The sequence below is a fragment of the Sander vitreus genome, chromosome 16 (genome assembly GCF_031162955.1).
Source record: "Sander vitreus isolate 19-12246 chromosome 16, sanVit1, whole genome shotgun sequence".
NCBI classification, from domain to species: Eukaryota; Metazoa; Chordata; class Actinopteri; order Perciformes; family Percidae; genus Sander; species Sander vitreus.
Genome location: NC_135870.1, coordinates 23,494,919 through 23,618,492, shown reverse-complemented (window position 1 = coordinate 23,618,492; position 123,574 = coordinate 23,494,919). Strand labels below are relative to the sequence as shown.

The following is a 123,574-nucleotide window of genomic DNA, read 5'->3' as shown; positions in this document are numbered from 1 at the left end:
CAGAATATACAGCACACAAATAAGATATAGTGCGGCTTTGCACATTAAGACACTTTTGAAACTGTACAGATTCTTACCTGTTACCTGTACGTGTTCATCAGTTATCACAAATATTGATGGTCATGTAAGTAATTCAGAAGCCTTTTACCAGCAAACTGATACAGCAGAACTTGCTACAGTTACGAGGGTTCAGGTATCATTTGGGTTTTTTCTGATACCAGTTCTAAAACTATACTTTTAAAACAGAGCTAGTGTCTAAAAGGTGTCTGAACCAATACGGAAAAAAACGAAAGAAAATAAATGACAGTCAGTGACATTAAAGAACGACTTGTTTATTTCTAAGGCTGTATGGTCAAATTTAAATAATTGATTTAAAATGTAATAACGGTAACATTTCACCAGTCAATTGCTGTTAAACAACAAAAACAAGATACACTAGATGGCAGTAGGGTACTTTACAACAACAGCTTGATTTTCTCAAGGTGCACCTGAATGCACCTTGAAGTCCCGTCGGTGTTGTTTCTCCGACATCTCCGACAGCGCTGGTGTCTTGAAAAGTGCAGCTAGTCTACTCTGTGTCTTTATCTGGAGAATGTTGTACGTCCCAGTGTTGGAGTCCTTTCTAGTGAAATACAGCCCCTTTTTAGACCGTTTAGCTGTCAGCATTGGAACCATGTTTAAGCCAGCTACTAGCTAACGGTAGGGTAACATTACCTGCTGCCAAATGTAATGTTAACTAGCGTCAAGTGCAGTGATGCTTCTGTTGCCTGTATCGATACCACACTTATTTGTACGCTAAATGTGAAGCTACAGCCAGCAGGTGGTTAGCCTATCTTAACATAAAACGGAAAGGAGGGGCAAACGGTTAGCTTAGGTTTGTACAAGCGTAAAAAAGTACACCTCTAAAGCTCACTAACACATTATCTCATTTGTTTAATCCATGCAAAAAAATAAATGTAAAAATGTGAACTTGTGGTTTCACTGGGAGTTATATGCTGGAACTAGCCAGATTAGCGGGAACCATCACCTTATCGTGGTGGAGAGGTTTGTGTGTCCCTATGAATCTGAGGGCTGTGTTGTCTGGAGCTTTGTGCTCCTGGTAGGGTCTCCCAAGGCAAAGTGGTCTCAGGTGAGGGGCCAGACAAAGAATGGTTCAAAAATCCTATGAAAAATCGAGGAAGGGATGAAGTGACCCTGCCCGGAGGAAGCCCGGGGCCCCCGTCTGGAGCCAGGCCCAGATGGAGGGCTCGTCAGCGAGCGTCTGGTGGCCGGGTTTGCCACGGAGCCCGGTCGGGCACAGCCCGAAAAAGCTACGTGGCGGACATCCCTCCATCCCATGGGCCCACCACCTGTGGGAGGAACCGCTGGGGTCGGGTGCGCTGCCACATGGGTGGCAGTGAAGGTCAGGGGCCTCAACGGACCAGACCCGGGCAGCAGAGGCTGGCTCTGGGGACGTGGAATGTCACCTCTCTGTGGGGGAAGGAGCCGGAACTTGTGCGGGAGGTGGAGCGCTACCGGTTAGATCTGGTGGGGCTTACCTCTACGCACAGTCTTGGTTCTGGAACCATACTCCTGGATAGGGGTTGGACTCTTTTCTTCTCCGGAGTTGCCCAGGGTGTGAGGCGCCGGGCGGGTGTGGGGATACTCACAAGCCCCCGGCTGAGCGCCGCTACGTTGGAGTTTAACCCGGTGGACGAGAGGGTCGCCTCCCTACGCCTGCGGGTTGTGGGGGGGAAAACTGTTGTTTGTGCATATGCACCAAACAAGAGTTCAGAGTATTCGGCCTTCTTGGAGACCTTGAGTGGAGTCCTGCATGGGGCTCCAGTTGGGGACTCCATAGTTCTGCTGGGGGACTTCAACGCACACGTGGGTAATGATGGAGAGGTGTGATTGGGAGGAACGGCCTCCCTGATCTAAACCAGAGTGGTTGTTTGTTGTTGGACTTCTGTGCTAGTCATGGATTGTCTATAACGAACACCATGTTCGAACATAGGGATGCTCATAAGTGTACTTGGTACCAGAGCACCCTAGGCCAAAGGTCAATGATCGATTTTATAATCGTTTCATCTGATCTGAGGCCATATGTTTTGGACACTCGGGTGAAGAGAGGGGCGGAGCTGTCAACCGATCACCATCTGGTGGTGAGTTGGGTCAGGGGGTGGGGGAAGACTCTGGACAGACCTGGTAAGCCCAAACGGGTAGTGCGGGTAAATTGGGAACGTCTGGAGGAGGCCCCTGTCCAACAGACTTTCAACTCACACCTCCGGCGGAGCTTTTCGTGCATCCCTGTGGAGGCTGGGGGCATTGAACCCGAGTGGACAATGTTCAAAGTTTCCATTGCTGAAGCTGCAGTGAGGAGCTGTGGTCTTAGGTGCCTCAAGGGGCGGTAACCCACGAACACCGTGGTGGACACCGGTGGTCAGGGAAGCCGTCCAACTGAAGAAGGAGTCTTTCCGGGATATGTTATCCCAGATGACTCCGGAGGCAGTTGCAAGGTACCGAAGGGCCCGAAGGGCTGCAGCCTCTGCCGTGAAAGAGGCAAAGCAGCGTGTGTGGGAGAAGTTCGGAGAAGACATGGAGAAGGACTTTCGGTCGGCACCAAGGTACTTCTGGAAAACTGTTCGCCACCTCAGGAGGGGGAAGCGGGGAACCATCCAAGCTGTGTACAGTAAGGATGGGGACGCTGTTGACCTCAACTGAGGAGGTAATAGGGCGGTGGAAGGAGCACTTTGAGGAACTCCTAAATCCGACTAATACGCCCTCTATGGTAGAGGCAGAGCTGGAGGATGAGGGGGGATTGACGTCAATTTCCCTGGTGGAGGTTGCTGAGGTAGTTAAACAACTCCACAGTGGCAAAGCCCCAGGAATTGATGAGATCCGTCCCAGAAATGCTTAAAGCTCTGGGTGTGGAGGGGTTGTCTTGGTTGACACGCTTCTTCAACATTGCGTGGAAGTCTGGGACAGTGCCTAAGGAGTGGCAGACCGGGGTGGTGGTTCCCCTTTTTAAAAAAGGGGGGACCAGAGGGTGTGTGCCAATTACAGGGGGTATCACACTTCTCAGCCTCCCCGGTAAAGTCTACTCCAAGGTGCTGGAAAGGAGGGTTCGGTCGATAGTCGAATCTCAGGTTGAAGAGAAACAATGCGGATTCCGTCCTGGTCGTGGAACAACGGACCAGATCTTTACTCTCGCAAGGATCCTGGAGGGAGCCTGGGAGTATGCCCAACCAGTCTACATGTGTTTTGTGGATCTGGAGAAGGCGTATGACCAGGTGCCCTGGGAGATACTGTGGGAGGTGCTGCGGGAGTACGGGGTGAGGGGTCCCTTCTCAGGGCCATCCAATCTCTTTATGACCAAAGCGAGAGCTGTGTCCGGGTTCTCGGCAGTAAGTCGGACTCGTTTCAGGTGAGAGTTGGCCTCCGCCAGGGCTGCGCTTTGTCACCAATCCTGTTTGTAGTATTTATGGACAGGATATCGAGGCGTAGTCGGGGTGGAGAGGGGTTGCAGTTCGGTGGGCTGGGGATCTCATCGCTGCTTTTTGCAGATGATGTGGTCCTGATGGCATCATCGGCCTGTGACCTTCAGCACTCACTGGATCGGGTTCGCAGCCGAGTGTGAAGCGGCTGGGATGAGGATCAGCACCTCTAAATCGGAGGCCATGGTTCTCAGCAGGAAACCGATGGAGTGCCTTCTCCAGGTAGGGAATGAGTCCTTACCCCAAGTGAAGGAGTTCAAGTACCTTGGGGTCTTGTTCGCGAGTGAGGGGACAATGGAGCGGGAGATTGGTCGGAGAATCGGCACAGCAGGTGCGGTATTACATTCAATTTATCGCACCGTTAGACGAAAAGAGAGCTGAGCCAGAAGGCAAAGCTCTCAATCTACCGGTCAGTTTTTGTTCCTACCCTCACCTATGGTCATGAAGGCTGGGTCATGACCGAAAGAACAAGATCCAGGGTACAAGCGGCCGAAGAGAGGGTAGCTGGCGTCTCCCTTAGAGATAGGGTGAGAAGCTCAGTTATCCGTGAGGAGCTCGGAGTAGAGCCGCTGCTCCTTTGCGTCGAAAGGAGCCAGTTGAGGTGGTTCGGGCATCTGGTAAGGATGCCCCCTGGGCGCCTCCCTAGGGAGGTGTTCCAGGCACGTCCAGCTGGGAGGAGGCCTCGGGGGAGACCCAGGACTAGGTGGAGGGATTATATCTCTAACCTGGCCTGGGAACGCCTCGGGATCCCCCAGTCGGAGCTGGTTAATGTGGCCCGGGAAAGGGAAGTTTGGGGTCCCCTGCTGGAGCTGCTACCCCCGCGACCCGACCCCGGATAAGCGGATGAAGATGGATGGATGGATGGATAGCCAGATTATCTGTTTATCCCTCTTTTCAGTCTGCTAGCTCTAGCTACTTAGCGTATTGGACCAAATACAATAATAACACTGAAATTTCCCAATTTGGAATCAATAAATTCTATCTAATCTAATACAAAACAACCCAGATTAAAAGACGACCCCCTCTTTTTCTAAAACTCATTTTGTAAAAAAAAAAAAGGCTTTTTACCAAAAAAAATTTATTTGAAAATAATGATACATAACACATTGAATAAACTAAGGTAAGCTGTTGTTTAAAAAAAAAAAAAAATGTCAATCTTGTTTTCAATTTCAGTATATTTTAGATGAAATGTTAAATTTAATAAAATGTAATCACATTTGTAAATAAATGACTTACAGCTGCAAAAGACCACACCGGTTTTTACTCCTATCAGCTGGGAACTGGACACTGAGGCCACAGAGGGCACAAGCTCACCTAAACTGGATAGTAGAAGATTAGAAAAACGTTGCCTGGACTGATGAATCACAATTTCTGCTGCCTGATGAGGAGGAGAATATTTCCACCAGCCCTGGTGAAACTATAGTGGACGAGCGCAAGTGCTAGTCGCTACTTAAGCAGCGGCGGTGAAGTCTCCATAGCACCTGCTAGCAGCAAACGATGCAAAACAGTAAAGGAGATATGACCCGAGTTACCGCTTTTAATAATAAATATTGTTTAGGAGTAAACCTTCCTCTTGCGTAAACTGGCCGTAGCTGCTCCTCTATTTTAACATGGGCCATAATGGTGGTCCTTAGAGAGCCTAATATTTTCTGAAGTGGTACATGGTGAAAAAAGTTTGAGAACCACTGCAATAGAGCAGGTTTGGGATGTGGTGGAACGGGAGATGCACAACATGGATGTGCAGCCGACAAATCTTCAGCAACTATGTGATGCTATCATGTCTACTGTACAAGGAATGTTTCCAGCACGTTTGTAGAATCAATAAGACAAAGAATCCAGGCTGTTCTGGGGGCAAAATGGGTCCTAGCCAGTATTTGAAAGGTGTACCTGATGAAGTTCCCAAAAAGTCATACTCTGTATTCTTCCATACAATTCAGATTTTTCTGTAAGCTGTGACAAATATGAATCACTACAATATTCTGGCAAATGTATTGTGGTGCTGGATGAGCCTTTGTGACAGTAGCTGATGATAAATGAAATTCTCCCATCTGTTGTTCCTTCTACTATCAGGGTGTCCAGGGGAACGTGGGCATGCGTGGGCCTCCCGGGTTTATAGGAGAAAGGGTAAGGTCTTTTTTTCTGTCTCAACTATCTCAAGTGTAAAAGCCTTGTAAAAAAAAGCATTTGCTGATTGTAGAAAGGACCAGAAAAAGGCGTCTCAAACACGTGAGACCAGTCGAAGATGGAGCTCAGAGAGTCGAAAGCTATTTTTAGAAGGAAAGTTGTCTGTTAATCAGAAGAAGGAAATTGACATCCTGACATTTTCACAGATTTTCTTTTGTTAATGTAGGTGAGTGCACACCATTAACTGTGAGAAATAACACAACTTGTTCTTTTTCTCTGCACCAGGGTGAGCCAGGTTTACGAGGTTTACCTGGGCCTGTTGGGAAGCCAGGACCTGCAGTAAGTGTCTGTAGTTTTTATTTTCCTTTTTATTTCCTTTCTTTTGACCCATGGGAACCATTGGGGGGTATATGAGAGTAGGACAGAATATTGCTCAGAGGATTTGATTAGGACAGCAGCTATGAGGGTTTGGTAAATAAAGGTAAACCACTGAAGTGTGCAGCTGTTGTGCAGGGACTGGCTATTCATGAAGGCAAACAGGTCGCAGTGATTGATTTTGTTGGAGCCACTTGTGGCAAATCTAATGGCAGAGAGATAGAGGACAAATACTTTGCTTGATGCCTTGTCCTCCAGCATGTCCCCTGCAGTCTAATGCCAGGTGACAACCTCAATGACAAAGCAGTTCTCTACACGTCGCAGCTCTGTTCCACTGTGCAGTGTTTAGCAGTGGAGTAGACAAAATATGAAAATGACACAATAGAAAATGCAGTACACAACAAAAAAAGCAAGGAAATACCACAACCCCAAAATGCAATGGTAAAATAGTAGTTTATGTCCTTGACGTTACACTTCCGGGATTGCTCCGGTGCAGCAGGAAATTCCACCGGCAGGAAATTCCGCCGGATGCATGTATTTTCCGTTTCCTTCCGCTTTCTTTGTGTTGGAATTTTAAATCCGGTGGATTTCTGAGGACTGTTTTTGGCTGCTCCTCAGATCTCTGCATGGTAAATTGAGACGGCTAGCTAGACTATCTGTCCAATCAGAGTTTTCTCTCGCACGGCTATTTTGCAGCGGCTCTGTCCGGAGCTTAGCACCGCCCTTGACGATTCTGATTGGTTTAAAGAAATGCCATCCTCCCATCCCCGCGTGCTATGTGGAGTAGCCAGACCCTCCTTAAGCGTGCTTTGGAGGAGGGTCTGGCAAGGCGAGACTAGTAACCTAGAAATCCCCAAAAAAATCTAAACATAATCTTCTAATCACCTAATCGGTGCTTACTGGCTGACTTTGCTACAAATTTTGGTTTATTGGGTATTTATTTACATTTATAAGCTAGGAGGCTTTTAAATGAAGGAAACACAGACACGGGCCACATGCAGAAATGTTCTTTTAAATACACTTGTATATGCCTGAGCATAGAAATGCAGGTATACACACACACACACACACACACACACACACACACACACACACACACACACACACACAAAAACACATACCTCTACAGTATGCATGACAACTTTTGTTGTTCTTTCGGTAATCAAACAAACTCTTTCCCTTGACTGGACTGATGGTTTTCCCTCTGCTCTGCCAAAGTTGTATATGAAGCTGAAAGATCAAAGTTTCTTCTTAAAACCTGTCAAAGGTTTCTGCACCCTATAGATCAATCCTTCTCTTTAGGTTGGTTAGATTTGGGAATAAGAAAGCCCCTCTTGCATGGAAAGAGTAACTTTCAAAAATGGAAGTAGGACTGTTCACTTCTTGTCCACAGTCCTTCCTGCTGTGTCATTGGACACACTTTGTGCTCACTCGCATGGTCGCCCACTGCTGTGGTGAAATCCATCAACCTGTCAGAGTAAAGTTACACAGTGCTGAGAAGGTGGATTCATCAGCTGCTGGCTTGAATGCTAAATACAATGAGAAACTGAGTGCTTTAATGCCCACATCACTGAATGAATTTAAAGCCACACTCATCATGGTAGACAATATTCCTGTCAAAAAGTAAATATTGAACAATCTGAGTGAGGTTCTGCTTTTTTGCTGAATGTTATTTTTAATTGAATTGAGCCATCTATGACAAATATGATGTTCGTCAATTCAGAAGATAATTTTTCAACCGAAGAAAGTCTCAGTTTATTATTAAACTGTTGAAGTATTAGACTGTGAAAATACGTAATTAGAAAGACTACGCACTTCAAAGTCCCATGGATGACGTCTCGCTGAAGCTACGATGTCTCTGTGTATCGTACCGGGGATGTAACGTTACTCAAATGAGCAGCGGATCTCGCTCGTTCTTTTGCTTATCTGCTGAAAACACTTCACTGGATAAAACCCATCAGGTAAGATAACGTTACATGTGTCGTGGAACAGAGCTAAGCTAGCTAACAAGCGAGCATGTTGAGAATCAAGCTAGGTGACGTAAATTGTGTGAGACGAGAGATGTAGTTCACTGAGCGGTTTCACACAAAACTAAGTGGTACTATGACAAACCTACGGCTAACTGAGACTTTCTTCGGTTGAAAAATGATCTTTTAATTGACGAACATCATATTTGTAATCCATGGCTCAATTCAAACGGGATCAAAAAAATAATTATTATCCCTCCATTGACTCTTGTTCATATTTTTTTCCGAATTAAGGTCCCATGAGGTCCACCGGAAGGGGCGTGACTTCGGCTCTCTATATATGTTCACCATCCGGTTTGTTAGAAAAAAAACTTTCCTTTTGGTATAGGTCTAGGTAAGGTCAAAGCCCGTCTACGGAAAGCCGTTCCACTCCCTATTCAGCCCCATTGTACCGAATTTGGTTGCAGTTCCACCAGAGTTCCACTGGGGGTGATCACGGTCCAGTGCTAAATGAATGGGACTCTATGGAGCTAGACGGCTAAATTTGTCTCTTTCGCCTGATTGTCGTTGAGAAATCTCAGATTTGATTATAGTTTTTGCAAGTTCAACATGGATTATAGGTCAAAAGTTGAATGAACGAGTACTTGTGTCCTTTCGATTTCTTACAGGTTGAGTCGTTGTTGCCCATAACACGCTAGCATTCTGCTAATGAATGCTGATTGGTCAGTGAAGGACTGAAGCAGAACCAGAATGTCAGAGTGAATATGTCGGCGTGGTCTTTAAAACATTAGCAAACCTCTTTCTAGCACGTGTATTAACAGGGAGAGGCTAACCTGTCAGCTGTGTTGTCGATGCTTCGAGAGAACAAAGGAAGCGACTCAGAGCTTGCCGTAAAGCAGTATCTCTGGCCGTATATGTGTATGACATCATTGACATTTTAAAAGACTTTTTAGAACAAAAAAGCCACTTTAAAAAAATCTAACAACCAGCAGTGTGTATTTTCTTAGCCTCTCCTTTCGAATGCAACATTCAAATTACTAGACAAAAATTATATCCTGAGAAAAGTGGATTTTGAGGGGTATAGCTCCATAGACCTCCATTCATTCTGCACTGGCCTGTGAGCGCCCCCTATATGGAACTCTGGTGGAACTGCAACCAGTTCAGAAGCCGGAAGTAACGAGAGAGTGGAACTTCTTCCCTTATTAGAAATTCTTTGGTAAGGTGTAGGAGAAAGCTAATAGCAGATGCAGCCGTAGCGCTTCTGGGCTCGATAACAATATATGTTTATTATAATAATAATAATAATATGTTTATTCCCATCCACCATGCTCCCTTCACCTAGCAACCAGCAAAAAAAACTATCTGTAGATGAAGAAAGGATATTTTACATTGTTGTTGGATGTTTATGTTCAGCGCTTTGGAGAATAATAACTGACTGCATTAAGACACATAATGCATCACCAAAGGGATAACTTCAAACATTACACATCAGTACAAGACAAAGATGCCCAACAACCACCTTCCTTTTTAGCTACATTTTATCAAACTGCAGCAGACGAGCATAACTGTTTGTGGGTTTACAAAGGAACTCCGCTGGGCTCGTTTATTCTAAGCCTGTATATGTTACGAAGTATGCAGGTAAGTAGAAAGTAAAGAGCAGACAATATGTGTCTAAACAGCATCAAAGAGAACTATTTTAAAGAAGATTCAGAATGCCATAGCCAAAGAAGCCCTTCTAGTTAAGTAACCTCAGAAATCACTTGAAATGTTTTCTTCCTTTTTATTGTATATTTACCATAATTTAGTTCCTCCAACAACGGAAACTTTTTTTGTCATGCGGGTGTGGAAATGTTCAGAGATGTGGGTAAAAATTAAACACCTTTTTGAGCTTACACAAAAAAACATCTTTCTCATTTCCTCACACAGCGCTCAGACAGAAGTGTTAGCAGTTAGCATGTTCTGACTTTGTTTTTGTTTGTCAGGGACTGCCAGGTCCTTCTGGAGACAAGGGGCCCCGGGGACCTCAGGTGAGAGAAAGCTTTAATTGGAGAGTTTGTGCTCTAAATAAGAGAGAACTAAATATTTTGCTTCTCCCACATGTTGATGGACTTAGATTGAAATGCAAGTGGCTTTTTTTTATCATTTAACTATGACTCTGTATCACATAGTGGAAATAGGACAACAACAGACCCAGTTAAACGCTGTACTTTAGATTCATCCTTTTAAAATACAGTATGTGTGAGTATCCAGAGATCCAGTCTGAAATATCTAATGAATCCACTGGGAAACTCAGATCATGACTTTTAATGTTCTCTTTCCTAATCAACCAGTTACTTAAAGTGGAACTTGTGTTGTTTCTCACAGGGTCGTCCTGGAGACGAAGGATCCAAAGGGATACAGGGCCCCCCTGTAAGTTTTATAAGTCGAGCAGTTCATAGGACTGTATTTGTTTTACAATGGAACATCATTGTGTGTTGTTACAGGGCTGTTGTGTCTAAACTTAAGTGACATTTTAATTGGACACAGTGTTTGTCTTTGTTAATTTGACTCATCGTGAAGAGAGATGATGTGCAGGGTACGGGGGTTTGTCAAGCAGCAGGGTCAAAGACGCCTGTCAACAGCTGCTGTCTGTGAACAAAACGTTCTTTATATTGCCTCAACCAGTCCGGTATTTATGCTTGAAACTTAAATATAAACAATTAAGCAACAATCAGTTTAATTGATGAGGAACTCAATTAATCATGAAATACTCGGAGCCCACTGCTCCTAAATTGGATGATTAAATGGTTAGTTATAACTGATGCCAATAATGCATTACTCGCATCGCAGTCCGTGAACCAATCATCACATAAGCTCTCGTTCGTTGTCGTGGACCACTAATTTATAAAAAACTAATTAACCTGTTTGTGCATCTGGCTGTGTATGTGTCCATTTGTTTGCTCGTGTGCTGACATGCATCTGTCAACTGCCTCTTTAAATTGAAATTGACGGTGGCCTGGTTGGTTCACTGGGTAGAGCAGGCGCACATGTACTGAGGGGTTTATGCCTCGACGTAGAGGTCCAGGGTTCGGATCCGACCTGTGACGATTTCTTGCATGTCTTCCACCCTCTCTCTCTCCCCTTTTTCACCTAGCTGTCCTGTCAAAAATTAAAGGCAGAGAAGCCCAAAAAATAATCTTAAAAAAAAAAATTAAAAAAAAAGTAAATTGACGATGAATTGAATACATTTTATTGATAAACTGCATAGCAATGGGACACGGATTCAACCCCAGATTGCATTATAATATTTTGACAAAAACAAAAATAGGCTTAATCTCTATTCTAGGGCCCTCCAGGTCTCCCAGGTGGTGATGGAGCAGCTGGAAAACCTGGACCTAGGGGAAGCCAAGGGCCCCCAGGAACTCCGGGGCCACAAGGGCCAGCAGGAATCCCAGTGAGTGGGTACCTACCATCAACTGCTGCTTTTACTTGTATACTACAGGCTCCTTATCGTCTGTAAAGTCATCAATATTTTCACTGCATACAAGTGTCTGAACACATGAAACCTGTTATTTGACTACTGTACATGTTTGTTGGATGTCCTCAGGGCCCACAGGGTGCTACTGGGATGTTAGGAGCAGCAGGGGAAAGAGGAGACAAGGTAAACTACATTGCATATAAGAAGCACGTCGTATGAGTGTTTTATTGTGAGAGTTTTGTCTGTGAAACCTTCATTCATGTTCAGTTAATGATACTGAGACTAATGCTGTAACCTCCAGGGTTTACCTGGCTTGCTTGGTGATGCTGGCCCCACCGGACAAGACGGACAACAGGTGGGTTTACTTTTAGAGTGAAGTGAAGAGAAGCAATTTTTTTCATATATCCAATTTCAAAATAAATGATGTCTTCACCTGCCCTACTTTTTCTAGCACTCCTTTTTATTCTAAACATAATAGAATAATAGTCAACTATTAATGGAATTAAAGCTCAGCAGAGAACATACTATAGAATACAACAATATAAATTACAAACGGCATAGAACAAGTAGATTACGAAACAGCAACAAGAGAGGCTGCATCATGGTCTGCATTTTCTAAAGTTAATGCTTTCACTAATTTACAGCAGAACAAACCGTATAATTCATATGATCAAGCAAAATAACACCAGTATAAATTCTGCATGAATGCGCCTGTGGATCATAGACTGTAAAAATTAGTTATAATATATATATATATATATATATATATAAAGTTTATAAGTTTCCATAGATCCTATTTAAAGTTACATTTAGCGGTGCCTCTAAACTTTTATCTGAGGCGAAGGCAGGCAGTTAAGTCAGGATACTTTATAGGAAATCATATATACATATATATATATATGTTTATCCTTCAAGTTTACCATATTGTTTTTATATGGAACCACAACAGAATAATGCATCCACAAGTACGTGGACGGAAACTGATAAAGTTATTTTTATCAGTTTATTTTGAAAGTTTTTCACTGTTTCACGCTGGCCAGCAAGGGGGGGGTGGGGGCTGCAGTTGCCTCACCCCACTTCCTGTGCAAATGCATGAAGGTGATCAGTAACTTCTCATACTCCTGTTGTATTTTGAGAATCTAAGGTTTCTTTTTAAATGGACTGAAACTAAGAAAAGAGAGTTAATAGGATCAGGGCAAAGTCCCATCACCTTTACACAACTTTTTTTACATGATGTTTTTTACATTAACTGTGTACGCGGACAACAGAGGACTTTTCATTGTCGGGTAATGATTGTTTTGACTTTTGACTCATCAGGGTCTCCCTGGCCAAACAGGAAATGAAGGCCCACCTGGACAGAAAGGAGACCAGGTCAGTGATCGCAGCAGCATCATTCCTGAGTCTTTACATCATTGATTCTCTATGCCACAGACAGCTTAAGAAATCACTTAAAGGCTGTTTGTTTTGTACAACTTGAGGCCAGGTTGACTTTGTCTCATGGTGTGGGACATTCTGCAGCCTCAGGTTTGAGGGAATAAAACCCCTTGACAACCACCTGCATACTAGAATTGAAAAGCATGCAGTCAATAACTGTGTCTGATTCCCATTCTGCTTGTGTTGCTGTGTTTGACAGGGGGACCAAGGGTCTTGTGGGAAACTTGGTCCTCCAGGGTCTCCAGGAGAGAGAGGACATGAGGGCCCAAAAGGCTTACAGGGACCACCTGGACAAGTGGGAGGAGAGGTTGGTGCATTTATCAGCTGTTTATACAAAGATGATCTTCACTTGAAATGATGACAGACGTTCTCACACGTGTTCAGCTGCTGTCTCATAAATGACAGAGGAGCGCCACAGGAGGGGATTTTCCAATTCAGTGAAGAATTTAAGGACCTCATCTCATCACCGTTACCTCCACCCTCTTTACTCTACAGCTTCACACAAACAGCCTGCTGTCCAAAGTGTGTTATGGTGAACATATCTGTATTTCATGCTAGCATTACAGATTATGGTCAGGCTGAAATGTCCAAAAGTATTTCAGGTGCTCCATGAAAGGCGTCGAACCACCATCACTGTTGCATAAACCGTGAAATTAGATTACCCGATAATGCGATGATGGCAGTGCTCGACTCCGATTCCTTTGTGGCTTTTCAAATGTTGATTATACAACAGTAAGATGAGCAAAGAGCTGGCACAGCTTGGAATATCTGTGAAACCTTCAACAGCTTGATGAAATGTGTGTTCAACAACATGAAATTGTACCAACCTTGAGAGCATCTGAAGACAAAACATTTACGGAGTCCAACAGAGTGCTAGTAGAGTGTGTCATTGCTTTTTAAAGTCCTCATCGGTATTTTTAACATAAATGTTCAGTTTTTCATTGACTGTGAAAGCAGCCTTGAAAAACTAATCCATTTGGGCTCCAGGGATGAAGCTTGGATTAAAATAAACAAGCAAAAAGAAGCAAAATACCAGAGAAAAATAGATCAGATGAGTCTCCTGGTCAATGCGTGAGAGTTTTCAGCCCTAGCATTGTCCAGAGCAACAAAATCACCCACCATGCCTCATCATGTCAATTCAACATTAAGAATAATATAGCCTGTTTTTTCCTGCTTTGCATCAGGATTCTTTAACTTTGGGGGCATGAAACCCAATGCCCCCATAGATGGCACCTGTGGGTAAGAAAGTTCAGGCCAATTTATGTTTCTGCGTTAAATCGACGCCGTGGGTACGCACGTAGTTATGTACGTAGGTACGTGGATATACAGACCCTACGCAATAGCCTGACGTGCACCTCTCAAAAAATGTAACAACAAACCGCAACAACTGCGATTGTTCCGCTCGGCCGTTTCTTGGTAGCGTTGCATTTCCCCCGACTCATTTCCTGGGTCTCCTTCACCATAAACAACATGAAATCAAGGAGAGGGTTAACTTGTCCTGCTACAGATTTCCCACCGTGGTCAGAAAGCACAGGGGAGACACTTTGTTTCTCTCACTATACCTCCAGAGTCGGTACTCGCTCCGAAGCTAATCCCGTCACTCTCTCTACCACACACTCCCCACGCCCACACACTGCCATTCTCTTAAAGAGATCGACGCAAACACCAACGCACAAGTATAAACCTCAAGCCACTTATGTAGGCTACAGCGAAAGCTCTGCGTGGAGCCTCCGCAGAACCATAAATCCCGCTTTACCCAACTCCAGACTCCTTTTCCTCCCTCCTCTGCAGGGTGATGTCGGGCATCCTGGTGAACCTGGAGATCCTGGATCCGAAGGGGATAAGGTACATTCACTACTCTCCTTTAGTTTGTTGAAACTGGTGAGAGTTAAAGTGTCTTGTGTTCACATCTCTAATGAGGAGGATGATTGTGTTGCTCTGACTCTAAATGATCTTAGCAGTTTCTGATCAGACTGTGGCTGTTGTCGGCAGGGTGAGGTGGGGCCTCCAGGTTTGTCTGGGCGAGAGGGCCCTTGGGGAGACCTGGGAGAAAATGGCGAAAGGGGCCTAAAGGGGGAAAAGGGCCACAATGGACTAATGGTGAGCACAGCTTTACTTCTTAGCAGTTGTGGGACAACTGTGTGTGTTGTTTTTTGGGGGGGGTATTTTTGTTACATTTTACTTAGGGCTATCAAAATAACGCGTTAATTTCAATTAATTAATCTGAGAAAAAATAACGCGTTAAAAAAAAAATAACGCAGATTAATCCATTCCATATTGACGTTTGACCCGGAGCCGTTCTAGCCACCATTGGACTGTAAAATGAAGTAGGGAGACGAGAATGTGCTGCCTGGATTATTAATTAATAAATAACATTTACTTGTAAAAATCTTCTTCCTGCCAACCATGGCTACCGAAATCTGGTGCCACTGATATGTCTGCGCTTTTCTCTGATGCTCTGAAACAGACAACACAAACACCGCTGCACGTGACGCTAGTTAACACTATACTCGACCGCAGCTAACGTTAGCCTACCGCTAGCTAGTAGCTGGATTAAACACGGTTAAAATGCTGACAGCTAACGCTAAACGGTGTAAAGTGTGACTGTGTTTTACTGTAGAGGATTCAACACCGGTATGTAACAATCTGCAGCTGTCGTCGGAGAAACAACACAGACGGTGCGTTCAATGAAACTGGTAAACTACAGCCTCGTGGTGCATTTGAAGTTATTGTAAATGTCCTTTTCCCATCTGGTGGTTGTTTTTGTCGTTCAACAGCAATTTACTAGTGAAATAAGTTATTGTTATACATTATTATTAAATCATTTAATTTTGACCATATGGCCTTAGCAATAAACAAGCCGTTCTTTAATGTCACCAACTGTTGTTTAGTACCCTTTTTTTTTCTTTTCTTTTTTTACTTATTATAGTATCGGTTCAGGCACCGTATTATGTATGCGATTAATTTAGATTAATTAATCACAGAGTATGTAATTAATTAGATGAAATATTTTAATCGATTGACAGCCCTAATTTTAATCATACAATATACTCCCAACATCCCAAATGTTTGGATTTGGGCAATTACAATAAAAACATATTCGAGAGTGTTCTTTAGTAAAACATTTTAATCATGGCTGTATTTACATTTAAAGGATAAGTCCGTGAATTTCTGTATTGTTTTCTTATTGTCATTATGAAAAGACCAACACAAGCAAATGGGTAAAAAGATTAAACATAGTGATCAGCTCCACTCAGCACACATATCTGAGCTTTCAGTTAATCAACCAGCATGAATAGAATATAAAACTGATCAGTCAGATTGATGTGTAGAAACTGTTCCTGATCTCTTGAACAGGGTGAACCGGGGCTGATGGGTGAGGTGGGATCTGCAGGTCTGGCGGGGTTACAGGTGAGTTTGTTATCAGGATGTATTGATGCTACCGATGCTGCTCGGAGTAGCCTTTAAATAATAAACCTTTTAATGAACCGTTTACAGCTGGGATTGATTTTAATTGACCTATCTGACTGATTTGTTTTGTTTTTACCTGTGTTTCCTGTCTCCACACATGTTTAAACTGAAGTCAGTGTCTATAGTGTGTGTTTGTGCTCATTTTAGGGAGTCACAGGCTCTCGGGGACTCCCGGGGCCAGATGGACCTCAGGGCCAGAAGGTGATATTATTTTCCTTTTAGTAACAAGCCACTGTCATATGCTCAGACTGTTGTTAATTATCATCAGTACATAAAAACAGAATAAAACAATGTTTTTTAACAATATTTGTCGCTGACATTTTAGAATTGCTTTATGGATATTTTGCATATCAATACACGTTTTTTTTTTTTTTTACATACCCTACATCACCTGCAGTGTTCTGCTTGAATCAAAGTTAAATGAAGTTGAATGTCAAAGCAATGGCACTAACAGATTTCCCTCCATCTCTCCAGGGGGAGTCTGGCTCTGTGGGAATTCCTGGACCTCCGGGGTCAGGAGGCCCATGGGTAATCTTTGATTCCACGTAACATTTTCACAACATGGTCTGCAGTACAGCTATAAGAGAGAGAACTACCATTTGCTCTCTGTTTGTCTTGTACATAGGGAATAACTGGCTCTCGTGGTGTCAGAGGAGACGCAGGGGGGCTGGGACCACCTGTAAGTATCCTCGAGTATCAGAAATGTGTTCACTTTATTTGGTTTGTTTGCCATGCAGATGTACGCACAAATATTCCATATGTTGCACTAAAGTTATACTCAGTCTGCATTTGTCTGACCGTAATAAACCTCATCCTGTATGTGTTGTTCTCTTGTCGTGCAGATTGCCCTGTATTGGCAGTATTTTAGTTTTGTCCCCTGTTCTGTTCCAGCAGTGCCGTTAATGGAGGCAACACTTTTAGCAGGCGTCAGTGAATTAAGTGTTCATGGCAGGACTACACTTTAGAGAGAAATCTAGCTAATTACTGTGGTATTTAAGTTTTACAGGCAGCATTACTGCTGGATGAATACAAAGGACTGATTGAGTTTAGACTGCATCAGCAGGTCTGTTTTATCTTCTAACTACTGAAGCCTTGTAGCCTGATGATGTCAGGCTACGATTGTGTTTATGGGGCGTGTTTCAACCGAACCAGGACAGAAAATGCCTCTGCACTCAATTGGATAGACCTACAACCAATCAGAGCAACGGAGACAGAGGTCACAGAAGCTGCAAGTCAAAGGCAGGCTTCGACAGAGCAGACAGTGTGTTTCTGCTCCTACCCATCCGCTTTCCGTGTCGTGCGGATGGCTGTGGCAATGTGTATACATACGTGATTGCGGTTCTCTGTTCCTCTTTTAAAATGAATGCGCTATAACAGACGCGATGGCGGAATCTACACATCTCAATTCTCCAGCGGCAGCCATCTTTGTTGTAAACAAATTCAACCCAAGCGCTCTTTGGTGACGTGGTTGATTACGTTACTGTTGATCATCTGTCCATCATCGTATAAAGCCCGTCCTGACAATTTGATTGGTCCGAACAGCTGTGGTTCGAGCATAGTTGCTCCACAACGGATCAAGTCCAGACCGAACTTCCCGACGTCAAATGTTGTGGGCGGGGCTAAGTTCGGCTGGCCTCCAGGCTAGAAGCCCTGATAATTAAACAAAAGTCCCAGCAATGAGACATACGAACATAAGAAAGTGCATCATGTCCATCTAACGGTGAAAAACCATCAGCACGGCAACGTCGGTCTACCATCCAAGTCCAGCCTGAAATATTCCAATAACTATTGGATGGATTGCTATGATATACTGAATGTACAGATACTGTCACCATGAGGTTGATATTTGTGGTTTTAAGTTTAGTTTAGTTTGTAAGTTTATTTGATTAGGGCAATGCACATTAATCAACATTTCTGTAAATGCGCCAGTGTTAGCCAGTCGGCTAATTTTCAACTGTAGTCCTAGTTACCTAGCATGCATGTCTTTATGGTGGGAAGAAACCGGAGCACCCGGAGGAAACCCACGCAAATACGGGGAGCACATGCAAACTCCACACAGAAAGGCCCCGATCTTACAGAAGTTGAGAGGTCTCACTCTGTAGCTAAAACAGAGACTTGTGAAAAGAGGAGCTGCAGCAATGTGCAGTACAACAAAAATATGGTGTTTTTTGAAAATTAAACCATGTAAACCTATTCTGATACAATCTCAAATTACAATTATGAACCTGAAAATGAGCATAATATGGCCACTTTAATGCTCATTATCAAATGTTAGCATGCTAAATTAAGTTGGTAAACATGGAAAGAATTATTCCTGTTGAACATCAGCATGTTAGCATGCTGACGTTAGCATTTAGCTCAAAGCGCCCAGTGCTCACAGCGTCACAGAGCCGTGGCTCTGGAGTCTTGGTTTAGTTCTCTACTGTTTATCACATTGAAATAAATTACCAAAATCCACCCAAGAAGATTTTTTTTTTTTGTCTACTGTTGCTAAAATAACAGGGAACATGTAAACAGATAACCAACAGCTGAGGATGTTGTCTTGGGTTAGATGGCAGACGTTTGTCTGTGTGGTGCAGTATTTGATGTCTGTGGCTGCACTATTTTACATTAAACTGAAAGAAGTTTAGTTGCAGTTTAATCCAGTCTCCAAGCTTCTCGCCCTCAAAGCTGATTTTAATTTAATTTAAGTAAAATCAGATTTTCAGCCCAAATGTATAACAGAAAAAAAGGTCATTGTGTTGCATTTTTGTGATGTCTACATGGCAGGGTCCGGTAGGACAAGTTGGACCTCAGGGAGAACAGGGAGCTAAAGGGGAAGCTGGGCCACAGGGACTAAAGGGAGAGCCAGGAGCTCCAGGTCCACCAGGGGAACAGGTTAGTGAGGTTTTCAATCTTATGTGTCTACTGTACTGTGGCATGTATAAAACCAAAGTGCAAAAACTAAAATCTATATTTACTATGTGCAAATATTCATAAAACACATCAGTAATCTTATGACCTGTGTAGGGTGAGGATGGTCTGCCAGGAATCCAAGGTCCTCCGGCTCTGCCAGGGTTTGAGGTGAAATCCAACCCGTAACAGATTTTGAGCAATACTTTGTCTGATGTTAATAACCAATTGCTGACGATTGCTTTTTTTCCCCCCTCAACAACTCTAACCTTGTTATTTGTCTCTTCCTTCTCTTTTCCAGGGGCCTCCAGGAGAGATGGGCCCCCAGGGTACCCCAGGTCCCCCAGGGGCTCCTGTAAGTGTGTACAACACAGAAACACAGTGGATGATGAAATCACATTTTGCCCTCACCAGCTGCTCTATAATTATACCATTTGTTTGGCCGTGTTCTTGGCTACTAGCACCTGTGTGGAGGAGGGGTTGGGGGGTGCGTGATCGCGGAAAGCTTGTATCATGTGGACGCACTGGCAGTGTTGTTGTCATTACTTAGAATTCCTCATGGGGGAGACAGAAACTAAGCACTATAGCTTTAACGGCAAAATTATTTAAAAAAAAAAACTATTATTGCTTTGCAGGGAGTAAAAGGAAGAGCAGGACCTGAGGGGAACCAGGGCATGTCAGGGGAGAAGGTAAGAGCCTCATATTCCAGTGTGTTTTTTTTGTCCCAATACATCTGAATATGTAATTTGACATGTTTTATACATTCTAGTTTTCCAAAACATCTAAAATTGGAATCCATTTTGGATTTTATTCTATTTCTAATTTCAACATACAGTAATTTACGTAATTCACGAAGTCATTGAAACATGTAACCACGAAATGGAATCAAGTTAGAGGAATAGTTCAGTATTTTGGGAAATACATTCATTCTTCTGAGAGTTAGATGGATAGGTAGGAAGCTAGCTAGCTTAGCTTAGCATAGCATCAAGACTGGAAAGAAGAGGAAACTGCTAGCCTGGCTATGTCTAAAGGCTAGCATAGCTAACCAAAGTGGTATCAAGCTTATTATGTAAATCTTGGTGAGAAAGTAAATAAGCATGTTTCCAAAATGTCAAACTATTCATTTGAAGCCTGTCCCCACCTCCCACGTGCATTTGAATCTTAACCAAAAAAATGATGCAGGGGCGGGGGGCTAAACTGAAATGGAGAGCAAAACCTGCTTTTCACCAATTTGGGGTGAAAATAGTTTTTGGTCACTTGCATCAGACTATTCAGCAAGATCATGTTAATTGGCGCAGTTTGTTTTGCAGCATCAGTTACATTTGCATACTAGAAGAGAGCATCTATACATATGTGTTAACATCTCAAAAACTGTTGTGTGTTTACTTACTCTATGAAGCACATACTGTACATACACTGTACTGTGTAGTTCCTGACCAACTAAATGCCCCTTTTCACTTAAATTTGAGAAGAAAATGTTTTTCATCTTGTGTTCTACTAACCAGTACAGACGGCTCCTTTTTCAATTTTGCAATATAAAAATAACACTGCAGCAGCTAAATGTCTCCCTCTCCAGTTGGATATCCAAATAAAATCCAAATAAATTTTCCCCCGCTCAGTTTATGTTTTACCCCTACAGGGAGACGATGGCGAGAATGGATCACCAGGGAAGCCGGGTCATGTTGGAAAGAGGGTAAGAGCTCTCTGTTTCAGTCTTGAGAACATTTAGCAGGTGGAATGCAGTTCTAAATAATGTAACGATAATGTTGTGATGAATCCAAGAAGGTCAATATGCAGGTATTATCTCTCTTTGTAAAAGTAATGCTATTACTTTTTTACGACGTTTGAAAAAAATAAAATAAACAAAGAGCCTTTGTGTGGTGTTGCAAACGGGACTTTACATGCACATAGTAATGTGTGTATGTGTGAATGGGATGGAAGGGAGGATGGCCAGAAGTAGCCACTCTGACAGCCACTGCATGTACAGATGCATACATAAAACATGAGGTTGTTTGGTGCTAAGCCCTCTTGCTTTCCTTTGCCAAATTGAAAAACATTGCAAACTCTTCACAGGGGAAACGGGGAAGGCTGGAGTCAGAGGGACCAGGGGAGACAGAGGACCCGAGGTGGGATATATGGTAACAAGGCCAAGGGCTTTACTTCTGGTTTAATATAGTGTATGAGCCAACAGTAGATTGTGTTTTGTCTTTCAGGGCCAAAAGGGAGACTCAGGGCTGGTCGGCCTCCCTGGGTGGCCAGGGCTCATCGTAAGTCAATTCATTTGTTCACTTAACATCTGTTTTTATGTCATAGATGAATATCCACACATTAGCTGTGAAACTGCCTATTCAGCCATCTGTCCCGCTTTGGAGAGAAGCGATCAATAAAGTAACGAGTTTCACAGTGAAAGTGCATTTAATTAGGCAGTGAATTGATAACCACTTGTTATATTTCTTTTATTTTTGTCTCCAAGGGAATCGCGGGCTTACGTGGAGAGCCAGGGGATCAAGGTGGAAAGGGGAAAGAGGTAAACAAGAATTGTCACAGACTCTGAGGATGAAACCCAACTGGATCTCTTTGGATTCAGCTTGTGTAAACAAGGCTAGCTTCATTTTGTTTTTGTTAAAATAATACAATTGAAAAATACCTTCTTTTTTTTATTTATATGCCTTTTGAAAGTTTCTCAGTAGCTACAAATGATCTAGTGTACCTTTTGTCTCTCAATAAGAGCAGGGCTGTTTGAAAATGAAGAAACATTTAATGTGAATAGTCAAGACTTTTAATAGAGTAGTATTTATATGTTGCTTCATCTAGAAAAATCCAGTTTTAAAATGATTTATTTCATTTTTCATCCACTGCATCACTGTAACTTTTTATTTTTCAAAAAAATGAATTTCTAACAATGTTTTAGGTGTCAAATATGATAGCTCATTACAGAACAGTACTTCAACTAACTAATAACAACAAACTAACAAGTTTTTTGGTGAACCCTAACCACTATATGGACCCATAACAGCATCATAACTAATGTAATAGTATGACAAAAAAACTTGAAGGCCGTAATTTACAGCAGAGTCATAACCAATAAATAAGAAAGTTATCAACTCAAAAGCAATGGTGGATACTTTACATTTCACTTTCCCCACATGAAAGTGGCACACAACTGAATTTGATATATACATGTGGATCGTCATAGCAACGTGAACAGGAGTGATAGCTACTGAAATAAAAAAAATAGTGCTGGGCTCAGTTCAGGCTCCATGTGCTTTGCCTTTCCATTGTGCCGGTGTGCTGTCTGAGTGATGCTGGAGACGTGACTGTGTTGTCTGTGTCCTCAGGGGGAGAAGGGAGACATGGGACTGCCTGGACCACCTGGAGCTGATGGCATGAAGGTAGGAGCTGTCCACATTTAATAAGGAGATACACCGTATGGCTGGTAATGGTGTCTGTAGGTGTGAAGGTAAAGCTGCCAGCAATGTTACAGTAGATATGTCACAGCAGGTGTAGTTAATAACATTAATGATGGCTTGATCTATTCCATTTAGGTGTGCCAGTTGTAGGGTTTGTATTTGGTGCATACTGGCTCACTGGAGAGGCTTCCTTGGACACGTAATAGAATAGAGCCATCTTTAATGTTAGTAGTTCTACCTGGGCTTTCCCTGCTGTGACAAGTCAAGACGTCAGCTGTGGAAAACGCCCATTCTGATGTCAGAAATGTTTGGAGGGGGTGCGTGGGTAGCTCAAAAAAAGGAAATATTTGGGGGGAGGAGGGCTTTGATACTGGTGCGTTAAAGAATATGTATACTTATGTAGACAAAAGTAGATTAGTAAAAGTAGAATAACCAGGCCCTTAGATTTAGCATACAGCAATCAAATTCTTATTTATTTACAATTTAAGCCTTAGTATTTGCCACATACATGCACTGTATGTTTATAATCTGTCTCCTGTACAAATAGTAATAACTGCTACAAGAGATAGTGTAGTTATTATTTCAATCATGAGATCAGCCTTAAAGCTACATACTGCTAACACATACATACTGTAGACTCAACCAGAGAAATGTTTCCTTGATGTGGCTCACACAGTAACAAGTACCAATTTACACATAGGCTGTAATTTCAGACACAACCATAGAGTTAAGAACAGTAAGTGTCTTGGGAATGGGGACGTGGGAATGAGTTATAAAGGGGATATGAAGGTCCTGTGTGATGGAAGTTGTTTTTACATCAGACTGACTCAATCTGATAGGGAGAACTGGCTGGGGCCTGCTGTTTTACTTGCATGATTAGTGATCTGAGTAAGGTTTGATACATTTTTGGCTGGACTGCAGCAAAGCGGGGGCCAGTCCTATAAACGCAAAAGTCTGTCACTGAGTGAGTAAGTGACTGATGAAGTTACACCATTGGTCGGTTGAGTTAGCTGTAGACAGTTTAAGTCCTGGTTAACAATCTACTGTCTTATCTTAATATCCAGTCTAAACACCCCCACGTGCTCCACAACTAGACTCAAAGCCCAAGAAGAGATTCATTGGAACTACGGGAAAGTACTATAATCAAATGTTTTGTTCAGAATGTATGTTGCTCTGGGTGCCTGGGTAGCTTACCTGGTAGAGCGCCTGCCCATATATAAAGGTTTACTCCTCGGCCGTGGGTTCGACTCCGACCTGAGGCCCTTTGCTGCATGTCATTTCTCCCCTTTCACCTCTTCAGCTGTCCTATAAAAATAAAGGCCTAAAATGCCCAAAAAATTATCTTAAACAAAGAATGTTTGTTGCTCTAATGGATATTTATTTACTTTTCTTTTTCATTAATCTTTCTTCAGGGTATTCGGGGTCCTGTTGGGTTGCCTGGTCCACTGGGCTTGAAGGGAGAGCAGGTACACAACATTTAAGATCGTAGTTTATCTTATGTTCCCTCTTTTTTTGAAGCTTGAATTTTTACCACATTTGAATATGTTTTTTATGATGTCCAACTTTAATATATGTATACGTCTCTCTCTCTCTCTCTCTCTGTCTCTCTGTCTCTCTCTCTCTCTCTCTCTCTCTCTCTCTCTCTCTCTCTCTCTGTCTCTCTCTCTGTCTCTCTCTGCTCTCTCTCTCTCTCTCTCTCTCTCTCTGTCTCTCTCTCTCTCTCTCTCTCTCTCTCTCTCTCTCTCTCTCTCTCTCTCTCTCTCTCTCTCTCTCTCTCTCTCTCTCTCTCTCTCTCTCTCTCTCTCTCTCTCTCTGTGCTTTAGGGAAATATTGGTCTACCAGGACCGAGGGGTACACCAGGTCTGCCAGGGCTGCCTGTAAGCATCACTTCTTAAATCTTTTAATTCACTTTGAAAAGCGTTTCATCACAAACCTGTACATTAGATAGATTATTTAACATGCTTTATTCGCTGTAGTTTTTTTTTGTTGCTGGCTGTTATATAATTATAACTTGTATTTAGTTTTTCAGTTTGGCTTGTATGCTTTTAAGCTGTTTGTTGTTGCTTTCTTTTGTGGAAAGAACGTTGCAACTGTATTTTAAATTTGATATACAAAGTTTATTCAGGCTATGCATTTTTGCTTTTTGTCTTAGCTATTTCATAGTTCTGAATTCAAGCAAGAGTCGGAAGATTGTGTCTGAGTACAGACGTGGAGCGTGTGATGGAAATGGGATTGTTTTATAAGTGCAACTGGTGCAGATTGTTATCTGTCAGCCAACTAATCATTTCTTCAGCTGCACAGTTCACCAGCACACTATGATTGTGTTCAGCCCACTGTGTCTTAGGGGCAGACAAATATATTGACTTAGGAAGCCGTGGCTGATGGGTTGTTAATGCAGCAGATAAATAACTGCACTTCACAGTGGAAAAATCATGCTAATGCCCTTTTTCTTCTCCTCCTCTGTTGCAGGGTTTGTTTGGATTAAAGGTATGATATCATCATCTCAAGCACTCTTGTCCTGACAAATCAAAGTCCCTTCAGCTCTGACTCAGCGTTAATGTGCAGCGCTGACTGCCCTGGAGGATTGTCGCTCTGGTTTGCGTTGATGGCACATATAATCGTAAAGCTGTCACACTTAGGAGTTGGCGTTCGAATTTAATGGGATTTTTGCAGCAGTCTTGATTTTAATATCAATGTGTTTTATAGTCAATGGTGTGGTATTGTCGTACAGAAACAGGGCAGAATCGCATCTTGTGCTTATCACATTTCCTTTCCCCCGCAGGGTTTGAAAGGCTACCAAGGTTTCCCTGGTCTGCCTGGCAGGAGGGGGCTCCCAGTAAGTTTACCACAGAGGATGAAAAACACTCTGAGTTCAAGTTTGATTGGTGAAAAAACATTGGCTTATGCTGTACATTCAAAGTGTGTACATTACAAACATGTATACAATACATTGGCAATGCCTACAAATCAGTTTAATGAGATATGAGATTAGCCTAGTGTGCAAACTTCTTATGTGTCTGACAGTTTGCTTAGTTTGTAACTTGCCTGGGTTTTAGCTAACATTAGCATAACGTTCAGGGGACATGGGCCTCAGCTAAAGTAGTGACACTATCATTTTAAAGGATCTTACTTGTTGAGCACTGTTACGGCACAAACATCATCAACATGTGAAACAGCTTAAGGAATGAACAGCTTTTATTTCATTTGCTCATCACTCAGTTCCATGAATCTAAGATTTCTTTTTTATTTGTCAGTGTATACCACACATTTATTTTAATAGCCCTGTCAAGAGACATTTCTTTACTGTAGATCTCTTTTGGATAACAAAAACTTTTCAAATCTGAATTCTAATGTTGATATTTTTGTAGTGTTTATCACAATACCCAATGTGTGCATCTTCCTTGTGTTTTAGGGTCCACCTGGGCTTCCTGGACCCCCAGGACAGTCACTAAACATGACGTTGACTCAACTCAAGGCAAGTGATTCTTCACGGTCTTCACGGCCCAATTCAATTATTTTGAGCGTGGGGTTCCAAATACAAAAGCAGTTATCATCGAGCATTTGAAATGAGTCTTGACTGCAATGCAATAGACTGTCTGTCTGTCTATCTCTGCGTGTGTTTTTATTTTTATATTCTCTTTCCATGTCCAGGACCTGATGTATGTGTCCGATAAGCCCAACTACCATGTGGTCCAGACTGTGCTAGATTCTCTTCAGCAGGAGCTTCGGCTGCTGCTGGATCCCCCTGATGGCAGCAAGGAGCACCCTGCCACCACCTGCCTGGAGCTCTGGCTCTGTCACCCCGAATACAGCAGCGGTCAGTTCCCCAAACAATCAAATAGCACTAGTAAATAAATCCACAGGGAATTATTTCAGAATGGCCGAGCTGGCTGGAGTTCTGGGCGCTGTCCTGTCTGTTACACATGTGCATTATCCTCCATGTGAGCTTTTCTAAACTCCAACAAAACAAATTGATCTGGTAACATTTATAATTTCAGCTGTCAAATACTAAATCACTGTTTGAGAATTTTGTTGGATTGGTGAAAAAATACAAGTATTTTAAAAATGTATATTAATAACTTGAAAGGTAAACATGTCTATAAATTATGAATACACATTAACCACAAACAGAAAATGTGCATAATCGCACTTCAAAGATTGAAGTCTTGGCACTCTTGGCTCATGTTATAGTATAGTAGCTCAAAATGTCCTCTCAGCTTACTGTTGATGTGTTGAAAACATCAACATTTAGTTATGAGCATTGGCCACTGGAACTAAATATATGAACGTACACGAGGCAGTTTTTTTTCTGGTCGCAGAGAGTTGAAAGATTGAACTGGATTTTTTTTCAGGCAATAAGCACATTTTGAATTCCTTAAGTAAACATTGCCTTTTCTAGTTTGAAGGTGCTGTAGGTAGGATTGGGAAGATCCAGGTCCTAAAAATTTGAACATCAACAACTTCTCAGTCCCTCCCCCCTTTCCGCTAAAGCCCAAAAAGGTCTCATAAGCCCCTCCCCCCACAAGGGCGAATGAATGTGTGTGCATGAGCAATGATTGACGCAGTTAGACACCCCCCCCGGCCCTGATTGATGCATCTGAACAGGGAGCTGTGGATTTTTGCAAATCGCACTACAGGCTGTAGGTGGTGCCAGAGGAGCCAGATTTCTTTTTTAGTGCTAAAAAGTGCTAAAAAAATAAGTGCTAGTCTTACCTACTGCACCTTTTTAAAAAGTGAATTTTGTATGACTAATCGAGAAATGTTATTGTTCCATCCTTACTGCCACTTTGCAAACAGTACCCTAGAGCTGGTGTCAAATCTCTCTGTCCTGAACAGCAGCCACTAAAACAGGATGCTTTTTATTCTCAGCAGCATCTTTAATCACATGAATAAACAGCTTAGTTTAGAAAATATGTATGCACGTTTTCTTAGCAAAGGTTTCAAAGTCAGTTGCTGTATATTTTATCAATATGTTATTGTTTTTTTTTGTCTGCTTGTTTGTTATAAAAGTTTAAATGAAAATGGTAATACGTTTGTGGCATCAGACATAAACCATGGTATATCAAGAAATAATTTCTCTCCATGCAACACATTTTGATAGAATTCCTATCTATATTTCATGACTCATTGTTGATTTATTCATTTAGCACATGTAAAAACAACAACAGTGTTACATATACGAAAAATTAAGAAAAAGGAGGAAAACCCTCAAGGGGCTTGGCATCTTCGGTGTCCTAAAATAATTCAACGAAAGGATAGGAAAAAAAAGTTTAATTAAATGAGGGGAGAAAATAATGAGTAAAGAAAGAGAGAAAAGAAAAAGTAATCGTAAAAAAACAAGAAACAAAACATATTAGGCTACTAATACAGAACAATATTTTTCACAGATTTGTACCTAATGCTCCTGATTCTCAATGAATATCGTAGGTGAAGGATCCAAACTACCTGTGATCACATTTCAGTGTTCCCGTATTTCTTTGGTCCAGTATGTTGGAGTGGTTTTGCTTCCAGTATTTCTTGGGTCTGTCTGTCAGCGTGGACCCAACAGTTCCATCCCTGCAAATGTCATTGAACTCTCGCTAACCTTTCTCTGCAGGAACGTATTACATTGACCCCAATCAGGGCAGCCCAGCGGACGCTCTGCTGGCCTACTGCAGCTTCTCTTCCACATCACAACAGACCTGCCTTCATCCTCGACACTCGCAGGTACGAAGACATCACCTACAGCAAATTGCAATTCTGGATCAATGGCGTACCCGTTTTGTCAGTCGGCTCACAGTTCCGTAGTGATGACTAAGACAATCTGCAGTGATGACTTGAACTTCTGCACGGTCATCTGAAAAGGAAAATTCATTTTCCAGCCTAAATCTTATTTTGGTAGTTTGAACATCATTCCTAGTAATGGTGAGGAAATCATTTGATTGACTGACTTTAACATTGCTGAGATCAGCTGTCTGCCACACATATACGCACACACGCACGCACGCACACACACACACACACACACACACACACCAATTCTTCCACCCTACAGTTTCAGGACTTGCAGGAATTATCATAAATATGATTTCTTCACCCTCAAACCGTTACCAGAGCATTCCTGTATACAAAATACAATGCTAGTGATTACAAAACAGAAAAAAATGAGATAGCATAAACAAGTGTTAGACCAAAGATATTGTAATAATGTGTTGATGCTAGTATAGCGATTGATGGCTAGATGGATGGATGGACTTTATTAATCTCAAACTAGGAAAAACTGTTACAGCAGCAAATTACAAGGACATACACACATACTCACTCACACACATACAGACAATACTAAAAAATATACTAGAAATAATAAATAAGATATAAAATAAGATAACAAAAGATCAAAATAACAGAACACCTACTCAAAAAAATATACTTAGAGGAATGAAAAAAGAATGTACATGTATATAAGTGTAGAGTAAAAATGTGCAATCTTCATACATTCTGTGTGTGTGATATGTATATATATATATATATATATAGTATATATATATATATATATATATATATATATATATATATATATATATATATATATATATATATATATAGAACAAAACTATTTTTTTTTTTCTCCCTTACTATTTTCTATTGTGATTCAGTCTCTTTCATGTTTTCCTCCATTCTTCACTCTTCTTCCTTCAGTGAATTTTAGGCTCTGTGATGGTTTATTTAAAGTGAGAATATGCAACTTTTAAACTAAGAAGTAACGTTCTTCCTCTTACAAATGTAAGGTTAAATTCACAAGCAATAAAACAAACCTATTAAACCTAACCATATTGCTCAATTCGATACACCCGGGGTTTCGCTGTTACAGTAACAGTAGCTTATGGTGGCTAATGTTAGCAAACCTAAGATACCTGTAGATAGTGCTGTGTAAGTCCCATTGCTCAGTCAGGTCACTAACTTTATGACTCTACTGTTTAGTCTGACTTTAACATAATTGTGCTGTCATATTGGCCAGGGACAAGTAGAGTAAATGTAGAATGTGTGTGTATATGTATGTATGTATGTATGTATGTATGTATGTATGTATGTATATATATGAGATATATATATATATATATATATATATATATATATATATATATATATATATATATATATATATGTGTGTGTGTGTGTATATATATGTGTGTGTATATATATATGTGTGTGTATATATATATATATATATATATAGTATATATATATACACATATATATATATATACACACACATATATATATATATATATATATATATATATATATATATATATATATGTGTGTGTGTGTGTATGTGTGTGTGTGTGTGTGTATATATATATGTGTGTGTGTGTGTATATATATATATGTGTGTGTATATATATATGTGTATATGTATATAGAGATATATATATATATATATATATATATATATATATATGTATATATATGTATGTGTGTATATGTGTATATATACACATACATACATATACACACATGTATATATATGTATGTATATGTATGTATGTATATATGTGTATGTATGTGTATATATATATGTATGTATGTATATATGTGTATGTATGTGTATATGTATATATGTATGTGTATGTATGTATGTGTATATATATGTGTGTATATATGTGTAGATGTGTGTGTGTGTATATATATATATATATAAATATACAGTCAGGTCCATAAATATTGGGACATCGACACAATTCTAATGTTTTTGGCTCTATACACCACCACAATGGAGTTGAAATGAAACGAACAAGATGTGCTTTAACTGCAGACTTTCAGCTTTAATTTGAGGGTATTTACATCCAAATCAGGTGAACGATGTAGGAATTACAACAGTTTGTATATGTGCCTCCCACTTTTTAAGGGACCAAAAGTAATGGGACAGATTAACAATCATAAATCAAACTTTCACTTTTTAATACTTGGTTGCAAATCCTTTGCAATCAATTACAGCCTGAAGTCTGGAAGGCATAGACATCACCAGACGCTGGGTTTCATCCCTGGTGATGCTCTGCCAGGCCTCTACTGCAACTGTCTTCAGTTCCTGCTTGTTCTTGGGGCATTTTTCCCTTCAGTTGTGTCTTCAGCAAGTGAAATGCATGCTCAATCGGATTCAGGTCAGGTGATTGAGTTGGCCATTGCATAACATTCCACTTCTTTCCCTTAAAAACTCTTTGGTTGCTTTCGCAGTATGCTTCGGGTCATTGTCCATCTGCACTGTGAAGCACCGTCCCAATGAGTTCTGAAGCATTTGGCTGAATATGAGCAGATAATATTGCCTGAAACACTTCAGAATTCATCCTGCTGCTTTTTGTCAGCAGTCACATCATCAATAAATACAAGAGAACCAGTTCCATTGGCAGCCATACATGCCCACGCTCATGACACTACCACCACCATACTTCACTGATGAGGTGGTATGCTTTGGATCATGAGCAGTTCCTTTCCTTCTCCATACTCTTCTCTTCCCATCACTCTGGTACAAGTTGATCTTTGTCTCATCTGTCCATAGGATGTTGTTCCAGAAATGTGAAGGCTTTTTTAGATGTTGTTTGGCAAACTCTAATCTGGCCTTCCTGTTTTTTGAGGCTCACCAATGGTTTACATCTTGTAGTGAACCCTCTGTATTCACTCTGGTGAAGTCTTCTTGATTGTTGACTTTGACACACATACACCTACCTCCTGGAGAGTGTTCTTGATCTGGCCAACTGTTGTGAAGGGTGTTTTCTTCACCAGGAAAGTATTCTTTGGTCATCCACCACAGTTGTTTTCCGTGGTCTTCCGGGTCTTTTGGTGTTGCTGAGCTCACCGGTGCGTTCTTTCTTTTTAAGAATGTTCCAAACAGTTGATTTGGGCACACCTAATGTTTTTTGCTATTCTCTGATGGGTTTGCTTAGATTTTTTCAGCCTAATGATGGCTTGCTTCACTGATAGTGACAGCTCTTGGATCTCATATTGAGAGTTGACAGCAACAGATTCCAAATGCAAATAGCACACTTGAAATGAACTCTGGACCTTTTTATCTCCATCCATCCATCCATCCATCCATCTTCATCCGCTTATCCGGGGTCGGGTCGCGGGGGTAGCAGCTCCAGCAGGGGACCCCAAACTTCCCTTTCCCGGGCCACATTAACCAGCTCCGACTGGGGGATCCCGAGGCGTTCCCAGGCCAGGTTAGAGATATAATCCCTCCACCTAGTCCTGGGTCTCCCCGAGGCCTCCTCCCAGCTGGACGTGCCTGGAACACCTCCCCTAGGGAGGCGCCCAGGGGGCATCCTTACCAGATGCCCGAACCACCTCAACTGGCTCCTTTCGACGCAAAGGAGCAGCGGCTCTACTCCGAGCTCCTCACGGATAACTGAGCTTCTCACCCTATCTCTAAGGGAGACGCCAGCTACCCTCCTGAGGAAACCCATTTCGGGCCGCTTGTACCCTGGATCTTGTTCTTTCGGTCATGACCCAGCCTTCATGACCATAGGTGAGGGTAGGAACAAAAACTGACCGGTAGATTGAGAGCTTTGCCTTCTGGCTCAGCTCTCTTTTCGCCACAACGGTGCGATAAATTGAATGTAATACCGCACCTGCTGTGCCGATTCTCCGACCAATCTCCCGCTCCATTGTCCCCTCACTCGCGAACAAGACCCCAAGGTACTTGAACTCCTTCACTTGGGGTAAGGACTCATTCCCTACCTGGAGAAGGCACTCCATCGGTTTCCTGCTGAGAACCATGGCCTCCGATTTAGAGGTGCTGATCCTCATCCCAGCCGCTTCACACTCGGCTGCGAACCGATCCAGTGAGTGCTGAAGGTCACAGGCCGATGATGCCATCAGGACCACATCATCTGCAAAAAGCAGCGATGAGATCCCCAGCCCACCGAACTGCAACCCCTCTCCACCCCGACTACGCCGATATCCTGTCCATAAATACTACAAACAGGATTGGTGACAAAGCGCAGCCCTGGCGGAGGCCAACTCTCACCTGAAACGAGTCCGACTTACTGCCGAGAACCCGGACACAGCTTTCGCTTTGGTCGTACAGAGATTGGATGGCCCTGAGAAGGGACCCCTCACCCTGTACTCCCGCAGCACCTCCCACAGTATCTCCCGGGGCACCCGGTCATACGCCTCTCCAGATCCACAAAACACATGTAGACTGGTTGGGCATACTCCCAGGCTCCCTCCAGGATCCTTGCGAGAGTAAAGATCTGGTCCGTTGTTCCACGACCAGGACGGAATCCGCATTGTTCCTCTTCAACCTGAGATTCGACTCATCGACCGAACCCTCCTTTCCAGCACCTTGGAGTAGACTTTACCGGGGAGGCTGAGAAGTGTGATACCCCTGTAATTGGCACACACCCTCTGGTCCCCCTTTTTAAAAAAGGGGAACCACCACCCCGGTCTGCCACTCCTTAGGCACCGTCCCCAGACTTCCACGCAATGTTGAAGAGGCGTGTCAACCAAGACAACCCCTCCACACCCAGAGCTTTAAGCATTTCTGGACGGATCTCATCAATTCCTGGGGCTTTGCCACTGTGGAGTTGTTTAACTACCTCAGCAACCTCCACCAGGGAAATTGATGCCAATCCCCTCATCCTCCAGCTCTGCCTCTACCATAGAGGGCGTATTAGTCGGATTTAGGAGTTCCTCAAAGTGCTCCTTCCACCGCCCCTATTACCTCCTCAGTTGAGGTCAACAGCGTCCCCATCCTTACTGTACACAGCTTGGATGGTTCCCCGCTCCCCTCCTGAGGTGGCGAACGGTTTTCCAGAAGTACCTTGGTGCCGACCGAAAGTCCTTCTCCATGTCTTCTCCGAACTTCTCCCACACACGCTGCTTTGCCTCTTTCACGGCAGAGGCTGCAGCCCTTCGGGCCCTTCGGTACCTTGCAACTGCCTCCGGAGTCGCTCTGGGATAACATATCCCGGAAAGACTCCTTCTTCAGTCGGACGGCTTCCCCTGACCACCGGTGTCCACCACGGTGTTCGTGGGTTACCGCCCCTTGAGGCACCTAAGACCCTAAGACCACAGCTCCTCACCGCAGCTTCAGCAATGGAAACTTTGAACATTGTCCACTCAGGTTCAATGCCCCCAGCCTCCACAGGGATGCACGAAAAGCTCCGCCGGAGGTGTGAGTTGAAAGTCTGTCGGACAGGGGCCTCCTCCAGACGTTCCCAATTTACCCGCACTACCCGCTTGGGCTTACCAGGTCTGTCCAGAGTCTTCCCCCCACCCCCTGACCCAACTCACCACCAGATGGTGATCGGTTGACAGCTCTGCCCCTCTCTTCACCCGAGTGTCCAAAACATATGGCCTCAGATCAGATGAAACGATTATAAAATCGATCATTGACCTTTGGCCTAGGGTGCTCTGGGTACCAAGTACACTTATGAGCATCCCTATGTTCGAACATGGTGTTCAAGTTATAGACAATCCATGACTAGCACAGAAGTCCAACAACAAACAACCACTCTGGTTTAGATCAGGGAGGCCGTTCCTCCCAATCACGCCTCCATGTGTCTCCATCATTACCCACGTGCGCGTTGAAGTCCCCCCCAGCAGAACTATGGAGTCCCCGACTGGAGCCCCATGCAGGACTCCACTCAAGGTCTCCAAGAAGGCCGAATACTTGAACTCTTGTTTGGTGCATATGCACAAACAACAGTCAGAGTTTTCCCCCCACAACCCGCAGGCGTAGGGAGGCGACCCTCTCGTCCCACCGGGTTAAACTCCAACGTAGCGGCGCTCAGCCGGGGGCTTGTGAGTATCCCCACACCCGCCCGGCGCTCACACCCTGGGCAACTCCGGAGAAGAAAAGAGTCCAACCCCTATCCAGGAGTATGGTTCCAGAACCAAGACTGTGCGTAGAGGTAAGCCCCCACCAGATCTAACCGGTAGCGCTCCACCTCCCGCACAAGTTCCGGCTCCTTCCCCACAGAGAGGTGACATTCCACGTCCCCCAGAGCCAGCCTCTGCTGCCCGGGTCTGGTCCGTCGAGGCCCCTGACCTTCACTGCCACCCATGTGGCAGCGCACCCGACCCCCAGCGGTTCCTCCCACAGGTGGTGGGCCCATGGGATGGAGGGATGTCCGCCACGTAGCTTTTTCGGGCTGTGCCCGACCGGGCTCCGTGGCAAACCCGGCCACCAGACGCCGCTGACGAGCCCTCCATCTGGGCCTGGCTCCAGACGGGGGCCCCGGGCTTCCTCCGGGCAGGGTCACTTCATCCCTTCCTCGATTTTTTCATAGGATTTTTTGAACCATTCTTTGTCTGGCCCCTCACCTGAGACCACTTTGCCTTGGGAGATCTCTACCAGGAGCACAAAGCTCCAGACAACACAGCCCTCAGGTTCATAGGGACACACAAACCTCTCCACCACGATAAGGTGATGGTTCCCGGAGAAGGACCTTTTATCTGCTCCTTGTAAATGGGATAATGAGGGAATAACACACACCTGGCCATGGAACAGCTGAGCAGCCAATTGTCCCATTACTTTTGGTCCCTTAGAAAGTGGGAGGCACATATACAAACTGTTGTAATTCCTACACCGTTCACCTGATTTGGATGTAAATACCCTCAAATTAAAGCTGAAAGTCTGCAGTTAAAGCACATTTTGTTTGTTTCATTTCAACTCCATTGTGGTGGTGTATAGAGCCAAAAAGATTAGAATTGTGTCGATGTCCCAATATTTATGGACCTGACTGTATATGTGTGTGTGTATATATATGTGTGTGTGTGTATGTATGTATGTATGTGTGTATATATATATATATATATATATATATATATATATATATATATATATATATATATATGTATACACACACATATATATATATATGTATATATATATATATATATATATATATGTATATATATATACACACATATATATATATATATATATATGTATATATATATACACACATATATATATATATATGTATATATATATATACACACATATATATATGTATATGTATATATATATGTATATGTATGTGTATATATATATATATATATATATATATATATAGTACACAAAAACAACCACTACAGGTAAAAATGATGACCTTTGCTGTTCACTTAGCATTTTTAAATACATGGAGGTATAACAGTGCCTAAAAGAAAGACAGAATTCAAATGGTTTAACCTCCCTGTGGGAATGGGTGGCTAAATGAGACACTGCATTCATCCAAAGGACATCAGGTCCTTTTCTTTACTGCAGTCTATATAAAAACTAGGGCTGTCAATCGATTAAAAAATGTAATCTAATTAATTACATACTCTGTGATGAATTAATCGAAATTAATCGCATACATAATTAACGGTGCCTGAACCGATACTTTTTAAGAAAGTAAAAAAAGAAAAGAAAAAAAAGGGTACTAAACAACAGTCGGTGACATTAAAGAACAGCTTGTTTATCGCTAAGGCCATATGGTCAAAATTAAATGATTTAATAATAATGTATAACAATAACAATAACTTATTTCGCTATTAAATTGCTGTTGAACAACAAAAACAACCACCAGATGGGAAATGGACATTTACAATAACTTGTAAACAAATGCACCATGAAGCTGTAGTTTACGAGTTTCATTTGTCCGTCTGTGTTGTTTCTCCGACGACAGCTGCAGATTGTTACATACCGGTGTTGAATCCTCTACAGTAAAACACAGTCAAACTTTACACCGTTTAGCGTTAGCTGTCAGCATTTTAACCGTGTTTAATCCAGCTACTAGCTAGCGGTAGGCTAACGTTAGCTGCTGTCGAGTATAGTGTTAACTAGCGTCATGTGCAGCGGTGTTTGTGTTGTCTGTATCGTCTGTTTCAGAGCAGCAGAGAGAAGCGCAGACATATCAGTGGCACCAGATTTCGGTAGCCAGGGTTGGCAGGAAGAAGATTTTTACAATTAAATGTTCCAATTAATGATCCAGGCAGCACATTCTCGTCTCCCTACTTCATTTTACAGTCCAATGGTGGCTAGAACGGCTCCGGGTCAAACGTCAATATGGAATGGATTAATCTGCGTTATTTTTTCTCAGATTAATTAATCGAAATTAACGCGTTATTTTGACAGCCCTAATAAAAACACAACCAACACACCTCTCTCTCTCTCTCTTTCCACTCTAATACAGTCGATACTACGTAAGGAATTGACAGACTCCATCAAAAAATAATGAATGAATTGGTCTCTGGTAGCGTAAAGTGAATGCATCGCTCACAGCCGGTTCACCTCTAGATCATACTTGAGCTGCATACCAGAGTTCATCAGCAGCTGTCTGAACACCGCTGACCTCCACAAGTCTATTATATGAAAGCAGGACTTGCACTCAGATTGGCAAAATGTGTGCCTTCTTTTGTCTGCCTGCAGTTGCCCATGAAAGCCTGGATGGAAGAGTTTTCTGAAGAAGGATCCTTTCAGTGGCTCAGCAAGCTGGAGCAGGGGTTTCAGGTGAGAGAAGGGAACAACCAGAACTAAACATTCACCCTACTTCTCTAATGACGGATTAGTATATTCATCAAAACTGTGTTCATTGGTGTTATTGGACACTTCGGGGCAGTAGAAATCCACAACAATCTGAAAACACAGATTCTAACATATTTTTGATTTGATTGATTTAGCACATAAAAAACAACAATGTTACATATACGACAAAATAAGTAAAAAAGGTGCCTCCACCGCCACAGCCTAATCGCACCACCCCCATTCAGTGTGTGTGAATGCACGCTAAATGTGCCGCAAAAAAGCCAAAACATTGACCCCTTTCACATTACACATTACAAACAAAACGATTTTGTGAATTTTTCACTTAGTGTTTGTTTTTACCTTTTAATATTGTTGCTGTCATACCAGCTGACATTGCTAATGCGTGACATTCTTATACCTTCCTTCCCAGTTTTACTATCCAGGTGCTAATGTGGTCCAGATGCGTTTTCTGAGGTTGCACAGTAGCACCGCCGTCCAGAATATGACCCACTCGTGCCAGCCAGGACACAGACTGGGCCAGGCAGACAGAGACGTCAAATTCCTCGCTGACTCCAGGAGGCAAAGTTACCTCGGAGCACTTAAAGACTGTGTGGTACGTAGGAAGTTTTCTAAATGTCCCTTTTTACGGTTCGCTTGAGAGGCTTGAGGAAGTACAGGTCATGCTGCTGCTGCGGTTTCATAAAATATTGTTGAGAAAAAATCTTAACTGTCCTGTGAATAGTCAGCAACATTTAATTTTTTGCAACTTCATTATATTTATTTGAAAAATATTTTCAGAACTTTTAAAAGATATACAGTAGTTGCAAATACTAAAAGCATTTATATACATTTTTTTTTGGTTTGGTCCAGGATGATGAAGTGAGCATTCTAAGTATTATTTTTATTTTTTATTGCCAGGATAATCTTTATAAATTCCGTAATTTTGTTTCTGTGAAGCAGTTGGGGGGGGGGGGGGTTTTACTGGGGGGGAAAAAACGTTTTGACAGGATCGTTTTTACTTTTTTCTTTAGAACATGTGTGGAAATAAGGTTTTGCCACGTGAAATGTATTTCTTTTTTTGCCAGGATTAATCAAGTGTTTGTTGTCGTACTCATACTTTTCATTAATTCCAGCCGCAAGAGGCTGAAGTGCACCACTACCCCATGTTCTAAATGGGACTAAAATCATTCATGTTTTCTTCCAGCTGAGTTTTAACCTCTCGGTGCAAACTCAGCTGAAAGAAAACATGAATGCTTCTCTATTTAGAACGTGGGGGCTGCGGTCAAGTAGTCAAATTTGCGTACGGAGGTTCCTAACGGAGTGAAATGACCGGGAAGTAGTTAAGTGGCTGCCATGTAAAGAGCCATTCGAATTGTGTGTTTACAGTTAAGAGAATATTGTCCTTAATAATACTAATATATTTCTTTCACCCACCTACGACCACCTAACCCTTATAACATAGAATATGTACAGCAGACTCGTAGTCCTTACGCGTTCTGCTTACCTTGCATACCTAACAATTATTTCCACACAATAATCCTGATCGGGATGCATGTGGATAGAAATGAGTGGGCAGGAGGGTGTGTGTGAGCAAACAATAATGATAACAAAGCCTACAGCTCAGTGCTTTATAATGATGAAATGACATCCAGTGGCTGCTTCACTTGAACAGACATAATTAATGCAGAATAAGATGGCAAATAAAATGATGATGGAGTAATATTTTCCACCGGGTTGTCCACGTTTATAGAGCCTGCATTAAACAACACGGTAAAAAAAAAAACGCACGGGGCAAAGTATCCAGACGCCTTTCTGTAGTCCACATCGGAACAGTGTAGTTTCACCGGAAGACCCACGTCAACAACATCGGCCGTCGTTTGTTTACGCAGCCGAGTGGAAGTCGGATTCTCCTTGCACCACGGTTGTATTTTCTTAATTCCTTTTGAATTCTCCTTCACACCTTTCCTTGACCTCGTGACGTTTACCATCGGGGTTAAGGAAAAGTGGTTAGGAAAGGACTTAAGAGGTAATTCTTTTTTTACTTTTCGACCGCATCTGGGGTATTGGTACACCTCAGCCTCTTGTGGGCAAAATCAGTGTTACTTTGACAAACACTAAACACACACAAAATTCACCTTGAAAATGTTTTTTCCCCACAATAAAACATAAATAACCACCTGTTCTTAAGTCATGAGCACAGAAAAGGTTCATTATTAAGATCACAGTTAGAAAACGGATCTTGCCTCTCAGGGTTTCCGTAGGAAAGAATGAAATACAGAACAATTGTTAGCTGCAGCCTCATTTCAGACAAATCATAATACCAAATATGCAGTATTACTATTAAGTATTACTGTCACAAAAAAAAAAAAAAGAGTCATAGCAACTAAATGTAAAATAAATAAATATTCTGTTTCCTGTGTGTCAGCCTGGAGAGGAGATCCTTTCTGGACCTCGGGAGTCTGTGTTTGAGTTCGAGGACCTCCATCTGCTCCCCCTGAGAGACATAGCACCAATGGGAGGCGGAAACTTCACACACCAGTTTGGCTTCACCGTCGGACCTGTGTGTTTCAGCTAGAGGTGCTAGAAAACGGTGCTGTCCCAGAAGACTCACAGGTCCAGGACACAAACCTCTGTTCATTTCACGGACACCTAGTGGACAACTGGAACAGAAGATGTCACTTCCTTTTTCTCTCCTTGTTTTCAGGGGATTCAATCTCTCAAGTTGAATGACTCCGTATTCATGAATTTTGGGAGGACACAAGCGTACCCAGGCTTTTTTTCACAGAGAAGTCAAATTTGTTTACAGAGACGTTTATCTTGTATTGAATAATTTAAAAATGTATTTTTTTTTTTTTTTTTTTTTTTTTTATCCTTTTATATACATATGTTTTTTTTTTTTCTCTGTTTGAGTTTTGTTATGTATTTTAGGCTTCTGTCATAGCCTGCCCATTGTCTATATAAAAGCCAGACTGTCCTAGCTGACCTCTTAACAATGTGTTCTGCATGGGGACACAGCTACTGTGGTCCCAAAGGCCGAATGTGACCCAGCGGCCAGTAATCTCAGACGCTCTGTCCGATACTTTAGTACTGTAAGTGACCTCAGATGTGGGTGTCACTTTTCTCATGGTGCCGATTACGTTTTATATGAAAGACCATTTCTTTAATCCTAAAAACAATAGAAGTGGAGAGTCACATTGTCTTGGTGCTTCCGGTTGTCAACAGCACATTTCCTCATTTTGTTGTAATACAAAACATTGTTTGTTTTTTACAGTTTCATGTTATTGTATGGGTTTTTTTACGTCTCAGGTATGATACATTCATGATATACACGTGGGCACCGAAAGCTGCTGATGCCACAGTATGTTGGTCAGTTTTGTAGTTTAGCATTAAAACAAGACTTAGGAAATGTTTAAAGATAAATCCATGAAAAGACCAAAATCAACACTGAATTAGTTCAACCAACAAGTATTGTGTGTATCTAAAACCTCATACTGTATATCTTCTTCAACCGTGCCATAGAGCTCCATTGTTGTTCCAAAGCTGTTAAAAACACATCAGTGAGGAACTTTGTTGCACTGAGTGACATGTTCCTTCATTACCATATACGTACACACACACTGTAGAATCCTACACACACCGTCCTGCTTCCAGAAATACTCACTAGAGAACTGTAAAACTACAGTGCCCAGCTGTTTTAGGTAATTCAGTGCCACAGTCAGGGTAGGGAAATCTTTGTTGGTTTTGCTCTTTTCATGAGATTTGTTGACAACATAACACCAGCCTTAAAGGAACACGCCAACTTATTGGGACTTGAGCTTATTCACCGTATCCCCCAGAGTTAGATAAGTCCATACATACCCTTCTCAGCCCCCACCGCTAGCCTCGCTTAGCACAGATCCTGGAGGTAACAATGACTTTATTTGTACACGCTGTACGGTGAATAGGCTAAAGTCCCAATAAGTCGGCGTGTTCCTTTTAACCTTAATAAGTGTTGTACTCCTGCACACTGTTATCCAAAAATGTTGAAGTTTTAGTCGTAGATCTTCATTAGGCTTTAAATGACAATACTACATATAAGCATGTTTATTAAACAGCCACAGGCTGCATCAATCCATCACAAAGATTACGGATTAGAAAACAATGTGGGGGAAAGTATTGCCTTTCAAACAAAAATCATCTAACATAAACACAATATAAGACTGAAAAATGACACAAAATGATAATTTAGTGTGATTATCAGGCTTTCGTTTCCCCCAATTTCCCTGAAGGTCTGTGATAGAAACGTTTATACATTTTGTGATGACTGTGTACAAGACTTTACCACATTTTCATTAGATCTCATTCTGCTACCTGTCCAAAAAGGTTTACATTGGACTATTTACTGTTTCAACAGTAGAAATGTTAAATTCAAGTGTGGTTAAGGAGATTCTCTCTTGTTTGGTTATTGTCATGCAAACCACAGACTGAAGCTAAGCAGCCAGAGTCTACAGATCCATCCATTTCCTCCCAGAACAATACTGTAATTTCTTTCACTGTAAAGATCATGCGTAGGTTTGGCTGTAGAGTAAGTGTAAGAATAGTGCCCCCGGCCCAGCAGAGCTTCTTTGGCCCCCCTGGTGAAAAATAAAGTGCCTATTACCACCCACTTAGCAGTGAGTAATTGCTTTCGACCTTAATTTCTGCTTCATTCAATCTGAGAAGTGCTTTGGTCCAGAGAAAAGAAGCAAGCCCTGTAGCTTCTCAGCAGAATGAGGATTTGGTGTTTGCGTCTCAGAGTCGGTCAGCAGTGAGTGATGAGTGGTGTGCAGTGTGCACTGTCTGCAGGGAGTAGAGGATTCATTTGAGTGAGATCTCAGGGAGTTATATCGACTCAGCCAAAATGGCAGCTCTGCAGCTGGAAAACACCAAAACTCATTTTCTTTCTTAAACAAAATTCTCAGCGGTAGAGAAGAGGCGTGCCACTGATATAGAACAGGAAAGAAATGTACTTAATCTTAACTAAAGGAATTGGATTACTGTTTAAGCATTTTTGCCATGGGTTGGCAATTCTGGCCTGGTGTTTAATATTCCATGTTTTCTTTTTATATTTAGATTTGTCATATCATCATTCCATATGATTGCCTTAGCTGGCTGAGACTGATCATTGTTACTTTACTTGTTTAGTACAAATTATCATTTTTAAAAATCTGAAATGACATGCTGGACATCTTTCTCGTGTGATCCCGCCATTAGCTCATTCAAAGAATTTTGTCCACTGAATAAAAAATAAATAAATACATAACCAAATGTTGACTCAGTGTATTTTATCATCAATAGTTTTGTAATTATTTGGTCATGAATAAAAGTATTGGACGCATTCAATTTTGACCTGATGATGGCCACCATCTGAATGTGTTGCAGAACCTGCAACAGGGTTTTTATTACTTTCAAATACTGTAAATATTAGTCAGCTAAACATGCAAAAATGTAAAAATGTCTCTAAGCAAACATTCACACTCAGCTAGAGAATAGTTAGAAATCTAATTAATTTTACATGGGTTTAAAAGGAGATGGTTATTCAGGGGGTTTTAAAACGTTTTTTTAAGGACAGCTGGAATTAAATCAAACGACCTGCAGTACCAAAAAAAAAGCCAAAGTTGTGTCATTCCATCTGATCTGTGAGCACTGTGTTGAAGGCTTGATAAGGGTTAACGATACCGTCACAACACGTGCACACGTCACATGACGCGCAGCATTATCTCGTCAGCTCTTGCTTTTCCGCATCTGTCTCTGGTTGCTAATTAGTTAGCTAACGTTAACTTTAGCCATGTTTTCTTCAGTTTTATTTATTTGACATTTCACGTAGCAGCCGGTCGTCTTGTGTGACAGTCGGACGGACTACTGTGTTACGTGTTGGTTCTTTTGACTGCCGAGCAGTGTCACTTTCCATTCAGTAACAAGCCGAAGAAACAAGCTAGCCTCTCGTAGCTAGCTAACAGCTGCTTAGCTTTCAGGAGAATAACGTCGCTGTAAGGCAACCAACCAGGCACAAAGGTGAGGGGGAGGCAGCTTAATGTATGACTATTTGTTAGTGATTTTGTCGGTGTGTTTAAACAGCATGTCCGTGATGTGTGGAGCAGGGGTGTAACTAGCTAGCTAGTTAACAAAATAAAGTAACTATTAGCCTACCTTGCTGAAAAAGCTCGTGACTGTAATTTACTAATGAAGCTTACTTTAACGTTAGTTATTTTATATAACTTGCAATAATTTGCTCTGTAAGTGCGTTCCTAAAATAATTCCATTGTAAAGTGTACTCTGTACAGAATAACCATAATTAGCTTTGCGTGGAAGCTGTTTTTACTTGTAATCTCTGATCAAGCTTTCTTACAAAGACTCTGTTACCACTGCAAGGAGCATCACTGTTATGTCCAGTTCTTATTCACGGTAACAATCGATATTAGATGTTAAGAGCGTTTTCTAAGGGCTCTTGTAAGTTTTTACACCCGTTTCCTAAAACATCACTCAAGAGCAAGAGCACGTCAGCTGTCCATGGTGCTGAAGGGGATGATGAATGCATCCAAGTTTGTATCTCAACAGTGATGTTAGAGAGAGAGAGATATATATATATATATTAAAAATACAGAATTTGCAAAGCGTAAATGAAATAAATAACACAACTGAAGTGTATACATGTGCATGTTGCATTACAAAAAGCCCATTGCACAATCAGCAGTCATCCTTGCTGTATTTTACATGATACATGTTACTGTGTTGAAGAAAGTTAAGTCGGTGTTGTACATTGATCAGTGCAGCTGCTGTGAGTGACAAATGATACTCTTACAGCTCAGATACAACCTCCAAATCAAGCAGTGACAATTCTTAGCTTCTCTGGAAATCTGGAAACAATTCATCAAGGTGTTTGCAAAAGAACATGGCAGCAGCTAGAACTTGCCGATCACAGAAGAACGAGTACAAGCCTACACTACATTAAACTAGCATAGAATAAAATATCATCAGGAAAACCGGCATTTCAACCAGATGAAATGAAGATAGTATTGGAGGTATAGGCAATAACGGTTATCTTTGTGATAGCTATATGCTGTGCATAGTGTCAAATGGAACAAAATACCCATGGCTGGTATGTTGCAAATTAACAGTTTGATCCTTCTCTGTTTACTCCTTCTGGTGGTGTTAATAAAATTGGATAGATGCGTTATGGTCACTGCGTGTTAAACACAACAGCATTTGTTTTGGTAGCAATTACTCCACTTAGCAGCATATATAAATACACATTAAAAAAGAAGAAAGAAATCTCTTTCATGATGTTAGATGCCCGTTTCTAGACACGGCTCGAGTGGAGGTCTCTCAGGTTTGGGAGTGGGGAGTCAGGGATCCACTGAGCCGTTTTAACTAGCCTAACAACTTAATTGTATACTCTCCTTTATACAAATGTACACATTTACATCTAAGTCAGTTAAATGCTGGTGAAATAACAATCCGATTTTGTGTCCTGATTTTCGTCTAGATACCCTGACATCTTTTTACCTGTTAGTTTAGGTAGAAAACAAAAAAAGATAACTACACCTTACCATCATGCATGGACTCCAACCTAGATCAAGACATCCAGCAGGATTACTGTATTGTGGTGTTTTACTAACATCTGCCTCCAAAACCATCATAATCCAAAACCCTCAAATAACAAATTGACAGTGTTATGAAAGTCGACAAAAGAAGCTAATGTTCGCATTTAAGAAATTCAGTGTGTGGTGGCACAGTGGATATGACACAAGCCTTTGGTGTGGGAGACCTGGGTTTGAGTCCCACGGTGATACATCAACCAATGTGTCTCTGAGCAAGACACTTAACCCCTAGTTGCTCCAGAGGCGTGCAACCTCTGACATATATTGCAATTGTAAGTCACTTTGGATAAAAGCATCAGCTAAATGACATGTCATGTATTTTTACTATATGAATATGTTATATTAGGAGAAAGGCATGGCCAGGCTAACTGTGTTTTACTTGTCTGAATGCAGTGTCTATGAGCTACGACTGGCCCCGAATCAGAGGATGTATCCGCCTTCCAGAAAGGACTTCATCTCTCTGACACTCAATGATCCGCACAGTCACACTTACAACAACGGCAAACACCGGAGACAGTCCTGCTGGAGGGTGAGTGGTCCTTTAGGGCAGTGTGCAGATCGTGGCTCTTTACCACGTTGACATTGAAACCCTGTGTCGGATGCAAGATAATGAGCTTGTGCTCAACTCGTGTTCACACCTGTAGGTCCATGCATATCACTGCCATACCACAGAGTTACGGTTGATGGCAGTGGTGGAAGATATGGAGAATATCTTCTATCACAGTACATGTCATAACATGGCACTATATGCAGTAAACCTTCACTGAATGGTTTGATGAGTATGAAAATGACGTGAATCACATGCTATGGCATTCACAGTCACCAGATCTCAACCCAACTGAACACCTATGGGAGCCTCATGTTAAATAACACTCTCCACAGAGGGAAAATGCGGGACAGGATACCTGGGATTCAGGCCAGTGGTGAAGCAGAAGGGGAAAGGACTGAGACCTGTCATGAGATATCATGACTTTGCTAGTGTATATACTGTATATCTAATGTCATTTTCTTTCTGTTGATTTTTCTGGGGGTTTTTTTTGTGTCTCTTATAGTATAACAGCTGTTAGGAGAGAAACTTTGCTGTGGGTTCGGTTGGGGGGGTGACTTGTTAAATATAAGTTTTATTGTAAGTAAACAAAATCAAAAAGACATTGTTAAAAAAAAAGCCATAACACTCCAACCATTTCATTCATTTCATTTTTATTTATTTTTACAATCAACAATGTTGCAAAAAAAAAAAAACCCTAAATTCAAACACACAACCAGACTCCTAATATGTCACCATCAACAGTATGGGAGGCGCTTAAAGCTTATTTAAGAGGCCAGATTATCTCCTACAATGCGCAGCTACGAAAAACCAGAAACGCCCGTATTAATGAATTAATCAACAACATTGGTCGCCTTGACTCACAGTTAGCAGTAACAACATCAGCTGAAGACATTAAGGAACGCCTACTCCTCCAAAAAGAATTTGATCTATTAGCCACACTAAAAGCTGAGAACCTTTTTGATCAGATCCCGTCATACGTACTACGAACATGGCAAAAAAAACTGGGAGAATTCTTGCTCACCAGCTTCGCCAAGGAGCAGCAAGTCAGTCACTTTCTGAGGTCCGTGACGAATCTGGAACGGTCTGTACAGACTAACTCGCGCTTTATGAGGTTCTACCGTAACTTGTATACATCTGAATCACTAGGGGATGATAACTTAATCAATTGATTTCTCCAAAGCATTGACATCCCTCATATAGATCCTGCAAAAGCAGCTGAGTTAGAATCCCCGTTTTTAGTTGGAGAAATTGAAATGGCCGTTAAGAGTATGCAGTGCGTGAAATCTCCAGGTCCAGATGGATATCCAACAGAATTTTTCAAGAAATTTTCAAACCAATTGGCTCCCATCCTAAACTCTGTATATAATAATTCCTTGTTGGTTGGCTCACTGCCCGAAACATTACGGCAAGCAACCATATCGTTTATTCTGAAAGAAGGCAAAAACAAACAGGAATGTGGTTCTTACCGCCCTATCTCTTTACTTAATGTAGACAGCAAAACCTTTGCAAAAATTGTTGCTCGCCGTCTCGAAACAGTTTTTCCAACTATAATCTCACAGGACCAGACTGGTTTCATAAAGAACCGGCAGGACTACTTTAATATCCGCCGTCTGTTTAACAAAATTTACCTTCCCTCTCCAGCCGACCATCCAGAAGTTATTATATCTTTAGATGCTGAAAAGGATTTTTTTTTTTTTTTATCTGGTGGATTGGGACTATTTATTTCATACGCTTGAGAAATTCGGATTTGGGCCAAAATTTTTTTTTATCATGGGTCAAAATTCTATATAGTTCGCCATCAGCAGCGGTACGCACTAATAATAATATATCACAATCTTTTTCACTAACACTAGAAGTGATATTTCTACATGGCAAATAATTTACTAGTAAGTGTTGTAGAGTGACATGCATGCTGCTCATTCTGTGTAATTGAATCTGTAATTGAAAGGGGCATGTTCAAAATAACAGCAGTGTTGTGTTCAATTAGTGAGGTGATTGATTCTGTGAAGAAACAGGTGTCAATTATGGCCCATATTTAAGGAAGGAAGGAAGCAAATGTTGTGCATGCTGGTTATAGTGCATTTCACACTGAAATACTCAAATGGGAAAACATATAAAGAAGTGTAGAAGATTATAGGCTGCTCAGCCAAAATGATTTCAAATGCCTTGAAATGGCATCCAAAGCCTGAACGACGTGGGAAAAAACGGTCAACTACCATTCGAATGGATCGAAGAATAGCCAAAATGGCAAAGGCTCAACCAATGATCAGCTCCAGGAAAATCAGAGAAGACTTACAGTTACCTGTAAGTACTGTTACGATCAGAAGAAGGCTGTGTGAAGCAAAGCTATCAGCTAGAAGCCCCCGCAAAGTCCCATTGCTGAAAAAAAGACATGTACTAAAAAGGTTGAAATATGGGCACAGGACACGTTGACTGGCCAAAGGAGAAATGGGGCAACATTCTGTGGACTGATGAGAGCAAAATTGTTCTTTTTGGGTCTAGGGGCCGCAGACAGTTTGTCCGATGACCCCCATGCACTGAATTCAATCCACAGTACACTGTGAAGACAGTAAAGCATGGTGGTGCAAAAATCATGTTATGGGGATGTTTCTCATACTGTGGTGTTGGGCCTATTTATCACATACCAGGGATCATGGCTCAGTTGCAATACATCAAAATACTTGAAGAGGTCATGTTATGCTGAAGAGGAAATGCCTTTGAAATGGGTCTTTCAACAAGACAATGACCCAAAACACACCAATCAGCGAGGAAAGTCTTGGTTCCAGCTGAACAAGATTGATGTTATGGAGCGGCCAGCCCAATCCCCAGACCTCAATCCCATAGAAGAATTGTGGGGTGACATCAAAAATGCTGTTTCTGAGGCAAACCCCAGTATTGCAGAGGAATTGTGGAATGTAGTTCAATGGTCCTGGGCTGGAATACCTGTTCACAGGTGCCAGAAGTTGGTCGACTCCATGCAACACAGATGTGAAGCAGTTCTCAGAAATAACAGCCTAATATTCATTTGTATTCACTTTCTGTAAAGGTATAACACAAACTTGATCAATTTTGGTCATGTTTTGATTTGGAATTGAATGTGCAGTGTTCCCAATGCAATGATATTATGGAATTAAAAGCTATTCGAAGGATTTTGAGCATTATTCACTTTTTTAAATCACACTGCTATTATTTTGAACACAACTGTACTATCCCAGCTTCTTTATATGTTTCAGTGTGTGCCAGTTTTCCTAATTAAATAATTTTTTATTTCCCCAGACGGGAAGCTTTCTTCCTTTTTATTTGGAATTAAAATATTCCACGTATACGCAAAGCTATACTGCAGAGACCTAAGCAGCAGGGAGGTCTTGGTTTGCCAAATTTTCAGCATTACTACTGGGCAGCAAATATTAAAATGATTTCCTATTGGATGGAGAAGGACGATGCAACAGCCGTACCTGATTGGTTACTTCTAGAGAGAGACTCTTGTAAATATACCTCATTGTTTGCCTTATTATGCTCAGGGCTGCCATTCTATGAGCCTATAACCAAATATACTTCTAACCCAGTTGTTCTTTGAAAATATGGAAACAGTTCAGGCTATCTTTTGAGATCAGTAAATTGTCATTACTTGCTCCCATCGTGATTCGTGAGTCATTCCTGCCATCTATGACGGATGCCGTATTCAGGAAATGGCACAAACGGGGGGTCTGTTCATTTAGAAGCATGTACATGAATGGATTATTCGCCTCTTTTGACCAGATAGTTGAGAAGTTCAACATTCCCAGGTTGCATTTTTTTTAGATGCCTACAGAGCCATAGCTTCGTAACCTCAAGTACAGCTCACTTTCCCTCACAGCCTCCAGAGACCCTCCTAGATTCAATCAATGACATTACTTCATCCAGAAAGGTAAAGATAGGTGAAATATACTCCTTGTTAATGAAAAAAGTGACCAGCCTTAATTCCCTCAGAGACCAGTGGGAAGTAGATCTGGGTACTGAAATCTGAGACTCCCTTTGGTCAAAGATGATAGGGGGAATACACTAATCTTCAATATGTATGAAACCTACTGTTATACAATTTAAAATTATCCACCGCTTACACTGGACCAAGGTTAAGCTATCACAGTTTATGCCCAATATAGACCCTATGTGTGTAACTTTTGGTCTATAAAATGTCAGAAAATGGTGAAAAATGTCAATCAGTGTCCTCTTCAATCAGTGATATCTTGTTTGGTCCACAACTCAAAGAGTCACGGAGGAGTGAAGAAAATAGAAAATATTCACATTTAAGAAGCTGGAATCAGAGAGTTGCTTAACTAAATGACTCAAACCGATGATTTGATTTATCAAAATAGTTAGGGATTAATTTAATAGTTGACAACTAATCGATTAATCTTTGCAGCTCTAAATGAATGATGATCATCCCTTCAGTACAGTTAGGAGACTTGCAGAATTATTGAATTAATAAGTAATGAATAGCAAAGGAGCACAAAAGCTGGAGACTCACGGTGGCAACACCTTACTAGGTCTTTAGGACTTTTTTTTTTTCATTTTATTTGTCAACTTGTGATGCAGTACTTTTTCTGAAAAATTTGTTGTAGAAACTATTCATTGATAAAATAACCAGATGGAAATGTCTGCAAAAAAGGCTTCAGCTGTAAGCCTCCAGCTGCTTGGTTCTACCACTTCACTGAGATAAAGCATATTTTTCTTTTATGAAATGCATCACTTTTTTCAGACAAATCGATTCCTGGGTTCCAGTCTTCTTTTCTTCCACCTCCTTTGTTGTGGAGCAGCCTGAACTTTAAACTTTAAAGTGAGATAACCCAATTCTCCTCACCGTCTCTCTCTCTCTTGTCTACCTGCACATTTTCTTGTTTTCTTTACTCTGCCATTTGTTCCACCTTTCACTCCTTTCTTATGTCCTACCACTACCCTTATCTCCTGTTGGTTTTGACAGGCATATTGTGTTGCACTTATCATTTCACGTCTCGTTCTTTTGTTTGCTTTTCCATCCTCGGGGCGGTTTCCTGCTTTGTTCACGGATTTCCTCTTTCATTCTTGTTCAACTGGTCCAACAAGCTCGCTCATTACGGGTCTCGTGCATGAACGTTTTCTTATTTTTCTCTTTTATATTTGTTCTTGCACAAAGCATTAAGAGGAAAATAAGAATCCTACGTGGGATTGATGAAGCATGTGCTGAAAGCCGAGTCTGTTATTACCCATGTACGTGAGCATGTTGATGAATTGCATTTGATCTTAAACTGGAAGGCGCCCGCCAGGCTATTTGTAATTAGCCCTAATAAACCCATATAAGGGCAGCAGACTTAAATGCCGTGTGCAAACCACACACCAACAAGCATCAAAAATAAAACTTCTTCTGCAGAGATAGAAATATTATAGTATAGTAATAAAAAATATATATATATATATAGAGTTGATATTGGTCCAGATATTGACAAAATAGCTGGATAGGGGATCGGAAAATTTAACACATCCATGGGCCGATCCAGTTTTGTTAGATTCCCCCCCCCCCCTTCGCACGTGTGTCGCATGCTGGAAGAGTATACAAATAAATAAGAATTCAACACATTACATCTATGTTATTTTGTCTTGGTTTGAAAGTAATATTTAGTTAGGAAAGTCTGGTGCCTTTAGTCTCTTCCACAAGGTGGAAGGAAGATGGATGGTGGATGGTATACAGTGTATTATTAATTTAACAACGGGATCGGATCGATATCGGGTATCGACAGATACACAAAGCCCTGGCATCGGTATCGGGACTGAAAAAGTTGGATCGGTGCATCCCTAAACTTTACTTAATGAATTTTTGTTAAAAAGAGACTTCAGCATATATTACTTTTTCACAAATGAATGACACACTCAGAGAAAGAAAGAGAGAGGAAAAACTTAAAAAAGGGATAAAAGAAATAAAATCCCTTGTCAAATACAAGCCATTAGATTTTTGTCTGCCTTGAGTATAGGCCTTGGTCATTTCGCAATGTTACAAAAGTGATCTACTTACACATTAACCATGGTGCTTTGCAATATTTTCCAGAACACAGCAGGCCATGGTTATTACGCACACTTTGTCAGGTGTGTATAAAAGCTTGCCATCGGCCTGTCAGTATATTCATAGTGCTCGTCGTCAGTTTCTGGAAGGGTTAAAAGTGTATTTCTTCACCAAGTTATGACAGTGTGTTAACAGCTATTAGTGTTAAGTGCAACATAGACCAGATGTATTATTTAGCACACAGCGAATGCACCGTACACACAGGGAGTACTGTAGTCAGGGAACCGTAGCCAGGACGTGCTGTTCTGGGGAGCAAATGGGATCAAAATGCTGCTTTTCCGGAGAGTTGAAATGTGTCGATGGCGCTGAGAATTAAGACAGTGTTGTATCCTGATGCACAGCGACCTACAATGATCAAGACACCGCGAGTATAAGGGTTTGCACAGAAAACAATGGGTGCGCGTGTTCTGATTTGTGTTATACGCTGCTGGTGTGTGTTCCCCTTCAGTTTTATCATATGTGGTCCAACACATCTGTTTTTCCCAACACATCTGCTTTATGTGATGCCATCCCTCAACACTTAATTGTCAAATTAGTGCCCACTTTTATTTTTCCTCAAAAAAATGGTTTGGAATCCATTTTTGCATTCATTTGTAACCCTTAAAAGATTAAAGATTATTTTAATTTGGCATTAAAAAAAATCTGCAGATACCCTGATCTTTAGCAAAAACACTTCTTTATTCTTCATATCAACATGATTACTTCTGTCACCTCTTCTTTTAGAAAGGGGAAAAAAAAAAAAGCTAAACGGCACGGTCATAAAGGGATTTCATTCAGTTCTCTGAATTGAAAACTTGATCAATTGAAAAGGCGCTCTCATCGACTGATCTGTAACATTTTTATTTCCGCAGTATATCAACAGACAGTTCCTCCATAAAGCCAGATTTATAGCATCAGAGACGTCGATCAGGCCCAGCACTCCCCCCCCCCCGTGCAAATCATGTTCCTTTGAGTGGCTTGTTGGCTCAGCGTTTGTGTCCTCAGGACTTCTCCACATTGGTTTTCTTCAACATTCCCAAATACATGCAAGTCAGGTAGAAGCTCTGGATCTCTCATTGTTATGTGAGGGTTTGTGCAGATGGAGAAAATGAATAACTATCGTCTTCACTGTGCCATACCACAAATACCTGGTTGATAAAATGTTTCCTGAAGATTTGTATAAAAAAAAAGCACCATTTGATTGAACATAATATGCAGATGCTGTGATGGTGAATGAGCTATAGCAAAAGAAAACGTCCACTGAGATGAAGTCTGTTGTGTGTTCTTTCACAGCTCGCAGACGATGGCTCAATAGTTTCATGGTATTGCACAGGTGTTAATTAGAGCAGGCAACAGAGTGGCACCAACTGCCTCTTAGCCTTCTCTCCTGAGATACCCTGCCTCTGTCCTTCCCTCTGCACTGTTGGGCTTGAGCTGGATTGTTTATTTGTGAGCTGTCACTTGGCTTAATGCTTCAGGTGGAGAGAGATGTTTAGATTATACAGGGTAAGCCAGACCAGCAAGACCATCACGCTTTTCCCTTAGCCACTCTACTTTCAAAAGCATAAACAGATTTGTAAGATATGAGAGGGGGGAGGTGTTGGAATCTGCTGACAGACGCTTGTGATTTGAATCCAGAGCTGTTGGTCATGTTTCAGTGTAGTTTAGCTTTGTTTTATATCTGCCTACAGAAATGGAAGCAGCTGTCTCGGCTCCAGCGAAGCCTCATCCTGTTCCTGCTGGCTCTGCTGCTCATATTTGGACTGCTCTCCTATCCCAGCATGACAGAGCAGTGGAGAGGTAAACAATGCCTGCACAACACTCAACTCACTGTAATGGTATTGCTGTGTGACTCGTTGAAGCTGATGAGTTGGACGGCCTGTGTGTGTTGTTTGGCTGTGATGAGAAATTGCAGTGAATTACTAAAATGCCACATGAGACGCTCTGATGGTTTACCTCTTTGTTTAGATTCGTTTTTGCACTCATTTGTGTTTGTGCACACCTGCTTGCTTAATCTCTTGTATATGTCTACATATAGCATATTTTGATTTTCAGACCACGTACACGCTAAGATGGCTAAATCTGCAAATGCTTCTATTTCCTTTTCATTATGGCTTTCCGGCCAAAGTAAGATAGCTTTTTTTTCTGGCACAAAAACTGAGCTTTCTGAAATTTATGATATATGTATGCCTGCTCAGACTCGGTCTGAAGCTAAAAGATGATATATGTATTGGCGCTCAGACTTAGTCGGGGGGTAGGGGTAGAGTAAGGAAGACAACTTTCTGTAGCCATCTCTGTGAAGAGTCTATTTTAACATTATGTTGTTCCTTCTGTGTGTTTAGGGTTGTCTGACAGGGAGGACTGGCTGGAGCTGAATGACAGAGAGGTGAAGGATATTCCTCCTGAGGTGAAGTCTGTATTGGATCAAGCTGAAGCCAAAGATCCACCTCCTGTGGCAGGGCCACATATGGGGCCAGCTGTGGATCCAGCTGCGGGTGCAGATGCTGTGGTGGGGCCCAAAGCACCAAATGTCCCCATTTTGGCTAAACCTCCCATTAAGGTTAGAGTTGTGTTTGTGTATCTTTATTTTACATCAATCAACATCAGTGAAAAAGTAAACGTGCTAGAGTCGGGCAAGATTGACACATTTGCAACTGCAATTCCTAACCAGAATGGATCTGTCATGTTAATTACAGTCAGACACATACACATAACTCAAGTGTCATAATAAAAAACAAAACCGCTGAATACAAACTGTACTTGTTACAATCTTGATAAATTCTCTTTAATTCAGTGCTGCATGTGAATTTAGAGATGACTTGTACAGTTGACCCTGTTTTGCTCTGTATTAGGCTTTCATATATTTGTAGCAATGGAATAATTAATGGTTTAATAAAGATGGTTATTTTTGACAAATGGACTATAAATTAAAAAACTAATTTAAGTGTGAGGTGGGTTCTTCAGTGACATCAGTAATGTTATTGTGGGTGTATGTGGATAATGTGGTGTAAGTTGTGAGAAGTAAAAACATTACAAAATTAATAAATAATCTTAACAAAGCGAAAGGGTTGCAGGCGCTGGCAGGAAGAGAGAGAGAGCGAGAGAGACTGGAATCTGGCCTTTTATAGCCTGTGGCACGCTGGGCCCAGGTGCTCCAAATCTGGCTGAATGACTGCAATCAGGCTTCCCAGACTACCTTTGAGGAAAAGCAATTAAGTGATGCAGCACAGCACAAACACACAAGTATATAATACAGGGGCCTTCACAATGTTCACACACACATTTGAAATTGAAATTTCACTGAATTCTAACCAAAAACCATCAATTAAAAGACACATACATGCCCACTTGTTACTGTATCAACTTAAGTGTGTGTGTGTGTGTGTGTGTGTGTGTGTGTGTGTGTGTGTGTGTGTGTGCGCGTGTGTGTGCGTGCGTGCGCACACACACACATCCATCCATCCATTACTGGTGACAAATCATTGTTGACGGTACTCTATTCTTGTGCTTGTGAACTTATTTCTGGTCCACACGTTTGAACTGCAGTTATGATTTTGGAACAGTCCAACTGTGGTTCAGTTTGCTAGAATGGTAATAAAAGATCACTCTAGATACCAATACTCTATGTGGACTATATATTTAAATACTTAATAGCTTATTCATCCACAGAATAAGACATTCCCAAACAAGAGAGGTCCACCGAGCCTGCAGAAAGATGGAAATATTTCAGACACAGTCGGTAGGAAAAAGCAAGTGCAAGAGGTGGTTCAAGATGAAGAAGGAGAAGAGGTGGACAAAGAAAAGATTATCAGGTGATTTCTTTCTTCCCGACTACAGAAGGTTTTGCAACTGTTAAGAGAAGCAGATGACATGTTAACATGACATTATTCAGAATATTGGAATCAAGCATTTTCCAGCTGCACCCAAGCCCTGTAGCCCTTGTTGCAGAAGAGAAGCAGTTATAAATAAATGGTAATATGGGTTTTACCTTTGGTCTCGCAGCTGGAGAGGAGCACTGATCGAAGCTGACCAGGCCACAGAGCCTCCACCCTCGAACAATGAGAAAGAAGCTGCGGCGCCCCCAGCCCCAGCCAACCCAGCTGACCCTGTCCCACCAGAAGGTCAGTACTGTATTCAAATTTTGGAAATGTTTACTAAGTGCTTTATAACATCAAGTAAACATGAAACCCTAACCCTGCAACCAATTATCCATTTATCTCTTGTTTGTTTTTCTAAATAATACAGAAATAGTTTAATTGATAACATGTCAGAAACTAACAAAAGTTTTCATCACAGGTACCCAGAGCCCAAAATCACAACTTCATATGTCTTGTTTTGTCTGACCAACAGTCCAAAACTCAAAGTTTTCCACTTGTTGATGTAAAATGCAGAAACCATAAGATTGTATTGTCATTATTTATAGTTCTCCAGCCTTCTATCATTGAAGGACAATTCCGGCACAAAATAAACCTAGAGGTTAATAACATATGTGTACTGAGTTGAACAATCTCTTGGATCTGTTTTCATGCTAATCAAATAGCAATAGCAAATAGCATGAAAACATATCCCAGAGAATGGTCGACTCGGTACACACGTTATTAACCCCTAGGTTCATTTTGCGCCGGAATTGTCCTTTAAGATCCTCTCCTTTCTCGTTCTGTTCCTTCTGGAAAAGATGGGGTGACCAGATTTCCCGGAACTAAAACCGGGACACTTTGCGTGTGACCGTAGCGCTCGTGCCAGCCCAGGTCAGATAGACACAGACAGATTAGACACAATTATGCCAATAGCACACATAGGCCTACTGCTCACAACATAATGGGCTATCTCAGTTAATATTCATGAATGTTCTTGGTATGTAGCCTACATATCTAAGAAATAATAGGCTATTAAAAGACATTGAGTGAGTTTTGTGTGGGACCAACTTTATTGTTCAGAATTAAAGCATTCTTTTGGAAAATGCACCCACTGAACTTGTGGAAAACTTTGTGGAAAGGTATTTTTCATTGCATGGCACTAAACGAATTATTTGGAACTGCTGCCACAGGCTTGAACTAAAGTTATGGTAACACTACATGTATTATGAATTCATGCATGAATTAATTAATGATTTGTGCATTACTTCATTCCTTTATATCTTATGAATCATCAGGAATTGACATGAGTTCATAGCCTCTCATTCATGACCTCATGCATGAACACATCAACTAAAGCATTGGGTAAGGTGGCTACATCATTATGCACAAGTTGTGTTCAAATCAGAATTTGCGCAATGATGACCACATTGTTTTGCAGAAAAATAAATAATCATGATCATGCTTAATAAATCATAATTCATAATGATGTGCCCACGTACCTAATGTTTTAGTTGTGTTGTTCATGTATGAGATCACACAAATGACTATGAGCACGTCAATTCCTGATGATTCATGGGATATTAAGGAATGCATTAACACATAAATCATTAATTACATAATGCATAATAATACATAGCCTACATCAATTAATTCATGCATGAATTAATGATAATTCATGTACCCTTCCCGTAAAATGTTACCAGTGTTATTCTAACCAACAACACGCACGCACGCACGCACACACACACACACACACACACACACACACACGCGTAATCTCATTTGATAGAGCAGATAGCTTCCCTATTGGAAACATTAATTCCATATATTTGTTAGAGGAGTGAATTTGCTCAAGAATCAATGTGTTGGCTGAAAGACTACTGTGAAATTATGCACAGGTGTCAGCTAAATTGGCGCGTGTGACGAGTGTCTGCTTCACATTTTCAGCAGGGCAGTGGAGCGGCTGTGGGTTGACTCTCCACGGTTCTCATGGGCTAAGTCCTAACGTGAAAAAGCTTAACGTGGTTTAATGTACCTAAACAACAATCAGTGATCACCAAATTTCTCTCTCATATTGCTCCTCATAACCACTGAAAACTGTCAAAAAATCTAACCCAAAGTCCAATTATTATGAACGTTATCTGACATTAAGCATTTCTGCTTCATTAAGGCTATTGTAAGGAAAAAGCTTAACGTGGTTTAATGTACCTAAACAACGATCAATGATCACCAAATTTCTCTCTCATATTGCTCCTCATAACCAGAGCAATATGAGAGAGAAATGTGGTCATCATTGATTGTTGTTTAGGTACATTAAACCACGTTAAGCTTTTTCACGTTTTTAGAATGTCCCCGTGCTTTCCACCCAGCGCTCGTTCCAGCGGCTCTGGAGGGACTGGTTAAAACAAGACAGATAAGAAGAGGCATTGCAACAATGTTTACAAATATAGCCTACATTGTAACGCTGGCTGCACAGATTATGCAGACCGCTACGATTGACTGACACACACACACACATTGTTAAAATCATACAATTTTGTTAATGATCGGGCTATAACAAGACCACGTTGGCTATGTAATCGCTGACAACTGGAACAATGTCATAATGGTTGGTGTAAACCTGGACATTTTAGCGTCCCGACAAGCTTTTGTCAGGACTCGTGACATGCAATTTAAAATCGGGACTGTCCCGGTCAAACCAGGATGTTCTGGTCACCCTAGGAAAAGAGAATATTTTAAACTTTCTTGCTGTTTGGGTCCACTGAGAAACCTTTCCCCTCAAGTAGATTCATAGCGTTGTCCAGCTCTACTGGTATATGCCTTTTTTTTCAACTTAAAATTTGAGCTTTTCTAACTCGTAGGATAAAACCCTGCTGTGCTCAAAGCAGCAGTATCAATGCATGGCACAGAATATTCCTTCTACTCAAAATAATGTGAAAATGAGACCTGCACTGTTGAGAGGGCATCCTAGAGGAAACGCAGACTTTTAAGATTACACTTTCATTTTTTATTCATTCCTTTTGTGGACCATTTTATTTGTAGTTTCAACAGGAGCTGTGGACAGACTGGAGGCAGTGTGTGATGCCTTCAGACATGCGTGGAAAGGCTATAAGGAGTACGCCTGGGGTCACGATGAGCTCAAGCCCATCTCCAGGTCTTTTGGCGAGTGGTTCGGACTGGGTTTGACGCTCATTGATTCTTTGGACACCATGTGGATATTGGGCCTAAAAGAAGGTATGTCAGTTATTCCCTCTCTCTGGGGGCTAAGCATTTAAAATGCTTCATCTGTTTGAATCCACTCACATCTTTTGTGCCATCTCTAAAAGGTAGCTTCGCATTTTGTCTTCACTACATTGATTTTACACATCAAAGGCTACTTGCAGGTGTTAAGTAGTACTACTACGTATGTGAAACAAGTTGTATAAAACCTTTTGTGGCTCCAGAGGGAGCTGTTTGAAGTCTGTAGCGGGGCTGAAGAGTACAAGTTTAAAAATGAAAAGAATCTGGGGGAGTGGAGTCAGAAAGAAGTGATCTTTCCAGATCTCTGTAGCCTGCTCCTTATCTCGGCTGCAGGCTAGCTTCTGGAGGCTACATTAGCCGCTACATTAGCATTCGAGTTGCATTTTGGGTTTTTGCGGGTGCCAGGTTTTGAAAACCAAGAAGTATGCATTGAAATGCATCTTCATCAATTTTTTTTGAGTTAAATGAGTGGAGTTTTCTGACAAAGCCGTGGTCGGGGGCCGTGTCTGGAGTTTGTTTTACGAGACCACTTGATCATGTCACTTCAGGCAAAACATCTTTAATACACCATGTTAAATTGATGTCATCAAATGTAATTCTTTTCTTTTTCTCTCTTTCTCCTTCCCACTCTTGTACTCTGACTCACTCGGCGTAGAGTTTGCAGAAGCAAAGGACTGGGTAGAGAAGAAGCTCTCCTTCGACAAGAACGTGGACGTGAATCTTTTTGAGACAACCATCCGTATCCTTGGGGGCCTGCTGAGTACCTACCATCTAACAGGAGACCAACTCTTCCTAGAGAAAGCTGTGAGTCAACCCATAACAGGCATTCTTACGCTCCCGTTTTCTGTTGTTCAGTTGTTTTAGAATAGCAGTCTAAGAGGGTTCATACAAACGAGCATGCAACCCACATAGTATTATCATAAACTACATTGTAGAATTGACGAGCTTCACTTTGCCTCCTCTGCCTCACTTCTGTGGCCAGTTGAAGTCAAGTTACCGGAGGCCTGTGTTACGAAGAAAGATTTGGGGTTACCGAGGTAACTTCAGGTTCAACCCAGGGTTTTGTGTATCACGACGGTGGGTCACTTTGTTACCAGGTTAAATCGCCGTGGTAATTTATGCTGAACACCTAAAGTGCTCGGGAGCAGGTTATGTTGGAGATTAAAGATCAACCGGCATAAAAGCACCACCTACTGACCAATCAATACTCGATTGATTACGGCGTCACTTTTCTTTGAAGATCCTCTGGAGCTCGGTGCGCGGATAGTGAGACGTGCGCTCAGAAAAGTTACAACATTTAGAGGCCGACAAAACCCTTTTACATTCCCTGATGGGTATCTTTATGAAAGATACAGATTTTCAGAGGAGGGAATACATACATTTGTCAGCTTCTTGAGCCGTATGTGTTGCCAATGCGACATCGGTTTGAATTATGTTTTTAAATTTATGTTTAATTTGCTCCCCTGATCACTTACCACTGCCAGGGCTGCAACAGAAAGTGTAATTGTGGTCAGATATTTTGCCGGAATGATGGGGCAGTGATAGCCTATTGATAAGTCTTGTAATTTACGCTTTTACGGGGTTGGCAATTTTTTGCCAGCTTTCCTTCCTGTGTTTACTGTAGCAGCAGCGACTGTAGCTTTTTGCCTGTATAACGTGTCTGTGTTCTTCATATTTCTGTAGGATTATCGTTTGCTCTTCTTGTGTAAAATATGCGGCTCTGGTAGACTTGTCCATATTTGCGATTGGTCATATGGTGCAAACACCGCCCCTTTTTATGTGAAGGCGCTTGTGGCTAGATTGGGAAACCACAGATGTTTTTGGTTTGGTGAAGATGGGTAACGGAAATAAATCTAGGGCATGTTGATCTTGCTTCGTAGTACAGGCCTCAGGTGTCTTTTAGATTTGTTGATGTGGTAATGTTATGTGTAAAGCTGTTTCATTTTCAAAATAAAGTCAATGATGCTTAACTCTTACAGGACAGAAAAAGTCATTCCGCCCCTCCTATAATTCTGTTTCTTCTCTCCACTTAAAGAAAGATCTCGGGTCCAGGTTAATGCCTGCCTTCAAAACTCCCTCAAAGATCCCGTTCTCAGACGTTAACATCGGGAAGGGAATAGCCCACCCCCCCCGATGGACGTCAGACAGCACGCTGGCCGAGGTCACGAGCATTCAGCTGGAATTCAGAGAGCTGAGTCGCCTCACCCAGGAGCCCCAGTACCAGGTCAGGACACCAGGAGGGCCTCCACTGCAGTCAAATATGCTCTAGTGTGTGTGTGTCCAATAACTTTGATTTGGCATTACTTCCAGTACTTTGAGATGGAGTGAAAGAAGATTGGATGCAATTTATAAAGATATTTGATGGAGGGTTTCATTTCAGTTTAAAACCGACATTAAGTACAGCTCGCAAACACTAGTGTGATTGAAGTGACAAGCATGAGCTAGGATTTGCTTTAAATCCATCATGTTGTCAGTTTATGAGTGATTCCAGAAACCCAAGCTTGCCCCTGAAGATTTGAAGCCCAATCTCACGTCAATTTGAGTAACTTCTGTCATAACCTTCAACCGCTCTGTGACATAGCTTTTGATGAGCCCACTTTCATCAAAGTGTGAAATTGCTAATACTTTTCCAATGATAAATGCCTTAAAACCGTATTTTTCAAACATATTGGCCCACACACCAGCAGTAAGTGAAGCGAGGCTGTTGGGTTCATTATCTTATGTCTAGACATTAATGGTAGACATTTTTTCTAACCTTCCTAGGAGGCTGTGAATGAGGTAATGAGGCTGGTCCACAAGCTGCCAGGCAAACAGGACGGCCTGGTGCCCATGTTCATCAACACCAACAGCGGCCAGTTCACACACAAAGGAGTCTTCACACTTGGTGCCAGGGCGGACAGCTACTATGAATACCTGCTCAAACAGTGGATCCAGGGAGGCAAGGCGGAAGACGAGTAATTCCAACTTTACATTTCTGGGTGGATTTTCTGTGATTGTGAGAGAAAACACTGGGTTTTAAGATGGAACAACAGAGCCATAGAAAAGCAAAACTTACTGTATATTCACAAAACAAGAATCACTTTAGAGACAGAATACAAAACATGCAGAAATGTTGGTAATTCAAAGTTCTAAAGTACCTAGACGCATTTTCAATGTACTTAAAGTAGTTAGGCTGGGCTTACAAGTTGCACCACACCAAGGCAGAGCTGGGAAATAATCCAATACTATCGTCAATTAAAAAAAAATTAGAGGAAATTAATTGTTGAAGTTTTTGTTTAACACGTGAAGAGTGATGTAATGCATTACATAGTGGAACTCGCTGCATTGCACTACTTTGAGTATTTTAAAAATAACGTTTCATGTATTTGCCCAATTGTGATATCATGTCAACACCAGAAAAATATATATTTTTTTAAGTTGTGATACTGACTTGAGTCATATTGCACAGCCCTAAACAAAGGCAAGACAGACCGACTAATCTGTCTAACACAACACTGACTAATATTTATATCTGTCACATTTCCTGTTTTTGTTTTGTCCAGCCTGTTGGAGGACTACCTTCAGGCTGTGGAAGGAGTGAAAAAACACCTTGTGAGACAGACGGGGCCCAGCAGATTGACCTTTGTTGGAGAGTTGTCCCACAGCCGCTTCAACCCTAAAATGGTAGAGATGCTCGCCAAAAGTCAGTGTGCGAAAGGCAGGGGGGTCACAGGCCCTTAATGTAACCTAGGACCTGCTGAAAACCTCAAAATTAAATGTTGTAGTGTTGTGTATGTGTATATAGTAGCCAACTTAAGGCTCTACACAGAGCCTACGCAGTAGCCTACGTAAGTGGTTTACGCCATTGTGAGGAGCTCTGGCGGTCATCCGAAACTCATAGAACCGCGGTTATTTACGTAACCATCGTTCTATTTCGTTTCTACTGACCGCCAGAGGCGGTGCGTTCAGCACCTGGATGGCTAATATCAAAAAAAGTTAGGAGGAATTGTTACCTGCCTGTTAGGGATGCTGCGAAGGTGTAGGAAGTACCGCTGCAGCCACTGGGTTATGTGGAACAACATTAACCCTGTAGAATCTAGCAAATGTGCAGGGTGAGGCCCATGAAGCTGCCGCACAAAACTGCCCACGATGTAGACACACTCCTGGTGGAGTGCCCCCGAACATGTGAAGGGCTTGGAAGACCACTGCTCTTGTAAGCAGGCCCCGATCAAGGAGTGACTGGAGAAAACTGAGTATACCCGGTATGGAGCATTGTGTTGGCTCCTGATTTTGAGCTTGGCACCACTTGGCAAAAAGCTTCCACCTATTAGCATAGAGCACATTGGTGGAGGGTGCCCGGGAACTGTGAATAGTCCGCACCACTGCTGGCTCACAGAGCCCTATCAATGGCTCTGGCCCTTCAGAGGCCAGACCCAAAGTTTCAGCCGAGATGGGTTCGGGTGCCAGATTTGGCCGCCCAACTGTGAGAGGAGATCCATTCTCACCAGAAGGCACCAAGGCTTTCCCTGTAGAAGTTGGTGTAACACTGGAAACCATACTCTTCCTGGCCATCTGGGGGCTATTAGCAGTATCTCGTGTCCCGCTGCAGACACCCTATCCAGTGTTGGCAATATTAATGGCAGAGGCGGGAAAGCGTACAGCAGTTGCATGGGCCATGCGTGTGCCAGAGCATCCTGGCCTAGGGGACTTGGTTCCCCGAAAGAAAACCAGAGGGGGCAGTGTGTCGTCGCCTGGGAGGCAAAAAGAACCACTTCCGCCACGCCGTACCTGTGCCAGATGGCTTGTACAACCTCTGGGTGAAGTCTCCATTCTCCCGGATGGGGGCGCTGGCGGGACGAGATCTGCAACCCCGTTCTGGGCGCCTGGTAAGTACATAGCCCTCAGGCTCAGCAGGCGAGGGTGAGCCCACTGCAAAAGCTGCCGAATCAATCCCATGGACTGCATGGCTTTGGTGCTCCCCTGGTGGTTGATGTGATAGACCACCGACATATTGTCGGTTCTGACAAGTACATGCCTCCCTACCAACACTGGGAGGAAATGCTGTAGGGCAAGCAGAACCGCATGTAACTCCAACACATTTATGTGCTGCCCCTGCTGCCAAAGATTCCATTGGCCTCTGACTGTCCAACATTGCCATACAGCACCCCACCCCTCTAGGGAAGCGTCTCACTACTTCTCTGCGGGAAGGTATAGACTCTGAGGGGACACCCTGAACGAGATACGTTTCTGTCCTCCAGGGGTGTAAATGTCTCAGACAGCTGGCAGTGACCCTGACCAGCTTGTGCCTGTGGTGAGTGGGGTGTAAACCAAGGCTGTTCACCCAGATTTGGAGGGGTCTCAATGACAGGAAGCCCAGTGTGACCACAGAGGAGACTACCGCGAGCATCCCCAGCAGTCTCTGAAACGTTCTGAGAGTCAGAGCTCTGCCTCCCCTGAAGTGCCTGACTACCTGGCAGATACTGCTGGTCCGTCGCTGAGAGGGAACAGCCCTCATTGCCTGGGAGTCCAGCTGGATACCGAGGAATCCTATCTGCTCACTGGGGACCAGGGAACTCTTTTTGCAATTTACAGTCAGCCCTAACCTGTTAATATGGGATATCAGCAACGCAGAATCTCTGAGGGCGTCTGCCTCCGACCGGGAGCAGACGAGCCAGTCGTCCAGGTAAGGGAAAATACGCATTCCCTGGGCTTGGAGTGGAGCCAGTGCCGCCGCTACACACCGGGTGAAAACCCTGGGTGCCAGCGAAATCCCAAATGGGAGCACACGGAGCTGATACGCCCTTCCCTCGAACGCGAAGCGAAGAAACTGCCTGTGGTGCAATGTGGACATGAAAATATGCATCCTTCAGATCGATGGTAGTGAACCAGTCGTTAATGTCAAATGCCCTGTAAGACCTCTATAGTACGCAACATGTGAACTCTTAGTACCTTGAGATGGTCATTGAGAGGCCTCAAGTCCAGTATGGGGCGGAGGCCCCCATCTTTGTTTTGGTATGACGAAGTACGTGGAATAGAAGCCACCGTTCTGTGTATGTGTCTAACAGCTCGATGGCTCCCTTCTCCAGGAGAGCCCAGATCTCCCGGCGTAGGGCCAGGACCTCAGTCGGATCCTTGACCACGGTCATCTTGACCCCACGGAATCCTGGCGGTCGGCGTTGGAATTGTATGGTGTAATCCTGGGACAGGGTCGTCGCAACCCAGGGGTCTGATGTTAACGCTTCCCAGCATCTGAGCTGCTGGCTGGTGAAGCGTCCGACTGCCACGACTGTGTGATCATTGTCTACCCCCGCCCCCTCCGATGCCTGGAGGGGCGACAGGCAGAGGTCTGGCCCCGTTGTGGAAAGCGAGGGGGTTGGACAGGATTGTGCTGCTGAAATCGTCCAGAGCGTCGCGTCACCTGCTGGACGGCTGGCTGTGGTACTGCTGTAATTCTGGATGAATAGGGCCTCTGTCCACTGGGGTATTCACGGCGCAGACTTGCAAACTGCCGTCTCGCTTGTGTAACCTGTACACTACGCTCCAGAGCCCATTGTGCTGCAGGGCCAAACGGTTCCCCTGGTACAACCGGAAGGGAACGGAGTGCCCTTCTGCATGGCTCCAAAAGCGGAGACTGGGCCAGCCATATCTGGCGTCGAGCGAGGGTCAGTGAGGACATAAGCCTTCCTAGCTCCCTGCTCATGTAGGCAAATGCCTGCAGGGAGGCATCACTTAACCTCTGAATAGACGGGTCTGCAGGGCTAGGATGAGGTGGGACATAGAATTTCCAATACGTGCCGGCGTGTCATAGCTCCTGACGATGGAATCATCAGTCAAGCGGCACTGCGGCCGGGGACAGCGAGCGTCTGGCTTGAGTGCTTCGTCAGGTGACAGCACAAGGGCCGCAACAGCCGGCTCTACATTGGGCATATTGCCTAGTCCGTAGCTGGATGCATCCACCATGTTTGCCAATGCCCTACAGTCACTCGGAAGGTGAGAGAGACGTCTGGGGTCTGCCCAGCACCTTTGGAGCTCCTCAATGTATGGAGCTGATGGTGGGACACAGAGAGCTGTTGACTGAGGAGGCATCTTAAAAAACGCACTCTGAGGGGGTACTATGACCGGTGCCTCATCTAACCCAAGGCACGCTAGTGCCACCTTCAAAATAGGCCTGACCGATGTCTGGCAGCAGCTGAAGGCCTGGCCTGCCCCGTCATCACCCACCTCCCCTACATACTTCACTTGGCCAAGAGTTAAGCTCTCCGAAGCCCTAGTGGAGAGGACATCGTCCTCCTGGCTTTCGAATGTCGGTGATAATGCTGGAGGCGGTGGTGACCGTCGTTGGGCTGTAGCGAGACCACTACCTACCCCTACACCTGAAGGCTGTAATGTCTGAAGGAGAGCCTTAATCTGTGCAAATTCAGACGTCAAACTGTCCACCTTTTGCGACAGGGCAACCTTTTTACGTTTGCCTGTACTAGGATTTTCACATTTCTCAGTCCGTCTACGCTTTTGAGGACTTGGGGCTGGAGGACTGTCCCTGTGTGGCGGAGGCCACTGAGCCCCAGTGGTCCTCCCTAGCTGAGCCAGTCTGGCTGACCGCACCGCCAGGCAATTCATGCACGCCAGCTCTGTTAGCCCCTGCCATAGGTGGTCAATGCCAAGGCAGGAAGGACATCTGTCGTGGCCATCATCTGGTTCAAGAGGGGCCCGGCAGTCAACACAGGTCATAAACATTGTCACTGACTGTCTAGCTGCGCCTTCACTCATGCTGCAAGCAGGCAGCCTGCACCGTGGTTAAGCGTGTCACACTGTCCCAGGTGCTGTTATTAATGACAGTGATGCTACAATATGATGTAGACAATCCCTGCTGTCTTAAGGCGAAAATAACTTAATGCCACTATATAACGTAGCGCCGTCTGGAGCGAACACACTCCAGTGCAGCAATAAATGTCAAAAACTGAATATCTCCTTTTGCTGTGAAACGGGATATGCAGAGCGGTCGTGAGGCGTCCGAGTGAGCACACTCATGCACAACGATTGTCAAACAAAGGAAGACCTATTTAACCAGAGCAGCGGCAAAAAGGGCCGCTTCCTAATCAACTCAATTTTGGGGTGGCTACACTACAAGCACGCGCCGCCAACCTTCGCCAAATCTCACGCTATAGCGTCTTAACAAAGAAACAAAAGCTGAGCCTAAATGGCCAGCAGCCCAACAGCGATAACGACTACAATAATAACAATAACTAGGAAATGATACTCACCGCGCCATTAACTTATGAGCGCGTACCCAACAATTGAAAAAAATAACAAAACGAAACAAAAAAAAAACTCTGACTGACCGGGAGAATTTGAACGAACGCAGTCAAAGCGACCACTACTGCATTCCGTTACAAGAAAAGAAAGTTTACGGGAGAGAATCTCCCCGTATTTTCGCCCTTCTCAGGAACGGCGTGAACACCGACACAGTTGACTACAAGTAACACAACGTTACAAAAATCGGTCTTACCTTATGTAATGAGTGCAATCGTGTTAAGGTGGCTAGTCGCAGTCTTTTGGAGGGCGTTTGGGCAACAAGACTCTCAGCAACGCCAAAACCTGTTTGAAACTCGAAAACCTGCTTACCAACGCGAGAAGATGCAAGAGGTCACTTCCTGGGTGGGCCTGCCCTTTGTGCCGGAGCACAGGGCATACGTCACCCAGGTCACAGGTGACTTTGTCGATACAAACAATCGACCTGCACAGGCGTGCGTTGGATATCCAGGTGCTGAAAGCACCGCCTCTGGCGGTCAGTAGAAACAAAATAGAACAAGTGTCTCCCCTGTGCTTTGTGACCACAGTCGGTAAGCAGTAGCAAGAAAGGTTTCCCCTCTGCTAGTGCTGAGCGATATAGAGAAAATCAAATATCACGATATTCTTGACCAAATACCTCAATGTTGATATTGTATGGTTGACTATTGGTGCTTTAACAAAATGTTATTTACACAATGAGATTTTTGATAAATAATCTCCAGAAATTATTAAATGACTTAGTGGGTAAAGGTAAATAATAGAACAGCTAGAACAGTCTGATAAGTTCAGAAAATGACATCACTTTACTGTAATGCAGCCTTTAAATCCAGGAAAAGACAACACTTACCATATTACAATATCCAAAATCTAAGACGATATCTAGTCTCATATCACGATATCGATATAACATTGATATATTGCCAAGACCTACCCTCTCCTCGATTTCATGTTAGCACCCGGAAATGAGTAGGAGGAAGTGTGACGCTGCCAAGCAGACCAATCACAGTTGTTGCCGTTTGCGTCGCTGAGACGTCAAGTTCCATTTCTGGGCAGGTGCATGTTGGGCTACAGCGTAGGGTCCGTATCTATGTGTACCTACATACGTACGTACCTACGAAGTGGATTCAACCCAGAACCATTAGTGAGGCTTTTCAACCTGCTGTGTTTTGGAAGTACAGCACAAGGACCCCTGATTGTCATAGGGTATTTCGCACACTGCCAAAACTCAATGAACCCACATCCCAGACAATAGCCACCTTGTTCAATCAATCGGCCTTTGTGCTTTTGTGGACTCAGTAGCTGTACAAGTTCATGTGCATTGAGTTTTTCTCTCCATCAGCCAGTCTAAATCAATTCCACTTCTCATCATTATCTCTCCTCGGTCTTGTCCCTCCTGATTGCACCTCTCTCTGTCTTGTCACTCTACAGGACCACCTTGTGTGCTTCCTGCCAGGAACCTTGGCGCTAGGGGCCCACAACGGCCTCCCAGGGGACCACATGGATCTGGCTGTGCAGCTGATGGAGACGTGTCACCAGATGTACCAACAGATGGAGACTGGGCTGAGCCCAGAGATCGTCCACTTCAGCATGCAGGCCAGTGATGGGCCCAACCTTATTGTCAAGGTATGGCTAATAGCAGAAAGGAGGCATTTGGTCATCTTCTTTTTCTTCTTCTTTTTAGCATCATTTATACTTTCACTAATTTTAGATAGATAGATAGATAGATAGATAGATAGATAGATAGATAGATATAGATAGAGAGATGTGTATGTGTGTATATATATATATGTATATATATATATATATATATATATATATATATATATATATATATATATATATATATGTGTATATATATATATATATATATGACTAGACTCAGTAGAAAGTGCAAAACAGTTTAAAAATAAAAAAGACAAGACATCACATACACCCAGGGCATACAATTTGAATAAATTAGAATTGCACATTAAAGGGTATCAGTGATAAGATTAAATAGCAAAGTGCATTCCACATTTAAAAGATATTAGAATAAGATATGTTTGGATGGTTATTTACAGGAATTAGGAGTTCTGATGGAAAGAAACTGTAGAAACTTGTTAATTTATTTGATTTATTTCGTTTAATTTACTTAAAACCTTGGGAAAACAGTCATGACCAGTCGTTCGACTACTTTCCCAAGATGGCGCCTGCCTGTATACGTGAACGGTACTGTCTTTCTAAACTATCTTTTTAATAAACTGTCTGTACACTTACACTTCTCAATGCTTCAGTTTACATGTAAGGACCTCATTATGCTACCGTGGAAGTGTGGTGTAGAAATAGCGATTTCGGTTTACCAGTGCCCCGACGACTAGCTTTATAAGCTAATTAGCGGTTTGGGCTAAAACTGGTCACATTCGATTAACATGAAAACATATTCCAGAGAACGGTTGACTCGGTACACGTTATTAACCCCTAGGTTCATTTTGCGCCAGATTTGTCCTTTAACTTTATATTTTTTGTTTTCCCTCCAAGTGTGTTGAAGGAGGCATAGAAATATGTTCCACTGCTGCCTTACTGTCTGCTATGCAGTCATACAGTACTTTTAAATTTGAATCTGGCTGCTCTTAACTTGTATTTAATCTTAAATGTAACTTTGCTCACTGATGTTATATATGTTCATCTTCTGTGGGACTGCCTGGTTGAATAAGGGTCAAACAAAAATCCTTTTTTTAAATTAATTTTGATATGTATTGACACCTTTTATCCTGCAGCCTGCAGACAGACACAACCTGCTGAGACCAGAGACGGTAGAAAGTCTGTTCTACATGTACAGATTCACTAAGGACCCCAAGTACAGAGACTGGGGATGGGACATACTGCTTAGCTTCAATAACTACACTAAGGTACTTGTAACAGGCTTATTGGTAGGGCAGGGTATCGTTCAAAAATGTTCTATACCCAGGTACAGTGCTCCGTGGGAGGTGTCGTTTGTGGAGGTGGCTAATGGGAGGGGAGGGGGGTTTGTGCTTTGACACTTTGGAAAAAGAAAAAAAAAAAAAGGCAAAATGTGCATCGTATGAGCATTTCTGTGTTTGTGATTGAACTTCAATAAAATTATCGGAGAGAAAAATGTTCTATACCGGTACCAATACAACACCGTGACTTTGATACCGGTTCCTAAACGATACTTTTTTCGATCCCAATTTTAGATCTTGGTAGAAGCATGCTGCATGCTTATTGGCCCACTGACGTTGATGAGATTTACTCCTTAGGTATTGAAATTGAGTATTGAATGACGAGGCATTTTTCGATACTTGAGACTTCAAAGGCAGTTTGGTCGGTGCCTAAAAAGTATTGAATTCGGTACCCAGCCCTACTTATTAGTGTAACTGAAATGACCAAAACATTGGAGTTTTGTATTCTGACCAAACGCCTCCACGTCTGCAGGTCCCCGGTGGTGGCTACACGTCCATTAACAACGTCCGTGACCCCGTAAACCCCGGGCCCCGGGACAAGATGGAGAGTTTCTTCCTGGGTGAGACGCTAAAGTACTTGTATCTGCTCTTCTCTGACGACATGGAGCTGCTCAGTCTAGACAAGTATGTCTTTAACACCGAGGCCCACGCTCTTCCCATATGGCCCTCCCCACCCAAGTGATGTCGCCATACAGGAGAAGTCTGTAAAGATCAGGCCCACTGGGTCCTGTATGAGTCAAACACTGTTGTTGCCTTAAGCAACCGGCCAGGCTGGACTGCTGCAAAGCAGACCTGTGCCATCCACCTGTACTTTGATATGTTTCCATGTGGAAGAGTTTAATTTTTATTTTATTTTTTTCTTCATTTTGCCTAAGGAAAATGTTTGTATTAGAGCTGGTCTCTAATGTAAAACACTTCTTTTAAATTAGGTCTGACTAGCTGGCTCCAACAGGAGACAAGAAGGGAAATGGTGGGATTACTTTGGCGACTGGGATAGTTCATGTATGTATGTATGTATGTATGGGGTCACAACAATCATGTCATGCCTGAGTTTTTTTTTTTTCCTTTGTCAGGTGTAAATCCTCACTAGTCCTACATAGTCAGGTGTCATGGCTGTGAAGGAGTCCATAAATGAATTGTGTTAAACAGATTGCTCTAGTGGAGGAGTGACATATTATTTGTAAAAGTCTTTACTCTGGCAACTCCCAGTGCACTTGCTCATGTAGAAAAATGGTATACAAGGAGTTAAGAGAAGTTGTGTTTTTTGTTTTGTTTTTGTTTTTTTATCCCATTTGGGATGTCCATCCCCTGTTTTGTCCCATCCTACGTGTTTAGGAGCAGTGGGGAGCTACAGTGCAGTGTCCAGGGACCCCTTTCACTTCTGAGGCCTGTGCCTTGCTGAAAAGCAAATGCAGCGTTTTCCTAATACCTACTGTGTATGTCTTTAATTAAAGACCTTAGTAAATTATTAGGACGGTTATGGCTAGTAAGCTTGCCATAACCCAGGAGTTACACAAATCAAGTTATTTAAAACCTTATTGGTGATGTATAATGCATCTAAGCCTGGCTCACCATATCAAAGCACTTTTTTGTAGCTTTCAACTACACTGACTGTAATGGTTATTGTCACCAAGATGGGACAGTTGAAGAACTGTAAAGGCCCCAAAATGTTTTACAACGTGTATTACTTATTGGGCACCACTTTAGCAGTGATTCTGCAGATACTGAGGGGTTAAATATGGTGAAGCTTACTGCACAGTCACACCTCTTTTGTGTTTTTAAGGGACGTCTTGTTGTTTACTGATCTTTTCATTTCGGGCAGCAGTGAGAGGGTAGTTAATGGGTTTAAGTCATGTTTATAAGACCTAACAGTTTGAGAGTGAAAGTATATAGAGGTCTTTTGAATGAATCAGGGCTGTACACATAATGCCATCTTGCTTTATTAATGAATGTATGTTTGAATTTTTGTTTTGTTATTTCTTTCAGTTTTACATTTGGTCATAGAGGAGCCCTTGTTAGTAAGTGTGTTTATATCCACTCTACTTTCCCAGTTTTGAGTCTAATCCTGGTTTTGATTAAATATGGGATTGTATTCACAATTGTTTCACATTATATGAAGGGGAATTAATTATGGCTTCCATGCAGTCTTAAATTTGCAGTTGCTGTGAAGTTAGATGAAGAAAAACAACAACAACTCAGTACAGTACGTTTCCTGTGTCAGGGACATTATGCATGAAGCCGTTTATTCATCCTCTTTTCGCAGACGACTTGTTTAAGAAATTGAGTTTGTTGAATTGTTTCCTTCATACTTGAAGGAGTTTGATTAATGCCGTGTAGCAATCCCACTGACTTCCTCTCAAATGTGACGTAGAGCAGTGTGGGAGGAGCGCTTGTTTTCTGTACGGCAACTGTGACAAATCCAATTTGAAGGACACATCCGGTGTACTGTAGGAGCGGCTTTGAATATGGCTGAACCCACACTCTGTTATTTCATGACTTTCAATTCTTCAGTCCAAAAAGGATCCACGTCTTGGAAAGTTCTTTTTACCGCGGTTTAAAACGGGCTGTCATAAATCACCCTTTAACCATCTCCTTTTGTTAATGAACTTCTGTCTAACAGAGAGCCATATACTGACCAATGTCATTGAATGTGCACCACATTTCCCAATGCTCTGCTGTGCCTATTGAAATGTATATTGTGCTACGGTGGTTTGGTTCTGTTTCTTTATTGCTGCTGTATCAGTGGTGTTTATTTGTGAAGTGCTATGAGTGAACGTTTGGTTCATGGCTTGTATTTTTTCTTTGGATGGGTGGGTGAGAAAACAACGTGGGTGTAAATATTTTTGTGTAAATTGTTTCTTACCTGTGTACTGAATCCAACCTGTGCGTCCATTGATTATTGAGGCCTTTCTGGAATTGGCATTCTGTGTCATCATGTCGAAAAATCTCTGTTTTAAGCAGGTCATTTTTTTTGTGTCTACTTAAGGCAATCCATCCAAAAATCATTGACAGTTAAACATTCATGGAGACTAATGTCTGATAATGAGTACTTTTCAGAGGTTTTTGCTTTCTCTTTGGCGCAGGGGAAAAAATGTGGGGAAACATATCTTTTTTAAAAAGGCTTACCTAATGTGAGGGAACATCTGTACTACAACTTGAAATTTATGGAAATGATCATGGTTAAATCCATTTTAATTTCTGTTGCATATAAAATAATTAAATGAGAGATTTATAACTTATTTTTATTTTCTATTAACCTTGAGTGTTAATGCGACCACATTCAAACCAGACTTTTCTTTTTTTTTTTTTTTTAAGATTATTTTTTGGGGGCTTTTCCCTTTATTTGATAGTGACAGTGGATAGACAGGAAAGGGGGAGAGAAAGAGAGGGGATGACACGCAGCAAAGGGCAGCAGGTCGGATTTGAACCCACGCCGCTGGAAAGGACTCAGCCTACATTGGGCCAACACTCTTACTGGGTGAGCTAGAGGCCGCCCCGATTCAAACCAGACTTTAAATAAGGGAAGAAAACTGTCATGAGGTCCTTTCATCACCCATGCAGATCGTTTGTGTGACTTTAAAGAAAAAACAACTGTGGGGACTTTTCAAATATTATGGTGCCATGTAAAATTGCCAGCGTGTTTACGGAGTGAAGTCCATGTCTGAAAGCGGCGACGGTCGCTTTGTTGGAAATGCAAAAAACTAAAACCATCCCATCACCAGGTCACACGGGTGGGTGAAGAAGCCAAACTGAATCTCTCAGTGGAAATCCGCCATACCTCCTTAACCAATTTGAATTTGGTTTGATAAGTGTAATGTTCACAAAATAATTATACATATGTAACGAAATCTGCCTTCCACACTTTAAAGGATAGAGCTGGCGTTGTTCTAGATTTTCTTATTGTCGACAAAGACCAAAACCAACATTCTGTCAGACTCAATACTTTGATTTCCTCCATTGGCTCCCACTGAAGATGTACATCTTCAAAAATGTAAAATAAAAGTTTAGTTCATTTTTAAAAAGACTCAGCAATTTCCAAAAACAGCTGGGTGCTCTAGTTTTTTATCAAATGTTACTTAAACAGGGAGAAATAGCAAATGTGTGCGTGTTCAAAAATAAACTACAGTGTGTGTTCATGATAATGAAGGAACATGTCGCCCATTGAAGCGGTGCGTGTCACTGATGTGTTTTTAATAGTTTTTCTGTATTTGTATTCTAAACGCATCATAAACCTGAGAGTTGTGCTACATTCTGGATCCACAGAGGGATATGGGATTTGTCAAGTCAGAACACAAGAATCATCCGATAAAAGACTCCACTACATTTAAAAAAAATGAATACTGCTATAGACATGAAAAAGCAGTGCATGGCAGGGTCTTCACATTGATCAAACTCTGCTCTCTCTGTGTAATTGCCGTTGTTATCTTTGGCAGAAATCAGCCTTTATGTCAGATATCCATGATCACCATTTTGTGTTAAGAGACTGATGGTAACCGAAAAGATAAGAGACCAGAAATGACTCGTTTAGCTCCACAGTGAGCTCTTACAGTAGCTATTTAAAGTCACTCTGCTTTGTCATTTCATATTCTCATTATTTCCACGACTGATTCCTCCACATTAAGGAAATTGGGCAGTCTAGTCTTTTTTTTTTTTTTTTTTTTATAAATATATAAAGTTTATTCTTGAGGTTGTATTGAAATCTTAAGGTTTTGTGAAACGAATGAATATGTAGGGTTGATGTACAGTATTTGTTTTGGTAAGAAGCATTTTGTCCTATTCAACTCTCTTATATCAGCTGAATGGCTGGATCTTTCACTTGTGATGATGATAATTAATATTGTGAATAATATTGAATCCAAGCCATAGCAAAATGACAACTCCCCTATTTGAAATGTATGTGGCTGACAAAACATCGGCAGAGTTCATCAGTTTGCCTGCAGAGATTGCTGCTTCAGCGCCTGTGACCCTGTGTCAGGGGCCAAAGACATGGATCAATATTGTTTTTGCTGATTCAACCGATTAATTGAGCCATGCTAAGAAAAAAAACACATCTTGACACAGTGATCACTTCTCTCCATGATGACCGAGCCAGTATGTTGGCCTGAAAGTCGATCACTTTCCCGCATACTTTGAAGTAGAGCCCGACCGATAAAGGATTTTTAAGGCCGATGTCGATACAAATATTTGGTGATTTAAAAATCCGATATATATTGGCTGATATGTTTTTTTTTATATCCAGAAACGCGTAACAAAACATAATCGGATTTCTTCACTAAAATAATGTAGTTTAAAAATAAACTTGTTTGTTTTAGTGTCACAACAGAACAGAGGAACATCAACATATATTAAAGTTCTGATAAATCAAATGTATAAAAATACAAACTTTTAAGATATGAAGCTTAAAGTCCTTTGAACAAAAACAATAAAAAATGGAGTGTTGCCAACAGGGACGTTGTAGAGCGCCGTCTGGTGGACAAACTATGCAACGCCAACACTCAGAACATGGTTGAAGGGTGTTTCGTCCGTTTTTTTAAATGTTCATTTATCGGCCATTATAAATGCAGATAACGATAATTTGGAAAATGCTGATATATTGATCGGGCTCTACTTTGAAGACATGCTGACATGCAAAGTATTTTAATTTTGGCAATTACTCATTTTCCACTTTTCTATACAAACTTTGAGTTTAGTTTTCAGAGCTGACACAGTTTTAGCAATTAGAGTATTGTTTGTACTTGTAATGCTTTGTTTGCAAAGGTTTGTCTTTAGCTGTCATTTCTGAAATCCCCGTTCACTGTACAGAAGACTGACTGACTGAGCACTTTGTAACTCAAGTTGTGGCTTATTGCAATGTTCACCAAATGCAAACTTTTTTCCTGCCAACTCAACTTTTGAATAAATCTTTTCAATGAAAGTTTTGTACTGTATATTGATCTGAATTGACTACATATTGTTTTAGAAAAGCCTGAAGAAGATTCAACGTTTCAGTATGCTTGGAACAAAGCCACGTCGTAGACTCCTCCTGGCTGCTTTACCGATCTCCCTCCACAAAAACTCGATGTATGTCTTGTACAAATGCTGGACAGTGTGCACTTTTTAACAATATCTCCGTAAAGGCATTCATGGTCCAAAACCAGATCCATAAATAAATGACCTCAACTCCATCCAACACCATTTGGTATGAACTGGATCACTGTGTGCCAGGCCTTATCAGCCAACATCAGTGTTGGACCTCACTAATGCTCATGTGGCTAAATGGGAACAAATCAATGGAGCCAGGTTTTGAAATGTATTTTAGCTGCTGATAGAAAATAAAGAAAAAGCTTCATTTGACCATCACTACTAGAGATTGTCAGTTCCCCAACACCAGGGGGCAGCAGAAGCCATCCATCACTGTCTACCCTTGTGTTGTCTTCTCTTCGACCATGAACTTGTTGTCCATCCAGGTCAAAAGTGAAATTGAATTTTTGGCTCTTTTTTTATGCTTTTGACACTTTTTAAAACGTTTTTGTCACTTTTTTCAACGTTGTTTTAAATTCATGGTCAATAAACTTAATTTATATGACGTTATACCTATTTTTTTTAGTTAAAAAAGCAGAAATTATGAATTATTTTGACTAATAGTTAAGATCAACTGGTTTATGTCAAAGTTTAGTCACGATACTGTTTTAAAACCATTTAAACATGTTTTTCAAATGTTATAAAAAATTGAATAAAACACCCAAAATTCAATGAAAGTAATCATTAATTTTACCTGCAAAGAATGTTGTATGGGTTCCATACTTGTCTGCTTGTCCCTCCCTCATTACCACCACTGAGGTGCCCTTGAGCAAGGCCCTTAACCTCCAACCAGCTCCAGTGGAGCTGCTCAGTGGCCAGCAGATCAGACTGTGGTTGTACTGGGCTGCTTCCAGGTATGAATGCGGAACTGTGTGAATGTGACAGGTCGTCGTCGTAAATGAGAAGGTGTTCTCAATCGACTTACTTACTCATGCGCGTGCACTCCATGATCCTTGTGACAATCAATATGGAATATGTCAGTAGTGAAATACATTGGTGGATTTGATGAAAAGTTAATACCAACCACCCAGCAGAAGAAGAAGAACACCCACACAGTATCATTTTGCATTGATACTAGTTGATTACTAGATACTAGATTGATATTAGTTTTTAGCTGTACACAGTGTGGGATTTACTGATACAGCAAAACGGTTTAGACTCCAAATATAATCCAACATTCTTTAAATCTTCGGTGCATAGTTAGATCGGGGGGTTTCTCAGGTTTATGATGCTGTTGTTAAATTGAGAGATGCTGTGTGAAACTAGTGTAGTAGTCTGTGGTTTGGCTCTGAGAGTTAGCTTGAAGCTTAAAGCTGCATATCACTCCCAAAAGAATATGAAGAACACGTTTTCGGTATCTAATTGTTGCCCGAGGGGGAATTTAGAGAGTTTTAGCTGTCTGTTAGATTTTTGCTAACAAATTGGGGACATTCCTTGCAATGTACTCAAACTTGGTAAGTGTTGCCTTGAACAATTTAGCATGGTGGTATAGCTCACTGTCTGTACAGAATGTATTGAATAAAGGTTGACTTTAAAGCTGGGGAAAAGAAACGTGCCTCTCTAGGTACGTCTTTTGAGTGTTTTCGTGATTTTTACTTGCAAAATGCGCAAAAACACTCATGTTAACTGTCTTATTCAAGACATTGCCATTCTGTGACTATGACTACATTGATGTGACGTGCACTCAGGGCACTGGTGGACTCAGGGGGTGCCCCCATGTTAGAAAAAACATCACAAAAGTGCCGTCTTGGATGTCTCTATGGTAGATGTTATGATCTTAGTTTATGTCTAGGGGAACTCGGGGAGTAACATAAAAAGATTACCCAAACCTTTGGGGTAAAAGAACCGAAGCGTCAACAAACCAAGTGCTGGGGGAGCCAGTGGTGAACAGTGATAAACCAACTAAAAATGGATCTCCAAGGCCAAAAACAAAAGGAGAATAAAATAAAAATGTCAGAGAAACCCACAAAGCTTCTTTAGGTAATTATTTACCAAAAAAGGTACCGTATCAAAACGACACCAACACCGAGTAGTTTACTGACAAACTACTAGCAGCACAGACAGAGCAGTGGCAAACGACCAGGTAGCCTACATTGGATATAGGAGCTGATATGCAGCTCCACTGGCGATCAGATGAAGTTCAGGTGTGGATGATCCAGTCACTTAGAGAGGGGCGTGGCAGACCTGAAACCCAGAGAAGGTAGCTCTCTTCTAAATAGAAGCCAGAGTAGATAAAACATGATAAATTGCTCTATAGAGTGCCCTTACAGTAGAGAAAAGTATACTCTAGCCTTAACATTTTAGAAGACCCAGTGCAGTGCCACACATGCTAGAAAACCTTCTGCACGCTAGTACAATAACTTCATATTTAAATTATTAAAATACAGAGAGCTACACTGTGTTTAGGTTTGTGTGGTTTCTTGTTTCTGTAGGGTGTCTGATTCACATTCTCTCCTCTCCATCATCCTGCCTTCAGGTCTCTCGTCTCCTCAGCGTAGGATGATCCATGGCTGGTGGCGGTGCAGACTCACAGAGCAGTGCCACTCCCCTGATCACTGAGGGTTGAATTCATCTGAGCAGCCGGAGACCTTGGCACCAGGCTGTGCTCTGAGCTGTTATCTATCAGCCAAATGTCAGCAGCAACCCTGTGGTCGCTCAGATGAGAAAGTAACAGAAAGACGGGGGGAATGAAGGACGGGAGGAAGGGGAGATGAGAGCAGCTTCAGTCACTGTTTGCCAAAATCACAATTGTTACATTGATATTATTTGGGAAAAAGTGGTTATTGCTTCATACATACCCTCCTCACCATTTATTCTGGAAAGACTTTTATTGTAAAATATGTGGAAAATTTGACTTCTTTTTTCTTCTTTGTTATTCCTCGTTTTTATATTTGGTTCCAGTAAGAGCTTAATCACACTTTTTCCAATCATAGTTTTATTTTGGATATGTTTTTCTGATTTTCTGAAAATGTATTTTCATAACATTGGCATTTTTTATATTTTCTTAATGAACAACCACAACAGTTATTACGTTCCCAAACGAAAGCATGGTCCGCCCTACTCTGCCTCTGATTGGCTAGTAGTCCTTCATTTGTTGGATTGATTAGGTTTAGAAAGGGTAAGCCAATCAGAGGCAGAGTGAGGCAGGACGGGAGGGCGGGACATAGCCGAACGCTAATTCGTACCTGAGCCAGTACCACTCAGCTTCACATGTAGCTAGCTAGCTAGCTAGATGGTCGGTTTTAGTTTTTGTGATTATCACTAGATTTATAGTATTAGTTACACATTAGCGCAACACGGCGTCAACTTAAAATGTTCCGTTAAGTAATACGTTTAATAGTGTGCCTGACTGCTCGTTCTTCTGGTAAATAATGAAACCGTAACCCTCCCAGTACTGCGAGACCGCCGGCGACGTTACGGTCTTTAAGACGCTGTAGTAGACGGCCTGAGGATGGGTACCATGTCACACTAGCTTGTTGGGAAGCGGCCTAAATAAAGTGGCAAACTGCGACCTGGGATACCACCGACAGACACTCAGCAGCGGTGAGTTTCAGTTTGTGTCATAAGTTTAATAGTGGTCCTGACTGCTGGCACTTAGCTAATAGTTTTGGAAATATACCCAGACGTAGAGGTTGCAGATTTGCATATCATGGAAGACAGAGGACTGCCTCTCTGAGTGCCCTCCTAGTTGTGCCATGAAATGCTATTTTGTCTTGTGTTGTTTGTCTAACCGTATGTCCTTTTCTTATAAATCACATAAGCAAACTGCTCATTAAACCACAATGTCTAATTTTCTAGTTGTGTACATGATGTGCATACATGCTTGGATTGTTGGAAGGAATGTTTGATGGAGCTAGGCTAGCAGTGCCCCCTAGTGTTTGTACTAAGCTAGGCTAAACATGTCCTGTACTGAACTCACTCAAGTACTCTAACCACAGCAAACATGCACCTGTGATTTCTATAATGCACAGACAGAACCTACCATGCCAAGCTTGAACCACTATCCGTAATAATAAATGAAGCCACGACTGACTTTGAAATGCAGACTGCTGTATTTCTGGCCATGTACACCATACGGTGCTGCAGAGCTCTGGGTGCCTGCTGTCTGTTTACAAAGCCAGATCAGACAGATTGGCTCTATCTGCTCGCCAACATGCAGTGATGTGAAAGTGCATATTTTAGATCCGTCCATCCACAGCTGCCATAAATTCAGCAGCTCGGCTAGTTGTGATCCAACTTCATCAAATAATCGATCACAAACAGAGTGGGGCTATTTGTAGATGTGGATCAATGTGGTATATAAAGATTGACCAGTAAAAAGGATTGTACCACAACTATCTTGACGTTTTAATATCGCGAGTCCTATCATTAGTGACTTTAATGCCGTTGGTGATTCTGTTAACAATCAGAGCTTTCAAAGTGTTTTTTGGAAGGACTATTGGAAAATTGGATGTACTTAAAAAGCAGATATACACATGTGCTGCCCGTTTCTATCTTCCAAATCTGTTTACAGAAAATACCATATTTAAGAACTAAGACTTGTTTTTTTCTTGCTTTATCCAACCTGAAACCTGTCATGACGGCAAGATACACAGCAAGATTGAACTTCCCTCTTTTAGAAATGGGGAAGCAAATTAAATCAAGTTGACTGAAAACTAAATAGACACATTTCTTTGACTGGCATATTGATGCAAAGCCTTTTTCTACTGTGAAATGAGATAGAAATAATGAAAGTAACTTGTACACAGTCCAATTGCAATCAGTACAGCAGCCATGCAACAGATACTGCCTTGTGAATTGTACACCATTTCTGTTGAGACTGGCACAGATGTATTGATAGAACTCTTTGGTAGGGCGCGGTATTGTATCGATAACTTTTTAAAACCGACTGAAATTTGTCCATAGTGGTGCCCGGAGGGTCGAGTGTTGTGTTGCCTCGGTATACTTGGGTCCTCCTGACCTCCTAAGTAAAGCAATATAATTCATTCTACTCTCGAAATATTAAGCTGTAGGCTACATACATATGAAATCATGAAGTGTTTTACAGCACTGTGTGGTTGAATTTTCAATTTCCAAACACTGAGACAGTGGTGCCCCAGGTCTCATTCAGGTCAGTGTCCAACATAACAGCAGTAGGTATTAACCTGTCTCAGGCAGAGTAGTAGTTCAACTCTGTCTCTTTAGATGACAGCAGACATAGCAGCTGTATGAGACACTGATGCCTCAAGCACTCCCATCCCGCCAAGGTCAGGGGAGGAAGTTAACACACATTTCAGGCTGTTCAGGCTGTGGACCGCGTCAGGGAGTAGGTCGGGGGCGGGGGAACATAACCCGGCTCCCAGTGACCTATTGTCGGCTAAACTCGACCACAAACGGGGAGCTCTGTAGCCGGGCATCATGTGACCAGCCGGCGGACGCCTAATTTCGTAAAATATCATCTGAATTGGTGTGCATACTTTTTCGTCCAATATCATACGAACTTGTTCATGAGAACTCTCAGAGAGGCTATCGTTACGTTAGCAGTAGCGTGCTGCTGCTGGTCTTGCCGTGGGATTAACTGTACTAATAAAACCGTTGAAACAACGCAGCCACGCTGCTGTGAAAGCTCCCCGAACGTCATTTATCAGAGTCTGGTTGTTACCCCTCTCCTCCACTCTATAGATTTCTAACGGAGCGAGCTAACTGGAGCTAACCGCTAATCAGAGCTAATCGTTGCTAACCGAGCCTTCAGTTCTGCGTGCCTGTATCCATTAACTGCATGTATGGACTTGAGCCCGAATAAAACCCTTCATTTTATTAAAATGGCTGTAAAAGTTTTAAACTACAACTCAAAGTTGTTTGAATGACCGAAATCTGCTCAAGGTACGGCACTACATGAAACTACTTAAACTGCACTGCTTGATCTTAATTCTTCTCGATCGAGATTTCATTAGATGCTTCTGTGTAAGTCATCTCCCGAACCTTCTTCACGTATCCAGAGTCAAGCTGCTCCTGAGGTTTTCCAGAACACACTGCACTACCTGCAGTAGCAGTCTTCACAAAATCCGCAGACAGCTGGAACGGGCGGCAGTTCAGCATGTACAGGAAGTGGCGGCATACGGGTTTGTAGTGCTGAACCGTTTTCAGAGGGGAAAACATGTATTAGTCAGTCAACGGCGGCACTGCATAAAGCGCGCTAAACTTTGTCACACAGTACGTGAGTACGTTTGCAACACTACTTGAAGGTAGGGATGCACCGAATCTAGATTTTTGGGGTTCGGCCGAATACCGAATCCACTGGTTAAGATTCTGCCGAAACCGAATACCGAATCCTACTCCCATCCTCAGTCCATTAACACAGTAAACACATTAATGAAGTAAACAACGTCCACAGCCACGCTCTTTTCACATCGTAGGAAAGCACATCGCTGTCGCCAGATGAGTGACAATTTTGTTTGGCAACGCAGTGCGCGTAGTGCAAGCGTAGGGTTCGGTGGAAAAAAAATTCTAAGGTTCTGCAGAGACCGAACCCCGTCAAAAAGCCCAATATTCGGCCGAACCCTGGATTCGGTGCATCCCTACTTAAAGATATGCTTCCATTCATATAGCTGGCAGTAACCTATGAAAGCTGGCCTTTGTTAGTGTCGGACTTAGAATGCAAACATATGGCTATTTCCTGGAGACATTACGTACCAATGCAGACCCGGTACATATCGAACTCGCAAGAGTATCGGTCAAAAAAAAATGTTTGTTCCTTTTTGGCTAGTCCATAGTGTGGAGTATCAAAATCTGTGGAGCAATGGAAGTTCGAATTGAATGTGTTGTGCAGATTCATGCTCTTTACTGATCAAACGGTTCCTGATTTAAAGAGGTGTTCTTTGTATGACATTCTGCCTGCCTTTACTCATTGCAACCAAAAACGTTCCGTTTTAACTTCATCAGTCCACAGGACTTGTTTCCAGAATGCATCAGTCATGTTTAGATGTTCCTTTGCAAACCTCTGACGCTGAATTTTGTGAAGCTCTTTTGCAGTCAAACGGGGGTTTTGATTTGTCTCTCTAGCAGTCCTACGAGCAGTTGTCTCGGAAAGTGTTCTTGGTCTTTCAGACCTCAACTTAACCTCCACCGTTCCTGTTAACTGCCATTTCTTAATTACATGAAGAACTGAGGAAACTGCTACCCGAAAACACTTTGCTGTCTTCTTTATAGCTTTCTCCTGCTTTGTCGGCATCAATTATTTTAGTTTTTGGAGTGCTAGGCAGCTGCTTAGAGGAGCCCATGGCGGTTTCAGGAGTCAGAGTTTTTATAAAGCTTTGAAATATGCATCACTTGGCCTTTCCTAACGGTGACTGTGAACAAGCCATAGCCCTAGCCCCAACAAGACCTTGGTAAAAGTTATGAGAGCTCAAATGCCTTTGGGTGCCCAAACATTTGCATGGTGCTCCTTTCCTTTTTTTTTACTTTAAAATTGTACAAAACAAAAGAAATATTGCTTAAAATGTTGACAAAAAATGTGTCATCTTTAACTTAATGCGTTTTGGAGATCAGTTCTACTCGCATAACTATTCAAACAAATTCTGACCCAAACCTTTGCATGTCACTGTTTATCAGATTTAAAGTTAGACACTTTAACTTGAAGCAGGTCTCCACGCTTTAATTATATTACCTTTTGTACTTATAGTAGAGGCATTATACAAAGAGTATATCCAAACATTAAGCTATGCTTACTTTGATTTAAAAATCTAAGTGACAGGAGTTCTACTTATGTCCTTATCAGTTAAATGTACCCTGGGGCACCGGAGTCTCCTACTTAAAACAAACGAGACACTCTTCCTTCCAGACGAACAGTCAGGCTTGTATTTAAAATGTAATCATTGGGGAAATGCTTAATGTTGCATGACTCATTAAGATGTTACTCCGGTCTGAGTGTTAATGTTTTCAGACGCTCGGTTCCACTTTCCTGCCGTCTGTCTGCTCCGAATAACTGTTCTTCTATTGCCTGCTGAGCTCACATCCTCTCACACATACAGGTGAGGGCCACATAGGCCTGTCGCGATATGCAATAAATCAATTAATTGCATGATAAATAAAAATGAGCTCGATAATTTTTCCTGCCGCGATAATTTCAATTTGCATGTTTGTGTGTTTTTTTTTCTCTCTCTCCTCTCTCTCTCCCACACACACACACACACACACACACAACCAAAGAGACTGGATGACCACTCTGGTGCATCGGTGACCCCTCTCGGTTCCTTAGCTTAAGGAGGAGTGAACGAAAATACTTTTCAATACTCATCTGGATTGAAGCAGCAAACATTCAGTGTAAAGAGTAAAAAAAAAAAATGACATAACATTATTTATAAGTTTCTTTGATTCACAGCTGCTACATATAGTGTATTGACCTCGACAACCCAACTGCATTTTACCGCAAACTTGCGACTAGTTAACTTTCTAAAGCAGGCGCAATCGCTTGTTTGCTAAGAGTCGGGTCGGGACTCCAACATTAACACACTGACAACGTTGTATTCAGAATATAAAATCTTTTTATAGCACTTTTTAATGTGTGATTGTGTAAAGGTGTTCACGAGATACCAACCTTTCGTGAACTTGTGAATTTTGCCAGCCGTCTTCTCCATAGACAGTGTTTTCATGGAGACAGACGAAACGCAATATGTGGCGGCAGGTGTTGATTGTGCGGCGCACCGCCACAATATGTGGGAAACACTGGTTTTTGGTTGTTTTGTTCATTCATTGTGGATATTTAAAATGTCTTCCAGTTCCAGTGTTAAATATTCTTTAGAAATAAGTGTATTGATCTTTGAAAAGGTGTATCTGCATTATTATGCCATTATCATTATATTAGATGAAAATGGTCTCAGAACGACAGTATTATCGTTTATCGCAATCATTTCTGGGACAATTTATCGTCCAGCAAAATTTGTTATTGTGACAGGCCTAGGGCCACATGTATACACTGTGTTGTGATGATACTTTTTACTTTAGAAGTTGAGTGCCAGTATATTCTGTGGGTGAAATAGAGTATACACATTCTGCCCACGTTTATTCCCTGCTGTTGTGTTTGGAGGATTACAAGAAAATGAAAGAATCAATTATAATTCTAGGGTGTTTTTCATGTCAACACCTGAGAGGGCGTGAACAAGGACCTGAGCTGTTTCCTAGCAACACGAGTCAGAAGAAATGGTTCATATACCAGGTACAGATACAGGCAAGGGTGTAGGTTGGGTTTCAGAAGTGCAAGGAACACGATTAAATGTTCCCTGTGGAGTCTTTTTTTTTGTTGTTGTCTCGTGCAGTCCAGCCGATGGTTTCACACAGTTCCATTGATCTGTAGATATTGGTAATGTGTAGGGCTGGGTACCGAACTTCGATACTTGCCTTGTCATTTAATTCCAAATTTCAGCACCTCAGGAGTAAATCTCATCAGCATCAGTAAGTCAAAAGGTATACAGAATGATTGTACGCAGATCTAATGATGCTGGAGATAGACTGTCTAACGTTACACGCCGTAGAGGCATGCAGGAAAAACTCACGTAACGCGCAGAGACTGTGTGGTGTGTTTTGAGAGGCTTAACTTTTAGTAAAGGATTTTTTTTTAAAATTGGTATCAAAAGTATTGTTCAGGAACCGGTGTCACATTCACGTTATTGTTATCGAAAATGTTAGAATGATACCCAGCCCTAGTACTGCGCCAAGATACGCATCAGCAAAGGCAGTTAGGAAGAAGACTACTAGTAAACATACATGTAGATGGAAACAATGCAGGATTCAAACTTATAAGTAAAATTGGCTTTGCAAATGTTTTCTGAGGAAGGAAATGCATTTAACACATTTCTGAGTGACACTGAAAAGTGATTCCACCCCTAAAAAGTGAAAATGAAAAACAATATCTATTTCGCAAATAACACGTTATGATGAAACCATTTTACATTTAAATAGCTGGATTTTTAATTCACTAAACCAATAGTCACTCTCCTCTTAGCTTTGTTTTGGTCTCTACCAAATCCTTAAATAAGTTTGATGATAGTGGTGGGACTGAACCAAAATGGTAAAGTTGTGGGCCGAAAAACCGAAACGATGAGCTAAAATGCTCTGTAGAGCTGAGAGGGACTGCCGAGTTGGGTGATAATTAGGGCTGGGTACCGAACTTTATGCACCGACCGAATTGCCTCCATAGTATGGAGTATCAAAATATGCCTTGTCATTCAATACCATATTCCCCTAAAGAGTAAACCCAATCACCATCATCATCATAACGTTACATGTCGTAGAGGCATGCAGGAAAAACACAGTTACGCACAGAGATGGGGCTCGTGTGTGTTGTATTTTGAGAGGCTGTACTACAGCGGCCCAATCCCAAAGTCCGGACTCACGGACTTTGGTGCGCGTTCTCGCGAAATTCGTAAGTGTACACACTTACCGAGCCCTTTCCGGGAGTCTGCATCAATGCAGACTTCACCAAAGGGAATTACCCACAGTTCAAAGCGTTGTGACGTTTACCACGGAGACCATAGGGAAATACGGAAATTACAAATGTAAACAACAGCACGACACACGACCACAGAACACAGACCAACCTGTTGTCCAGCTCGTAAAACAAGAGTTTGAAGAAATTTGGATTCAGGCAGCCGTCTCCTCTTGGCCGTGTAGAAAGCAACAAACTTAAAATGAAACTTCCCAAACCGGCAAGTGTCAGCAACATCTTTGTTATTAAACGTCGCCAAGGTAACGTGATCTCGTGAAGTGCTGTCCCAAGCCCATTTATACCTATCTGAGCCCATGTGGCCTCACACACTCACTCACTTAGCACCTGAGATCAATAAGTCTCTGAGTCTTTAGTCCTTAGTCCTCAGGGCTCACTTTGGGATTGGGCCAATGTTTGTTACCGTATTTTCCGGACTATAAGTCACACTTTTTTTCATACTTTGGCTGGTCCTGCGACTTATAGTCAGGTGCGACTTATATATCAAAATATATATATCATTTAACATGTTTTTAAATGTTATTTCATGCTGAAAACATTACCATCTACAGCCACGAGAGGCGCTCTAGGCTTGTGACAACTATATGCTGCTTCTAAAGACAACTGAGAAAGAAAAGAAACTGCAGGCAACTGCAGGTAGTAAAATACGCAGCCGAAAACGGTAATCGAGCAGCAGAACGAAAGTTTGGAGTGAATGAGAAACTTGTGAGGGACTGGCGAAAAGGTTAGTCTTACTGCAATGAAGAAAACAAAGAAAGCTAGTCGCGCGCTGAAATCAAGATGGCCAGAGCTGGAGGAACGAGTCCACAGATGGGTGCTTGAACAACGTGCTGCTGGGAGAGGCTCGTCAACAGTGCAGTTACGTTAACATACCGGACACCTACCGTATTCAGCCCCTTGTTCTGTGTGCTATTGTGTAGTTTAATAACTTGCCTTTCCAGATTAAATGTCTGTTCTTGGTCTTGGATTTTGTGAAATAAATTTCTAAATAAATGCGACTTATAGTCCAGTGTGACTTATATGTTTTTTTTCCTCTTCATGACGCATTTTTTGACTGATGCGACTTATAGTCCAGTGCGACTTATAGTCTGGAAAATACGGTACATAGGTGTAAAGGAGCAGAAAAATTGTATTTAATTACCAATTGTAATGTAATTGTTTTTTGTTAAAATGGATTTAAATAAAATTGTTATCGAAAAAAAAAGTGGCGTTCATGAACCAGTTTCGAATTCACGGCATCACTTTAAAAAAAGATTTGAATGAAACCCAGACCTAGTGATAATTCTAGGTGAGCATTTCACATTACACATAGGCATTAGACCCACTGTGAATATAAAACTATTGATTAGTGCAGCTTTAAACATAAATGGCTTTTGTTTTGAATGGCCACCTGTTCAGAGCCCATTTATCTTCCATTTCATGCAAACCAATGACTCTGTTAAGCTTTTAGTCATACGCCATTAAGCCTATTAAGTGAAGTATTTAAGCCTTGTTAAGCCTTCAGAATGATTACAGTTAACCATGAAATGTGGTAATTTACTTGTGGGTAGGCAGCCTTCTTTATTTTTTGGGCAAAGTGCCCTGGTCATACTGATCAGCTAAAGGGAGCAGCCATAGGCTTATAGAAAAGCTGCATTTCTGTCTGTCTGACATTCACACGGAGTCACATACACAGCTAATGCAGTAGTTAATCTCACAGCGGTCATCTCTTCATTAGTACATTAATTGTTCCGCCACCAAGACAGAAGCAGCCTCCCTCCGTCCATGGGATTGTCGCGCTGGGCCTTCAGCTCTGAGCTTCTGCAGTTAAAATTAAAAACCATGACAATAGCCAAAATCATTAGCTCTGCGGGGGTTCTTGGAAAAAACATTGTGTTCATTGCCTCTCTTGTTAGTCTTTTTTGCGCCGTCATTTACATTCTTTTTCCCTCACACACTGAACTTTTTGTATCTCTTCCCTGCTGCACTGCTTGTTGGGCAGCTTGTGTCTCTGTCCATTATGATACTGTTTGGCTTCTCAATGTTCCCCACTGGTGAACTCCTCTAATTACTGTCATTGATCAACTTAAAATGCACACACACACACACACACACACACACACACACACACACACACACACACAGTCCGCTTAGCCATACAGACAAAAACAAACTACTGTACAAAAGTTTGCTGTATCAACGTTTTCAGTAGCGAAGCTGAACACTGAACTCTCAGTGCTTTCTCTGTATCTGTCTGATAAACAGATATCTGAAATGCTTTTCTTCCATCCATTTATTTCCATGTACTCATGCAACACATGGCTGTTTATAGAGTAGATCATCAGCAGCACCATCATTATAAAATTGTACAGAGCTACTTGAAGGGGTGATAGAATGATTATATAGGGTATTTTACACTGTTCCTTAAGGTCTCCTAATAGGGTATGTAACATTGGTTGGGCTGAAAATTGCTCGAATGCTATTTTATTAGGCCCTTAACTACCCTGTGAATATGGCTCTATTTAGAACAAGAGTTTTTCTTCCAAATATGTTATGCTCATGAATATTTAGATGAGCTGCGCACTGATTGGTTTGAGCGAACCCCATAGAAACACATTGGCGACGAGACGGCAGGTCTCATATTTATTAAGTTATACATTGTCAGGCTATTTCGTTATTAAATTCACTTCTGAGACTTTTTTAAGCGAGAAATCAACTATATAAAGCTCAAATGGGCCGTTTTACGAAAATTGATGGCTAATTGCAGATTTAGTAAGACGTGTCGGACTTTAGGAGCTCCACACAGTCTGACGAGAAAGCGGAAACCTCCATACCCAGTTAAAGTCACAGTTTCTCGGTTACTGGACGACCGGGGCTCCGCGGGGCTCTGGAGCTGCAAGCTAGGCTATGTGTCCCATTTAATCCTATGGGAAAAGATTGTTGCTACACTTACGGCATAACTTTCGTATATTTACAGTTTGAATTTCGTCACGCCACTTACATAACATCTACCCCAAGGTCTTATGAAGCTAACAATGGTGTCCGATTTCAATTTAATGAATTTTTGTGAACATTAGGGGTTTCGTTAGCTGCGACTGTCCCTTCAATCCTATGAATCGCGGCTAGCTGCAGGCCCTGGAGCTCCATCAGGGCCTCGGCATTTTGTAGTCCAGTAACCCAGAACCGGTGACTTTGCGCGGGTATGGAGCGCCGCGGGCTTCCCTTCGTGACGGAGATCCAGCTAGCTGGATGATTCATCCACTAATCAGAAAAAAATAATTGAGAGTTGCAGCCCCAATCTATAAAACCATGTTACTATAAAGTGAGAATAACTTCCACCATTGAGGACAGAGCTTGGAATGCTTATTTAGAAGAAGATTGAAAATAAAGACTTCATTAACTGATAAACCAATTCCTCTGAACCCATGCATATGCTATCAGATGCTGTGTATTTTATCTCGGTTGCCTGGGTTGCTGCTCTGCTGACAGTTTTGCTGTGTCACTTTCACCCAGAGTGCTGACTTCATCTGTGATTTCAGTCAGCTGCACTTTAACCTCAATTGCTTCTGTGATATTCAGTGCGTTTTCCATCTTAGTGATTCCTTTCCAAAGACCATTTTCATTTTCCATGTGCATCGGCCCATTTTCAACCTCACTAATTACTTTGACATTAGTAATTCTATCACCCAGCACACACTTAGCCACAGTTTTAAATAAAAACGACACAAGGGTTCCTTATCTGGGAGCAGACAGCCCTCAGTTTTCCCTGGACAGCCTTTCAAACTCTTCAGTTAATGGTTAATAATACAGAAGGAATATTTGGCTCTTAGCGGCTGCAGATTTTAAGGAAGGCTTGGGTCGTAAAATGTGCCCAAACTGCATAGTGCCATTTCTCAACACAATGGCCTCAGAGCACAGTTTATTTTTTGCACTGATGGTAATGTGATTGATCACTCGGGCAATTGAGTTCACCTCCACTTTGCTCCTTTTGGCTACAGCTTGAGGACTCTTGGATCTGGGATTCTAGCAGATAGTTAAACTCCTTCATGACCTGCAGGCAAAGACATATTTGTCCAGAGAACAGTTTAATGTAAAACATCATCAGGGACAGATGTACTGAATTTATGTGATATGATATTGTGATGTTTTCAGTGTGGGATTTAAGATTACAAAAACAGCAATACATGCTTTATCACAAAAAGTAAATAAACAGTTATCTCAGTACAGTTAAACTGAATGCTACAAGTTGAGATGCAGAGTGCTAGAAAATGCTGCAACTATCAGACCTCATTAAGGCTCATTGTCGTGTTACCATGTAAACATTAAACAGGTTTTCTTCTTCTCAGTGAGGTTAACCTCTACCGTCAGATGACTGTTAAACCTACAGGTCATGTTAAAAGTTGTTCTGGTGCCTGTTAGAGGAAGACTGGAGAATGTCATCTGACATGCTATTATAATAAAGTCATTGTGTGAAATGCAGTAAAACCATATAAGCACTCAGTGGTGCCACTCTGTGGTCAACTAGTAATTAGCCAGTGCCACCAACACAATCTCTGATCTAATCTGATCCAGTCAGACTTGATAGAAATAATGTTAACCAGATGGGCCTTGACATGCTTTTGTATCACATTTACGAGCCTTCACATTAAACAAAAGTAGATTAGTTGTGTTCATATTAACTTTTTGGTATAGGCCTTCTTCTTTTTTAAAAGCAGGACCAGTTGACAAGAGAAATACCTCCACTGAGCTGAGCCACCTGTAGAGACCCAACCAGCCCAGCCCTGATTTATTTTATGTTTGGAACTTTTCCCAGTTTTTTTACTAGAGATGAGTCGGGAAGTACTGGAGTTTATGCACCGATCCGATACCACGTAATAAAGCCCTAAAGAAAATATATGTTAAAATAGTTTATGTTCTTTTTCCGTTATAACTGACTGTCAAACTGGATAATAAAAGAAAGTTCTGGGGCGTTCATTGTTTGTGTTTGTTCATGTTTCACAAAGAGTTAAACCTGAGCCAGACCGACAACAAAGATAGAAATAATATCACATCCATAGTATACAGTTCTTAAAACATAATAAAATATATGACACACTGGTATCGGATCGGTACTCGGTATCGGCCGATACGCAAGTTCAGGTATCAGAATTGGTATCGGGAAGCAAAAAATAGTATCGGACCATCTCTATTTTTTACTGCAGTAGGTGGAATAGTAATATTGCTTGCCATATACTGTGACCCGCTTAGCAAGCAAGACAGTTTTGATGATATAGCAATAGTGGACAATAGACCTTTTTCACGGCAGACATGTTGACATGTCATAGTAGGAAAAGCACAGGTGTATTCAGAACCATTAATGATGGCTGCATTCCACTTAGGAGAGGCCCTGGTATTGTGCATGCTGACTCCAGTGAGTTCTACTCACTATTTCACTAAATAGCTTACTGGGACACTTGATGGAATTGAGCCATCGTTAAGGTTATCAGTTTCAGCTGTGCTTTTCCTACTATGACAAGTCAAAAATGTCTGCTGTGAAAAAGGCCTTAGCCTTTTAAACAAACTTTACATGTGTTATAGGGCAAGCTCGTAGAAAGACAAGCTAGTGGCTAAATTGCGTGTTGAAATAGTGCAAGAAATAAAAACCTAAAACATTTGAAACAATTTACCTTTTTGTTTTTATAGAACTACAGATTTAAAAACGCAAGAACCGAAAACAAACTAACGAGCTGCACAGCTACTACTGTATAATGTCCAAAGTCCTGTTTGTTAACTTATTGGTCGCGGAAGTGCCATAAGCATGGGGGCACGAGCGCATGTTGTTGGTAATAAGCATTGGCTGCAAGAGGCTGCGTCATTTCCGGACAGAGGACGGTGAGAGGCGAGAGAGCCGCCTGTCTCCACTCCGTCGCTGTAGTAACTGAGACAACGAGCAGCAGGTCACCTCAACACTGCAGCCGGACGGATAATAACAACAAAACCAACCAACAAACGGCTGGAGTACACGTCGCTTCCTCCGTGTAACACTGCTTTGATAGATATTTGTGTGAACTTTACGTCGTTGGTACTAAAACCGTCAGCGGGATAGCATGGACCCGTCGGGACGCTGAGCAGGAGCACAAAAATAACTTTTTTTTTTTTTCTTTTTTTTTCTTCGTTGTGGAAATAGCTTTTCGTTTTGATACACGTGCGCAACGGTGGACCCAGTGGCCTACAAGCCGTTTTAAGTTCTGGTGTCCTTGTAGTGTGGAGCTGTAGTCGGTGAGGCGGACACCAGAGAAGCGGCGGCTCGGCAGCCACCTGACCTCTTGGAAAATAAGACCGCAGCTAATGACACGCAGGCTGAGATCCTGACGTGGCTCATTACTAAGCTCTCTGACGGAGCGGGACAAGTTCTCCGCGAGGCTGTTGCATGTCCAGTCTCGACTCACTATTTCAGAAGTGAAGTTTGCAGAATCCAATTACTGATAGCCCATCTGAATTATGCTAAGTGCTAATTCATTTGTGGCAACTGTAAAACGGAATTAGTTGGACTTAATCGCCCGTTGAAGTTTCCCCCTTTCATTGCTCTATCCAGCAAATTGCGAGTAATAAGCGGATCATTTGACAGAGCCAGACAGCATGGATATAACCGGAGTGCACGTCCACCAGCGGTCGTGATGCCAAGCGCCGGTCTAATCCCGCGCCGCCAGCCTGTAATGCTTGCACTCTAACCCGCACCAGTGTGGCGCCGTGTTCCGGTCACACCGCCAGGATGAGCAGCACCGACCTGGAGCGCATGTCGCTCAGCTCCTCGGCCAACTCGGTGGCTTCCAGCGCACGGACGTTGTCGGCCAACGTGAGGAAGCTGCACAACGCGCTCAACCTCCTGCTCAACGACTTTGAGAGGGAGCAGTTCATCCACTGCCTCAACGTCTACCACTCTAAACGCAACGTGTACGACCTGGTTCAGACCCTTAACGTCATCCTCAACGCGCCCAGCAAGCGGCAACTTCTGCCCATGCTGCGGTTAGTCATCCCCCGCTCTGACCAGCTTCTCTTCGAGCAGTACACCTCGGAGGGCCTCTACTTAAAATCGGATTCAGTTGCAAGCAATGGCAACGCCGAACCCCCGCCGGGCGACTTCCCAAGCGCCAGCCCTACTCCCCCGGGGCGTTTCTCGCCAAACAACCCGCCCGATTTCCAGGTGGCGTTGCGTGGTTCGCCGGACAGCTTCAGCACCAGCAGCGAGGGGACAGCGCCGCTGGTGCCGCTGCTCGGGAGGAACTTTGTCCACGAGCCGCCGGGCGAGATACGGCAGGTTACCATGAAGCGACACAAGAGCAACGAGGGTCTGGGCTTCAGCATCCGCGGCGGCTCGGAGCACGGGGTCGGCATCTACGTGTCCCTGGTGGAGCCGGGGAGCCTGGCGGAGAAACAGGGTCTCCGAATCGGTGACCAGATCATGAAAGTCAACGACAAAGTCTTCGACAAAGTCACTCATGCTGAAGCGGTGAAGGTAAGTTTTCTTTTTAACTACACCAAAGTTGCACACGCACAGCTTTTACAGAATGCACATTCATCCTTTCAATACAGAGTGTCAGTTAGTAGCCCGCAGCAATTCAGTGAACTGGCACGAATGTCCCCGTCATGAGAACTGTTTGCACTGGCCTTGTTCTCTAAACCTAGCCTACATATCCTGTGTATAATACGCTTCCGGCTCATATTAATGGTGTTTAGTGACTAAAATTGACCTCTTGAAGCTAACAAGCCTTGAATTTAATTTGTTGGCTTTGACTATTGGTTAAAACTTGTAGTATACTGTAGTATAAACTGTACACTGACTACTGACTACTATCTTTATAGGAAGAATGCTTGTAACCTTCAAAGCAGCAGTGTGTGTGTGTGTGTGTGTGTGTGCGTGTGCGTGCGCGCGCGCATCCATCCATCCATTACTGGTGACAAATCATTGTTGACGGTACTCTATTCTTGTGCTTGTGAACTTATTTCCGGTCCACACGTTTGAACTGCAGTTATGATTTTGGAACAGTCCAACTGTGGTTCAGTTTGCTAAAATGGTAATAAAAGATCACTCTAGATACCAATACTCTATGTAGACTATATATTTAAATACTTAATAGCTTATTCATCCACAGAACGCCCTGTACACTATTGGTCACTGAGTGTGAAGAACATCTATTAGTAAATTAGCTGATAAAAGAGGATGTCTGATTTGTGTTCAGTGATGATTGATGTAGGAGGAGACCTTGTGAGGTCCTTGGTTTGATCAGCCCTATGAGCTGTCCATGGTGCTGAAAATTCAGCTTAGTGTTTTCTTCTGACAGTGTTTGCCTCTTTTATTCGCTCTACTTAAGCCATGCGTTTCTGGTCGATTTTGTGATTGCACTTATTCACACCTATTTGCCCATGCTGTATATACTCACATCACAGGGATTTATAGTTATTTAACAAGGTTCAAGTCAGTTATTATTTATTGATTTTAGAAGCTCATACTTGTGAAAGCATCTTAACTTGATATTACATATACTCTCTTGTAGCATATAACTGTTGTCCTAACTTTTTTTTATGTATTTATTAAATGTATTCTTGTTGCAATCTTCCATGACTTTTACAGAGGAAACAGACTGATCTCATGAAGTGGCGTATGTATGACACGCCAATTCGTATGCCATTATTGGCATGTTATCAAGACACATACTCGCTTTTTAGCGTGTTTATCAACGCCGTTTGGCCTCCATTGACTTACAGTACCTTGCGTTTGCGTGTGAATTGACGCCGTAGCGAGTAGTATGAAAGGGCGAAGATCCGCATAGGAAGGTTGCTCGGGGTGGAGGATGGGTAAAACACAGGACTTTCACCCAGGAGAGCTGGGGATCGCGTCCCGCGTGTGAAGTTTCCTTACCACGTTTGTTCTTTTCCTAAACCCAACCTCGTTCTTCTTTTCCTAAACCCAACCGGTTCTTCTTTTCCTGAACCCAGCCCGCGTGTGACGTTTCCTAAACCTAACCGTAGCCTCGTGATAACAAGTAGCCTCGCGATAACACGCCACGTGGCTTTAGAAAGTGGCGTGTATGTTTACGCTGTGACGTTGCAGACTGCCGTCGGCTGTATACAGCGTAGACATACACGCGGATAGCTGAAAATGCATACAGATAACACGCCACTTGTTTTTAGGAAAGTGGCGTGTATGTTTATGTGAAGTCATGTCATCATGTTGGAGGAAAATAGAAATATTTTTTCTTTTATCTACTCAGACAGCTCTGACTGGCAGTTACATTGAAAGAGGAGTTATTTCTCAGTCGTCAAAAAACGAGCGGCAACAATACTGTCTGTACAAAGCTACAAGAAAGTGCCATATATATATATATATCTAAGCTGCTCTTAAGAATAGTGATTGTACTGTGCACTTTGAAAGGTCAGCAGTTTGTTCCCTCTGACAACCGTGGATTATAGCTCAGCCTTAAAATGAGTCCTTTCTAACCTTCACTGATCTTGAAAAAGCTGTCCACATTTTAGTTTTCTCTTGTGTAGACTTTTGTAATTCACTTTATGCAGGGCTTAGCCATAAGAAAAGCTCTTACCTTGAGTAAATCCAAACTACTGCACCTATAGGCTTTTACCTAATACCAAGAGATGAAAATGTATAACCCCTGAATTCACTTTATTCACTGGTTTATTAACTGTTTTAGAATACATTTTAGGCTTCACAGGGCCAAGGTCCCTGATACATTTATAGATAGAGATGGATATATTTATCTCTTATTCTAAGGCACAGATCCTCTGGTTGACTGTGCCTTTATGGTTCAGACCACAAGCTGGTGTTATCTTTTAGATGCATGTATTTTCATAGTTTTGTTATTTTCTCATTGTATTGGGTTATATTTTGTGGTGTAAAACACTAATTGCTTCATCTGTCCTGCCAAATGTTTCTGAGGAAAGATGCATCACCCCCATGTGTTTGTACATAGTTTACTGATGTGCCAATGATGATGCATGTTGAAGTGATGAGGTCTTTGGCCTAATTTTGTGTTAGTAGTTTCTCTAAATCTGCTCTTAAGACTGCAGCAGAGCGTCTCTGCACCTCATATTGAACATGATCTCAAACTGGGTTGGATAGAATACTAATGGCAGAATTAACCATCCATGTTTTTCCAATTAACTTCATCCACATACAGTATATATCATTTGTGGAGTAGAAGGCTATTAGTTGCTGCTTCTGTACTGTAAGTGAAACGTTTAGCTGTCTAGGAGTCTTTCAGTGAGAGCATGTCATTTCTTATGTGAGTAGGTGTGTGTCAGTTGAGGGAGTGAAATCAAAGATTGTTGAAAAATATTGTCGCTGTCAGGTGAAAACCTTGTACGTCCAAAGCCGTTGTTTTTCAGGAAATAAAAAAAGGCTGATTTGAAAACATTTTATCGAGCTATTTACATCAGACAAAGTCAGAGGAAATAAACTCACAGACAGATGTAAAGGGTGACCAATAGCATTGATTTATGAAAAGAAATTTAAATGATGAAATATGAAGTAGGGCTGTGCAATTAATCAACTTTTGATCGGGATTTCGACTCCTAACAATCACAAAAACAACGTAATCGAGATAAAAACAATCATTTTGCATGTCACATTTTGCAAGTAAACTCTTATTTTGTCTTGTGTTCTGAAGGGGAATTAAAAAAATTCAACAGGAAAAGTATTAGGGGAAATTTCACAGTTGAGGTTGTTTTCACTGTTGATTTGTTTAACTGTTTCACTGTTTTTTTTTAAAGTTCAATAAATGCAACCTCTTTCCAAAAGTCAATGGGTAATCGTGTTAAATAATCATGATTTCAATATTGACCAGAATAATTGTGAATAGAATTTCTTCCATAATCACGCAGCCTTAATATGGTGATACGAGGTTTCTGCCCAACAGCGACGATATATGCTGCTTATATGTGTCTACATCTCTGTAATAGTAATCCTTGATGTTCTTTAAAATCCATATTTCATGTTTTGCTACTCAGTCTACTATTAAGCCACCCACAATAAGTATGGTATGTTGAACTGTTATTACTAGTTCTACTGCTACCACTGCTGCTGGGCCTACTGATGTTAGTAGCCTGACAGTGCAGGCATCCAGCCAACAGGAGAAAAGCCGTCTCTGAGATAAAATTCCCCCTGGAGGTCATTAATGCTTGCCTTCAGTTATTTAAATGCCTTCTCAATTTAGTCTAAATGTTATTACAGGCTTTTAGAACTGTAATCATTTTAACTGTTTAAACTCTGAACCACGAGGGAGTTCATCATTACAAATTCATGATGTGCAGCCAAACATTGTGCAAACCTACACAATTGTGTCTTATATTTCGGTGGAGATGATATTTCTACCTCACGTCATAGCATCTTAGGTTTGGACATTTCACTCAATCTGGGCATCACATACCTTTTAGTGATATGTTGGGAAAAGCAGGGTATGTGATGCTGTCCATAGTGTGAAACGACAAATAAAAGAAGAGGCTTACTGATATTCAGTTTCCACCATGTTATACTTTAATGGTTAAATGATTGAATTTGTGCATTTTGAATCCATCAAATTGTTTCAATAATTGTATTCATTTCAAGTTTCTTACTTAAATCATATTAATGCATCACAACACTCTTTCATTTTTAAAAAGTACAGCCATATTACAAACTACCAGCCAAGTCTAAAAACAACTCAGTAAATTTTAGCTTCTGGCATATTTGACAGATGAAATGTCATCTTTTGAATAAGCTGCTGTCTGGACACTCTTGATGAATGCAGTTGTGACAGCGCATCTGACATCTAGTCTCCTCACCGCGAACCGACCTCTGCTCTCAGAGTATCCAAATTCAAAGCTCCACCCATCAGTATTTCTATATTAAAGTGCAATTAAACAGTGGTCTTAGTGAAGCACCCAAAGAGAGTTATCACCCAACTCTGCAGTAGGCGGGGGCAGAGCCAGAATTCGGGAAGATTCGGAATCCGGGAAGATTCTTTTCTCCTATTTATGGCAGCTATATGCACTATTTTTCAAGCCATTTTAGATAAAAAAAAAAAAAAAAAAGAAAGGAAAAAAAGCCTAATATGTGTACATCATTTGGGGAAAACACAATAGTTACCATGGTAAGGAATCATCCTGTTTTGTATCTAATTGTTCTCCAACTGTCTTCATCATCATTCTGAAACCAGAACACAACAAATGTTGAGGATGACTCATTTTCAGTCCTGCCTCCTAAAAAGAAGCAAACATTGTCTGATGTTACTCACTTTAAAATGACTATATGTAACTTTTTAATTTTTCTGAAACTGTGTCATTTTCCATCTGATGATCATAAACGACCTGTAACAGGAAACGAGACAATTTACAGTGAAAAGAATGCTATTTTTTAAAATAGTTTTCATTAATGCCTTTGCCATGGTCTGATTTTCCCCCGCCAAGTCACAAAATGATTTGCGGCAGGTAGACGGTGCTACAGTAGTAGAATACTTCACCGATTACCATTAAGCTTTGTATCAGTAGAAACCCGGTAGTATTTTCGAATGACCGTGCTTCCCTCCCTCATGTCCCCCTGAGACGAGAGTTCTCTGTATTGTGGGTCTGGAAAAAAGCCTCTGACGTAAAAATTGTCATTTAGCGTCATCGGAGGCATTGTTGCCCAGAGGCTATGGACTATAGCCAGCTAGTTCCGCATGTTTTCAACCCGCCCATAGGGGGTGGGACTGTCACTATCGATGCAAGTCGAGTGTCAGCCATCTTGGAGCTACGCTAAACAGGCTCTCTCTTTTCAGCAGCAAACTTTTACAACAATTATGTGCATTCAAACTACCGCACATGTGTACCACCGGGATACATTGGTACAGATCGGAGAATATGCAGGAAACTCTATTACAGACGGAATACTTGACACACTACGCAAGCTTCTCCTGGGGAAAGGGCCCTCGAAAGCGGTGTGCGTGAAAGCGGAAAAGCGGGACGAGGGCAGGAGTTCGAGCTAGGTGGAAAGCTAACGCTAGCCGGCCACCTGTCCCATCCATCCTCTTTGCAAGTGTCCGCTCATTAGACAACAAACTGGACTACATCCAACTTCAATGAAACTCCCAACGCGAGTTCAGAGACTGCTTTGTTTTTCTGGAAACATGGCTGAACAAAGGTGTACCGGACTCCGCTATCTAGCTACCAGGCCTGCTAGCCTTCAGAGCAGATAGATGCTGCTCTGTCGCTGGGTGAGACTCGTGGAGGTGTGCTGTTTTAACATGGACTGGTGCAGAAATGGGGGTGCTTGTAGCCAACTAGTGCTCACCGCTGGTGGAGTTTGTGACTATTAAATGTAGACCATTCTACGCAAAGTCACGGCTGTGTTTATACTCGGTGTTTAGCTACATCCAACCAAGCGCTAATGCTACCGATGCATTAGCTGAACTTTACGGAGCCTATATGTGTGCACTAAATGTAGCCTGTTTCGTATGTCGTTTGTATATAATGTTGTTTTTATATATTTTAAATGTGTAACACCACTTGAGCCACAGTGAAACGTTGTTTCGTGTATATGGTTGAAATGACATGAATATTCACATTTCTACTACATAAATTACCCATTTTAATACATGGTCATCTTTCCAGCGGTGAAATATCCCTTTTAATGCAGCTTTAAAAGTTCACACTATACAACTCAATTGGATTTCAGAAGAATGTATATTATGTTTTCATTCAGTTGCAGTATTGCTCTTATGCTCAGCCAGAATGTTATATGAAAGTCACTTAGCTTTACTACAGTCACACGCACATACAAAACAAATCACTAATCCCACACAAACAACAAGGCTGGCTTTAAATAAGTCTTAGCAACTTATTTTATTTTGAACACATCACTCATTCACACTGTTTTCGCCCCGCTGTCTGCCTCTACTTAAGCTTAATCTGCTCCACTTTAGCTAACCTGTGTTGCCTGATGAGTTCGGGGATGGCCTCTGAAAGCAGTGATTGTTGTTTGCCCCAGGGGACGAGTCAAGGGCTTCCAGCTGTATTTCATTCTGTCTCTGACTCTGTCCTCTTCCTAAGAGCCTGCCTTGGCCCCGGTCCCTCCACTCACTGCCAAGGTTAGCTACTGTGTCAGCATTTAGACCTCTCTTTATCATCTTCTCTGTGGTGTGCTGGACAGCCAGGAGATGTGACAGGATAGGAATAGGGACTCGGGAATCGTGTTGTTTTGGAGCCAGAGTCACAACATCGAGACAAGCAGTCTTGTCGTACCATCAGCCACAGACAGCCTGCCGCTCTGACCTTTTTAAGCTGATTGGTCGGAGGAGGGTGTAGGAGAGAGAGAAACAAAGGCAGAATGATGGCGTAGAGGCACAAAGACAAACGAGAAAAAGCGGTCGATGCAAGACAAGATTTGTCGACGTTAGGGCTGATTTATAAAAATTATTTTAATTTTGATTAATTGTTGGGTCTATAAAATGTCAGGAAATGGTGACAAATGTCGATCAGTGTTTCCCAAAGCCACCAATGTCTTGTCTTGTCCACATAGAGGAGTGAATAAACTAGAAAATATTCACATTTAAGAAGTTGGAATCTGAGATTTCTTTCCAAATAATGAATCGATTATCAAAATAGTTGGCAATGTATTTAATAGTTTACAACTAATTGAGTTTTTGGGGCAGTCAAAGCCCGCAAAGAGACCAGAGGGAGGAGATAAAAAAGAAAAAAGATGAATACTTGGCCGGTGTAAATTCCCAGGGTGAACACCTGGGAATGGGAGCAGAGTGGCCTGGAGCAGCACTGCAGACTACTAATGGTTGGTGTGTTGATTAGATGGTGGGTGATTCATAGCTTGGAGCTGACTCTGCGATTGTGACAGAGGTTTGTCTTGCTTGGAGCTGTTGACCATCAGACCTGTTGGTGAGAGTTTGCAGTTACTTAGATCTAGGACTGCACGATATTGGAAAAAACTGACATTGCAATAATTTTTTTCCCTGCGATATATATTGCGATATAAAGCATGTGCATCATTGTGTCAGAGGCAGCTGCTGTTTACGGTACTTTATTACACACGGGAGAGCCTCACTTCCCATAACAAACCCCGTCGGACTAACGTTACGTCACATACACACGTTGCCCACACGGCTACCTGTCTTAAAGGGGAGGGGTCGGCCAGTAACGATCAGGGGAACGGTGAAAGTTTACTTTTTTATCAAGCAGCAAAGAAGTTGTAGCGTCAACATCGCAACGTCCTGCGATGTGACTATCACGCATGCTCACATCGCGATGTAGACGATGAAACAAAATATCGTGCAGCCCTACTTGGATCCAAACCTGAAAGAAGTATCTCCAACATTTCTATCTTAAGTTGGCTGCACATAAACAGCATCAGAATCACTTTATTATACTACTGGGTTAAAGTGGGATGTGGCAGGTGGGGGAACCCTAAGATCCAAATTATGGCTGGTGTGTTAACTGCATGCCAAACATAAAAGTAACCATAGGGCTAGTTTCTGACAAGAATTTAAAAGGAAATTTGTTAAATGGAGTCCGACACTCCACATAAAACGCACCGGGGCTATATTAACTTCCAGCTAACTTCACGGAGAACAATAAGGGCAAAACAGCATCACCGGTCTATTTTAACCAAATATTCTCTGTCTAGCTCACCTTAAAAAACCGGATCTGCTGAATGTTACCGTGTTGTTCTGAAAGGTACTTTATTACACGTTCACTACCGAGCGTTTGTAAACGGTAAGCTCCCGACAGTGTGATCCTCACATGACTTTACCAGTTTAGCTATGTGTAGCTATTATTACAGACATGTGAACTAACCACAGACACTTGCCTTGTTCATGGACTCACGGCGGTGCGCTGCTGAGAAGGAATAGAGGAAACACTGAAATGGATATTTGGCGTTGTTTTTTAAACTAATGGGAAACACTGATGTATGAAACTGCCAATTAAATGTATTTACCGATTAATCTAAGGTGCCGGAACACCGTTCCGGATAGCTCCGGCCCACCACTGTATACAATGGTCAGAATTTACCCATTATTTGACATTTAAGGACCTCATGCATTGGCACTCTGCTTCCTTAATATGATGGGATATCTTTTGAAACAGGATGTTGAAGCTTAAACACAGAAAGTGTCTCGGAGTTACCTTATCGGCCCATATTATATTGGAGGAAGTGTTAGAGTTAGCCTCATTTAACCTGTGGGAGCTTTTGATGGCTTATGTAACATGTTTAGCTACCGCGGAGGAAACAAATTCCAGATGAGTGAAAACGAGTCAAAGTGTCCCTTGACGTCTTTACCGCAGAGACGTACCAGGCAATGAATCATCTGTCATGCTGCCAAAAATGACTTCTCTCACAGAATGTCATGATGAGATAAAAAGCTGAAAAAATGCAAACAGTTGTTGCAGAGGCTGACAGGAGCAAGTGTGAATACTGTCTGAGACTGACAGACAAACTACACAAATGCAGGATTTAAATTCTGCCTTAATTAAACTAAACTACGCACAAAAAGTAAGGACATTTCTGTTTGGTAGATTATTTCTTTGTAACAATATTTCTTGGCAGTAAATCGTATACCTTTTGGAAAGCCTGATTATTTCCCTTTTAAATGGTTCCACATTTGTAAGGAACATGCATTTGTGGGATGGGGAGCAGAGCTGAGTATGTGGGTTACATGAACAATTTGACAAATCTTCTCTGACAATGCCCAACAGCTTTTCTTTGTTGACTCTTGTTTGGTGGATTGGATGATTGAAGTCTGAAGTAGCAAAACATATTAGCAATGTCACAATTTATTCATTTCACAAACGGGAGCGTCAGTAGGGTGTGGAAGAACCATACACAGCCACAACAGCCTGGCACCACCTCCTCATGCTGGTCACCAGCCTGGTCACACACTGCTGTGGGATGGCATCCCATTCTTCAACCAGCATTTGTCGCAAGTCAGCCAACGTGGTTGTGTTGGTCACTCTGGCACGGACAGCACGCCCAAGCTGATCCCACAAGTGTTCAATGGGGTTGAGGTCAGGACTGCTGGCAGGCCATTCCATCCTCTCCACTCCCACATTCTGGAGGTAGTCTCTGATAAACCCCGCCCTGTGGGGACGAGCGTTGTCATTTTGGAGGATAGTTTATGGGATTGCCACTGGTTGCAGAATCAGGCACCTGATTGTCAGCACAAATTTTTCATGGGCGCAACCCACATACTCAGCTCTGCTGCTCATCCCACAAATGCATGTTCCTTACAAATGTGGCACCATTTAAAAGGGAAATAATCTGGCCTTCTAATGGTATAAGATTTATTGGCAAGAATCATTGTTACAGCAAAGAAATAATCTACCAAACACAAATTTCATTACTTTTTGTGCGTAGTTTTATTTCATGTTTTAGTTCAAAGATGAATACTCTTTTAGTATCTCGGGGAAACTTTTCCAATAGGACTGTTGAAAGTGTTTATATTCAAAAAAGTGTATTTGCAGAGCAGGGGTCTCATTTATAAAACTGTGCGTAGGATCCTTACTATAAGTGTACGTACGCCCAAGATGGCGTATGCCAAAAAAAAGTCAGATTAATAAAACTGTGTGTACGCACACCTGTAAGGAACGTTCCCTTTATAAATCACAGATTACCTACAAGTGTGCGTACGTGGATCAGCCTCTTATTCCGCCCTGTACACGCCCATTTTTAACCATAAATAGTCAATGCAAAGCACCTCGTGAATGCTCATCAGTATATGAATGACACTGGCAAGACCGAATCATGATGACTGGCGGAGAAAAAGCAAAAAACTTCTCAGACGTTCAGGAATTGCTGCAAATTCAGTTAGAATTTCAGCCTGTTCTTGAACAGTGTAGGGAAACCTGATCTATAACTACATAATAATACCGTCCAAAACGGCAGACATTACGGCACTCGGGGACAGCTTCGATATACCAGATGTATATAATAAGATTTAACAGAACTATATATCGTATCCAAACAAGCCTTAGTGATAAAGTTGAAGATTATATAAAATATTTATTAAAAAAAACCCCACTTAGCTGTCTGACATTTCCCTCTGGAAACAGCCGGTTGCCCCCAGAGTGGCGTGGACCTGTATTTGGACCGGGATGGACTGGGATGGCACGGTTCCGGCACGTTATTGCCCTCTCTACTGGACCCGATTCGGTACATAGATCCAAGAGCACAGCTTTAGGGAATCTAAATCGGCATATTAGCCAGTCATCGTCATGGTCCCTGACGCCTCTCTTTCTCCTGATTCTTCCATTAGCGTATAGTCCTCCTGCAGTGCCATCATGCAGCATTACGCATTGTTTACAACAATTTGTGATTGTAGCCAACACAGCATCAACTAGTGGTACCCCTCACCCCGAGATACAATCTGAAGACGAAAGAGAGTGTAATAGGCAAACACACTTTTCTTCATGCAGGTTTTGTCACAAACGGTATTAAAGTTCGGACTGATAACGAGGACATTAAGGGTAACGATTGTGCCAGAGCTTAACGGCTGTATTTTCAGACTTTGACATTTGATGATATATGCACAGTATTGAAGACAGATAATTTATTTTTATTAGTTTTTTACACTGTGTTCTGCTGTTATCTAATGCTAGGGTATTTGATGCTATCCTGTATTCCATGGAGTCGGGCCATCTCCTCCTCCTGCGCTCCGTAGCGGACAATGTGACGGTGAGACAGCACCGATTAAACATTAAGAACACATTTTTATTTAAGATTTGAGTTCGAGGTCTTTTATAGAACAATTATCCCTCAGTACAAGTGCAAATAACACTGCTGGATTTAATCTTCATGGTAACGGATGATATGGAGTGAAGAAATGTGCGTGAGGCATCAATACTTTAAAATATTAGGAGTAATCGTTCTTCCCATTTACTTTCTGCAGTCTAACTTCAATTCACCACCTCACCATCTGCGTTGCCAATTCCTATTTTGACTCCAAAATGTGCGTACGCATGGGTCAGAGTTTGCGTGGAGGACAGCACATTCTCCCATGAAGTTAGTTTTTTATAATTCACAACCTTTGCGTGGGAAGTGGCGTACGCACATTTTCAGCCCTGTTTTATCCGTACGCCACGTTTATAAATGAGACCCCTGCTGTTGGAGGATGTTGTGGGTGTCGTCTTAATCATCAGGATTTTCTTATATTTGGGCCAGTACGTTTTTGAATGAAAAATGTAAAATAAGTGTGTATTGGCTTTTTTTAAGCTAACAGTAGGCTGCAATAGCTGATTAAGCACTGCGGTGAGCAGCCTGGAATCAATGAGGTACAGCGCCTTTAAACCTGGCCTCTGGGCTTGTGTTTACCTGTGTTGGTATCTAGCTAATAAAGCGAGACGTATCTGTATACGTGTGTGTCCGTGTTTGGTGGCGTGGTTGGTGGGAAGGTAACCTGCACGTCACACGCAGACGCCACAGTCTGGGACCAAACTATCCTCCAAGATGACCACACTCGTCCCCCACAGGGCGGGGTTTATCAGAGACTACCTCCAGAATGTGGGAGTGGAGAGGATGGAATGGCCTGCCAGCAGTCCTGACCTCAACCCCATTGAACACTTAATGGTGACTTTGTGCACTCATGCAAATAATTGATGTGAATACAATACATGGTGCACTTGCTATGATCTGATTTGAATGAAAGGAGAATGCAGTCGTCGTTAGACAATGTCACCACTGTCTTGTAAGCGACTACATTTAATTGAAGTGTTATTGTACTGTATTTGCTGCAGAAACAGTCCTTTGGCTGGCTCTCAAATCTTTCATATTGAAAAGATTTGTGGGGTTAAAGAACTAACTTTATTAGTTTTAGTCTCAGCACATGGATCAATTATTAGATTTTTAGGAACACTGGCAGTTAATAATGAGAATAGATTTTCAGCGCCGTGAAAACAAAACACAACAGCAGAAGACTCAAGGCTTTGTCATTTTCCCCTGAAAGTGTCATTTCTTTGTTTACATTAGAGGGGGAATGACATGCAGCAAAGGGCCGTAGGTTGGAATCGAACCCGCGGCCGCTGCTGCAGGGACTGAGCTTCTGTACATGGAGCATACACTCAACCAGGTGAGCTACCCAGGCACCCCGAAAGACTCATTTCTATAGTAAAGAAAAGGCAACAGCAAAAAGCCGATAATGCAATATATTTATATATTTTTTTCATGTGAATTAGTCAAGGGAATTTGGCAGTATAATTTAAACACTTTTGTCATAATTCAGCAATTTTCATTTGTTTCATCAGGTAATTAGTTCCCATATTAATTATTTAGCACAAATTTTTAATTTTTTTTTTGAATATAAATGTTCTCTGAACAGGACTGCCGTCTAAACTGGCATAAAGACTGACTTAACAGTTACTACAGTTTTCCCAGTGGCCCTACAAATGCATAGTTAGTTTTGTTGTCACTGCTAATTCCTTCCTGTTTTTTTTAACTGACAGTCAACAAATTTCCACCGACAAGTGTTGATGATTACATTTTACGCCTCTTAGTCAGTGTTTGGAGCTCTCCAGTGCACAGCTGAGGCTCCAGTGTTCTTCATGTGGCTAAAGCTAGTGACTGCTTTATCATGATTTTTACATTGGTGCAACATTTTACTTGCAATGTGAAGCATCTGTTTTGACTTTTCAAAACCGATGCTTCAAATAAATGAAGTTTATTTTAATTATTAAAAAAACCCACTCACTCTTCAAATCCCCAAATTTTCTCCCAGCTAACCGCTGCTTTGGATCTCACTTGTGAACAGTGCTGATTTGGTAGAACTATGACAGAATCTTTTATATAATAAAGTGAACTGGAAAATTGTACTGCTAACATACCTGCAAACTAGTCACTTTTCGGCGAAAATCACAGTTTTGAACGGAAAAAGGTCATCCACGTGAATCGTGTAGATCCGAAGAGTTTTTATTTGGGGGGGGGGGTGTACAATTTCCTATAAACGGGAGTTTAAAAAAACCTACTGCGGTCTTCTTCACAATGCCCTGCACTTCTCTCTGATGCTCCGAAACGGACGTTAGAGTCAACTGAAACATCGCCGCATGTCGCGCTAGTTAACACTACACTTGACAGCAGCTAACGTTAGCCTACCGTTAGCGAGCAGCTGGATTAAACACGGTTAAAATGCTGACAGCTAAACGGTGTACAGGGTGTCTGTATTTCACTGTAGAGGATTCCAACAATGTGTGTCACCTTTTTCAGCCCTTCTGAGTTTGCAGGTATGTGTTAAAACGCTGATTATTCTACTTGGGCTACAGTAGCCTGGAGAAGAGCCGATTGAATTGTTGGACCAGATGGGGAAACTCTGATTAAATTAAAGTAAAAGGCTGCTACTGTACTTGAAAAACTACCCTTGTAGTGCCCTTGTGCAAGTCACTTAGCACCTCTCTGCTCTACTGGCCAACAGTTACATGGCCACCGGCTTGTACTGGCCGGCTTCCAGTTGTGACTGAGTGGCTGTATGTGTATGAAACGAGTGGAGGCTGAAGTTTGGAGGGCCAGTGCTCATTCTTGTTACATTTTTGGCAGCATGAACTCTGCCTTAAGGACAGAAGAAAGTTTCCATTAACCGGGCAGATCTCACCTTTTGGTGTGGAGTCTCTGTACCCTCAGTTTTAGTTCTAGCTCCCATTTGTCTCTCACACTGAAAGTGTTTCGACCTGCTTTATAATTAAAAAAGACATGGAAATCTCAATTGGAATTCCAATATGTGACTTTTTTAAAGAGAAAAAAATCTCCATTTGACTTTACCCTAAGCAATGCTTAATTTTTTTTCTGTTGTGTTTTCCTGCAGTTTAAAATATGTTTCAGAACTAAGATATTCACACAGCTCAGCTGGAGGCTTTTCCTCCATTATCCAAACATTTATCCAGCCCACAGTGAATAAATGTTTGCACATTGTAAATTCTTCCTGACCTACAGCTATAACCAACACTTAGACTGAAAGCATTTATTTCCCCACTTTTCCCCACATCAGCCCCTCTACATTTGAGAGCACTTTTTTTTTTTCTCAGAAAATAATCGAAAAATGTTTTGTTCAGTTCAGGTGGCAACTACTAAAAGTGGAGGAGGGAAGCTTTTAAGCTGGAGGGCAGAAGAGATTGTCGAGGGTGCTGGTTAGATGCTGTGGCTGCAGTTTAAGGAGTTGGCAGAGGGGAAGAAAAAGTGGAGGGACCGGAAGCAGAAACGAGATGGATGGATGGATGCATGGATCAATGAATAATACAGTTTCTTCTGCAAGGAACATTAACTGATCGATTTAACATTAGAGTCCTGCTTGCATTAGCCATACAAAAATATTTAAACCAATTATTGATTTTAACCGTATTGTCTAGCCCTTGCAAAAAAATCGCAATACATCAAAGATTAGCGAGCACCTTTTAGATGTATTCCTTTATGTAATCATCATGTGAAATAGTTATAAATTGCTTTAATTAAGTGGGCTGGTGCCAATTCTGACAGGCTTAGTGTTGTGGCATGCTGTACTGATTATTGAAATGTTTACTGGCGTTGGAGGGCTGATGTGAAGACTGAGTGGGAGATGATGGAAACGCAGTGAGAGCTCTTCTTATTGTAATTTATATGCAGTCAGTCAGGGCAGGAGATGAGGTCATGCAGCATTTTTTACCTCCGCCAAGGAGGTTATGTTTTCGGTTTGGTTTTTCCATTGGTTTGTTTGTCGGTGAGCAGAATTACAGAGAAGGTACTGGCCAAAGGGTTCTGAAACTTTGTGGAAGGGTGTAGCATGGGCCAAGGAAGAACCCATTACATTTTGGAGCAAATTGAAATCACAGGGCTGATACATAGATTATTTTTCACTTCCGTTAACGTTGTGAGCGTTTTTGCTGCATTCCTGTGGTGTCGGAATAATCGGAAAAATGTGTTCCCGACTTGGAAACTTCACACTGCATTAACCTTGTGAGATAGGGAGTTACTTGGCGTAGGTCTGCCCTCTCTGAGTGGAAGATAGAAGTTCACACTTGTTGATGTTTCATCCAGCTGATCTCTATCTGACACAAAAAATCTCTTAAGTGTCTTTTTCGATACATCACAGCCTTTCACGATGGCGATTAAAAAAAAAAAATATATATATATATATATATATATATATTGCAGTCCTAACCCACACTCTCACCTTCAGTTGTCTGGGCAGAAGATGATAGCTTATAGCTTTTTGCTTTCACTCACTTTTATATGTCCCTCATACAGTGTTCATGCAAGCGCGTACATATGCACATACAAACATGCATACAGTTCACCCTGTGAACTTTTCCTAACCAAACTAGAGCTGCAAAGGGTTCGTCACAATCTTAAATGTGAGTATTTTGTAGTTTCTCCTCTCCTCTGTGACAGTAAACTGGATATCTTTGCGTTGTGGACAAAACAAGACATTTGAGGACGTCATCTTGGGCTTTGGAAAACACTGGTTGACATTTTTCACCATTTTCTGACATTTTATAGACCAAACAACAAATCGATTAATTGAGAAAATAATCAACAGATTAATCGACTGTGAAAATAATCGTTAGTTGCAGCCCTAAACCAAATCAGGAATATCTCTCTCCTGATTACCATCCTTTTGTGTCCAATATCTCCCCATTATGTCCATCTTAACGCAGCATTTTTATTCTTCTTTTGTTGGCCCACCTGGGGTCCCTAAGACAGATTTGCACCCAAAGTGACTCTATTGTAACGGTCTAGCTGCTTTACAATGGAGCAGCCAAATGCTTCAGTTCACAGCGAAAGATGTCTCCAATCCATCACCTGGTCTCCACAGCCCTAAATCGCCAGAAGCACTCATTAACATCCGTTCAATGAGCTAAATCCCTCCATTTCTGTTCACTGGTGTCTGCAGGCAGGAAATGACTTATTCGGTTAGTCCCTTGGGTGCTCTGAGTTTTACAGACATCAGATTTTCTTATTTAAGGCCTGTGGTGAGAACACAGTCGCACCTCATGTGAAAATAAAGTTGTTTGAATTTGTAGTATTAGATAGCACCTTGCCTATGCCTGCAGACCACCTTGATGATAGTTATAGTGTTCAGTTTTGTTGGAGAGAGGTGTTGATTTAACTTGATGGTCCTTTTGGAGGCTGTAGCTTGTGGCGCTGTTATTGCAATTTAGTTTACTCTCATTAGTATAGGACCGTTGTATTAGACGGCATTTTAGCTAGGTGTATCTACTATAATAAACATTAGATCCAGCTATATTATCACCAGATAGACAACACCAGAAACATGCTAAAATAAGCTTCTGCTTTTTCTTTTACAATTAAGTTTATATTTTTATAGTTTTGGCCAACTTTCTACACAGTTAACCCCTGTTATCTGAACCGCTTATTTGGATGTGAAAATGAAAGAAAAGAAAAAGACCCCATGACCTCATATCTCAATAAAATACACAACATAACTAAACTAGTCATTTTGATGCCTAAACTCAACTGCCACGGCCCCCGAAAGGACGGTCACCTCGTGGTCCCCTGGACTAAATTCAACTAGCAACGGCCCTTGTAACGACTGGCAGCTTCCAGTAACCTGTCGTCGGCTCATTTTAACTGTAAAGACCGCTAAAATTAACTGTCATGTGACCGGTCGTCAGGTGACCAGCCGGCGGTCGCCTAATCTCGTAGGATATCATCCGAATTGGTGTGCACAAGTTTTCGTACGATATCGTAAAAAGGTGTAAAAGTGTGACTGTATTTCACTGTAGAGGATTGTAACACCAGACTGTAGCTGCCGTTGTCTGAAAAACACACTCAGCCTCGCCAGCCTCGTGGTGCATTCAAAGTTGTTGTAAAATACCCTTTTCCCATCCAGTGGTTGTTTTTGTAGTTTAACAGGAATTTACTGGTGAAATAAGTTATTGTTATTCCATTTTTAATAAATCATTCAATTTTGACCCTGTGGCCTTAGCAGTACACAAGCCGTTCTTTAATGTCGCCGTTTTGTGCTCTTTTTTTTGTTTTTTGTTTTAGATCAACACCCCGTTTTATATTTTTGAACATACAGAACAGACAAATACAATTGAACAAGGTGCTCCTTTTTATATATATATATATATATATATATATATATATATATATATATATATATATATATATATATACACACATACACACACACACATATATACACTTTCGGTTCAGGCAGCGTTTTAAAAGTATTGTTTTAGCACTGGGAAAATGTGTTTTTCCTTTTTATTTTCTTCGGGGGGGGTCACCTTTTTCAGCCCTTCTGAGTTTGCAGGTATGCAATTTACTTAATATAATTATAAATGAGTTAGAGTTAGCAGTAACATCACTCATATATCAAACTGTATAGCTTTTGCAGTGTGATAATGCTCTTTTTTTCCGTGAAGGTTAATGTTCTATTTCATAAAAGTGTAATTTAAAATTGTTTTTACATTTTTTTATTTTTATTTTTTTTAAATTTTAAGTGTAATAATTAAAAAGAAGTTTTCTGGTGTTGATGGTGGATGCAGGTGAGGTAGCTGTGGGAAGGCCCGGCATGACTACATCCCTGATTACCAATGAACCCAGTAATGATCCTGTAAATGTAGCTATGGTAAGATATTATCTGCTTCTCAATTAACATTTTTATTGCACAGTGATTTGTCATCTTAACAGGCGTGGTTATTGTCAAAGCTGCTTGGATTGATGCTCCGTGGTTCCCTCTGCGGTCTGTAACTTCTACTGCTCTAGTAGAGACTTACACACACACTTAGACACATTCAGCCACATTCTCCTTCGCTGCCTGACGCAAGCAGCCATTCAGTGATTGCTCTAATGGAGGAGGAGGAGGAGGATGATGAAGAGGGATTTAATAGTTACGTAAGCCCAAGAGGGGACGATTTAAATAACCTCCCCCTGAGAAAAGGACTTCCTGGGAGGTTGTGAAGTCCTCTAAAGTGTGAGTTATCAGAGCAGGAGGAGAGTTAAAAACACTGGGAGTCACTGGGTTGTGTAAATCACACAGGTGTAGTGAAGATCTTTGTAATTGCCTGGTTTTAATCACTAACATATTGAGATAGCGACCACCAGCAGAAAACTAAATTGTCTTTTGTGTGTCTGTCAGATTACATTATATGCTTCGCAAGACACACAGCGAGGACCAACGGTTATCCCTTTAGCCGGCCCAGATGTCTCTTTTATGTTCGGGACAACCGGAGAGGAGCCCTGCCGGTCATCCGATACTGTGGAGCTGCCTTACCCTGTCTCCTGCCGACACACATACACACCTAAACACACACACAAATGGCTCGTTCCTCTACCATCTGCTGTCTGCTACTCTTTTAACACCAGCAAAGAGATGCATAAACCTGAGGAACACACACAAAAAAAAAGTAGAGAATGTGGGAAGAGGTATGAAGAAAACATGGTAAGAGTGAGCTCTGTTGTTGTGGGTTGCTGCACAAGTGGCGTATGTAATTATTTGATAAGGTGTTGATTCCAAGCAACAACAAAAAAACCACATTCAACATGTACTCTTACCTGGTACGTGATCGACAGCAGAGTCTGACTAGTGTTCCTGAATAATTTAAGAAGAGAGAATGTTATCACCTTGCTGTGAGTAAACTCGATGGGTCCCTGTTTTATTGATGCAGGTTTCAGTTTTGTGACTCAATTTGTTGTGCATCGCTCAGTGCAGCAATTCAGAATTCATACTAAGGGCTTCACACTGGGAAAGACTGGCATTTCACCTGCAGAAATCTGACTTGCCAAGTGGAGTTTTGTTTATTTTGACGGTTCGGGGTTCCAAGACCAACAGTCCTGCTCATCATTTTTACACAATGATCGGTGACTGACAGTAGGAGCAATTCAAGGCTTAGGCGGACATGAAACTCTCTTTGAGTCATTAGTTCATAAGATGAGCAGTTGTCTTAGACAATATCTGCTTATTGGATAAGAGTTGAAGCCTGGTACAAGCCTGTGGATGTAATGCTTTGTTGTTGAGAGAACTATGAGCGATCTAACTGTGCATTTCAATTATAATCGGAGATTAAAATTCTCTTTGAGCCGCACGTTGAGCTGAAGCAAAAGGCGATGCTTTGTAATAACCTTATAAAACAATCAGCAGTTTAGACTCTATGCCAATTTTGAATTTGAACAGCCACCGTGGTGCAGTCAAAGGGTTTTGACTTTGGTACAGTTCAGATTCCAAATTGTGACATGGCTTCTTTTCCTTAGCAACAGTGGCTGAGAGGTATTGTAGTGTTTGCAGTCACCCGTCACTCAAACATGATTTCTCAGAAATAAAGTGGAAATATATTTTTAGATCTTTTTTTCATAAATCAACACCAATTGATAATGTATCCACTGATAATCTCATTAAAAGAGAACTTGAATTTAAAATGAATGTGGGGATAGAAATGTACGTCAGCATTTGACAGCGGCTCAAATACTAATGTTTCTTTCCTTTTTTAAATTACATTGTCAAACTATAACACCTTTAGCTTCCCTCAGAGGGCAGAAATCCATTAACATTCGAGTTAGGGAAAATATCAAAGAAAGGAAGCAGAACAGACCAGCCTGCCTGAATGACCATGCGATGGTTTTCCATCTAGTCTCAAAGCCATGAATCCTACACAACATGATGCCGTAAAAATCTGTTCTGCTGACAGAAGCCAATTTGGTTTGGATAGTATAGCAGCGAGGGTGCAGACCTCAGCCTTCCTGTGTGTAGACTGAATTAGCAACAAAGGTTTAAATGGACTGCCTGTTGTGAGAGAGTGGTTGTGGGCATGCAGTACATGATTGAATGGTGTATGGAATTAAAATGTTATCCACGTTACATTTAGTAACGTTTTCATGTCATTCTGATAAAATAGCTGCAGTTTCCCCCACATAATTATGTTTTCTTGATTCGATTTGTATTGGTAGCTAACGTTAGCTAGCTAGTTGACCAGTTAGCTAGCTAGCAAATAAGCAAGCTAACATTAGCCATCAGCTAACACCACAATATCACATTATATTTCATGTCAGTGTCACTTTTTGGATGTTTTCAGCATCGGGGGGGAAAAGGGTTTGTTGTAACGTTACTCAACCCTGCTGAGAGACTTACTTCGGGGCTGTGGCTGGCCGCCAAGTATCTTAGGGGCTGGCCGTCGAGGAGCACACGTAACTGTAAAGAAGACGTTTAACGGGGGGAGAATTTCAGCACAACACCGCGGCCAGCCAGACTCGGACGCCTAGGGCGATATGGTCTATTTCCCCGACGGAACATAAAACTTTCTGTTACGGCCGTTAGCATCGTTATCACCCGGTGCTGGAGTTTGTGCTGGCTCGGTTCTGTTTGCTCTAAGTTAATAATGGTGGCTGGCTGATGGCTAACTGTGGATGTGTCGTGCCCCTGGGGCTGTTGTCCGCTCTCATCCCGACTGAAGTCTCTTAGCGGTGGGGAGTGAGGGAGAAAAACCAGGGTGGGATAGCTGGCTAAATTAGCATTAGATTTGTCTTCTATCTAAACATATAACGTTAACGCTAACGTTAGCTGACAAACGTAATCGTGGGTTAGCCCTGTGCTGTTTAACGTTAACTTTACCTTAATCAAAACAATTATACTTAAAATGACTTCATGGACGTGTTGTACAGTGGGGCTCGAAAGTTTGGGCACCCCAGGTAAAAATTTGTATTAATGTGCATAAAGAAGCCAAGAAAAGATGGAAAAATCTCCAAAAGGCATCAAATGACAGATTAGACATTTTTATAATATGTCAAAAAAAGTTAGATTTTATTTCCATCATTTACACTTTCAAAATAACAGAAAACAAAAAATGGCGTCTGCAAAAGTTTGGGCACCCTGCAGAGTTAATACCTTGTACTGCCCCCTTTGGCAAGTATCACAGCTTGTAAACGCTTTTTGTAGCCAGCCAAGAGTCTTTCAATTCTTGTTGGAGGTGTCTTCCAGTTCTTTGAGATTTCTGGGCTGCCTGTCACGCACTGCTCTTTTAAGGTCTATCCATAGATTTTCAATTATGTTGAGGTCAGGAGACTGTGAAGACCATGGCAAAACCTTCAGTTTACACCTCTTGATGTAATCCACCGTGGATTTTGAGGTGTGTTTAGGATCATTATCCATTTGTAGAAGCCATCCTCTCTTTAACTTCAGCTTTTTCACAGATGGCATCAAGTTAGCGTCCAAAATTTGCTGAAATTTTATTGAATCCATTTTTCCTTCTACTCGTGAAATGTTCCCTGTGCCACTGGCTGCAATACAACCCCAAAGCATGATTGATCCACCCCCATGCTTAACAGTTGGACAGAGGTTCTTTTCATTAAATTCTGTGCCCTTTCTTCTCCAAACGAGCCTTTGCACATTCCGGCCAAAAAGTTCTATTTTAACCTCATCGGTCCACAGAACTTGTTTCCACAATGCATCAGGCTTGTCTATATGTTCATTTGCAAACTTCAAACGCTGATTTTTGTGGTGAGGACGTAGAAGAGGCTTTCTTCTGATGACTCTTCCATGAAGACCATATTTGTTCAAGTATCTCTTTATAGTAGAATGGTGTACCACAACTCCAGTGTCTGCCAGATCTTTCTGGATGGATTGTGCAGTCAAACGTGGGTTTTGACTTGCTTTTCTCACAATCCTGTGAGCTTTTATGTCTGATATTTTTCCTGGTCTTCCAGATCTTGCTTTAACTTCCACTGTTCCTGATAACTGCCCTTTCTTAATTACATTCCGAACAGAGGATATTGGCATCTGAAAACGCTTTGCTATCTTCTTATAGCCTTCTCCTGCTTTGTGAGCGTCAACTATTTTCAGTTTCAGTTTTCTAGACAACTGCTAAGAAGAACCCATGGTGCTGATTGTTGGGGCAAGGTCAGATGAGTCTGGGCATTTAAAACCTTTGAGATTGACATCACCTGGTCTTTCCAGATGATGATTGAGAACAATCGATGACACTGTCAGGTCTCAGCTTTCCAAAGGGGGCGGTGCATGCTATAAACTCTGCAGGGTGCCCAAACTTTTGCAGACGCCATTTTTTGTTTTCTGTTATTTTGAAAGTGTAAATGATGGAAATAAAATCTAACTTTTTTTTGACATATTATAAGAATGTCTAATCTGTCATTTGATGCCTTTTGGAGATTTTTCCTTCTTTTCTTGGCTTCTTTATGCACATTAATACAAATTTTTACCTGGGGTGCCCAAACTTTCGAGCCCTACTGTAACCTTATAACGTTTAGGTTACCCACCGAGCATTAGCATGAGCTAACGTTACTTGTCAAGGTAGCACGTTAAGCTGGATCAATCGATATTGAAATGTATCAATAAATAACATCTCTGCTGTATTACTGTGTTGTAAGAGGCATGTAATCAATGACAAAATGATGCTGTGTGGCAGAAAACAAGCTGTATTGCATGTACGGAGTAATATTCTTTCTGTGACATTGTATGATTTACAATTCCCGAACGTATCATCAGGGTTCCCGTGTTTTGACGGAAGTTAGAGGAACCAGAGGGGTCAAAGGTTATATGACGCCACTGACAGGCGACTAAATGGAACGCCCCCGTGTCATTAAAATAAAATAACAGATTTCTCTGGGTTTAAACGTTGTTGGAAACATTTAGAATAGTGTAAGTACACAACTCAACAAACTATATAACACAGGTATAGTTGTTGTTGTTAGACATTTTAATGCTAAAATGTTACATCATATATACCTTTTTTAAAAATTAAGTTCATAAAACACCTAAATGTCTCAAAACATTTTCCATGCTTGCCTAAGTTGTAAAATTTCTCAAATCGATGAAGACAAGACATTATTAATGGAGGTTAATGGAAACAGAATTCCTAAATAAAGAGCCTGTACTACTTTGTGTTTTATATTCAGCAGTTTAGACCAATTTAGCATTGGCAAATTGCTGCAAGGGACTCTTGTAATTGGATTTTTTGTAAATTAAGTCGAGTTACATGACTTAAACTCGTATTTCAGGTAGGTGTTTATCCAAAATCCACATCTTTTCTCCCTTTTTAAAACATGATAGTTGAAGCTAATCATTGCACTGCAATACAGAGGCAATTACCCTGAGAGGAGGGGGATGACTGTGGGGTCTTAGGAAGACTGAAGGACGGTACGGGTGGCATTACATAATTCACCCCTATGCTGTAACACCAATCAGGGGTGAAGCCCTGTCAAATGTCTCAAACATGTCCTCTATCAGACTATCAGACATCAAAGCTCTGTCCTGATTTGTTGATGCTGGCAGCAGGAATGTGAGGAGCATTAATTCTCCACTGATATTCCCAGGATCAAACTAAGCTGCTGCGGCCGTGATAAGTGCTGATTCGGCACAGACTACGATTCCTGACAAGGTAGCATGTTTAAAGACTTAAAACCGGCCGCAGACGGATAATTGACTCCATGTTGAAGGGGGTATGATTATTTCATCTGTTTCAGCCTGAGTTGCGTTTGTATTAATGGGTTCTAGTGATGGATTGAGCATACTAGTGGAAAAAGAGAAAGCAAAGAGATGAGAAAGGAGGGGGAGGAAAGAGACGGCAGGAGATTGAGCTGGACCTTTTCATCCGTCCACAGCTGGTGTGTGTTGTCAGAATCCAATACGCAATTATCACCAGTGTCCTGTTCAGTCCTCTGTGTGTCCTCTGCTGCTGCGAGTCATGTCCTATCTAAAGAGAGACAACAGTACTGTATGTGTAACTGAGCATGTAACACACATGGGTCAATACATCATGAAACTGTTGTTTTTCCCCTTAAATTCCCTTAAGATTTATTTTTACTTTAGCAACTAACAATCATTTTGTCATGATTATCAGGAACTCAATTCCTTAAGTCTATAAAATGCCAGAGAGTACTTTTAAAATGCCCCCAACAAGTTCCCAGTGCCGTGTGTGTGTAAATATGTGCCGCCGTGTTAGAGCCACAACTCCCGCTCCATTGTCCGATATCTACTCCTTAATTAAGTTCTGAACACTTTACTCTGTGTGTACATGTACACACATGGGCCAGTATTCCGTTGTACAGCCTGGAAAACTGCATTTACGACCGTGGTTCATTTTCAGTGTCCTTGAAAAACTTCCAAACTTTCTTCTTTGTAATACCCATGTAATTCAGAACACCAGCTGGTCTCAGACCAGTGGTCTGTATGTACATTTTGGGGCGTGACAAAGGTACAGACCAGAGCCAATTAAGGTACAGCCACCGAGGTTGACGTCAACTATTAGCTTCGTTGGGATTCGCCCGTTTTCAGCAGCAGTTTCAAATTGTGAGATTTGCATAGGAAAGAGATGTCAATGGGACTTTGAGGTTCTCTGTATGTCCTATTTACCCACCGAGCTGTCGTTATTCAACTATGACAAGGTAAACTCGGTTTTGCATTCTATCACCCCTTTAAACATGGTGGTGTGTGTGTGTGCGTGCGTGCGTGCGTGCGTGTACAGGCCTTGCCCTCAGCTTGTCACCCCATTAACCCAAACTGAGTGTGTATACTGTCAGGCTTAGTCAGCAAGCCTGGAGCTCTGTGTGTGTGTGTGTGCGTGCAGATGTTGTACTATAAGTGTGTGTGGTCATGCATAGGGGAGGGAGGGGTTCAGGACAGGTCAAGCTTTGGGGAGATGTAACGGTCTCTGTGGTGCCTCTGTCAGAACTGGGTGAGAACTCGTTTTATTATCTTCAGTCTCTGAGCCCAAGGCTATCAGCTCCTCCAGAGTTATTACACCTCACCCAGAGTTATTACACCTCACCCAGAGTTATTACACCTCACCCAGGCGAGCACACTCTCTCATATACACACATAGACACTGCACTTACTGTATACTCTCACCATAGGCAGTACACAGCGCTGTGAAACAACACAGTTCTTCAGACGTCCTGCAGAATCTTCATTACTGGTCATTCTGCTTGTGTCTCAGTGGGCATTTTCTCATTTGCTTCTCACGCGTTCAGCTGCAGCGTTATGAGAGCGGCTTGATATCTCCTTCACCTGTGGTTTTAATACATCAGCACTTGATATTCTGCTTTGACCTCTGCCGTCTGCCATTAGTGCCTGCTTGTTTAGAGAGCCCATCACGCTGCGAGAGAGCTCAGGGCCTTCTGTCAACCCTTGTTCTCTGTATGAACAGGAAAGGAGGTTTCATGGGAGAATTTGCTCTTCCAGAGGCTCTGATAATAGCTCAGTGGCTCCCCCAGTGGAGCAATTACGCTATTCGCTGCACATTACACCCTTTCTGCCCCGGCCCTAAACTGTGGTCATATACACACACCGATGTCTGCTCACACACATACTGAGAGAAAGCCGGTTCAATCACATTGGAAACCAGTTAGTGCTCTTGTGCTATTGATTCTCCATCCCCTTCCACCTACCTGCGTGTTTAGTTGGGAGTAAAACATGGAATTTTGTATGGACTACATATTCTGACAGAAAAATAACTTAAAAATAATAAACTTGTCTGTGTCCATAAGTGTTGTTGCTGCTTTGCTACAAATAACCTACATTTACATATAATAATACAAATAATAGAAGTGATAAATTGTGTAATAATTGTGTAGCAGTTTTCTAAGGCCAAGTTCCAAATAGCTTTACTTGGCCAGGTAAACCTGTACCAAGTGAAACAATGATGCAAGACTAGTATCATAAATCACTGGTATTTAAACCGATGCTGGCAGTGACGTTTTGTCAAGTTAATTAGGTGGGCATTCACCACCACCACTATCCTATTTCCCACTGTTGACATATTTCAACTCTCCAGAAAAGTTGTGATTTTATTTTGTACAATCCCCAGATTGGCACATCTGTATCTTGACTACTTCTACTTTCCATATGTCACATCTGGTGTGTGCTATCTGGGCTCCAGTTGATTAATGGCAAATGATGCGATGCGCCGTGATACGGTCTGTTTGTGTTGCACTTGTGTTACCCCAGCAGTATGAGCAGTATATTTGCAGATATATATATATATATTATTAACAGTTTTTTGTACCCATCTTTGCAGTTCAATCTGCAGTGTTTTTCCTGCAGATTCTTTCCTTTTTCTGAAAAGGACAACAAAATAAAAAAAACAAAGCTACAGATAGGAAATGCAGACAGAGAGAGAGAGAGGAGATTATGACATGGAGCAGTGGTCCCCGACTGGAATCGAACCCGGGGACGTTGCAACCACTTGGTTTGTGTGCTACTGTTCCATAGGCTCTGGAGGCTTGTGTTGTGTAGCTCAGGGAGATGCTGCTAGCCTTTCGCATTGTTGTTGTGGGCGTCCTTTTCTTCTTGGCTGGATGCCTCCGTCACAGTGGACCTGAGGGAGAGCAGAGACAGCTGGGTACCTGAAAGCAGGAGGGCCAGGCTGCTGTGAGCTTCTGTGTTTGTGTGATGTTGTAAGCAGATGGAACACACACACACACACACACACACACACACACGCGCCTGACACACCTGCCGCCGGGCATTTTTAAACCGCACCTCTAGAGAGAGACTGGATGGATGAGGAAACATTTAGTCAGTTTCTCTGTGACAGCTCTGGGTGGCTTTCCTTCACTCATACCTGTTGTTTGACCCTGATTACATCGCCCAGATAGAGCAAGACGGATGGACAGAGCATTGGAGAGAAAAGGACAGATGAATGAAATGAGAGAGGGACAGAGAGAAACAATAGGCAGCTTTTAACACTGACAACATTTCATACACATCGTTGCTCTCTGCATCGCAAAGTTGCAAAGACTTATTGACAAGAAGGGAAGGACAGCTCCTGTTTTTCATCTGCATCTGTCAGTGTCAAAACTACCTGAAATCTGTTCACTCATTCACATCTCGCAACCACAGTACATGTACATGATCCAATCATTTCTCACCCGTATGTAGGCTCCACTAGGCACTCATCTTAACAGGATTGGATTCTGTTTCTTGGTTGTGTGGTTGAATGTTAAATCTTACAGTACAGTTTTCTTGGTGCTATGGTCTGTCTTTAAAAAGGAGAGCTTGATCTCAATAAGACTAAAATGTTCAACATCTCTAGCCATAGGAACAAGAAGGAGAAAAACGTCCACACTAGTGGAACTAAAAAAATGGGAATAAAAGAGCGCTTATAGTAGATAGACATTGGTCAAAAGATGAGGGGGAAAGTGTTGGGGGTACCCACTAATTGGGGTTATTTGCAGGTCTTACTTGTCTAAATTTGGTTGAAAACTTTGGCATCTAGGGTACAATACAGTACCTTGTGTTACCAGCATTTTAATGTCTTTATTTCCTAACTACACATCGAAATACAGTCATTTCAATGCTTTGAAGCACAACGTCCCCAAATCTGTGCTTACCGGCAAAAGGCAAAGAGAGGCTGGAGTAAAAGTAGACCCTTGAGAGCCAATTTAGACGGTCACTCTGGCATTTGTGTAACACAGGGAAAGCTAAGTTTTCATTTGAAGACACAACCTAAAAGAGAATTGAAGCTAGTTACTTCAGATTGAGTGCTGTGGCAATTTGAATGTAGACATTCCTGTTAAATCACAAATCTACAGATCTGCAGTACTACAGAGAAGCTGTTGGCATGTACCTGAGGAATATAATGAATGCAAAGTGATGCAGTCGTCAGGTTTATTATATCGTAAAAGGTCCTCGTTGGCACTCGTCGTCACCCACTCCCATTCTGGTGTCAGTCTGTTTCCCTGCTATTATGTATAGTATCACCATTTAGTCATGAGGCTAGAAGTTGTGGGTGTATTTCTGTCATGGAAGAAAGCGAGGAATGTTAAGATAAAAGCGTGAGCCACTGCAGGTTCATGTTTCAGTGTGTTGCTTTCTGAGCAGGTCCCAGAAAGACAATAACTGAATGTAGCTGACTAGTACTCCAAAAGTATTGAGGTTTGATACTCAGCCCTGATTAGGGCTGCAACTAGCGATTATTTTAATAATCAATTAATCTGTCGATTATTTTTTCGATTAATTGATGAATCTGATAAAAAACAAAAAAAAAAAAACATTAAAGGACAATTCCGGCGCAGAACGAACCTAGGGGTTATTAACGGATGTGTACCCACTCTGTCGCTCTCTGGGACATGTTTTCATGCTAATCGAATGAGTTTGAAGCTTGAAAGAAGCTAGCGCGGACCGCTGATTAGCTTACAACGCTAGTATTCGGGGCACAGGGAACGTAAAAACAAATCGCTATTTATACCACTAAAAAGGCTCAAAATATCACCACACTTCAACGGTAGCATAATGAGGGTCCCAACATGTTAACCGAAGCATTGAGAACTTTGTAAGTGTACGAGGACCGGTTCAACGGCTTGGTCAGCGACATGAACTCGTAGCGGCCGTTGGCGTTTCCGAGCACCGGGCTTCCACCGCTTGCGACCGGGCTTTTTAGCTTTAGGAGAAGGCATTTTATCTGTTAATCCTACCGACGTAGACACTTAGGCTTTATGTAGTTGACCCACAGTGGTGAATTGCAGTGCTGCGCGGGTTGTTGCCGTGTTCCGATTCTCATCTCACCTCCGCCGCGACAAAATAGACATGCCATTTCATCATCAAAAATCTTTCATTTATTGTCACAGATATCGTGTTTTCAAAAGCATCACTTTCATCAAATTGTATGTGACATATTTCCAGTAGGCAACTGACTGCAAGCAGCCACATCCGGCTATGATCCGGACACCAACGAGCAGCCCCGGCCCAATTTAACCACTGGTTACGTCTCCGATAGTATTTCTGCTCTTTTATTTTATTTTTTTCGCGCTGCTCTGTGCTCTGCTCCACGCTCGACTCAAATTTGTTATACTCCAACATCTCTGCGACTTATTGACTGGCGTCATAGTCGCGCAATACAATGAATCGATAATTAAATTTGTTGCCAACTTTTTTTTATCGAATTTTATCGAGTCGTTGTTGCAGCCCTAGCCCTGATTGCCCTTTTTATATGCTAACTCATTAGCACATTTAGGGCATTAGCATATAAAGGCACTTTCCTGTTAGTTATACACTGTGTGTAATTTCTTGTTTTCACTTTTGGCTGATTGGTTGGTTGAATGTCTGGTTAGATGTCATTAGGGGTCCAAGCCCTAGGGGGCATCACACATTCAAAATTCTTACATCCTTACGTTCCCTGAATTCCGCTGGATCTCGTGATGTAGACCAAGCCCATTTATGCCTTCTTCTTTTCTTTTTCGCAAAATCGCAATATGCAAAACCTACTTTTGCAAACTCTTCCGACGCTATGAGTCCGATCTGCACGAAAAGTTTTTTGTTTTGATGATCCGAAAAAATGTGCAAGTTAAAAAGGATCAACTTCCTGTAGCTGGCAGTGAAAACAGAAAGTGTTGTGTATCTTGGCAAGAATTACTTCGATAAACACGAAACTCCACTCCCTAGTCCCTCGTGCTCAACTGGGGCTGTGTGCAAAACACACGCGTCACATCCCCAGGCCGTGTGTGTGTGTGTGGGGGGGGGGCGGGTTTGGAC

At 41.9% G+C, this 123,574-nt stretch overlaps 2 protein-coding genes and 2 long non-coding RNA genes across 7 annotated transcripts; all 4 read left to right on the top strand.

Moving 5' to 3' along the window:
- The first annotated feature begins 10,300 nt into the window (after positions 1-10,300).
- On the top strand, positions 10,301-11,580 carry LOC144531540 (uncharacterized). The gene is made up of 3 exons (XR_013503231.1): positions 10,301-10,348; positions 11,265-11,372; positions 11,526-11,580. It is a non-coding gene; the product is annotated as an uncharacterized LOC144531540 (long non-coding RNA).
- A 12,844-nt stretch (positions 11,581-24,424) lies between these two features.
- Positions 24,425-26,079, top strand: LOC144531025 (uncharacterized). Its single transcript, XR_013503184.1, has 4 exons — positions 24,425-24,480; positions 25,073-25,090; positions 25,386-25,439; positions 26,016-26,079. It is a non-coding gene; the product is annotated as an uncharacterized LOC144531025 (long non-coding RNA).
- A 181-nt stretch (positions 26,080-26,260) lies between these two features.
- On the top strand, positions 26,261-39,669 carry LOC144531716 (collagen alpha-1(II) chain). Its single transcript, XM_078271977.1, has 5 exons — positions 26,261-26,420; positions 28,200-28,309; positions 36,999-37,079; positions 37,525-37,707; positions 39,520-39,669. Exons 1-5 carry the CDS (start codon positions 26,261-26,263, stop codon positions 39,667-39,669), a joined length of 684 nt encoding a protein of 227 aa, XP_078128103.1.
- Positions 39,670-42,815: 3,146 nt separating this feature from the next.
- man1b1a (mannosidase, alpha, class 1B, member 1a) lies at positions 42,816-79,684 on the top strand. Of its 4 annotated transcripts, XM_078270750.1 has the most exons (15): positions 42,816-43,127; positions 45,107-45,242; positions 53,007-53,115; positions 53,658-53,875; positions 54,985-55,127; positions 55,318-55,436; positions 58,215-58,406; positions 59,068-59,216; positions 60,448-60,636; positions 61,176-61,366; positions 61,955-62,075; positions 68,109-68,303; positions 69,437-69,568; positions 70,113-70,200; positions 78,177-79,672. In XM_078270750.1, exons 2-15 carry the CDS (start codon positions 45,141-45,143, stop codon positions 78,257-78,259), a joined length of 2,031 nt encoding a protein of 676 aa, XP_078126876.1. In that variant the 5' UTR covers positions 42,816-43,127; positions 45,107-45,140; the 3' UTR covers positions 78,260-79,672. The 4 variants fall into 4 exon arrangements, with proteins under 4 accessions (XP_078126876.1, XP_078126874.1, XP_078126878.1 ...); XM_078270748.1 differs by lacking the exon at positions 78,177-79,672 and having other exon boundaries at positions 70,113-76,038; XM_078270752.1 differs by lacking the exons at positions 69,437-69,568; positions 70,113-70,200 and having other exon boundaries at positions 78,177-79,684.
- Positions 79,685-123,574: the final 43,890 nt, after the last annotated feature.

Coding starts and splice junctions, on each gene's coding strand:
- LOC144531716 (XM_078271977.1), top strand. CDS start 26,261: ATGTATGTGTCCGATAAGCCCAACTACCATGTGGTCCAGACTGTGCTA. Junction 28,310..36,998: donor TTCATCCTCGACACTCGCAG/GTACGAAGACAT, acceptor GTCTGCCTGCAG/TTGCCCATGAAAGCCTGGAT. Junction 37,080..37,524: donor AGCTGGAGCAGGGGTTTCAG/GTGAGAGAAGGG, acceptor CTTCCTTCCCAG/TTTTACTATCCAGGTGCTAA.
- man1b1a (XM_078270748.1), top strand. CDS start 45,141: ATGTATCCGCCTTCCAGAAAGGACTTCATCTCTCTGACACTCAATGAT. Junction 53,116..53,657: donor CATGACAGAGCAGTGGAGAG/GTAAACAATGCC, acceptor CTGTGTGTTTAG/GGTTGTCTGACAGGGAGGAC. Junction 55,128..55,317: donor GACAAAGAAAAGATTATCAG/GTGATTTCTTTC, acceptor TTGGTCTCGCAG/CTGGAGAGGAGCACTGATCG.